The sequence below is a fragment of the Sylvia atricapilla genome, chromosome 8 (assembly GCF_009819655.1).
Source record: "Sylvia atricapilla isolate bSylAtr1 chromosome 8, bSylAtr1.pri, whole genome shotgun sequence".
Lineage (NCBI taxonomy): Eukaryota > Metazoa > Chordata > Aves > Passeriformes > Sylviidae > Sylvia > Sylvia atricapilla.
In genome coordinates, this window is record NC_089147.1 from 16823248 (window position 1) to 16948034 (window position 124787).

The window sequence follows — 124787 nt, forward strand, 5'->3', positions numbered from 1 at the left end:
GGAAATGCAGAGTGTTATCTCATGCAGAGTGGGACATGGAATGTCAATCCCAGCAGAAGTCATCACAGAAGAGGGAAAATGGACATTTTGAGGAAGCCTTCTTGTGTTGCCAGCAAGATAAACTGGGGTTAGGTTGATATTCTTTATCCCTCTCTCCACTCTGTCCCTTGCAGGATGAGGAATGATCTGTCTAGAAGTGAGTCATAGCTAAATAAAACATGCATAGGTAATCATTTGCACCATATTAGGCATGCATTTTCTATCACACATTGTATCTATGTAGCTACTGGAGATGTTTTCTTCCCTGTGTTTTGTTCATGGGAAGATGCATTTATTTTTAAGCTGCATTTAAAGTCACTCATCTCTAGGGAAATGGAGGGACTACTTGACAGGAAAGGATCTCATCCTCTTTCCGAAGACACTCTTGTGCCCAGGCTCTACTGTCCCAACTCTGGGTGGCACACCATGACTATGGTTTAAAAGAGCTTCCTGGAGAGAAGACTTATTCTGACAATCTTTTTAGAAAAAGTATCCAAGATCCTGTCTGAAATTATAGTTACGGACAGCAGCATCTGCTGAATTATTTAAATTGATACCTTCAGGTTCTATAATCATAGAATGAGAAAGGCGGGGAGCAGAGAAATGTTACACTAAGTTACTTCTGAAGGGCAATAAGATAATAAACAAAATGTTCTGGATAAATTAACCAAAGTGATTGAATTTCAGCCTTAGAGAGCTGTAGAGACAAGTCCTGCCCATTTTACCCATGTGAGTAGTTTCATTAACAACAATCTGCTTCTTAGTAAATTGCCAGTTATAATAAAACCAAATAACTTACTATTTTTTTTTCTCCGCTGCTATGCATTTTAATAATTCCAGAGGTACTCATTAAAACTGGTGCTTTTATGCTCACATGTTATAAAACATTTTTGCATCACTGTTAAACCACTCCATCTCCCTTTTCTGTCTGAGCATCAATATAGCCACAGAAGAGGCAGAGGAAAATAAAAACCTTGAGAACAGGTGCAAGAACAGGATGATGCAACTGTCTGCTCACTCTGCCCACAGGAGCAATGTGGCATCTCGGGGCCGTGAGCACAGATCCAGAAAGTGGCACTGAGTGAATTCCGTGCCAAAATGTTGACAACATCTGATACGTGCAAGAGGGCCACTGAGTGCACAGAACTGCGTGTCCAGCGGAACATAACACCATGCAAACACCACTGGGGTTAGATTTGCACACAGTAATCATTTATTTGCTATAAAAACAGATGTGCCTTATAATTGCATCTAAAAGGTACACTCTCAAAATTAACAATCCAAAACCTCTATGAAGATAAAGGTTTCATTGCCTTTATAATTAATTTTAAAAAGTTGTTCTCCATTTTCTTATGCTATAAGTACCAATTTTAATAAAGTACTGAGGACATCTGTGTAAGAGGTTTTTCTTTTGGTTGTATTTTTATGTTTATAATGACTGTATTCTATGAGGAAAAAGGGGTGACAGAGCACCAAGTTTGCTTTAAAAGCATTGTTTGTTCTTTCATGTTTTTCATGAAGTACTTAAAGCTATTCAGGAGAATCATGTCTAATATGCATGTGTGCAATACTTAGTCTGCAAAAACGAGTTGCAGACATTTTCATGGGGCTGTTGGCAATGTCTCTTTCCTGAGCAATGGTAAATTTAGGAACCTGTTGACAGTTTTTTATTCTGCCCATGAGAAGCGACACTCCAAAGGTTCACTTTTTGCCCATTCTTCTCAGGAGCTTTGAGGGGGCAAATGGCGCAGCACTGCAACAACTCTGGAGGAAGAGATTTCACTCTATTTCACTCTATTCACTGCTCATTGTCTTTTCCCAGTCTATCTGAAGATTCATCTTAACACTGATGGGTATCTACTGAGTTTGAAGTATTTCCTTTTACACTTTGAGCATTTTTGATGAATGATTGTGGAACCCTGTTGGATGGCTACAAAGTTGTGATGTCTGGGTCAAGGAGATCTTAACCTTAGAAATCTGTCCTATAATTGAAACTGGTCCCACCAGAGTTCAGCATTGCAGGATGTTCTGCAGACAGAAATCCAGCACCTCTGGCTCTTGTGTAGATTTATCAAGAGAATAAAACAGAGACCAGGATGCTGCCAGTGTCCACAGGTCATGGCAAACACATTTCAAGCGGGAAAAAAAAAAAATCACTTGACTCTTTGTATTGCACCAAGGATAACACAGTCCCAGCCCAAACAAGTAAGAATTATTAATGGTAACAGACAGCTGGAAACACAGGTCAAGGACAGAAGACATCCCTGCCTCAGTAGTTTTCCATTTGCTCATGGGGCAAAGTGACCACCTGACTGTTCTCCTGGCTTGTTGTGGTCTCGTGGGCAAAGCCCTAACTGTGATGAACTCAGGGTTCATGTGAGCCCAGCTCACATGGTAAGTCAGGCTCCAGACTCCCAGTCTGTGGGTGAAACTCCTCTGATGGCATTTCCTTTAAAGCTGTAGCACTATGCTCTTTATTCTCTGCTGCATAAGCTTGGACCCATTTAATCAAAGGCATCCTGCTTAAAACTGATTGGCATAGTGGAGTTTCTGCACAAAGATGATTGAAAAAAGAGAGAACTGAGTGATAGGAAGTGAAGCTAAACTATAAGTGGTGTGAACCCTGTTTTCCTTTTCAAAGCTGAACTAAATGTATGTGATTTGATTTAATTTAAAATGAAATATATAAGTAAATTGTTTCATTTTAGTAAGAAGAAATGCTGAAAATCTTTTTACTACCAAGCAGATGTGGATGACATTGGCTGGCAACACAGTAGTTCAATGGGAATTTTTTCAAACATTGCCACAGTATATGCTTTTTTTTCTGTTGAGATTTCACTACTATAATGCCAGCCAACTAAGAAGAATTTCTCATGTTTTGGACGGTAATAAATCTTCCACAAAGTGTAAACCAACACCTTGGGCAGTTTTTCTGGTTGATACTACGCTAGATCCCACATTATAAATTGCTGAAACAGGAGAAGGGGCTTAGACACACATTTCAAACATTTCCTTCCTAGTTTTTGTTAGTATCATGTGACTACATGAGTGAAATAGCAAGGGATTAATCAATAATAGTGGCAAACTACAGGTCAGACTTTGAGTTAAAAAAGAAAACAAAACCAAAACAACTTTTCCTTCCTCACTCCCCCTCCTTATTTCTTTCTAACAGTTCAACAGACTTTGTGAGAAGCCTTGGAATAATTTCTCTTTTCAATGATTCTAATTTAAATGACTTACTAGAAATGAATATATCATGACATTACAGGATTCTCCAAAGCTTCATCTCTTCAGTGCTAATTATTTCAACAGGACCTACACGAAAGGCAAAGGCCACTTTTCTGTATTGTCTGCATTAATACTATAAAACGTTTTAAAACTATGTAACTTTTTGACAGTTAAAGTTCTCATTTCTATATTTCCTCATTTTTACTTTTTATTGTCTCCCAAATAAAGTGACACAGTTTGAAGTGTCATGGGGTTAACACCGCAGCCCACCAATTATTTCCTCATTAGTAAAAAAGATGCAAGACTGCTAACACTTAATCCTTAGTTTTCTTTCTCTTCAAGCCAAACCCACCTTCAATTTCCATACTGGAAATTCTCACAGCAGTACCCCTAAACAAAGGACTGTTTAATCCTCCAGGTCAGTTTGACATAATACCCATTGTCCAAGGAAGGAAGCAAGGTCTACTTAGGCACTTACATGTTTGGAGCTAAGAAAGTTTCCACTTTGGAGTAAATAGTTTCCACTAGACTTCACTTCTCTTGTAGAAAAATTAAAAAACAACAAACCCAAAATAAATCAACCTTCCATCTGCATTCCTTTCGCATTCTGATGGGCACAAATGAAACAAAATAACCTCCAAATCCACAAACTTACGTCATTTGATCAAATGGAAGGACATGCAGCACAAAGCTGGATATCTTTTTCGTGTACTTTAGCCAAGGTCAGGACAACTCTGTGTACAACCTGTTGCCTGGGGTGTCAGCATTTCAGATGTGCTTTCAGAAGCTCTTACCACAATCCTTTCATGTGACATCCACACTGAGGAAAACAACCTGCAAGTCCAGGCTCTTCACCCTTCAAAGTTCCCTCCTGTTCCTTTACTCATACTCAACCTACAGCAGCCCATCTCTCATAGGGTGCAATTTGCAATGACAGTCTTCCTCTGTTCTGGCTTCTACCTGAATCTCGAAGTCTGGCTAAGTATCCATTCCATGTGGACCCTCACACTGAGAACTCAAATAACAAAAGGCACTGGGAATAGGCTACAAGAGATCAGCATGGGGACTCACAGTGGCTTCTTCCTGCCCCTCACTGGTGAAATCCCCCAGGTGAGGACACTCAGAGCTGCTCTGTGATGCTAGAGCGGCATAAAGCAAGAACAGTGCAGCCAAAGAGAGGGAATGCTTTGAGCGTGTGGCAGTCATTTCTCCTACAGCCTACTCTGCGTCATTAAGCAGCCCAAAGGTGGCAAAACACCTCAAAGGAGGAGCAAACCAGAATCTCAGACTTCTACTTCTCATCCTCCAACTTCTGAACTGAATGACCTAGAAAATTTTACTTTCTAAAATTGGTATTCAAAAGTGTGGCTCTAAATACTCCGGACAGCTTTTCCCTCAATACTTCCATATGGCCTTTGGTCACCCACACTAAGTTTTCTGATGGAGAAAGAGAAGAGCTAGCTGGCCGTGCATGCCTTTGCCCGTTCCCTCAGCCAGTCTCCGGGGTTCTCAGCATCCTTGTTCAGAGTAATCCGATGCATGAACCAAACAATGAAACTCCAGTTTTATGAAGTGTAAAGATGGAGTTATTATCACAAAAGAACCAAATATTTATTGTCAGACCCTATAGGTTTTGACAAGTTTATTAGTTTTAGATGTGGATCTTAACTATCTTCCATTCTTTGGGTATTACAAGACTTTGACCACTTAAACATTTAATAAGCATGATGAAACATTAAACTAGATGAAATTAAATGTTGTGGAATTAGCTCTGCATTTGAATTGAACTTTTATTGTATAATTTAGCAACCAAAAGGATAAACTTGTAAAGTGATTCTTTTGAAAGAGTCAAACAAGTAAGATGATTTAGAGACACATGGTGTAAGTAAGATGAAGTCTTATAAAGAATAATCCTTCATGACATTGTAGCTGAATTAAGCCAAGGCATAATAATTTCCATTTGTCCGGACAAGCCACTGGCACGATTTCTGCAACAGAGCTGCAGATGATTGGGGTGCAAAGTTAATGTTTTTATGAATGAAGGATCCTGGCATGCACAGGTGATCTTTAAATGCCAAGGATTTCCTCTGTCTTTTGCATCACAAAACATCTGCAACAGTCCTACAGCATTCAACAACACTGTTAATGACCAAGAACCAGATTGTGATATTTGTGTTCACAGCCATTTAGCTTTTACCCTAGATTCCCTTCCCAAATTTTCCTTCATTTTATCCTGCTTCTGTTAGGCTTGTAACCATATAAATTAAATGAACAATTGTATTTCTGTCAGGCTAGTCGCCCTGTTGGCACTGCCAGAATCTCACTGGGCTGGTAAATCACAGTTTGGTAGCTGCTGCCAGACATAACAAGGACATTCACTGATGTCCAGGAAGCATTTGGGAAGCAAAACATTGCTCAGAGGGAATATGGGTATCTCCCAGTTGATCTGCTGGCTAGGAATATGAAAGTAAAGGGAGAAAACCCAGGCAGAGTATTAAAAAGCCCTTTTGTATGGTTTAATACTTACTTTGGGATTGCAAAATGCAGGAAAATAGGGAACATAAATATATTAATCCAACAAAAACTAGATCAATGTAAAAGGTTCCTCACATAAAAGCTGAGGCACAATGATGAAAAAGTATATATTCCAGCAAAAAGTCCATCACTATTTACTTCTCTCTATTAATACAATCATAGCTTAGCCTAAATCTGACATAAAACTGAACTGGAAATGTGAATAATCTGGTTTTCAACTGTTAGAAACAATTGAATGTGATGTTAAGTTCACCACAGGTTTTGTCAACAAGCTCTTGCTCCTTTAAACTCCTGTGTACAGGCTTTCTATATTTTTGGAGTGGGGACTTAAAAAAGTCATTAATTTGGCTTAGTTTTCCTGGGAATTCACAATCTGGACAATATGGAGAGCAACATTTGAAAGACATTGTTTGCAAGGTTGTGCTGGGTGACAGAAGCATTTCCATCTGGCAAATGACTGAAATGTATGCTCATTCTGGGAAAGATTGGAATAAAAGAGGAAAATAAGGTAATGTTGGCCTTGCCTGGAATGTGGCAGAGTTTTTGGGCAGGCTCAGAATATACCAGTATTGTCCAACAACCGAAAACCCAGAAATAATTCTTGCTTTGTCTGCAGTGCTTAGCAAACAAGTTTCACTAATTTTTGTTTAATCAGATTTGTAACTAAAAAATTCCTTGCTTTAGTGCAGCAGGAATAAAGACTATTCTAAAAGCATGACCAACTGATAAGACATGAATCAAATTACTTCCATGTGTATGAGATTAATATAAATGGGACTTCTCCTTTCAACAAAGAACGCTGTAAACAAATACACGATTCGGTTTATTAACTGAGATTGGCTGGATTACAGTTTGAAAATAAGATACACATGTTGGCAATCATCACACTTCACTATAGTTAGGCCTTTGAAAGACATTATGTGTTTTTTCCTGTGGAAATTGTTGCTTTTTTAGCTTGCCTTATTAGAATATTTTGAAAAGTATCTTTTCAAAGTGTGTACACAAGCCTGATTTCTGAAACCGTGTTCAGACATGAGAGGGCAGACCCAGATTGTTCAGTTACATGGGCTGAGGTGGAAGTTAGGAAGGTCTTCCAGCCAGCTGGGATATACCACAGAGAGGGACTAGATGTAAATGTTTCAGTGGCTGCCCTTTTGCCTATAGCCTGTGTCACTCAGGGTATGAGACCAAGAGAGGCATTACCTGGTTCAACTAGGAGTAGAACTGTGTCAGTCCTCTGCTTTATTAGGGTTAATTTACATTGCAGGATGGTTGTTCTCATGTCCTGGTTTGTAAAATGTGCCAAAACAGACCTTTCCTACTTTGTATAGATGTTAAGGGAACTTAAACTGCTAGACTCTTAGGTAATAGTTGCCAAATAAAGACTATATATATATATATATTGTTTGTTTGTTTTTTTAGTGTAGCTTTGAAAGAAAAAGCATCTCTGCTTGTTAAAAATAAAGATAGAAACCTTTCAAACAACAGCAGCCTGGCATTCAAGGCACTCATGGCATGTCCAGGTCAAGTTCCTTTTCCCTATCAGGCAGAGTCCTTGTTTTGCCCTGGCTCTGCTGCCTGGCTGGTGCATAAGCCCTAAGCACTGGGCTGCTGGCCATTCTGGAGCAAGTCTCTCTCAGAGTGAGAGACTTTGCTGACACACCACAAAGCACCATTTAAGCACTCCCCATATTTTGAGAGAGCTCCGCACTGGTTACAGTGGAGATAGGCAAGTTAGATAACATGGAAAGTGATACAGATCTTAACCAGAGCACATAGTCTAAATAAAAAATTGTTGTTGCACAGTTTGGACAGATGACTGGCAAAATCTGCCACGGGGCATTTCAAAGATAATATTCATGTGCTGTCCCACTTCTCCATGTTAAGGAAATGCATGTCAATGTTAGCCCTGGCACTAATCCAATACTGGGCTTTGACATTAGAAGGACATACACAGCAAGTAGGAACCTGTCTGCAGAGAAGAATCTTCACTCTCACAATACAAGAACTTTGTACAACAGCTGTAGGGAAAAGAAGAGAAAATCCAGCCTCAAAATCTCTGCTTCAAGCCCATGATAATTTCCAATATGTCCAAGAAACGATGACACAGTATTTTGCAGACATTATTAGACTCGGGTGCTGTTAGTCCCATCCTGGCATAGATAACACACAGGCCTGAAAAATACAGACTTAACCTCTTCTTCCTGTCATGCAGCCTAGAAAACAATGAAGTATTGCAATAGATATGAACAACAGCACAAAGCAATCTCCTTGTCTAATTGACACTAGTATTTGTAGCTCACAGTAATACGACTTAGAAAGATGTGAACTTAAAATATCAAGTGTAGAAGATAAAGGAACCCTGGCCTCAGCCAAGATTCTCAGACAGCAGTTCTCCAGGTACAGAAGTGCCACAGTTCAAGCATTAGTTACTTCAACCAATTAGTTACTTCAACCTTTCACTGGGATTCTCCCAGTGAAAGGAGCTCTGTCAGTCCTGTCCCTCGTTCCAGCACACCAGAGACAAAGATGGCCAGGTGTTGGGTTAACTTCATGTACTCCACTTCAGGCTTCATTGAGGGGGTTGTAAGTCCTCATTTCTCAAACAAAGCCTGGGATAAAATTACATCAGAATGCCATACAAGTCTTCAGCTGCCTTGAGCAGGCCAGTAACGTGGGAAACTTTTGTCCTTGTCTTATGTTACAGAAAACCTCAGATTATTTTTGTGTTTGGTGCTGATTCTAATGTCACTTTTAAAAACCATGAAACAAAGAAGAGAGTTAAAATCAAGAACTTCATAAATCTTATTAGGAAAAACTGTTTAAATTACATGAGATGAAAGTATGTTCTGAAAACTCTCCAAAGGGTCTTAAAAATGCAGTAAGGGGAGAAAGATACCGTCCAACTAGTCCTCTAGTCCTACCCACCAAAACGACCATGGTAATAGCAAAATAATAAGTTCAGGAGGGATCAGAGGGCACAGGGCAAAGGACTCAGCAAAGCCAGTATCCCCATCCCCACCTCTCTCAGTGTTTAATTTCATTCTACAAGGCCAAAGATTGTTTTCTTGAAAAATGAAATAAAATGAAAGCCAGCCCTGCCCTGTTTTGTTAGACGGCATTGATTTTTTTTATATAGACTACCTGTTCAGAGAAGCAGAAAATTTCAGATAAATTCTTTTAACAGGCTTACAGGCTTTTTTTTTTTTTTTTTTTTTTTTTAACTGTGAGGCTGAATAAATGGATGGGGCAATAATTTTTTTTGCAAGAATGATAGAAGCACTTTTGCTCTGCCTTTGTGTTTGTGGCCACTAACTGGTGACAGCAATTAGAAATTACTGCCTTGTAAATTTTCTTCCATTAGCAGCCCAGTTCATGTGCTGGAGGCAGGCGGAGGTGAGCAGAGCCTCAGTCAGTGGGTTTCTGGTGTTGGCAGCCAGCAGTAGCACTATTGCTGCTATGCCTTGATCCCTGCCATGGACCTGTGCTGGAGCACAGATCCCCTGGCCTTGCAGCAGGCCAGCAGCTCATACACTGCAGCCCCAAAGGGCTCACGTGGCTGTCTTTGCTTTCATCTTCCCATCTTTGCTGTGTGTCAAGCTGAGCCACAAGCCACCTCAGGGCTTCATCAGCCACCTGCAAAGGATTAGGTGGACAGCCCTGGACTAAGGTTTCACAAGCCCAGGCAGTGGCTCTGGCAGGGGGGGAGCTGAACTGTGGTGTCCCACAGCCCCAGTGGAGATCAGACTGCATCTGTCCACCTAGGATTTGCAGAACTGCCCTCTGTCACTGTGCAGCCACAGGGGACTTAGAGGGGCTGTGGCAGCTGAATCCAGCCCCCACGTACTGTACAGTCTAGATGGGACCCAACAGGAAGCAAAGTGTTACAAGTCAGTGATGGAGATGTGGGGAACTGCTCCTGAGACAGACCCTCAATCACAGCAATGCCAAGAGCTGCAGCAATGGAAGGAGAGAAACATTTAATACCTTCTAGGCAGTAAGATGAGTCTGTGCAGTAACAAAGTTATCACCAGCAAGTCTGTCCCTTTCTCTCAGACATAAAATCTGCAAAGCTATGAAGCCAGGTGCCTGATAATGTGGAAATTACATCAGAGATGAACACCATCAAAACTGTTTTTACTGCCATTCTGGAGGTGCTTCCAAATTTTAAAGTGGTTGTTTAGGGAAAACAACTAAGTTCTCAGGTGACAGTAAGGTTACCTAAAATAGAATTTAGAGTTTGGATGCTTAGTACAAAAATGAACAGATAGGATCATAAATCTGTCTTAACCTAGATGCCTCTCTCTCTTATTTAGGAACCCTTAGATTTTAATTTTTATATTTTCTAATATAAAATATTGAACTTGACTTCCATTCTGGCAGGAATTATATTGCTGTAATTTGGTAAACTAGCCATTACTTCCAATAAAACCAATGGAAACAAGATTAGATGCAAACCAATTTACAGCAAAGCCAACTAACCCAAATAAACCTCAAAACTTGTAATTTATAAAGCATTTTCTCTGATGCAGCTCATGCCCAGCTCCATGGGAACCACAAGGGAGTATATTAATTCCTCTGCAAGGCCAAAGAAGGGAAGTATCAAATGGAAAACACTTTATAGTGGATCTACTCTAAGTCATTCAAACTTCAGTACCTGTTAGAGAGATCTTCTGGTTCTCTGACTATGGTCTGTTCTTTACAGAGCAAACATGAGAATTCTCAAACCAAAACGTTTTTCTAATCAACAGTGAAAAGGATTAAAGAAAAACCCCAGAAACTTTTCTCACCTACAGCATTAAGGGAAAGCTCACAAATAATAACTGAAAATCAATATGCTGCTTTTATACAGAATTTCCAAGAAAACAGGAGTGGGGAAGGAAGTATAACGAATAGCCAAGGAATGGTCTTTAAGAAGGATGAAACATTAGAGAGTTTTCAAGCTTATCCTAAGCAGGTACCATTGTAAAAGCAGCTATAAAGAGCTTTTGTTGGTGTTACAAGTGCAACTAGAAGTAGAATCCTGTTACGGTAATAAATCTGCTACTGCAAACATTTTACAATGGAGAAATAAGATTTTTGTGGCTAATAAAAACATATATATTTAAAGAAACAGTGCATTGCCCAGGTCAGCATTGTTTCATCTCCAATTTCCTTTTTTTCACACCCCCTGCATGCTTCTTCCTCATCAAAAACTATAATCATTGAAGAGGAGGTAGTCATACTCTGCACAAGTGTAATAGTCTAAACACATCTCCTTTTTCTGCAGATTGAGACCTGAGAACTTAATAATTTACAGAACACCTCTGCTTGAGGCCTTCTTTCAGCTTTTATTAATTAAGAGTACATGTCTTTGATACAAAGTAGAATCTCTGAGAGGCCAGAGGCATTTGCATTCTCAGGTATATTTAACGCAGAGCAATGTCATGGATGCAGTTCAGGGTTCTGTGCTGCTCATGTCTTTGCTAGCATAAATTTAGAAGGTGTTAAAAGGTCTAGTGCCTATAAAAGTTAAGCATGTTACAGCAAGCCAAGAAAAGGGGGATGATGCATTCTCTCAGGAATCTGTCTAAGGAAGTTATGGGTGTAGCTGCTGAGCGCTTTGGCTTTGGTGAAAGTTTAGAGCAGGAAGTGTTGTGGGATGGCCCTGGCAAAATTTACAGAAACAACAGCTCTAGAATAAGTGGGAAATTTAGATAAGAGTACTGATATAAATCCTTAGGACAAATGAATCTCCTATTGAGAGTCTAGAAGAGTAATATCTTTTTCCTGGAATTCACAGTTTATTGCAGAAAAATGAATGAAATGCTATAGCATTATTCCCCCAGAGTGGTCACTGGGACTTCTCACTTGGAGAAGAAATGAGAGGAATTTTCTTTTTATATTCTGCTATTTTGTTAGTTATGGCTGTAACAGGAATTTAGACAACAGAAAAAGATTCTAAACCACTTGGGGAACTTATCAACATTTTGTGATTTATACAAAATAAGTGGGACTCAATGCAGTGGGACTGCAAATCTTGTCCTCTTCACCACTGACCTCAGAGCCTCTCCTAGGGTGGTGCTGTAAAAACCTACACTTACTACTGGAAAAGGCCATTACTAACAAATGTGGTCTCAGAAACTATTCAAAGGAGTCATGTGACTGACATTTTCCTAAAAGCAGAAGTTAACCCTCATTAAGATTATTCTAGAACAATACTGTCAGTTGTTTTGTGAGTATTCAGAAAGTCCTGTTTTGTTTGCAAAATTAGAGCAGGGAACAAACAAGAGTAAATTGTCAGCTTCAGCAAAACCATCTATTTGAAGCTGAAGGCAAATATCAGGATACCTTGTTGCCTGGACATTTTGGGCTAGACTATTCCAAATGGTGGAAATTAGAGTCAAGTTCAACTATGCTATCTTGCCCATTTCCAGTAACAAACTTGTTGAGCTGTCCCATTGTCAGACTCCAGCACGTTCACCCACAGACCTGCAAAAGTGCCCAGCTGCCCTGCAGATACACGTGTTAAAGTGTACCTTCAGTGTCTGCAAGTGGAGACCAATGCCTTCACTTACATAATGCACAGGCTCTGCTCAGTGGTGAAAAAACACATTTAGTGTCCTGTGATACTTTAGGGAAATGGGTGAATAGAATTAACCTCCTTGAAACTGTGTTTTTTCTGCTGCAGCAGCTTTTTAAAGTAAAGAATTTGTTGGTATAAAAAACCAGTCATGTTCTTAATTGCAAAATAATGCCAAGTGCCACTGCCCATGTTTTCTATCTGCATTTACTTCACAGCACCATTCAAACCCTGGTCCAAGTAGTCATCATTGCTTGTTAATATTAAAGTAGTTCCTCAGGAAGTTCCCACATGAAAAAAAACACTGCTGACAGATTGAGAAGGGAAGAAGAGTTTCACGTAGAAACTCTCCCTTCTGCAGCAGCACTATAGGATTTGCTGTGAACCTAAACATGTGTGGAATGTAGCTTTCACCCACAGATGGCGATGAACACAGTCTGTGCCTTCCCAAGATAGAAGACCGCAGATTTAGGCTCAGAGAAATGCCAACACACAGCTTAAAGAAAGGGGCTCTAGTTTATGTTAAAACATGATAACCAGTTTGGCATGAAAAAGGTGAGAGTCAGGTTGGTATCCACCCATTCATCAGGCTCTGAGCAAGCCAGGGAGGTGCAGGCTCAGAAGAAAACCGCCTCATCCTAATAAGGCAGAGTTATCTGGCGGTGACATAGTCTGGATGCCTTCTATATGAACTAACGCAAGCCGTGGAGGAGCCGTGTCATCCTTCCATCAATAACCAAGTGTGATCACCTCTGCAGGGTTACTGGTGCTGAGCTGCACGCAAATGCTGCCTGTGCTGCAGGAAAATCTCATGTTACAAGAAAAGCCACTTACTGATGTCCCAGGTTACCCTCTGCATCTTCTCCAACATAAAAGCCCAGGGAAAAGAAAACAGTCATCATGACTGACTAGCAAGCCTTTTTACTGCACAGGGGATATAAAATTATAGCAAGTATTTTATTTATTTTTTGACTCTGTAGTAAAATGATACTGCTTCTTTGCTTGACTTGTCTAGGCCTTTGTTTAGATTTAACTTTATATGACTGAATCCTTTAGAAATAATAGATTTAAAATAGAAGGCAACAGCTCAGAACAAGGACATCTATGCAAACAGCCATGTGTCTGCCTACTGCTAAGTGAAAGTGGCAAGGTATGTGCTGCTCACTTATTTTGAAGAAATGTCTTTATTTCTTGATGCATTTATAACATTCATATCCACTAATGCATTCCAGGGAGAGGCAGATCTCCCTACTGATGTCAAGAGAATCAGCTGAAAAGAGGCCAATAACAATTTTTGGGCTTTAAAGCAAGCTCTGTGGCTGCACAGGAAGAAGGAGATTTAGCATTATAAGCACAAATAAGAAACAAGTCATTTACAAAGACAAGAGTAAGTATATCAAGTCAAAAATTATTAATGTAGTTGCTGTTCTTATACTTCATAGCCAAAAAAAATTATCCTGCAGCAAGATTTCCATCTGAATTTTTAGCATATTTGCTTTATTAAGTGCTGCAAGATGTGCCTTCTGGGCCAAAACTTCATTTTGGCCTACTGGCATTGCGGACCTTTGTCATTCAGTCAGAAAAATCCCATGTATTGGAATGAAAATCAACACTCAGCTACCTCTACTACATCTTACTGTTTTCTTTCAATAATTTTGAATATTGACCCAAAATATGGTGTCATGCTGACATTTCATACTTTTGCAAAGAGCGAAATTAAAGCCAGTGATGACCTTTTCTTACCACCTGCAATAGTCAAGAGTGGCTCTACTGGCCTCTTAATCCCCCCTCAACGCCCTCTTTCCAGGCTTTGTTCTACAATGTAGTGTAGTAGTGGCTAAAAAGAGAGCAAGAAATTGTGGTGAGGGACAGAGAATGTGCTGAGGTGCTCTTGGGTGAATAAGCAGTGCAATTGAAAATATTCTGTTTAAACACAGACATTTATCTCTGAGCAGAACAAAGTATTAACTTATTCAACTCTCGATTTATGAGATAATTGGGGTTTGTTTAATCATCATTGAGGCTCCCTAAATTTCAACTACAATTAATTTTCAGTTTGGAGGAGGTGCCCTCATTTGCTCATCAATTACTCAGGAAATGAAGATAACCCTAACATTCACATACAGAGAGGAGCTTCTGCCACAAACCTCCCAGTCACTGTAAGCAGCTCCTTCTGCAAAAGCATAAGGTACTCAAGAGTTGCATCAGACCAAGCATAAATACACTTCTATAGTTTTCTGCTAATAATGCAGAAAAGAAGTTGAACGTTTGACAGGTGCTCCCAGAAGCCCTCATAATTCATGTACATACACATCATCAATGAAAATGTCGATGGGCCTCTTTGACATGCCACCACCTACAGACATGTCTGTTCTCTGCCATGTCAGACTCCACCTGTGACGGGAGTGAAACGGGCTGATTAGAGATCTACAATTCACTTACAAAGTTCCTATTTCACTTGTGATTCTTTAATAGTTTCAACTTTCTAGACATGGTTTCAAGAGTGTGCAACTTCCCTGCATGAGCTATGGCTTCCACTTCAAATTGCCACATTTGACTAAGGGGACAGAACAAGAAACTTGAATTCGTAGTTCTCAGAACAGTCATTGTGTTGGAGCAACAGAGAAGGGGATTGAAGTACACCCAACAAAGAGACCAAATGTGTGAGTAAGTGTGAGGCAGTGCTACCAAAGCACTGTCAGGGTGCCCTGCCAAGCCATTGTAGGTGTAGTCAGTATAGAAACCCATCTGAAATTTTCAAGAGAATGCTTTCCACATGACCAACATCTTTTACAGGTCAAAACCAAAAAAATGTTCATTATCTCACTTCTCTGTCCCATGCAGGCAGGACGAGAACACATGCTGACACATCAGCATTTCAAAGGAGAGAGAAATTGTCATTTATGGCCACCTCTGCATTGTTCTCCTTTAGATAAAGGATTTCTTCCCTCTGCACCAGAATCTGTCAGCACACAATAATGACGTACTTAAGTGTAGTTACTCAGCACTATGTACCCGAGCACCTACAGCTGAGAAAGCTGTTCGTTTAGTAAGCCAAATTTGGAGCCTCATCCTGCTTACCCTGAAGAAATACTCCATCATTCCACTGCTTGTGCTCTTGTTCTGCATCCACAGAAAGCCTGGTGACTCAGCAGTGCTCACTCTTGGGCAAAAGAAAATGGAAGACACTCCAAAATGTAAGCACAGGAGGAAAAGAAGTCTCTCCAAGGGAGGGAGATCACTCTGTAATGCAGGTTTTCTAGCCTAAACTTCTTCCTTGTGATTGAGAAAATAGCTCCTTCATTTCACTACTTCCTTTACTCTTAGGTTTCTCTTTGCTCTCTTCATGTCATTATAATGAAAGAATAGTCAGTCCAGTTCCAAGCAACAATTCTGAGTATGTATTTCAACATCATTGTGGTTAATAAGCTTGTCAGATAGCAACCCAGGAGCAGCAGATATATAGGTCCCTCAGGCATATTTTATCCTGGCCATATCACTAATTACAACCATGGTTGTGATTAGAATGCTGAGATTCATGATTTCACATGTCACTCTTTCCTTGTCTGTCCTAACTTTCATTTCAGCCTCCTCTCTCTGGCTCCAACAGCAAAGAGACATCAGTGACAGGGAATGCCTGCCAATGCAGCAGGAGTGAGCCAATGCTGATCCCTCTTCCTGTGACATGCCCTGGCTGAGCATGTCCAGGCTAAAACATCATTACAGCCAAACTTGCACATCCCCAAAAGCAGCATTACTTTGTATCACTAAGTACTAGTTTGAACAGGACTCCTCACCAGCTTCCTGAACAGACAACTTTAGATTAAACAGAGGAACTGGTAGCAGGCTTTAGACTAGCTTTTCCAGATGCTGGAGGACACTTCTTATGTTGCACTAGAAGTACCTCATGCCTTTAAATCTTTAAATAATTCTTATCGTTTCGGAGATCTGTTAGGGTTCTTGAAATTAGGGAATTCAGACCAACAGACCTAGATAACTTTAAAAAAAAAAAAAAAAAAAAAAAAAAAAAAAAAAAAAAAAAGAAAGAGCGAGAGAGAGAGATAAGAGGGAGACAAAAAAACCAAAGCATACAAGGCCATCAAAAGATAGTTGTGTAGGACTCAAATACCCAATCCCAGACTCTCTTTGCCTGATTGCCTCCTAGCACTGGACAAAACTCAATTTGACCGATACCTACTTTTTCCACTTCCCCATCCAGGTGCCCTGAACTGCATCACTTTATCCATTCAGAACTGCCTCAGCTGAGAGTAAGCAGAGATGCTCAGCATCCTGCTCTGCTTTAACCTGCTCCACACCCAGAAGCAGGGCTTTAGTTCAGACCCATGGCGGGAAACACAGCCATGGGGCAGTGGGTTTCCAAGTCTCAGAGATGCAGATGGATGCCATGGCACCTCCTGTCTTCCTGTACAACAGAGAATGGGGTGGGATTCTCTCAATTACTTAATCTGATGCTTGGCTGCTTCTGCCTGTGGGCAAGAAAGCTTTGATTCTGAGCAGGATGCCTTTGTCACTGGGCAACATCTTCATCCTCCAAGAGGCAACACTCCTCATCTCACCAGCTGAAGCCATGGTACTGTTCAGGGAAGCACTCACCATGCTCAGGCTGCAGGGTGAGCAGAGAGTTCTGGTTACTCTCCCTGCAGCCAGTAGTGCTGGCATTCATTACTGTTCAAGTGCCAAACACAACTCATCTTGGGGGCAGGAACCATGGCACACAACTCCCCTCTTCCTCATGAGTGCCCTAAGCTGTAGCCCACAGCCCTGCAGCCTTTTTGTTTCTTTGTATTCATGCATTCCCTCCATTTAATTAATTTGGTTTGGAAGAACACATTCAAAAGGAGAGAAGGGTGTTCTTCCAGGATAAGTGGTTGCCTTGGAAATAGGACATGTGGATTTGAATTCTCTCAAGTTGAGAAGAAAACGAAATGTAAAGCCCCTGCTTTATCTGCAAGGGCAGTAACCACCCACTGCCATGGGGAAGGTGCCCATCTGAGGCATACAGCAAGCTGTAGCCCACTCCTTGAATAAATGGACTATGGAAGTGTCCTCAGGACTGAGCCAGGACCAGGCTCCTGCAGGAAAGATTTTCCCTGAAGCTGTAGTAGGACATTTTACTCAGGTAATCATCCAAGCAACTTCTCGCTGAGAATATAGACTTTGCATGATTCTTTCCTCAGGCTTTCTGACTTCTAATCTAATATGTCAGGGAGAAAAGAAAAAAAAAATAGTGATTTTGCCTAAAAATTGGTAAGGTAATAATGAGGTGCTTTCTGGATTGAGCCAGTCGGTACAAGTTCAAGTAAAATGGTCTTATACCGGATTTAGGGGGTTTTTTGCTATTTTTTTTCCCCTGAAAATTCCTTTCCCCCATAGCCTCTTTTCAAGCAATGTTAGCATTAGGTCTGTGTACTTACAGCTAGTCCAAATGCAAAAAGGTTGTCTCAGGGCATGATCTTTTTGAAAAGATGCCAAGAGATTCACAAGCTGGACACAGATCACTTGCAGAGTGTTTTAGGCTACTGTGAAGGTGTCAAATGAAGACCATTTCAGGTATCCATAGCAAAGGCCCTGGGGGCCAGAGAGACTGTGACCCCACCCAACCTTTAAGCCATACTGTCTTGTGTGCCGAAGATCAAAGGCAACAGAAATAACAATTATCGTGTTACATGCTGTTCCAATAAACAAATGCGTGTATTTTCACTTCAGGTTTTCCTGTGCTTTAAAAAACCTGCAGTTTTAAAAACAAACCCCAAAAGACTATGAAATTAAACTGTATATGTCCAAAAGCTAAGATTGTTATGTTTAGCTACTTTCAGTTAGTTTACGCTAAGAGGATTTTTAGGAGTTCAACCTACCATTGCTGTCCTATAATAATATTTCACAGTGTAGTAAGAGATGCTATCTTATTCTTCTTCTTGGCCCAGAGTGAATAATTCAGCACTGCATGTTTCGAAGTCTGAGTCATAAATGTTGAAATTGATTACACAGAGGCATTGGAGCAGTCTCTCATTTTGCTTGCTTAAAGAACCACTGAAATTCATTAAGGCATTTACAATTCCCATGGAACGCAGGTTTCTAACTTGAGGCTTTATATTTCTCCCCACCACTGTCAGGACAGCAACTCCAAGGCCACAGCACATGTTCAGAAATCACAAAAACATTTAAAACCTCCAAAATTCAGAGAAGGGAATATATGAGGAACATTGCTTAATCTGGCTTGCTTCTATCAGTTAACAGGAATTACCAATACAGAGGTATATTCTAATTCTCAGTGCTATGTAACCTCAGTGCCAGTACCTGTTCTTCTGCCTACAAACCATTTTAATATTTAACAGTTTCTGTTTACTGAAATTACCTTTTAACTCTCTGAAACCCCTTTTGGTAGCAGAAGAATGCAACTGAGCAATCCCTCCTGCCTCAGGACAAACAAACCCACACTCCTTTGCCTCTCTTCTCTGTCATATGCTCAGCCTCCTCCGCAGACCCCATTTTAATGGCTCACCATTGAATTAATGTATTTGTCAATAACAGCACTTGATTAAGAAGAAATACATATTAATAGTCTGCCTACTGGGAATAAGCCCAAATACACCAGAATGCAGATAAAAACATTAAAGCCTCGTGTTTTTTTCAAAAAAGATGAGATTTTGCTTCTTGCCTATGGGATCAGTTGTGGCCCACTCTACAAGAGTAATTTGTGCCCCCGTTGCAGACCAGACAGAGCTGGAGTAAATCTAGTACAGAAAACGCAGCGAATCCAGCATTGTTTGATGTTGTACTCCAAACAGGTATAACTGATCTGATCCTTTACACCAAATCCAATACAAAGCAGAGATTAGTGTTTGCCTTTTTGGTATGGAGATCAGAACACTTGTTGGACTTCCCTTAGACACTCGCAGTGGAAGAGCTCCCTAACAGATAACTGGAGTCTAGTGGAAAGGGTGCAGTTCAAGGTAGCATGAGTGGCAGCATGAAAAGGGCACTAGCAACAGCACTTTGAATTCTGAACATGCTGCCTCTGGAAAAAAACTCAGAGGAAGACTAGGGCATGTTACCCCTTTTAAATAACTGAGTTACACCACGTTCAGTAGTGCAAATCTTCATCTGCCTGTAAATACTATGAATACTTTAATTGCGATGCTTAATTATTTTCTTTTCTGCAAGCTGATGGAAGCTCTGGGGCAGATCAAGGGAGCTGATGGAACAACCATTCATTAGACCTCCTGTTTGACCTGGACTGGGCAGGATTTTCTGCACAGAACGTTCCTCTTCCCCAACCTCACAGGGCAAATTACAATACATTCAATTAAGATACAGAGAAAACTTCAGTTAGACGGAAATAACCTAATTCATATTTCTCTGGGACATGAGAGTGATACATCCATCTTTATTAAAGCAAACAGAATAAGGATAAAACGACTCTGCAATCTAGGGCAAGAAAACAACCCTCGCTGTAAACAGATGGTTTAAATATTATTCTTAGAAGGATTATCTTTTGAAGAATTGCCAAAATATTCATTGGCTGGAGCTGGTGCCTTGTAGGAAGTTTTGTTTTTTAAAATGTTTTGTCTTTGTGATAACCTTAAGAAGGGCCATCACACACCTCATTATAGTCTTATTGCTCATTCTGTGCTTGTTTCACACCTTGCACACCCCCCCCTTTGTTGGTTTTATTTACACCACTGTATTTCAGTACTGCTCTGGTCAACTGATTCCCTAGAAGAACATTTGGAACCAGAGCCATGGAACTGTTTATGTTGGAAAAGACCTTTAAGATCATCAAATCCAGCAGTTACCCTAACACTGCCAAGTCCACCACTAAACTATGTCCCCAAGTGCCACATCTACACTCCTGAAATACCTCCAGGGCCAGTGACTCAAGCGCTTCCCTGGTCAGTGTGTTCCAGCGCTTGACAACGCTTTCCATGGAGAAATGTTGTCTAATATCCAGCCTAAACATCCCCTGGTGTAACTTCAGTCCTATCACTACTTGCCTGGAAGAAGAGGCTGATCCCCACCTTGCCGTAATCCCCTTTCAAGCAGTTGTAGAGAGCAGTGAGGTCTCCCCTGAACCTCCTTTTCTCCAGGCTAAACACACATAGCTCTCTCAGCTGCTCCAGACCCTTCACCAGCTTTGCTGCACTTTGGACACACTCCAGCCCCTCAAAGTCTTTCTTGCAGTGAGGGGCCCAAAACTGAACACAGCACTCGAGGTGCAAATTCACCAGTGCAGAGTACAGGAACTTGCGTCTCTGAAAAATCATACTCCGGAGCGGATTTTCAGGTGGGCTAGAAAAGACGCCTTGTCCCTGATGAGACTCGGGAATTTCATGGAAGGGAACCCAGGCACGAGGCAGTGCCCACCCAGAGGGAAGGGCAGGGCAGGCGGTGCCCTCGGGGCAGTGCCCAAGCACGCAGCCGCTGCCTGTGCCGTGTGTCTCCTGGCAAAGCCGCGGGCACTCACAGCGCTGCCTTTCCTCGCCGCTGCCGCGCACTGTTACCGTGTCGGGGAAGCGGTGGGGAGGGATTTGCAGCAAGAACGAGCGGCACTGTTGTAAACCTTTTATCCCTCCCAAGCCAAGGGCTCAAAGCGTTTCCCAGCCGCGGGAGTCCCCTCGGGGGCTGTCGGGCGGTGCCAGTCTGGGCACGGCGGCTCCCGGCGCTTCCCTGCGCACGCCTCCGGGGCTGAGCCGCTCCGGGCTTAGCTCTGGCAGGGACCATTTCACTTCATCAGTGCAGAGCTATTCTGTTCCACGGGCAGCCTCCCAGGCTGATGCATGGGTTTGAAAGGCTTACTTAGTAAATATCAGATTTCGTGTTGTTTCATCTACCAACTTCCCACCCCGGTCTCAAGGCTAAGGACAAAAGCAATTATTTAACTTCACATCAATTTGCTGCTGGTCTCCTTTCCCCTTCCCCAAGATTTCCCAATAACCAGCATTCCCCTAGCAGGCACTCCAAGCCCACAGCAGCTTAAAGGCCAAGCGAGGCCACGGCATGTCTTCAGGAACACGAGAGGAAACGAGACCCAAGATATCCATGAACTGGTAGAAAGTGGAAACTATTTCAGTCTGCTCCTGGGTTTGAGGAGTAAGCTGCCGGGACAAAAGACTGTGGAAAATGTTCTTTACAAAGATTCACAGTAAATGAGAGAGGTCAGCAGTGAGAAAGCTGCTAAAGAGACAGTAACTGTAGCTAATTAGATGGGCTGCTGCTTTGGTCTCTGAAACCCAAGGACAAATCCTGGGAGGTGTTTTAAGTTTTAGGGTCTTGCCATCCTTGCATGGTATGCTGAAGTAGTTCATACAACAAACGATGTTTCTTTTCCCTTTCTTTTATCGTTAATGTCTTGAATACATCATTGTGTCCACCTGTGGTTTTTTTTTTTTTTTTTTTTTTTCCCAGAAAAAGCAGGAGAAGGTAGGTAAAGAATAGAGCTGCAAAACCCTGCATGCATAGCATTAATGTGAACTAAACATATTTTGCAGGTGGGCAATTATTTTTGTGCAAATTTTCTCATTAAAAAAGTTTTAGCATTTGGAATGGCCAGTTCCAACATAGTCTTAATGGGGTTTTTTTTAGTTAATAATTAAGATAACCCTATTAGGGTCATTTTATCTTGTTATCTCCAAGTCAGCATCTATCTTCCTTTCTTAGCACATTTCTGTTCTTTCCCTGCTGGAGATAAGCTGGGGGATCTGCATGCTATTTTCTCACTGACTCATTTCCCAAATATGGCCATTTAACAAATATTATTCCTGCAGGCAGCCATCCCCTTCAGAACCTTCATAAAGGAAATTACTCAATCAATAAAGTTAATTTTCCCTCCCCCCTGAAGCAGCCACCCACCTCAGCAGATGTTAAGAAACACACTAAAACAAAACTGGAAACCTACTCAGATCCAAATGTCTCTTGCCAATGTCCTTCTGCAGCTAAGGTTGAAATTAATACTTTGTCTATACTAGGAAGCAATGCAAAGAGCAAGACCCTGTTCTGCTTCTTTAATTAGCTGACTGAAAGATTGATAAAGACCAGTGATGAGCTCAGGTCCACTCTTGCTATGTTTAGACTCAACCCACTTCTATGATAAACACTGTTTTCATGTTGAAACAAATTCAAAATTGACATTAAGTTCAACGAATGATAAAGCCCAGTGATGTGCACAGCGCAGGTTACCACCATTCTAAAACTGTCCCAGTGGGTCAGAAAGAACCAGTCCCACAGCCTAGTTTAATCCCAGGAGGAGGTCTGCACTGGAAACCAAGAAGAGACTCACCTGGCAAGCGTGAGGAAACCCTGCAGCATATGGGTACTCCTGGGGAAACCCTCAAAACCACTTGAGTAGGGTGTGGTTTTGCAAACCTGTAGGAAGTAATAAACAATAGCGTTGATCACGGGAATGAAATGAACAACAGCACCCACTTTGCTTCTCTTCTGTTTTGAATGAGAAAAATTAAATTCAGCACTGTATATACTTAACAGGGGACCTTGGAATCTAATCTACTCTGCTTTACTGAACCTGATCTTCATGGAGAAAGTCTAGACTTAAACTGAGAAAGTTCAGAATTAGGTTCTCCTACACAAGGATGTGCAATCTCCCTGATTTGAACGTGTTGGCAAAGGCAGCACAGAAGTTGGCTCCAGTTTAAATTGCTGTACAAATTGCCCTTGGGTAGAAGGGGCACAGATTTAGTGAGTGCATTAACTGGTCTTAGATAAAGTTTAGAAGAAAACAGAAAAATGAATGTTTCAATTTAATGTTTAAGAAAAAGCAAAAAATACAGGTGTTCTCAGGAATAATATCAAGACAACGTCTTAACAGCTGAAGCAGGTGTCCACAGAGGCAGAAGGCTCAGGGAGAAAAAAAAAAAAAAAGAGCCCCCAATTAAGGATAAGAGAATTTCATGCATCAGAAACTACTCAGAAATGCAATATCAGTGTAGACTATTTCTCTTTGCAGTATGCAAATTGTAACATATGAAAGGTGTGAAGGAAGTGGGACCATCAAGTCTATGATACAAACTAAAACCAAGAGAGAAACACAGAATAATTGTTGGAGAGAGAATGAAAGAAGAAATTGATTTAACTACCTACTATTTAGCAGGATTTTAGATTAATATAATGCATTCTTAACTGAGTACTGCCACTCAGGGCACTTACAGAACACATCTACTCACATAGATGTAGAACATATCTACTCAGATAGAACAACCCTCCTGTCTCTGCAGCACCAAGCGTTACTACCATGGGCCTAACACGGCACTATTTATATTACAGGGGTCACCAGTTAAGAGACAAAATTAACCCATCTCCCAGAGTTTGTCTCCCAGGAATCTTCAGAGTGGAAAGGCAGGGGGAGAGACAAACCAACTTGCCCACTGATCCAGTGTAGGGCTGGGTGAGGGATGCTGCAGATGTCCCAGGAACTTTCTTGTGAGCTTGTACCACCTCATGTAGGCAGGATGGGAATTTTCCAGAGTATGGGCTACTGGGGGAGGATGTCCATGCTTTGATGTTGTGCTAATTAGGAAGGGGTTGAGTGCTAAAAGAGTTTTACATTCAGACTTTAGTAACTGCATGTACCTGTGGCTGCTGGTTTAGCACCAATTTCTATCCTGCTGACAATGGGCACTGGAGAGCTGGTTGCAAAGAAATTAACCACTGTAATTTCAAGCAGAGTCGTTGCTGTTAAAAGGACAAAGACAGTGGGTTAATGATAAACAGAGAGAAATCTCTAAAAAAATCTGGTAAGTCAGTACCTGATTTGATAGGAGATCCAACCTGAAAGGGTGGAAGTGGTTTAACACAATGCAGCTGGCTTCTTACATGGGCCTTACATGGAGAGCAAGCAGAACAGTCACTGCTGCTGTGACTGGGAAAATGGCAAAAGCTTATGCCTTCACAAGCCCATGGGCTGCTTCAACTGAATTGATGCTAAAAGATGGTGGGCAAAATCTTTCTGTGATCTAGACAGACTTCTCTGACATGTATCATACATAATGACTTTAAAATGTGGAGGTCCAGCACATCCATACCTACAGCTCCAGAACATGAGTAACTCTTCTGCTTATTGCTGGGCAGCAGAGCACCAGGTCAATTTACCCTCATTTTTCTACATAAATACCTGCTATAAATGCTATCAGAAAAGTCCAGGTCCAGCTGTGTCACGTATTGAAAAGAACAAAGATTAAGGCTATTACTAGAAATGTTTACCACATAAGACTCCAGCTGCAGAGTGGTGTTTGGTGTGTCATCCTGCCTGGGCATGGACTCACTGTTTCACTAACACCAAGCTCCTAAAAATCAGGGCTGATGACAGAGTGCACACAGATGGAGCTTCCAGACCTTAAGATAAGTCTCTACACCTCCACCCCAGCAATCACATCTGATCTGCAGCAGCTGTCTCATGCATTTAAGCTCAGTTTTTACCTAAGCACTGTAAAGGTGATTACATTTACAGTTCAAAATCTTGACTTGGACACATCTGAGCCCAGGAGAAGACTGCTCTGCACTGATAATTAACAGCAGCAAATTCAGTGCCAACTGCTTAGGGCTCAACAGGAAAAAGGCTAGGTACTAATGAACATGGAGAGCATCTATAAAACCATTAACAAGTTTTGGTTTTTTCCTCTTGGGTTGTTTTTATTTTTTTATTTTTTTTATTTTTTTTTTATTATTATTATTTCCTTGGCTTCTACTTTGATATACTCTAAACTATTTTTTGAAGGATCTTTTGTAGTTTTTTCTATTTAATAAGACATTTTCCATTCACAGAGCTCTCTTTCTTGTGCTGTAGTTGTGTTTGTCATATTTGTAGTCTCTCCAAGCCACTGAAATTCTCCCAGTGTAAGGGGAAGCTTTGCTTTTTGGTCTCCCAGTATTGGGCTTTATCATTAAATTTAGAAAAATAAAAGGCCAGGGGCTTTTGGAAAATTGTCAAAAGGTAACCTTTCTTTGAATGCAAAACACAATCTCCACATGCATTCCAGCCTTGACAAAAGATCTCGGTGTGGGTGAAAGCTAAACAAGCCTTGTTCCATCTGATTCTGAAATACACCTGAGGAACTTCTTCTCCCATTCCTTGGGATGGACACCTGTGCTGGCTTTGTGTCCCTCCCTGGAACCTGGGTCTTGCATACATCCACATGGCTTTGCTGAGAGCAGTCAGCTGTGTGCTGGGTTTTTACTCAAAATTGCTTTAGCATCTGGGTGTTGCTGTCTTGCTCAGGTATTTATTGAAGTCAGAGAAAATCTAACCACTTCTCTTTTGTGAGTTTTGTAGAGGTGCAAAAAGAGTGGAGCCTCTTAAAGTGTTGCTTGGAAGGGATCAGTGATGTTTTAAGCATTCTTAATGTAGCATTCATTGATCATCATTCTAAATATTACTGATGCATGAAGAGATGGGGACTCAGTTCAGCTTTGGATCCTCAAATTGAAAATGTAAATGTGCCTTGTGGTCTGCTGCACTGGAGATGCTTGTACCTGTAGGCTTTTAGAGATGATTATAATTGATCCTGTGCTGAAGTGGAAGAAAACACATTTGACTTACAGAGTCAATGGAAATAATCATCTGTGAGGACTACATTTGATGAGTTCTCTGAGCAGCAGGTGACAAGCCATGATGCTTTTGTTTTTGGGACATTCTGTCTTCTCTTAGAGCTATTAATAGTATGAAGCACTGTCTAGTGCCTGCTTTCCCACAGAAAGCTTTGATTTATATTCACAAGTGTGCACTCACTACTATTCTTATTCCAGTGGTTCCTTGTGGGCAAATAAAAGCAAAGCAGATGATACAGCTGGTGCACAACAGATGGTTTTCCTTCCTCATGGCCTATGCTCCCCAAGAGTTCAGCAACAAGAAAACTGTGAATCCACAGGCTCAGGCACTGGATTTCACAGCCTCAGTCTCAAGCTGATGGCCACACCAATAAGTCTCCTGTTTTCTGCCAGAGCTTCTGCCTGCAGTCCAATAGGAAAGCTCAAGGATGCTCTTCTACTGTTTTCCAAGGTCAGGCTCTTTGCTAACTCTTAATGTCAGGCTGCAAACAGCAGCTGAAACTAAGTGTACACTTCCTTGTAGCAAAATGTGAGGACATTTAGAAAACACAGTTTATCTGCTGGCTATGCACTTTAACCTGGAAACAGTTAAGAATATGGGTGGCATTAAAAATCCTTATTAGTGAAAGAACACATACAGTATTTTCTACATAACCAGTGGACACACACCTTGTCTACAGCGAAGTGTAGTGTACAGGCAGTCTGGCTGGCAGTGACCTGAGCTCTACAGGGGTTCAAACCCCACAGCCACTGCCCCTGTGCTGCCAGTTTCCTTGCACAGAGCTGCAAATAGCTCAAACAGTCCAATGCAGCTGTGGAGCTTGTGCCCAGCTGGTTGGCTCACTACCACTCCATGGCTGCCTGGCCAACACCCTTGTGGTGGTGTGCTGAGCAATTTTCTCCACATGGTGCTCTCTGTGGTGTTACATCTCTGGCAATTCTTGTCCTCACCTACTGTTGTCCAATCAAGAGTGGTAAGAACTACCAGAGCTGAGGACTGAATTTTTTACAGGCTATTCAAATTTTAAAATTTAGCCAGGCTCCTCTTGTGACTAGGAGTAGATGATATCAGGATAAAGAAAATTAGTGTACAGCCCTGTCCCTTAGAAAGACAAGTAGGCTCTCCCACCACACCCACCTTCTCAAAATCTAGAAGATATTACAAGTAACTCAAAATAATTTAGATTCCTGTCAGCTTCTCTAAGCAGTAGTTATTGTAGTTTCCCCATGCTGGGAATTGAGACTCTATTAAGGCTCATAGAGATAAAGCATTTTACTGATTTTTTTTTCCTGAGAATTTGTTTACCACAGAATAGTCTTGAAGTCTCCTAGAATAGGAGCTGCAGGCAGAAATCAGTGTTTTGAGGCTGAATGCAGATGGTAGGCTGCTCACTGTGCAGTCACTGAAAAGGTTTACTGGCACTTTTCTCCAAAGTCAGGGAACAGACCTGAATAGATAGATTTAGGTGTGGCTGATTTCACATTACTGTTACCTTGAACACTTCTCTTGCACTTGAATTACTTTCTTGGGATGAGTTGCTCTATTGCTTTTTACCTATGGCTGTGTTGCCATGGCAAAGTCACTCCTGCATGTGTATGTTTTAAATACATAGCCTACAAAGCACTTTGGGCTCCTTTGAAATGGTAGGCATCTATTTTCCAAGTGATTTTCTTGTTTTAAACATAATGTGTAAAACAAATAGAGAACATGCTACCAGCAGGCCAATTTGTATTTCCACAACACTAAAAAACTATGTACACATCTTGCATGTTACACATGTGAGTATTCTTTCAGCACAAGCCTTTATAGGATCAGGCATCTACAGAAAAGTGTTTGGTTTCATGCTGTTATTATGATGTGACGTAACAACTTGTTTTCATAGCAAGTATAGAAAATCAAACTATAGTAGCCCTGGGTCAAAAACAACAGTACAGATTTTTTCCTTCATAGTATCACTCTTCTAAATAAGCCATATTAGCATAAATTATGTATTAATTTTTATATGAACAAAAATTTTGATTAGCAAACCTTTTTTATATCTCTGAATATTTTTCAGAAGTCAAATTACATGGGTAATGCTCTGAACATGCACATTCATCCACTCAAAGTATTAGCCAGAGAACTTTTATAGTAATTTTTCCAAATAAAGATTAAAAACAAGCTGCATATTGCTTACCTCAAGCATTGTAGTAATTTTTTTTTTTTTTTTTTTTTTTTTTTTTTTTTTTTTTTTTTGCTTATTTATAAGGTGCTCTGGAAGCACCTTTTCAGTCTAAGAAGAAAGATCCTGGCAATCAGCAGAACATGGAAGGAGGGGTTGGCTGACTGCTGCAAGTTACTGAACTATTCAGCAGTACAGATCCATGCCCTTTTTTTTTTCACTTGTTCCAGGGATTTTGATTACCAGATAATAACAATCTGAGCTGAACACTTGGAGAAAGGGTCTGGAAGAAGTTGGTGCAATTGCTGTTTAGCATTATAAAGCAATGCTCACTGGAGATGAGGGTAGCACTCAGAGAAGTACAGGTTCTATTCTGGATGCTGTTTGCCGTTGGGAGTATATCCCCTTCTCTTTCCCTGGCAGCAGTATCAAATGCACTCCACCAGCTCTTTGTGGGTAGTAAGGTACTTTAGAAGTCCAACACCATAAACTAGCAAAGCATGGGAGGAGCAGTGGACTTTCCTGAGCTCACTATTTAAGATGTTTAGAACTTCTGATTTTTGGTGTAGCATAAGGACATGAAGAGCACACAGAGCACTCCTCTGTGTCTGCATCACTTCTAGCAGGTTGTAGGGAGGAGCATGGGAATAAAACACATTTTAGAAACTAGTCAAGACAAAATCACATTACTTTGAGAAGGACATGGATAGAGAAATTAAAGGAGTAATACTAGCTAGTAACAAGTTCTGCTGGTTCCGGAGACACAAATCTATAGAGGCTGTGTGTAGGCAGAAGGATGGGAAGTTTTTGGCACAGGACACATACATGTGCAAAAGGATGACATTAAATCCAAGGTATTTAAAGTGTCTCCAAAACTGGTTTTCAGTATAGCTTTTATTAAGTTCCTTTTTGTAATTATTTTCCATATCTAAAAGTGCACTTACTGTCATTATTTGTGTACTACAGGAAAGAACAGAACATTACCTATAAATAGTTTAGAAAAGATAGGGTGTTTTTGCATATAAGAAGGTTTCATTTTCCTGTGTGAGTTTAATGGGATAGATGCCAATGCTTTTATGAATTGTGAATGCAGCAGTCTTCTTTCCAAATGAAGATGTTGGAAGTGTGCCACTGGAACAAGGTGCTCATATTACACACTGCCAGCAAATTTCTGTTGCTTTAATGAAACCTAAATTACGAAAGCACTTTTCTTCTGAAAAGCATTACTCTTGCCTATAATGACATTGCATTGCATATTGTCCTCTAGAATAAAAGAGGAAAAAATAATTAGAGTAGAAAGCAATGTGAATCACAGTTCCAACAGGGAAATTCATCTGCTACATCCCTCATGTAAACAGCTGTTTGTATACCACCTACCTTCCTCCTTCTAAAAAACATAATCCAGCTTTATGACTTATCAGGCATTTGTTACTATTCTTATGCATGGGGTTTTTTTCCCCCACAATGATTCTCTTTTTAGCTATCTGAAACAAAGTAATTGTTTAGACTAATTTAATCACTGCATTTTAAATGGAAATCTTGCTTGAGGAAAAGTTCCCTATTTAGGAGTAGAATTTTGCACTTATATACAATTCAATTTCTGTTCAACAAAGAATGTAACGACATTATGTAGAAACATTATGTAAAGTTTGGGGTTTTTTTTACTGAGTGACCTTCAGTCTCAAGAACAATTTTAGAAGAAGGGAAAGTATTTATGACCTTTGACAAATCTGGGGGTCAAATATCCCATGTGAAAAAGGTCCAAAGAAAGCCATTGAGGCTGCAGGGCTTCATCTGCACAGGCTACAGAGCAGCCAGTGGTGCCACAGCTGCTCTTAGCCTGTTAACAGCCAATTGGTACCTAACAAATCCTATTTAATCATATGTATGCATTGCAATGTGCTACATATACGTTCATATTTTGTGCTCACAAGCAACTGGGTTTTTTCTGCTAACGTAGGATATTACAAGAAGACACAAAAAGTACTTTGTCTCAGATCATTTTAGTTCAGTCAGCAACCCTTTCTATTATTTCCAAATCTGAGCCACGTCTCAGAGCTCATGTGGTGGTAATGCAGGTTTTGTAGGAGCATCTCAGATAAAAGATACAAGTTCTCTTGAATAACAGGGCTCTCTCCATTGTTTTTCTTTGCAGTAACTCAGTATATACTGTGAATAATATTACTTCACACTTACTTGTAAGGATATCCTCTACCTTCCAATTTGCATGCACATTTATTTTACACTACCTTAGAGTTAAAACAACTCAATGACATAATAAAGGTAACTGCACAGAATAATCGATATTAATGAAACCATATGAAATCAGAAAAACATCAAAAAGGGAGAGAACAAAAAGCAGTGAAATTAAAAAAAAAAATTTGAAGAAACTCTATGGGTTTGTTTGTTTTGTTTTTAAAAAGCCTCAAGCACACAGTCACACTGTAACCCACCTGGTTATATTTTAAAACAGGGTGCCAAGTCCAGACAACTTTAATGTTAGGCAGAACTCCGCACCCGTGAAAATTAATGGTAACACTCTATGACATTAACTGGAATGAAATCAGGTCATGAGACTACCTTCTGTTTTTTCTATAATGAATAATATTACTGCACTTCTGTGAAATGAAAATTAAAAATGATTAAGATATGAAGGTAGAAAATGTTTTAATTCAAATATTATTACAAAGTAGAAAGAAGTCAGATAAAACCAGAGATTTTTTTTATTGCACAAAATAAATTATATAGAAACAATGCAACAAAACAACTCGTATTGTAGGCTCCACAACATATGTTACAACATGAATATATTTATTGCTTTGAGAAAGGAGCAATTCAGTGCTAGTAAGCAGATTAGTTATACTTCTTGCTTGTCTAGATTTTTCATAAAATTAATCCAGCTGGGCTAGAGGCATCTTGCAGCATACAGGTCAGGCCAAATTGTCATTTGTTATCAACCATTATACAGGTGCTGTAAACCTTCTTGACATTAGCATGGAAGATGCAATTTAACATCACCAGTACTGAGCTGTACAGGTAGTTCACTATTAGAAATATCATTACATACCTGCCACCTTTTTGCACAAGATTCTAGAGGCCCATTCACAGGGTTTGCAGGAACTGTTCTTTCAAAATAAATCTTGCTTACAAATGTCAATGCAGATTTGAACAGGCCTCACACTACATCAAGAGGCACAACCACAGGGTTTTGCCAAAAATCCCCCAAGTAGCAGCACTTCCCGTCCCTAAATGGAAAACTGATCACTAGTGCTGACTCAGTTATAAGTGTCTTATTTTCTCTAGGGCCACACTCAGATTTGAGATCAAAAAACTCCTCACATTCCTTTGGTAGAACTGGTAAAATTTACAGTGCTTTTTAAGGACTTCAAAACACAACATATTTGGTTCTTCAAAAGATACAAGTCTGCAGTACTGGTATTGCACTCAGACCAAATGGATTTTAAACTGCTACTTTGTGGACCCTGAGATGTTGATCTTAACTAATTACTACAGAAATTAGCTCTTAACAAAAATTATAAAAATGGAATATGTTCATGTAATAAAACACATCAAATCCCGATCAACTGCAGATCTTTGTGAAGCATGAGCATAAATGAGAGAATGCCATTTCAAGTGTTCATGATCTGAGTCAAATTCTCCCCCAATTGGTCAAGGACACAAGTATTTACTCAGTTGAGTTCCTACCACTGAATTCTACTGCTAGTGTACACTCATTATTGCAAACCTTACTTATGAGACGGTTAATATAATAAGAGTAAATTTAAACAATATTAGTCACCCATGAAAGGAAATTAAGTGAGGAAGTGGGAAGTCTGGCTTATTTCAAGTCTCAGCTACAAGGATAATTATAGAAAGTCACTCCACTGAAGTTAAGCTGAAGAACGTAACTGAGCATCAGACCCATGAAGTAGATCCCTGTAGTATCCCACAGAAATAAGAGATTTTGGATTGTGCACTAATGTGTACACAAACAAATATGGTTGCCACACTTAATTATACTTTAATAAAATTCTTTACTGTATTTTTTCTTCCCTGAAACTGTGCTAATGCATTATGATAAATCAAAATGCAGTTGAAATGTGGTTTCAAATAGTTGCAAAATATTAAAATTAAATTATTCTGAATTTAAAAAATATTATTTGTTCAAATTCTCAGAATCTTTAGTGATGCACTTACATTCCACACATGTACCCAACAGTAATTTCTTTAGAAGGAAGGTAAGTATTAAACTTGACTAATCTTGCATGCTTTTTCATCCAGGGGATTGTTTATTAGATACTGTATGTAAAATTCTGTCATCTTATAAAAATGTTAGTAAGCATAGTAAGATTTAACTAAACAACCAGATATACCCTGAAATGTCCATTGAAACACATGCATCACAAAAAATGGTTAGCATTTTTTTTACTTATAATGAAGTAGAAAAGTTATAAGGCAGGATGAAGCTAATATCAAAGATGAAAAACAGCACCACAAGCCTGTTTTGCAATTGCTTTCTGATTGGACACAAAGTATATTATCATAGTCAGATACAACTGATTAAGGTGAGAAATGCATTTAGCCCAGCTGTACTAACTATACAGCTTCACACAGAATAAACATTCCATAAATCAACAGAAAATGCATTTGAGCACAAAAAAATAAAAATACGTAAGTGATTCTCTAAGCAGCATTTTGTTTTCTTTTTTTTTTTTTCCCAAAACAATAACATAGATAGATATTGGACTGATTAAATATCTACAAGTGCTTTTCCTTTACAAAAATACATATATTCTTAATAGTAGGATAGACTGTCATTAACAATGACCTGTGTTTTTTTCACTTCAATTTGAATGATTTATAAGCTAAATTTTACAACCACAAAAAGGTTTATTTGTAATAGGATGTTATCACTTTTGACAAAAAGCTTAAAACATTTTATATTTTAAAACAAATTAGCAACTGAAGATCACAATATGGTCTATGAGCTCCTAAGTACTGTGAGGGCTGCTTTATTAAAAACTGGTAACTACTGATCGAATGCAAGGAAGCATTAGACCATTATTACTGCTCACCATAGGCTCCTTTCTTTTAACTTGGATCACAGCTTATATAAGGACACTTAGGCCCCCACCCCCAAAAAATCCATTGAGAGTAACTCTGTATCATCTATTCAGTAGCCTGGAACATCCAACAATTCAGGCTTTGCATTAATTTAAAAAAATGCAAAATACTTTTCTTTCAATAGTTAAGTCTGCAATAAGGGAAAAAAATGATGCATTGCTTCATGTTTATGCTAAGAAGCTTCTATTAGAGAAAAAAATATGATCAGTAAGTATTTAAAATGAAACCTTTTAGCCAGCTAAACAATTATATTGACCTATTACTGTCCAGTTTAGTTAACCACTATCCTGGAAAAGGAAATCAAGATAATTTGGATTTTTTTATTCTCTGTTTTATATGCACAAGTAAAATATTCACTTCTTACTAATCAATGGTCTCACATCAAGGACAGCAATGCCATTTGCTAAAAAAATAGCTATAAAAATCTGTAAAACATACTTAATATCTTCTCATTATCCTCCAGATCTGTCCTTTCCACCCTCCAAAATATCACTGAACTACGACTAGAAACCTCAAAAGTAGTTGGTGACTATTTTGTGCTTTGGAAGGTTTACAGGATTGACAGCACACTGAGTTTTTTGTTAGTTCACAGGCCAGGTATAGCAGACACATCAGCAAATGCAAGCCTTTGTGCTTTTCTTCAGGAACATGAGCTAGGACTCAGAGCTACCCTATGTCTGTTGACTCAACCTCAATGCTATTCCTGTTGTTTCGCTCCTTTTCTAATTTGTCTTTGAAACTTCCAGGTGTGCCTAACCCTTTAGCTTGGTGACACAGACAACTACCACTGGTTCAGTTTTGCTTGATTGACTCCAGGTACCTCTTGACCATTCAGGCACTCCAGGAAGGCGTCAATGTCATATTCCAAGTCCATTTCTGGGTGGCGTTACCTTTGGTATTAAATAGGCCCCTTAAAACTATTAGGCAATCAGATTATCCATAAAAATAGTTTATTTTTAAAAAACCCTAGTTTTTAAGAACAAACTAAATATCTGACAACAAAGACTAATTTTAAATCAATACGTATGTGATATTTTTTCAGTAAAAATGGAGCATGTTTCATTTTACCACATCAAAATTCAGGAGACAATAGGAACAATATGTACCATACTCAATATAATACAAAACTGAATTTTAAGAGTAGAATACCATTATAAAATATGTGCCTTGCACTTTGACAATAAACATCTTCATTACAACTTCATTTGTAATAAAACCCTCATTATGTTAACTAGCAGCAAAACCATTTACTGTGCAGCCATTTTGTATATAGTATAGTAACCTTCTCTCAGCTCTTTGCTTTACACTGACTATCATGAGGAAAAAGGAAAATGCACAGTAGCTACTTCTGTTCAACTCATCCTGTCAACTGTCAACCATGTTAGAGGCATTTCCTAAAAATACATGTAAAAGTTACTTGAAAGAAAAGTACCTAACGGTTCAGAAAAACAAGCAAAGTCAAACCAATGCCTATCTTTGGTTAAAATTAATGTAACAGCAAAAAACTACCACTTAGAGACATCTTTCATTCCAGAATTTCTCCCCCATCCTGAGCTTACAGAACTTTGTCTCCTTCTGCAAATACAAAAGATAGCCTGAACATTTCTACCCATATACAGAGCTAATCTGCTTCACTGCCACACTCCAGGACCAGAGACCTAAATTGTAAATATTGCTTACTAGAGAATGAAACAACATCCTTACTCAGCTATAGTGGAAAGCTACCTGAATGTAGAAGATTTATGGCACATACCTTGGATGGAAGAATCTGTTTGGAATAATTTATTAATTGTTTTCCTATTCTGGAACCTAAGGTTTTAATCTGACCTACAGACAGTGTAGACAGAAGAGAGAAAAGAAAATCACTAGGTAGATCTGTCTATGAAGAAAAAATATTTAAACATTGCGAGATCATCTTTTGAAGGACATTCCTGCAAGGGATGTTTCAGCTGAGGTCTGAAGGTCAGACAACCCCTATGTGACAAAATTAGAGGTAAATATGCAGTTGGAAGTTTTCACATTTCCTTCAGGTGAATCAATCCCCTTGTGTCTTGGAACTCATCCTGGAAAAACTCCAGTAGACTACAATCCCTCCTCAAGCAAGGGGATTGTTGCTTGAAACCCTTGTGGAAGCATGACCTTGCTCAAACTGGCTATAAAGGATTGAAAATGCACAACTGCGAAAACTTTGCTGAAGTCAATGAGAGATACCTGATAAATAAAACTTGTGAGCTGACACCTCATGTACAATTTCACCTTTATAAGTCCTTAATGTTTTGACTTTTGGGTAGGAGATTAGGTGGGGTATGGGAATGGCCAAAAGATGTGTAAGAACCTAGTATTAATTACAGGAGAAAAGGTGCCTGTTTAAACATTTTTAACTGAGAAAAATAACAAGTCAGCAAAGCAGGAAGTAAAATGAGAGGGGAATATGCAGCATGATATATGCATTTTTGTAGGAAGCAAAGAGATGCCTTCAATCTACCAGATTAAATGAAGAAACTGGACCAAACTCTTGGATAAGGATGTAAGTCTTAAGTGCCTTTGCACTTTTCTAGGACAAAAATGAGTTTGATCAATGAATGTTATTAACCAGTTTATTATGTAGCCCCTCTATAAACAATGCTTAATCTATTTATTTTGAGACTGTCTGCTTTTGAACAGATACCTATTTTCTAGTATTTCTACCAGACATAGTATCTGGCTGAGCTGGATACTAAGCCTTTTTTTGCAAGTCCTCTGAAGAATGCTTTTTTCTGAGGAGTGAATAAATACCTCTTGTCTTCACTTATATGAAAATGTAAAGAACCCACAAACAATACAACTCAGTGATTGGTTCAATTAAAGGACTAAGCCACGGCCTATTTTTTTAACAGCAGAGAGGGAAAAATTGTTTACTTCTCTTATGAAGTCATACATAACAGTTATTCATGGGAGAAATGAGAGGAAGCTGGACCATTATTTGTCTGCAGTAAGGGCCTAGCTTATATCTAAATGGAATGGGATCAATCTTTTCTCCTGCAGATACAGGAGAACTGTTTGTGATAAGAGCAGAAAAGTCAAGTCAAATTGATGAAACCTATGGAGAAAATAAGACCAAGATCTGGAATTAAAGGGTTCCTTATGCAGAAAATGGAATATTTTCCACATAAAAGTACTTATTTTAATATAATTTCTACTGAGATAGGGTGGTTTTAATTTAAAATATCCAAAAGAAAAACATTTATTTTTATCCTTTTTTCCCATGAAAGCTTCTCAATACAGTATGTTTATGATATATTCTTGCTGAAAATATTAAGACCATAGATAAAAGTCAGAAGCAAATATTACCCTGTCAAATGAAAATAATGGGCTTAAAAGGTATTCTGTATTAGTAATCAGGCACTTCACTTTGTGTAACATCTTCAGTAAAGTCAAGATAATACTACTGTAATTTTTCTTTGCATAACTGCAAGCTAGCTGAGTGTGCACAAAATACTTCTTGCACTGCATACTCCTAGGAACCAAATCCCCAAAGCTTTCATGTGAACAATACCTATGATAGTGATGAGTCACTTCAGTTATTGTAGCAGTCTTGTTTGGTATTTCATTAAAAAAAAAAAAATCCTTCATAGGACTAGGCCCTTAGCTACCAGGAGTGTAGTAATGCATCACAGAAGATACATTTCTTGAATAATCATCTAATTCCATATTGTTTGAGGTATTAAAGGATCTTGTTTCTAAATTCTATCTTAGAGCTTGTTACTAGATAAATGTAACAACCAGCTATGCTCAACAAAAAATTGTTTATGATTTTCATTAATGAGATTTTCACTTCTAGGGAAAAAAAAACCCAAGTAGCACCAAATGTGCTAAATAAGGGACAGCAAGGTTAGGTAGTAGTGTGGAATTTTTTAGGTCCCTCTGCAGTTAGACACTGCTAATATGGGAAAGCCATAGAAACAGAGTGGCAGCAACACTTATTTTATATTCCTATGCTTTACAAGGATGCAGTGGTGACACTTTGTCATGGAAATGCTCAGAAACTGTGACTTTATCCAGGCATCTGATCTAGCACGGCATATGGTGCTGTCTGAAGGGAATGCCTAGGTACTCATTTCACTTTACTCCATCTTTGGCACACAGGAATCTCTGCACATGCATTCTCATATTCCTGTGGTGCTCAGATACTCTTAATTGGCACAAATGAATTAAATCTGTGTATCTGTAGAGACATGGCACATATGTACTATATGAGCGAAAATTTCCTGTAAAGAAGGCAATGCCTGTGTTGCACAAGCTGCCCAGTTAAGATATGTATTTCACTGGCACTTTACTTTTACAAAACCTATTAAACTATAGCAGCACTCAGGCACCATGCCATCAAATCAGAAATGCATCAAGTGTAGGTGGTTAGTTCATATGCATTTAATGCCACCATTTGCAGCTGGGAACATTGATTCAGATCTGTCAGTATTTTCCATGCTTAAAATGAAGATTTGCCTTCTGTAATCAAGCTTTAACTTGCATCAAGAAAATACCAGGAATCAAAACCAATGTCCATCTTTGATTGAGAAAGTTCATGGTTCTCTGAATTATGAATACAGGAAGTTATCAGTCAAAGAAACCTTCTATTAGTTGCCATTCCAAAGCCAAGGCAAAATAGTGCAATTCCAAGGGTCCTGTTAGGTGGATGGATTAAAACTTATACCTTCCTGTCTTTTTAAAACAAGTCTGTTCAATCTTTTTCAAAACAGCAAACACAATTGTTGAGAAAAAAATTGTGCCCTGACACATGCAGAAATTATGCTTAAGCATCCTAGCATTAGTTTTGTGATCAACTGAAACAGGTGTTTTATGTCAAGCAAATCTACAGTGAAAATTCTGGTAGAAAACCACATGAAATATATAAAACTGTAAGGTGTAATTTGTATGTGCATGTAAATATTTACAAATAATATCCTTTTTCTACTGTACAAAACAACTGTATATACTAAAGAGAAGAACTATTTTCAATCAGAAAGCATGCTCTGCTCTTCCAAGCTGCTCCATGAGATGGATTTCTATATATATAAAAGAATCTCTTTTTCCCTAAAGACTCTGCAGAGAAGGGCCCTCCCTACAAGGAGTATTTTCTTTCTGTCAAGTAGCACATCACAGACTGGGTGGGCAAAAGGATGTCTGCTCCCTGCAGCCAGCACCTGCACCCTTGCCTGGTTTTGGGCAAAGCAGTGCCTGTATTGACCAGCACACTGCAGAAAGGGGCAGCAGCTTTAGTCTAGATGGTTTCCTTCCCCAGTTCCACTGGCACCTGCACAATATGTGCAACCTTGACCTGTAATGGCAGGGTTCCTGAACAGACTGCTACTAACAGCATCCTGATTTCTGAATCTCATATGGGCTTTGGAGTGCAATTCAACCCAACTACATGTGATTCCTCGAGTCATCAGTGTTAGAACTCCTAACAACATTAAAGGGGCCAGATTTAATCCACAACATGCTTATTTCTCCTACAGAACATATCACCGTACATGAACATAAACTTACAAAGAAATTACAGCCTCACATCCATCTTTGATCCCAAGAAAGAATTTTTACTTTGTCTAAGAATGATCAGTTCACTCTACAGTAGCTTGTGAAAAACTGATTTGGTTCCTTTTTGCTGTATGCAAAAGGCATAAAGAAAGTAAACAGCTATCTACAACACTAGCAGGCATGTACTAAGTAGAAATTACATAACGTAACTGACCTATAAGTATCTCCAGAGAATTTGATCAGAAAAACTCAACTGACTTTTAAGCAAGGACAACAGAAGACAGAAAACATACACATTGCTATGCTCCCTGCAACATTACCGAAACCCCCAAGAAACATCCCGTACCAGAACCATTATGCTTGCAATACCTAAGGCAACAATCACGTTTTATCCAGCACTACAGGTCTTAGGAAAAAAATATGACCTGAACAATTATTTTGGTCAGACTGCTAATCTTCAGTATTGCATTACCTCTAATTTTATGGAAATAGTTTTATGATGTGACTTTAACTAATGAAAATTTCTGTAATGAATTCTAAACTCCAAATAGTCACAAGAGATACAGTATGTAATTAAAGCTATATATTATTTTTGTCTTAGCATATTATAGGCCTCTATTCAATCATAAAAGGAAATGTTTATTATGAGAAGAAATAATTATGAAAATTTTTGCCTTGGTCATAATTTTGTAGCAGAATTTAGTTGTTCCAAAGACTATTATATTATTTTACCTTCATTTTTATGGAGGCTTTATTACACGAAATGTAATCTGACCAGAAGCCATTTTTCCAAAAATAGTATCCCAAATTCCAAACTTCAGGGAAACCATCGGAAAGTGCAATCACAAAGGCTGCAATGCTTTTAAGCAATATTAGCAATTTAGGAGATTTAAAATTACTATTTTGAATTACGATGTTCTACATCTCTTCTTAAGTGTAATTAATCTTTATTCACTGCAAAAGGACTGTTGCACACTCATGAGTGAGCTATACCTGGACCCATGAGAACCTTATCAAGGAAAAGGTAGTGGTCCAATCACCACTTTTCTAAATATATTTTCTATACAAAATATTGTCAAGGTATAATCCTTAGTTATTTTTACAGTACTCTATGATTTGAACAACAATATTCAGTAAAATAGTAAATGTGTGAAACTGCAACACCACTGAATGAGCACTCTGCCATTTTGCTAGTGTAATCAATATTAGGACCAGAAAAATTTTCTAACACGCAAGCAAAAATATTCCATAGGTTTTGAGTCTTGACTGTACACTTCATGATTTTGGCTATGATTTGCAGCACACACTTAAGATACACAAATATCTTATGCACATTTCAGTAGCAGAATGGCACTTGGCTTGCTCTAACAGAAACAACAGAGATGCAACTGACAATTTTAAGAAAGACAATGTCCTTATTTGCATGCTGAAATTCTGGCTGTGTCCCCCCAATCCAGGCACATCCATTCATTGTGCAATCTGTCGATGGGTAAACAAATAGTGCAGGATTCATCTCAGTGGGATCTGGCCCTTTGGTCTAACCGAAGTCAATTCTAGGTCGATACTGAAGTACCATAGGGTAAGACTGAAAACAAGCAAGGGAAAAACAACAACAAAAACAGACAAGAAAGCATGAAGACATGATTCATAAACAATACAAAGAAAATGCAATTAAAGGCTACCTTAAGAATAGCCAGACCTTATTTCTACGACAGATGCATATGACAATTTATACAAAATAATTCCATATATTTCAACAGTTAAATCCATCCCTCTACTTCAAATCTCTTAGTTATTTGTCACTGATATACAGTTTCTGAATCCGCTTTTATATATTTTACTATTTGTTTTATTACATTTATACTTGGGAGCACTCAAACAAGTCTTATTTCTGTGTTGCTGTGTTTGATAAAAAAGCAATCTTGACGTTTCATACTTTCTAAACCAAAGTATATTTATAGGTGATGTACTTTTAAATTTCTGTACAGAGGTTCCATAGCTAAACTATAAAAACAGGTCAAACTGCTGTCAGCTGGTTTTCTGAGAGATGACCTTCTTCCCCAAATCCAAACTCCTTAACCTCAAATCTAGTGATAAATTTTTAATTCCTACAGAAAAAAAAATAGGGGGAAAAAAAAAAAAGGCAAAAAAAACCAGGCAAATCAGCTTCTTGGATCCCTAAATTGGATAGAACTTATGGAATGGAAGGCAAGAGTGGATGGGTTTCCCAAAAGGGCTGTAAAATACCTGGGCACCTGTTGATCAAACTGTTGTTATATTCCACCTCTTATTTTTTAGTCTCTCAGCATTTCATTTGTCTCAAGTTTTCCTCTTAATTTCATTAGCATACTGGTTATTTTCTATAGCATAAAAACCAGGCAAATCTCATTGTCTCAGCAGCTGTATGGCCTTAAATACTTCTCTGCCATACAACAGAGAAATAAAGTTAAGGTTTTTTTTAATTACAAAATTGGAAGTATAAAGAATTATTACAGAAGCTATCATTAAAACCAGGAACATTTTGCTTCATCCTTCAAATGCAACAGAGATGAAGAAACAAAGGCATAGCTCTAGAGACTTACAGCATTAATAAACTTTCCATGCCATTTCCAAAGTGAAATATAACCACAACTAAATGTGATCACACTTGCAGGGGATTTACAAACTGGAGTTCAGAGAAATCACAAAGTAAACACAGAGGTATTAACAGTACCAGGAGTATTTAGGAGAGAAGACAGGAAAATAGACCATCCCTAGTCTGCATGTGCAATTAACAAACATTTATCTGTGGTATCATAAATTACTTGGTCTCTGATTAGTTTTTTCTCTGCACATAATTTAAATACTGTTTCACATGGTTTTGACTTTGAGTATCTAAATTGTCTCTAAAAGTGTGCAGATCTAATTGGAAGTGCACACAGGCAGAGACAGAGCAATCATCACACTGAAATTGCCACATAAACCAGTGAGGCTCAGTGTTTTAGCAAACAAAATCACAACACTGTATAAATCAAATGCACTACGCTAGGACAATTCTAATTTTTGGAGGTGTGAGTGTGTTAGTTGACTTCCATCACTAGTGGGGAGTGACCCTCTACCCTCTACTAGTTCTAATTTTTTACTCAAGACAAAAATAATAGTCCTAAGTTGCAATGTAACTTTTACAAATCAATTCAAATCAAAATTCTCAATGAGGAAACTGAAATGCTGTTTCAAATAGTATTGGGAACCAGAATGAAACTTAGAAATGAGTTTCAGTTTGCACGTTCTGGAGGTTTAGCCTTTAGAGGTTATTCCATTTCTAATTTTAAAAATGTGAAACAGAGTTTAGAAAAATCTAACATTTTTCACTCCATCAGAAAGGACATATGAATTCCCATAAAGAGATGAAACCAGTGTAGTCTCTTAATTCACACTTCATTTTTGATCCCTTGCCAGTGAATGCCCAATGCTGCTTAGTTAGAGGAATGAGATTGGGAGAGGTAGATCATCCTTTGAGGCTGATATGGATATCAACCTACAGAATTATATCTCTCAAAAAAAATCACAAACAAAAATTGGCCTAAGGCAAAGTAAAACAAACTCCTAAATCCTTTGAATAAAGTTTGTGCTGAAGGAATAAAAATGCTCAGGCCTTGCTCACAGAGTTTTAGCACTTTGTAGCGAGGAATTATAAAAACTCCACAAGTTAAATTACAATGGAGATGCTGACAGGACCTTAGTGACTGTAATATGTACAGTCGTGAGTGCCTCTTACCTGATAGAAAGTGCCATCCTGTGAGCAGACTTGCGAAGATGAGCAGTTCTGACACCGAAACTGCGAAGGAGATGATTTTCTGATCAGATAAGAGGCATCCACAGCTGGACATACACATTTATTGATTGTTTTTTTAAATTTTTAAATGTAAAGGTTACAACCAATTTACTTTTTTAAAACCATGAAAGACTTATTTAATGAATAAATGGACATTTTTTCCCTTTTCTTGTCTACCTCATGTAAGGTCCACAGCTATGCCAATAAAAGCTCATGGCCAATAGTACCAGAGATGAAGATAATGGGTTCACTTGATCTTCCTTCAGAAGAAGAGATTGTTAATTAATTACCATTAACAACTTGGAGGAAGGCAAAATCATAGAAGCCTAGAAATTACTGGATTTACTACCAGCACAATAAAATTTTTAGAGGTTTTAATCTTTGACTTCAGGGGAGTGATTTAAAACTACATGAAAGAGAAGATAAACACATACTGGGCTATGCTGTGTGTATATAAATACACTTACCAACATAACCAGGAGTTACTGACTCCTGCATTCAATAAGTGTTAAAAACTGTAGTTCTGAGATTTTTGAAAATTTTTAGTGCAAATATTTTTTTTATCAAGATCATAGTTACTGTTGCCTCCAATTTCGTTGCAGCTACCAAAAGTCCATTTGTAGGCAAGGGCTGCAGGATGAAGTGCCATGAAAAAATTCCATTATCACTAAAACTGTTGCCTCAACACTTCCTAATAGTACAGTCAATGCTTACAAAAGTACCAGATGGCAAACCAAACAAACATCCACTGGTTTCAAGGAAGTATTGGAAAAAATTCTACTTAAAGCTCCCTTACTTGCACAATATTGGGGTTTCAGCAATCACCATATTTCAGTGCTTTCAAAATACTACTTTCAAACTTATCGAATGCTTGCCTATATACATTGACTTCCCTAATTCCTATCAAAATCTATCCTTCCCCCTCCAGCTTCAGATTGAGGTAAAACTTTAGGAAACTTGTGAATTGTTAACTCTACAGTATGTTTAATCCTCTGTCTTCTCTGTCTGTGCCCCAGTGCTTTTTATTCTGAGCACTAGGAAGCTTAAAATAAAAAAAGAACAGAAGAAGTTTGGAATTTTCTTCAGATTAGTACATTAACATATGTTAAATGTTTAACCTTAGCTGCACTCCAATTTAGCCTCCACTAGTAATGATAGACAATCATTAGACAATCATTTGCATATACTACAAAGCAATAAAGAGTGAAGTCCAATCAACAGGCACACACAAACAAATGCATAAAAGAAAGAGAAGGAAAGAGGATACTGACTTCTAACCAAAAAAAAAAAATTAAATATACAAGGGAATACTAAACCAAACTGAATATCAGTCCTGAAAAAAAAGTCTTTAAGAAGTTAAATACTGCAATTCTAAAATATACACATGCAGCAAGGAAAACCTATCTGGCTGTTATCTAAATGTTATTGTTATACAGCATATCAAAAAAGGAATAGATGTAGTATTAACAGAAACAGTAATAAAACAATTAGAGTTCACTGGTTATTTTTCAGTGTCACTTTCAGTTCATTGACTGAATAAAACAGGTTCTTACTGAAGAACTGCTGGATGCAGATTCCCCAACTACTGTAACTCAAAAGGTCACCAAAAGAAAAATTGCTGAAAAAGAACAAGGGCTTGGGTTTTCAGTTACTTGGCTTAAAACTCTGAGCAGAACTTCTATGTACACATCATACATCCGCTATTTTGACATTTCAGAGTCTACACAATATATGTGCTGCAGGGTTTCACCCACAGGGTTTTATGTAAGAAATTCTGAAAACATGCAGAAAGCATTTTTAAATAGGGTTTTCTTTTAAGGGTCATAGATTATATTCAGGCCTAAGGAGTGAAAGCATGTACAGTCTCTGTAATAAATATACCAAAATATAATTTATCAATAATGTAACAGCATTTACGTTTTCGCCTCTTAGTCTCCATCTTGTCATATAGATGAATTCCATAGTATGATCCTTCCCCATGATTTCTCCATTGCATAGTACATCCAGCTTAAAATATAACAGAACAAAGAGTAAGACAAAGGGATGCAGAATTTTAATGTCTAAATGAACTGCTAAGTGAATCTCCAGAGTTAATCCCACCACTACTATCATTATACAACAATTCCATCAGGCATGGATATTAAACCTGGATGAATACAGCATGCTGATAATGAGCTATTTTGTACACTGGTATTCAACTGGTATTTTTTCACTTTTGTGTTTTTATTTGAAGTGTGGACAGAAGGAAGTCTGCTACCGAGGTATGAAATCGCCAGTAGACAAACATTCCCTATATTTAGCTACACTACACAGTATCTGTTTGAAGAGAAAGCCTTGTGCTGTATTTTGAAGGCCACCCTGCTATGCCAGTGCTCTTTAAAATCCAAAGATATAAACTAGAAGTACAGTAGTTTTCATTTAAAAATAGATTGTAAAGAAGCTTTTAAAAAATAGTTTAACAATAACTATAAATTACAAGAGAAATGCACTTCAAAGTGTACAGACATTCCTTAACTGAAAGCAAAAGATAGAGAAAATGATCTCAGTGTGAAAAATGTCTAGTTTAAACTGTATTATAGCATCTTACTGCTGCCCGCCACTGCAAATGTTTGACAATGTTTTCATTACTAAAGCTATAATGCTTTCTGGGTTTTAGACAAAAAAACTAAACATTTTGAAGTAAGCAGATTCTTTGTAATAACACAAGCCATTAAGGTACCAGACAGATTAAAAAACCAAATGACACCAAAAAGGCTGGTCAGCATGTCATGACATCGTGACAAACTCCTGTGCACCAAACCTAACTCAGCCCTACCCCTGATCAAAGCTGGGAGGCTGCTGCTGATGCTAAAGGCAGCCTGCCCCTCATGCAGCCCTTGGCTCCTGTAAGAGAACAGGCTGAAGCAATACTCTGTGCTTCACTCTAAATCCCTGGAAAGTGGGAAAGCAGGTTCAAACATGATTAAATGTCAAAGAAATGTACTATGTTTCAGGGAAATAAAAATACAAACATCTTTCTTTCAAATGTACCTCATAGGAACTTGGAAGTTTTAATTTTAAGCTGAGAAACTTTTTGATAGTTCCCACAGTCACTCGAGTAGAACAGCGGATAAATTTCTTCATTAAGCCCTAGAGCAACAGCAACAAATCAGAAAAAACATGTTAGAAATTGTGGACAATGTGAGCAATCTTTAGTGCAAGAACAGCTGTAACTGGTAATTTTTTCAACCAGTAATCAATTTTACTGCACTCTCTTCTAATTCATAGTGACACTGTAGGTTCATTATGGTTCACTTGTTTTCAAAATTTAAAAGATGATACACAAGTTAATTTGGCCCATCTCTAGTTCTAAAGATACTTCTAAAAGATATAGAAGGATGGAAAGAAAAAAAAACAAAACCCAGCTACCACCAAAACCATCAAAACCCCCAGAAGAACTTAATAATCTATGTGTTTGTGTTAGTAGCACTGAGGGTCAAAAAAATGTTGCATTTCTTAGAAGTGTTGAGAATCTCCAAAGTTATACATGTAACATCACACACAAAATATAAATTAGAAAAGTTTTAAAACATATTTTTCTTTTTTATTCTTCTACTTGTAATTTAATAAAACATTGTTAAAATCTAAGGTGATTTCTAAAGACTTTCTTCTAGACTCAGTATGTTAGGTAATCCCCTTCAGGAAAAGAACCCAAATATTATTAATTCTTAAAACAGCAATTGGCAGGTATTACTCTACACATTTTGTGGACTGAAGTGATCCCCCCCAAGGCCACAGACAACACATCAGAGGCAGAATCAGGTTTATAGCTCAGAAGATGTGGATCCCAATCATTCAGAACACTCCATATTTGATAAACAGGTTCATTCTGGCATGTTAAGACAGTAATGCTGAAGGTATGAGGCAGCTCACCTATAGCTAGCTATATAAATGCCTCTGTGGTGTGCTGTAATCTGTTGTATAATGCAGTTATATACCATAGAGGCTGTATACTACAAAACTATAATACACACACACACAAAAATTCCACCGTCACAGATGGCTTTCTGTATAGAACTGTATTTTTCACAAAATTCCAAAGATGCACTGAAATGCCTCAAAGGGAAGGACTAAATAAGTGTGGAAGTGGGAACAGGTCACTACATTAAAGTTTATTTTTAATGGTTATGAAATTATTTGGTTCCTATAAGATGCTATTCTGTCATCAATAACTACAGCACAGCTCGTTTGCTACTCACTTTGACGACATTATCTCCTGACTGCCCATTGTTGCGTAAACAGTCGAGGCAGATTGCAATCTGTGGGTCACTTCTGTGATAGTCTTTATCTTCTTCATTTTCATCACACTCCTCATCTACTTTGGGTTTATCAGCTTTTGGACTTTCATCTGTAAAATACGAAGATCATATTATTTTAGTATAAAGTAATTAAAAATCACTTGTTTAAGGAAATACGGCGTTTTTATGAGCCATAATTGTTCTTCACATTAACTTTACACAATTTTAATTCAGTGCATTCTTAAACTGACCCATTTAAGAATCTCTGGAAACAAATTTTTACTACTGAAATCATAAAGCAATATACAAGCAACAGATTTCTATGGAAGAGAAAATAATTAGTTGATGGACCATATTGGGTATGGCTGTCTACTTCTGATATGTCCAATAGTTCCACCCTGCAACTGTGCATGCATCACTATCACTCAGACATGTAAACCTAGTGTATAGTGTGGCAGTTCAGTGACAAAAATAATGCTTTTAAATGAACAGTGGATAACTAATCCCAACACTTATATATCAAAGTAACATGGCTAATAAATTCGTATTAACTGTCACAATAATCCACTGAAGACAAGAAATGTAATCACAAGATTTTCTTTCTCTCCAGAAGGATTTTACAACTAAATAGCAATATTCATTCCCCTTTAAAAAGAAAAAAGAAAGAAAAGGGGAAAGGTCTGTATATTTTTTAGCAGAGCTTATACAAACTACACCATCACATACAACATGTTATCCCTTTTCATTCTGCCGTTAACACGTTCTATTGGTTCCTGGTTTAAAATTCTAACTCTCTGGAAAAGGTACCATATTGTATAGTTTAGAAAGGTTTAGCAAAGTTGAGCTCTCAAAAGCTAAGACTAGCAAGTACATCTAGATAAGGCTGCAATGTTTGTAAATAATAACCATAAAATGGAGTAAGTTTTAGAGATTTAGAGTACAGTATACAATAATCTTATTTTATACACTTGGGGTTTTTTCTGTATCCCCAACTTACTTATTCTGATTTAAAACAAAGGCTGCTCTCTGATGGAATAAACTGCTATCACAATTAACTTGAATAAGCTGCTTTCATGTTTTTTAAAAACTTTATCTGAAAGTTCTGCTGCTTTCCTACACTTACCAGACTTCAAAAGGGATTTAGAAGAGTTCAAATGAGAAAATAGAATGTAAACTTTAATAAACAGCAAGCCATGACTGAGTTTCTTGACACAGTAATTAGTTGCCTTTGTTCAGTTTACATATTCAAGATGAGTTTTAAACCATATTCATTACTTTTCTCTCTTATAATTTTTAAGTTTTCAGTAATTATGAAGGATTTATCCCCAAGTCCCTATTAGCTATTGGCACATTTAGTTGAATGTGTATTATACATACATTTTGTTCTTATCTCAAACTACAGATTTTTTTCTTTTCTTTTTTTTTTTTTTTTTTTCTGAAAGTCCAGGAAGCAAACTCTTATAATCGAGCAGGTGCAGTCCACCTGTCACAAGCATTTGTTCACTTCAGGCTGGAGAGAACCTATGAGTTTTTTTTCTTTGTCTCATGGTATTTCATCATTCATCAATTCTTTCTGGAAACCACTCTCCTACAGAAGTCATCAATGCCTGAGATATGCTTAATTGTTTAGGGTTTTTCCTTTTGGTATGTGAAAATTTCAAGCCCTAGGATTTTTTTACAGCTCTTGGATGCTTAGGTTGGTAACCTTGCTGTGACCTGTGGCACAGGATCTAACAGACAGACTCTCAAACTACAGTGACAATCTGATTGCAGGGCATGGTATTGATAACTGAAACAGTCTCTTCTAAATGAAATCATTCTCAGCAAATAATTTCCCAGGCAAGATTCTAAATGCTTGTTTATGGCAGAAAATAGCTTAAGTGCTCATAATTTGTCCCAATGAGTTGTCACGACTTTCAAATGGTTTGTAAAGACAAAGTTCCATAGCCCCAGGCAACCACTAACGGAGTTGGATACATCTGTAGCTACTCAAAAGTATAATTTGTGAGTTAGAGCCTTCCTCTCATTCAGAAAACAATCCAAGCTCTCACTCACTAACTCATCTCTGTTAGGTTTATCGTTAAATTAGTGGAGGAAGGTATGAACCAGAAGAGTAAGTTGGTCAAAAGTAAGTCACATCCTACAGATTTGCAAATTACCTGTTAATTCTTTCTATGTATACAGCAGAACACCATTTTCTAAATAGTTAAGAAATGTCTGTATCTCACAAAAATATTTTCTAAATATTTTTAAAGCTGAACAGGTATCCACTACAAGGTATAATATAATTTCATCTAAACTGTTCTGCAGTTCCTGATTTATTTATACAGTAGAGAAAATAACATTGTCCTTTACAATGGTTGCCAAATGCAAATCAACAGAACTTGCGAGAAAGAAAATTAAATGTTACGAAGTTGAAAAGAAGACATTATAAAGAAATGAATGCAGAAGAATATTATAAGATGTTTACTTGACAGTTACCCTTTACTGAAAATAGCTATTTTTTAACTAAGGAGAGTCTTTCAGAGGCTATGGTATTAACAACTTGATGTCAAATTAAAAAGGCATAAAACCAGCTGGATGTAGTTCTCACTTAGCACCTCAATACTGAATTTCAAAGTTCACATGTCAACTACAAAAAAAGAAAGAAAACAAAGAAAAATACAAACAAAAAATCCACCCAAAAAGAAACAAACAAACAAACAAGCATTGTAGAATTTATATAAAACAATTATTTAGCATGTGTGGAAAACTGTTTTACTACTTGTCATAACTAATTTTTGACAACCTCCTACTTAACAGATGGTCAATTTTGGTAACAGAAAGTAATTTGTAAAAACTCTGTAAAAAAATTCTATCATGCTCTATTAAGAAAATTAAGAATTCAGCTGGACAATTGTGAGAGCATTGTGAGTGAGAGCCTAGGGTAATGCAAATAAAACTAATGGCAAAACAGCTAGTTTGTTAACCAGCTGGTTGATAGATAAGCAATAGTATGTGAAGGCCCACACATTTGCACAGATTCGCTACAAGTTTCTGTAGTATCTTTGAATTCTGTAAAAAACAAAATGTACTTGTGTAAGTGCAGAAAGTGGTCTTAACAAGCAGTGTTACTTGACACACACATGAGAGAGGAAAAAAATCATCACCTTGTCCATTTTCTTGAGGTTTGTTTTTCTTCCAAAATTCGATCTCTCGCTGCAGTTCCTCTAGTTAACATCAAAGAACAGTAATGTGAATTTTTAAATCAATACCAGGTATATAATTAGAAATAGCCATATACCCTCCACCAACCCAAACAATTCCCAAAAACAAACGAGAAACTCACGTTCTCGAAGTCCAGGCACCAACTTAAATATAATTTCCTCTAAGGTGTTATCCAGCCTTTCAGAGGGAAAAAATATATTTCACATTAAATGGAAACTAGCATTTCAAATATTTTTAGTGTTTAAATAACAAAAAAAATTTGAAAAATAAAATGAGTTGCATTCTTCTGGTAAATAATAAATCCTGTCAAAGCAAACTGATTTTAGCTTGAGAGACAACATGCACTAAAGCTTATCTTAACCACCATCTAAATGGATTTATCATAGAAATAACTATGGAATTTATTTTTTGATGTATAAAAATAAGAATGTAACAAAAGAGTAAAACATTATACTCTAATTTTTTTTTTTTTAATTTGCATTACATGCAAACAATAGTGTTACTAGAAGGAACAGACTGGAAAAGTAGTATCCAATTTTAAGGTCCAGCTCATGAATAGTAAGCATGAAAATTATAAACTCCATTATCATATTAAGTGTTGAAGTGCTTTGGTAATAAGCCTGAACAGACTATTCCCTACTTACCACACCACAGATAAACCAGTCTTGACAGGATAAAGAAGACCACAGTGCATCCATGCTGCTCTGACTTGACAGTTCTCAGTACCCAGCATAATTAATTTGAACTATTTAAATCTGCCATGAGTTGTAAACTAGAAGACAGTACACAGCACAGGCATGTCCCCCCTGACATTAGTGCCAAAATTAGTTATTATGGCCCCTTTCAGTGTACACACTAGAGATATCCCATTTACTGAAGCTAAAATACTTTTCTTTCCTTTTCACTGAATTTAACCAACTCTTCTATACATTTAATTTATAATCTGCTTTTTTAGTTCTACTCCCTCTCCTGGTCTCTTATCCTTCAGCTTCCTCTGGCTTTCATTCTGTTCCCTTTTCATTCCTCTCCTTTGCCCTTTATGTTCTCTCTTGTCAACAGAAACTCCCCTTGCCCACAGCCTAAACAAAAACTCATGACAAAATAAAATACTAAGTAATACAGAGAAACTAAGTACCTTGACATTCAGTCAGAATCTGGTATATTTTAAATTGCCTTGTTTTTTCAATAACAATATATTTCTTTACATTCTATTTGTGAATACACGTGTACATGGTATTAATAATACACTATAGGCCTGTTAAAAAACCCTAGCTGTTCTGTCATTTGTTCACCAATAGTTGCAAAGTAGGAGTAAGACTGACTGTTTTAATGTTGAGGAATGCCTACAATCCATATAAATTGATAACAATTATCTTAAAATAAATATATGAGAGTACTCAAGGTTCTCCTCACAGAATTTTTACTTGTACTTGGAAGTTTACAATTAGACCCATTACCCAACCATCAAGTTCTGAAACTTTGTATCCCTGTTGTATCCATCAGTAGATACAGTCATACCATAGGAATATTTGTGTTTCAGCTACAACCACAATCCATTTTTAATTACTTCTTCTTAAGAGGACAACAACCACAACAACAGAAATTCAGCAAATGAAACATACCTCCCAGAAAACAAAGCAGCACAGAGAGCACTTTCTCACTTATAAGAAGGAAATTAAAATTGTAGGATGCCCTGATTGATCAAATTGATTGTTTGACTTCTGATAGATGACAATGTAGGTCTACCTTCTCAGATGGTGTATCTTGTAGCCTCCTCTGTCTACATGGTAACTACATGGTACTGCTTTCTGTGAGGTTCCCACAGCAGAGCACTGGGAACTTGGGAACATGGATTAGAAACAGAATTCATTTCACACCATAAGAAAGCTCCAACCTTCCTAATTTACTCAGTAAAAGAAATAAGAACTTCAAAAGAGAACATCAGTACCTTAATTAAAAATCCCTCTGTTCTTCAGGATGGTATAATACATGCTGGTTTTCTTTCATTTATTTTTGAAAATTCCCATTTAGCACTTTCTAATTTACTTTCAATGACCCTAAACAAAAGTCACCGGTAATGCTAAAATAGCAAAAAACTCCAGTATACTTTGCACATTTACAATGCTAGAAGCAAGAAGTGGCTTCTCACTCTAGTCTAACTTAGTTTTCTTCCAAAAACTAGACAAAACAAACTTCTTTCTTTATGGAGGATAAATACTAATCAATACTCTGACAAGGGGCAGAAAAAAGGTCCTATCTGAACTTTAAATGCAGGGAAACTAAAACTTTGGGGGAAAATGGAACTATTTTACAAAATTCTCAATTTCAAATGTCTCTTTCAGTGCCCCCATAATCCACACATGTAAGTACTCTGACATAAAGATTTGTATTTCCGTGACTCACATCAAACCCATGCCAAAATGAAACTACCTGTAAAAGATAGTCCCAGTGATTTCCTATGATACTTCCTGTAAACGCTTAAACAACAACACTGATATTTTAGAGACACCTCTTTCCATTCCCACAGCTTCCAATCATCTTCCAAATCTCCAAACCAGAACATACAGAAAGAAGAACCAAGCATTTCTGTCAGCTTAGTATAGTTCCTTTTTTCACCTCTTCTACAATACTGAATGAGTTAAAAGATCAACACTCTCTGCTAATTATCAGCAAATGTGAACCAAACTAAGACTATTGCTCAGTAAAACTTGCGTCCACAGGAGTATGCTAGCAAGAGGAAAAGAAGTCTGCCTTCATGGCATTATCAACACAGAATCTATTGAGTACTAATAATGCAGAAGTCTGCTAAATCAGTACAAGGAATTCTTAAAATTTAACACCCTTCCTACATTTTCATTTTAGAGCTCAGTGTTGAATTTCAGACTTAGACTTGTAGTTACAACAGACCCTAAGTGCTGCTAACTAAGATACATGTAAAAATCTCACATAGTTATGAAGTTACTCAGAACTGAGTTTAGAAACAGTTTATAAAGCTTATCTGAGAGATCTTAGTTAGAACTATTAAGTGGTGTTCAACACTATTTGTCAGAAAATGACTGCATTCTTTAGCAATGATGGGGCTGATCTCCATGGTCAGAGTGTAAGACTTGTATTAAGTTATGCAGGCAACATCCTGGAAAGATTATTCCACTGCACAGCTCACGTGTTCTTCTGATTAGTAGTTTAGCAAATACTTAACGTTGGTTCATAAAATACAACCAGGAAACTACTAACTATATGCAGTTTCTTGGCAAAGAGACCAAATGACTCTAAAAGGAATTTCAGGAAATAATTGCATAGAAAATAGCTCTTCGCACATTTCTGGCTTGTGCTCTCAACTTTCCTCACTCACCTATAATTTCCTGCTCAAAACACAGTATTTGTTTACTAAACATCTACTACATCTTTCAGAAAATGCATTTTTCTGAAAGTATATGAAGTAGTCCTTTCAGAATAAAAGAAATATTTCTAAATGCTTTGTTCTTTGCTTATTAGTAGCCTATAGCATATTCTGTTATGACTCACACAGCACCTCAGAAACTGACAGGAAATCAGAAAAATAATCCACATAAACCTGCTCAGCCCCACCCTTTCAAAAATATTCAGATGACAAAGACTTAGGCCACTAACACCCTTTACAGTTGCAGAATTCAATCTCTCAGTTATCCTCTTGGTAAATAACTAAGCATGGGAATGGTTGTGCACACATGGATCAGTCAAAAATCAAAGCAATGTATGAAAAATTTTAAGAAAACCCAAGACATCAGGAAATTATACCGAGCGTAGTAAATTCCAGATGTAAATTTATATTTTTACATTGATACAAGAATAAATCCTCCTAAGTTCACAACAGTATTGCAAAATAATAATAGTGGGGGATGGGGTGGATTAGTGTTAGGAGTGAGGGCAGGGAGTGCCTTCATCACTCCAGGAAAACATGAGGTTCTTCCACTAATGATGGCATTTTTTTATTTTTTTATCTTATTGGATGCCAACTATCTTTGTTTCAGCATAATATCACTAAAAGTGAATCCAGAATTTCATGAAAAATAATTGTTTTTAAAAAGATGTGCCAATATAACATCTAAAAAATCTAAAAAAATTGTATTTTTAATGTAAAAACCTCTTTCATTAGTGTCTTTTCATTAATCTTACAGCAGATTGCAATTCAGATTAATAGACTTATGCCCTAAAAAACACTGTTTTTAGCATGATTCATTTCATATATATTGCTCTAAAAAGAAAAAAAGAAAAAGTTGCCATGAGGTTTGGAATGCCCTAAATAATTTAAAAAACAACCCTCTAGAATTTAACTTCATGTAAAGAATAAAAGATGCCTGGTTCATTTATTTGTTTAATAGAGATATTAATATTTTTTTTAACTTGTACAATATAAGCACTATTTCTGTGTCTTTCCCTTATGTTTCCTCCTTTTACTATATCTGAAAAAAATTAAATTTAGAATGTAGTGGGAGCTAAGAAAATGACAACCTATATGCTCAGAACAGTTAATATATGCATTATACAAATAAGCAAAACAATTATTTCCATTTTAGGATAAAGACATTTAAGATATTTCTGTTGTTTTTCTTCCATTTCAGCAAATGTTGTAAAATAGATCCTTACCTTAACATTTCTAGTGGATTGGTCTCATGCACTTGGTTGCCACACCTGGGACAGTCATTGCTGTCTTCAAAGTGCTGAACAATACAAGTCTTACAAACTAAGTCAGAGAAGAAAAAAAAAAAAAAAAAAAAAAAAAAAAAAAACCACTTAGACAAAATCTTAATAATATTGCTCAAGTGTGACCTAACAATACCTGGTAACTACCTCATGCATCAGAAATAAAGAGTATTGTCTTAAAGTAAATAATTATAATGTATCTTATCCCCTTCTTGTTCCTCAAAACCATAGTTAATTTTGCTTTAAATGATGACGTATTTTTCCTACTTAGAATTCTCCCACTATCATAACAGGTGAAGCCTGTAGCCTGTACCACCTTACAGAACAGGTTCTCAGGTGTCTGCTGGGGAACTTCAACCAGCAGAGCTCACCAGCTCCTCAGCTGATCTGAAAATTACTTACACACATCACTTCTTTCAATAAGTATTTAGACCATTATTTTCAGCTGCAAGCAACTGCTGTTGCTTGCAGCTGAAAATAATGGTCTAAATACTTATTGTAAGAGAAAAGGTCGCAGAAATTGTACACAGGTTCAGAGTGTTTCCTTTTTGACACAGTGCTTTTCAAATCACTGACAGAATGCACAGTCAACATTTAGTATTTTAATCTTATAATGACAAATCAGGATCAGGACCATGGCAAGTATCAATAAACCCAAACCAACAATGTGGATTTAAAAACCAATCAACTCAAAGTAAACTAAACAAATACTACTGTTGCTTTCAAATTATTAATTACAGACTGTAGATTTTAATGCCATTAATAATGGAAACAAGGCTAATGAGAACAAATATGCCTGCTATTATTCCTGCACAAAAATGTTCTGGATGGAGATAAACTCTACCCTCTTCTTATTATTAATTCACCTACACTGAAATAAGAACTGCAAATTCATCAGTAAACGGACTGAAAAAATAAATGGACTGCTGTGATGGCAATATGATTTCTGCTGAAGTGCTGTAATTTTTTTCATCAATTACTTAAAGAACTATGAACATCTCCATACAAGTTGGTAAATCCTACTTATAAGACAACTCCAGGAATCCTGAACTTTCTTTAAGAAACAAAGCCTGTATTAGTCTTTGCCTTAGGATGCTCAGAAGTGTTACATCAAACCAGCTGATGCTGATAAGGCATACACATTAAACCTCCATGTAGGTGCTTCTTCCAACTGCTTTGAATCACTGACTTAAAGACATTAACTTCACAGCCCAAGTTTCTAAACAAATTGTAAAATAACTCTTCTGTCAGTTGAGCTTCTCAGCTGCAGCACCTGATAGCTCATAATCCTGGTATCTCCATTGTGCTGAATGCACTGCTTCTGTCAGGACAAAGTGTATGGGTTAATGGTGGATGGTGACAATACTGATGAACTACCAGGTTAAGAGTCATCAGCTGTCTCAGAAATGTCATAAGTTGGAAACCCCAGTTTAAAGAGTGTGGGGGGAAAAGCGCTGAGGAGAAAACACGATGATGAAATTGTGAAGTCCAACAGAGATGTAAATTACCATCATTTGGAAATTCAGCTGAAAGTCACTGAGGTAAGTAACAATGGTTTGGCTTACTCTAGACCTCTTCTAACTTGACTTTATAGAAACTGAGCTTAAAGAGAACTTTCAATGGAGATACATCTGCTAACTCCTATAATAAAGGAAGGAGATAGTCTTTATTTTTTTGGTAAGCCTTCTCTCTTGTATAAAGAGCAGCATCTCTATGGAGTCTTTCTAGCCTGACACCAAATTAAAACTATAAAGAATAAACAAAGTGGAAAAAATGTATAAATGTAATTGGAATCGGTGAATATTAATTTTGGAATTGATAAGCTCAGCCCCCAAATTTTTCCTATTTGGAAAATGTTCAGGCTGGATGAGGCTCTGAGCAACCTGAACTAGTAGAGGGTGTCCCTGCCCATGGGAGGAGGGTCAGAACTAAGGGTCTGTTCCCACTGAAACCATTCTATCAATTTTGTTTTGCAACAGAGACTCAGAGAATTAGCACAAAAAATCTTCAGGAGGAGAAGCGGCTTTGTATCAATACCAGAGTGAATTGGTTTCTTTTCTGTAGGTAATATAATTAGCTTTCTTCTGAAAGAATTTCCTTGCATTTTAGGAAAACTTTCTGAAATTCTTTAGAGAATTTAATTCTCTTTCCTTGCTCTAAGAATTTCTGCTCCATTCATGTCAGAGAAGTTCTTCAAGTCTGTGATGAGATAACACTGTTCTTACTGCATTGATTTGTCCTCTAAAGGTATTTTTTATTTGGGCTTCCTAGGATTTTTGTTTCTTTTCCAAACTAAAGGCAAATAAGGCCTATCTGAGCTATAACTTTCATTTACATCTAGAAGAAATCTGAAATTATTACTATTTAGAAGAACTGCATGCCATGGGATCAATAACTAATACACTTATTTAAGCCAGATAATTAACTCCATAAAACCTTCCAAACACTAAACATAAACATATGTATATATGTATATAAACATAAAAACTAAACATAAAGCATGAATATCCACAATAATGTAACTTGAAAAATATTTATAAGATAAACCAATCTATGGAAAGGAACTGAAGTCCTAAGTCTGAATATATTTTTGTGCTCTCTTTATATCTTTTGCTCTTCAGGTGAGGAGATGACACTCTTGGAAGGCATGCATGGTCCAAGAAAGGACCTAATGATTAATGACCTTCATTTCCAGTCTAGGAAAGATCTTTGAGTAGAACATATACAGACAAGCCATCTTAAGGAACCAAGAACCTTATTCCAGTCCTATATGGATGTTTCTCTGTGCCAATAAACACACAGATCTGGATCATGGGTTTGTACAGCCAGCTCAATACCATAAAAAACCCCTTGAAACTGTAAATCAATACTGAAGTAATCTAAAACAACTTCTGCTTTTTCTCATGTAGAGCTCTGGTGCTACAAGGATTTGCTGACAAAAACTAAATGTGATTTACCAACAGGAATACAACAGCATGCAAGAATAATGAACTGATACATAATATTCCTAGTGGGATCAACCATATTTTCCCATATGATAGGTATAATAGACCTCTGTTACTCTCAATGTAAAACACTAAACATTTTTCAAAGCTTGTCTCTTTGCAGTTTCAGAAAATGGGATGGAATCTAAATATTGGGTGAAAAAGGTAGGCAAAAAGGGAATCCTTAAATACAATTAAATGACAAATATAGTTAATTCACTACCTTAGGGGAAGAACCAAACTCCAAACCAAACCCCTTTAATGCTTCCAGTAGAGATTAACAAAATAACATGGCTTCATTTGCTTTACTGTAGGTCGTGGTAGGGCAGCAAACAGGCAAAAGAAAACTGCCTACCCAAAATGTACAGTTTGCAGAATTTTGAGGTATATGCTACACATGCCAGTGAAATGAGAACCTGGATTTCATAGTTGTACGATGACACTTCAGATGAGACATAATAAAAGTTAAACTCACATAAGACGACTTTCTTCAGCTGATTAAAAGTACTTGTGTGACATATGCTAATTGGCTGGCAACCATAACAATGCTGTTTTCTAATACAGAGATATCTGGTTCATACATTCTTTCAGATCTTTGTAGTCAGATGAAAAACACAGATACAAGTGCCAAGACTGTGCTGTATGCCACAAACAAGAAGTACATATCTTATGAATATCTACATACATATGTATCCCTCCAGGTTACTGTTTAAATGTTGATTAATGAGGTACCTAAATAAAACTTCAGATAGCATTTTTTAAATAAAGTATGCCACAATACAGAGTTTAATTAGTTAATTGTGGTACAAACTCTTTGTCAGACCCCATCCTTTGAATTCTTCCAAGGATCTCCTCTCTCAAAGTTAATCACTCTGATTTCAGTGAGCAAAGGCAGAGCACAGAATATACACAGCTAGTGGGACATCAAACCCATTAATTGATGGCACAGAGGTGTAACAAGTCATTTGGTATGTTCATTGAAGTATTTAATTATCTACCTTTAGTCTGCTTTAAAAGCACTTACTTTTAGGGAAAGCATTTGCTTAAAAACAAGACAGAAAACTTCACTTAACCATCTTCTTCAGAAACCATACAAAGTGGGACTTCTCCTCTCTTAATTACAATTACCAGAAACAGTCACAGTGGATTCTCCTCTGTTAAATGGGAGAGAGAATTTCAGCATGTGATAACCAAAAAAGACTTATTGTGTTGGTAACTATTTAAAAACAACATTTAGGTCCTGCTACATGCCATTGACTGAAGTTTCTGTGGGAGAAGGCAGCTCAGCTTGCTTGTCTGAGGGTGAGAAATTTTGCTGCAATGAAGTTTTTTGGGATCTTCTGCTGACAGCATAGATTTTTAGCAAAATCTGAAAACCACTCTAGTTGAAAGATTATTTGATATTGAAAATTTTATCTCTGGGAAATTTCCTGCAGGGAAGGACATTTCTGAAAATTCCTAGACTATCTTGGTTGTCAATTTCTTAACGGAAATATTAATGCACCTTTTGATCTGTTCATAAACAGGAAAAAGCTGGTGATGGATACAGCAACAAAGAGCAGATTGCCTTGAGGTGAGTTGAGGGTCTTCTGGAAGGATACACACTTAAACAGCACAGTTAGGACTCTGAGACTGAGGAGATGGCACTTCAGCTTGTTTAAGCAACCCCTCATCAGATTTCCCAAGGAGACTATCATCATTGGAAAAAGACTTAGGAGAGCTGGCTGAGCTATACAGTCCACTGTACAGGGAATTTTGTCAGAAGAACTGCTTAGTGCACAAGAATTGCTTAGTGCACATGGTTCCTAATTAATATGCAAAAGAAAATCATATTAGAAGTGGAAACAAGAATGGGAAACAAAAGGATATAAAATCACTACTCTGGCACTTAAGAGACAAAAGTAGGAAAGGCCCAGCCATAGCTAAAACTGATGAGAGACATAAAGGAATTGTGTAAGTATGCTAATAGCTGAAGGAAGCTTAGACAAAATATGCCTGTCAATGAATGAGGGAAACAACTCAGAAATAGCTTATACAGAAATGATTGAAGTCCTTAGTATCTTTTAGTCTTGGTCTTCACAGACAGCTCTTGAGCTCAGATGTCCCTGAATACCAGGTTGATTTGGGAAGGAGAGGGATAATCAACAGCCAAGGAGGAGCTGGTTAAAGCTTACTGTGAAAGACAGGAAATATTTAAATCTACAGGCCAGGTAGGATTCACTAAGATCAAAGCTTATTGCCATAATCAGGGTGATTATGAGAGGTCCCCGATGACTAGAAAAGGGTAGTGTACCATGCCCATCTCTAATAAAGAGGGGAAGGATGACCAAGGGAAGTGCAGCTGAACAGCCTCCTCCAGCTCACTGGGAAGGTGGAAGATTACATCATGGACCTTGGAGTCAATTTCAAACTTTGTGAGGGACAAAAATGTAATTCAGAACCGGCAATAGCAATTTGCCAAAAGCAAATAATGCTATAGGTTGGCAGGTGATGTAATAAAAGCTTGTACCATTTGAACAGCAGTTACAGGAGTGACAGACCCCATCTTCTTGGGAGTGGCAAATAATATCACAAGGAGCAATGGTCACATGTTGACATTTGGCAGGACATTCAGAAAAACTAGATGAAGCCTGTAGCCCTGGAAATGGTTATTAAGAGAGGCTGTGGAGACTCCATGCTTATAAATTCAAATGTCAACTACACAGAGACATGACTTGACCTGGTAGAGTGTTGGCAACTAACCTGCCTCCTGCATGAAGTTGGCCTAGACAACCCCAGATGTTTGTTGAAGTTTTCAACCAGCATTTCTAAGATTGTGTAAACAGTCTGTTATTTTTTAAGATACTAAAGAATGTTCTTGAGGAAAGTTTATTTTGCAAATTTTGTAAGTGCACACTGTACTAAACAACGGAGTGACTCAGGAGACAGATGATGGGACATGCCCTTTAGCTCACATCCAGCCTGCTTCCATCAGTAGTTCTTAAACATCCTTGACAACTGTGTAACAGACTAGGAAAAAAGGTCTCAGTCCATAAGACAAAACCATTCTGTGTTAGAAGGACCAAAAAAGAAATGAAGCACTGAATTTTCAGAATAAGTAATTTTGCTGTAACATAACCATTTCCTCTCCAACACAGATAGGAAAGTTTGCACTTCTGGCACCCAAGTTGTGCTTAGGCTTCCCAGCGAATAGTGGAGCTATCTGTCCAACATTTTCAAAAGCCCCATCAGAAACACCTATTATTGAAAAGGCACTCATTTCTCAGAGCAAGACTAAACTTAATATTTTCCAGCAATACACAGTATGCGAATTAACCACTAATTCCCTTTTGTTACTACTGATCACATTAGTTCCTCTGTGATCACTGGAGAACGTCTATTCAATACATACTTTTAATCATGTCCAGAGTAATTCATTGTATTCCCAGTAGCTAATGAATTTATGCCGCTACTTCAATCATTAATATCTGCAGATTTTGATCATTTGTACAACACTGTTTTCAATTATGGCAATTAGTAAGTACAAGACAAATACCAAAGGACAATTAACATCATTGTATTCTGTATTATCTGTTTGGACAATACTGAAGAATCATACCTGTATGGTACCATACCTGTATTTGAAAGGAAAAATGTAAAAAGATTAAATATTTTCTACAAGATAACAGAGTACCTTCCTGAATTCTGCCATCACCTTTTCATTTGCAGACATAAGATTTGCATATCATCACTTTTTTCAAGTTTTTCATTTTCCTTTCCATCACTGTAAGTTTTGTATTTTGGCAACTGTAACTAGACTTTGCTTTAAAGAAACACCACTGTCTTTCCTGTTTTTCTACTTATTGAACCAAACATGCAGCAGTTTTTTGGTGAGGAGACCTGTGTAACTGTATGGCAGCTCGGTAAAATTCATGTGCTCTAATCCAGGAACTAGGCAGTAACAGAGCTGGCTCAGTGAAGAGCTCCCAAACTACTAAAGAACAAAAGAAGCAGATGCTGCTGAGAAGAGAAACCTCCTTCTACCACTACTGTTTTGTAATAGGAGCAAAAGTAAATTAAAAAAAATACTATATAAACAAAACATTTTTTTCTTAAATTTGATCTCTGATGTAACTATTTTCCCTTAACCTCAACCTTTTAAAAGTTACTAATATTCATTAAACTTCAACCATAAAAAAATAGCTAATACTGGAATTTTTCCAGTTTCTTTAAAGGGACAGAGAATTTAATAATATATTTAACTCTCTATAATAGATTTACCTCTGTTAAGTACCTTAGTCTTTTCCTGATTTTTTGTCACAATCTTCCCTCTGTATCCGATAAAGGATGAAGATTCTCCTTAGCACTCCTTTTCTTGATGATGTATTTATAAAAACATTTTAAATTGTCTACTATGGCAGTAGCCAGATTAAGTTCTGGTTGGGCTTTGACCCTTCTAATTTTCTCCTCCCATAACTTCATGGTGTGCTTGCATTCTTTCTGGGTTGACTACCCCTTCTTCCAAATTCATAAACTACTTTTCTTACTAAGTTCCAGACAAGGCTTTTTTGTACAGCCAAGCTGGTCACTTTCCCTGGCAGCTCATCTTTCTGCACATGGGGACAACCTGCTCCTGTACCTTCATGATTTCCTTCTTAAAGGACATCCAGCCTTCCTGCACTCTTCTGCTCTTCAGTACTGCCTCCCAAGGGACTCTGTCAACCAGGCTCCAAAATCTGCCCTCCAGAAATTCAGGGAAGTGGTTCTGCTAAATGCCCCTTTCTAAGAATTGAAAACTATCTTTTTGTGCTGCTTTGCCCAGATGTCCTCCAGCTGTCATATCACCCACCAGCCCTTCTCTGTTCACAAACAGCAGGTCCAGCAGGGCCTCGCTCACCAGCTATGTCAAGAAGTTACCCTCCATCCACTCCAGGAACCTCCTAGACTGTCTTCTCCTTGCTATTTCCAGTAGGCATCTGGTAAGTTGAAGTGTTCCTCTAGAACAAGACTGTGAGACTACCCTCAGCTGCTTCTCGAATGTTTCATCTGCCTCTTCATTCTGGTTAGGTGATCTGTAACAGACTCTCACCATGGTACCTTCCTTGTTGGCCATCCCCCCAATTCCCACCCATGAATACTCAACTCTATCAATGCCATCACTGAATTCTAGACACTGAAAACACCCCCTAACACACCATGCTACTCCACCAGTTCTCCTTCCTTGCCTATGCCTTCTGAAGAGTTTTATATCCATCCACAGCATCCCTCCAGTTGTGTGAGCTATCCCACCATGTTTCTGTGATGGCCACTGTGCCTTAGTTTTCCTGCTGCACAGTGGCTTCCATTGTTTTAATTCTCTGTATCCTTCGTATAGTAGGGACATAACACCAAATTGAAAAAATTAACAATGAAGACAATAACAACTGCAAGAACAACACTGCACAGAAATGACAGGAAATGCCAAGACAAGACTTTTAACTGATATTTATTAAAGGTTTAAAAATAGGAAATCTACCAGAAGATGTACAATTCCTCTTACTCTTCTTTTAGAAGACTTTAAAGGTTATTTGGAAAGATGCCAAATTTTAAAGGCGGTCCAGTGAAACTACTGACTATTCAGAAATAAATGTTAAAAAAGCAAGCATGTAAATAAGCTTGTGAAAGTAAGACAACAGAGTTTGACAGGGCCATTTATACACTTAATATAATTCATATAAGCCAATGTTTCAAATGCAGTAGGAGCAGAAGACAACTTAAACAAGTTTTTCTGAGACAGTTTCATTGAAAGAGATCTACTCCCTAAGTAAATATTTTGCCACCTTTCAAGTATTTCTCTGCACTGTGCCATGGAACACATTAGAGAGCTGTGTGCCAGTACTGACCAAACTAGTGTATTCATCATATACACTGCCAAGAGATACATTAGTTTAAAGTTTCAAGCATGGGTATATTATCAAAAGAGCACATCTGACCTAATGATCTCACCTGTGATCAGACAGGCCACAGTGATGTAAATTTGGTGTTAGAGCCAGTACAATCACCACTAGCCTAGGGCAAACAAAAGCATCTCTGTACTCTGCCAAGTGTCCAGCAGAGCTGACATACCCTCACAGAATGGGTCAGGTTGGAAGGGACCCCAGTGGGTCATCTGGTCTAACTCTCTGCTCAAGCAGGATCATCCCCAGAGCACATGGCACAGACTGCTCTTGAATATCATCAATGAGGGAGCCTCCACACCCTCTCTGGGCAATCTGTTCTAGTGCTTGGTCACCCATATCATAAAGAAGTTCTTCCTCATGTTCAGGTGGAACTTCCTGTTCATCAGTTTCTCCCCATTGCCTCTTGTTCTATTGGTGGCACCTCAAAGCAGAGCCAGGCTCCATCCTCTTGATACCCACTCTAGATTTACACACCTTGAATAAGGTCCCCTCTCAACCACCTCTTCCTGAGCCTTAACAGCCCCAGCTCCCTCAGCCTTTCCTTGTAAGAGAGGTTCTCCAGATCCTAGATCAACTCTGCTGGACCTGCTCCAGGAGCTCTGTATCTCTCTTGTGCTGTGGAGCACAGAACTGCACATAGTTCAAGATAACACAGACTGCAAATCAGTGTTTAGGAAACTCCAGAAAAGACTGGATTAATTCAGAATATTTAATGTAAAAAATTCAGAAAACAAAATGAAGCACAGCGGTCATATTAAACTCATTAATGCATAAAAAATTTATGAAGGAGGAACTATTTTGCAAAGTATTACTTACAGGTATGGAGGCACTCTGTTACTGTAGTTGGCTTGATGAGATAGCCTTTACAGATATAGCAGGTGATATGAGGATTGAAATCTTTCACCAAGTGTTTCCTCTGAGTAGCCATTCGTGGAGCGGGAAATGCAGGCAGAGTGCTTGGGGCCAGAGAAGCAAGTCTGAGAGGCGTCGATGTCCACAGTTCACAAGAGCCGTGGTGCTGCTCCGTGCAGCTGGACTTCTCCAGGCATTTGATCTTAATTCCGCAGGTCTCACTGAGACATGGCTCATAACTCTAGCTCCTGTGCCGGGTGAGTCATCTTCCTACCTGTAACACACGTGGAAAAAGAGAGCTACGTGAACCTGGCCGGACAGCGGCGATGCCCCGGAGGGCCAGTGTCGCCATGAACTTGGCAGCGGCACGGGGCTGTAATTTACATAACAGCAGCCGCCGTGCGCTGCCAGCCGAGGTCCGAGGCCGCGCCCCCCGGCCCGCCGCGCTCCGGCCGCGGGCGGGACGGGCTCGGGGCCGCGGTGACAGGTGCAGGGGCCGCGGCCGCCGCCGGCACAGCCCGCCCGGCACGGCCCGCCCCGCCCCGCCCCGCCGGGCCCGCAGGCCGCGCCGGGCCCCGCGGGGAGCGGCCCCCCCGCCGCCCCGGCCCCGCGGGACCGCGGCCGGACAGGGCGGCGGCCGCCCGGCTCTGCCCCCGCTCGCCCGACTCCCGTCCCTCCATTCCCGCACCTGCGGCGCCTCCCGCCCCCGCCGCGGCCCCGGCCGTACCTGGCGCAGCCCCGCGGCCTCGGGCGGGCGCCCGGCGAAAGAGAAAGGGAAACGCCGTGCGCCTCCCCCGCTCGGAGCGCTCCCTCCTCCCCGCCGGGCTGCCGCGGCCGGTCCCGGGGCGGGCGGGACGGGCGCGCAGGCGCTGCTCCCGGCCGAGCCCCGCTGCGCCACAGCCCGCAGCGCCGCTCGGGGCGGCAGCGGCCGGAGCTCTGCGCGGCCCCGCACCGCGGGCTGCCGGCGCACGGCGGCCGGAGCGGAGCGGGCGGCGGCGCTGCCGGCCCCAGGTAAGCGCAGCGGCGGCGCCCGGCCCGCGCCCACGGCTCGGCGCACGCCCGCTGGGGCACCGGCAACGTTTCTGAAAAAGAACTTCAGCTTCTGCCCGTGGAAGGGTGGAAATTAAACCCATTTCTTCAGCCCGCAAACACTAAACACTGCATGAAGTTAGCCAGAACCCCTTGAAAATGCGTGGGCTTTCTTCGAACCGGGACCAAGTAGTCAACGGCTCAGCACGAGTAAAAGCTGTCTCCGTGTCTCAACGCATCTGCTTTTTAGTCCCCCTAAACACAGAAATCCATCATATTACCAAGTAATGATCCATAAAACTAATGCTGCCGGAATTTTCCAATTATACTATTTCTAGAAAATTTCTTTTATACTGCTTTTAACAACGACATAAACATAAGGAGATATTTCCTGTATCAGCTGCAATGCCACCACATTACCTGCGACTGTTTTAGGTCTTTACTTTTCTGTTCTGCATTTTGAAATAAATGCTCACTTTGCAGTCGCCCTCCAGTGCACTCTTCCCTTTCATCTGTGTGTAAGTGCTGCTACAGCAGAAGGCTTTAATAACTTTGGCCTGTTTCTGCCATCCAGTCCTACTGCTGTAATATTTACCAGGCAATAGATCTCCATTTACATCAATTCAAAGAGTAGTCTGAGTCAGGTGCATCAAAAACTGTTACAATCAAAGTTACAGTGCAATGATGAATGCATGATAAACCAGACACAGAATAATTCAACAGAATTGGAATGATTTTTTTCCTGATAAAATATTCATCTTGTATGAGGTTATTTCTCCACAACATGAACAAAAGTATATGGCTAAAACTCTTTTGAAGCAGCATAGAATCACAGAGTATCCTGAGTTGGAAGGAACTCACAAGGACCATCCAAGTCTGACTCCTGTCCCTGCACAGAAACATCTCTGAGTCACACCCTGTGCTGGAAAACATTGTCTAACTGCTTCTTCAACTCTGTCAGGCTTGGTGCTGTGACCACTTCCCTGGGGACCCTGTTGCAGTGCCCAAACACCCTCTTGGTGAAGAACCTTTTCCTAATATCCAACTTAAACCACCTCTGACACAGCTTCAGGCATTTCCTCAGGTCCTGTCACTGGTCGCCACAGAGAAGAGATCGATGTCTGCCCCATTGCTTCCCCTCATGAGGAAGCTGCAGACTCCATGAAGTCTCTCCTCAGTGTCCATGAAGAACAAGCCAAGTGACCTGAGCCACCCACTCCTCATAAGGCTTCCCCTCTAGGCCCCCCACCATCTTCCCAGTCCTCCTTTGGACACTTGCTAACAGCTTTACATCTTTCTTACACTGAGGTGCTGAAAGTGTCCCGGCACTCAGGGTGTGGCTGCACCAGTGCAGAGCAGAACAGGACAGCCACCTGCCCTGACTGGGCCTGATGCACCCCAGGATCCAGTATAGCTTAACAGAGTTTGATGGTTTAAACCTTCCACTGTTAACCACTGTTGGCAGTTTTATACCACAAAGCACACACTGACAAGTCACAGGGTAAAGAACACTGAACAGAGAAAACAAAAACTACATACATCTCATGGGAATATTTTCATTAGTTACATTCAGTCGGTTTTACATTCAGTAAAAGTTGACTTATTCCAAAATGTGCATTAGAGTGGCCCTGCTCAAATGTAGTGTGATTATTACAGCATTATTAAAACGATATACACGCAAAAACAAGCAACTGCAGATTCTCTCCTGGCTGTTTCCAAATCACCTGGTAAGACGTTTTAAAACCTAAACTGTATCCTCAGTGAGATTTCATAGCATAGCTTATCAAGTATCCTATTTGAAAAAAAAAAAAAAAAAGCCAAAAACAACCAACATTTTCTAAATTAATTAATCAGCTAGGTTCATGTTTACACAGTAATGGATGCACACTATTCTATTCAAGCATATTAAAAACTAAGTTATGTCATTTATTATACTGTGTAGGCCATGCAGTAATTCTCACACAGCAGCTGGGATATTTGCAAATATACACAACTAGTATTGATTCCCATAAGTCATGCTGAAGTGCCTCTTTTAAGGACAAGCAGTCCCACGTCAGGTAAGTGGTAGCGTACATGACAAATTCTTGCCTCATCTCTCCACAGTGCAGGAACTCAGTCCTGCTGGTACCAAGTTGTATTTATGAGATGCTGACTGAAGGTGATGAAAGCTGAGGCTTTCAGCACCTTTCCAGACCACAACATAAAGAGAAAATGAGAAGCAGCAGAGAAGAAGCTCTCATTCCATTATCAGAGGAAAGCAGATCCTTAAATACTTATGCTTTATATCACCAGGAAGCAAATTATGTTAATAAACGCTTATGAATTAATTACAAATTCAAAGATTGCTAACTCCTAGCATTGCATGCAACAGGTTTATTTAAACATATAGCTCCATATAAGTGATGTGAGCATTTTGATCTACTTATAGCAGCTCAAAGAAACAAGAATAGAGTTTGAATCAAACAAGGCAGTCATTTCATATTATGAAAGAAACAATTAAGAAATTAACTGAGCTCATCAGAGTAAATATGCGTCACATATTAGTGACCGGAAACATGGTGTCCTGGTTCTCTTGCTAATATTTCCCCACCTCATCTGGGTTCTGAATTTGTTCTCGGGGAAAGTCCCAGGCTATTGGGTCAGAAAATTCCTCCAGGGCCTGGCCCATTTTCTCTCATTCCCCACACCAGGATTTTCCAGGCCTAGGTCCACACTTGGGTCAAGTGTCTCCTCAATCCCTCTGGACATCTCAGCCCTAATTCTAGACACACTGCAGACCACATATAGGAAACTTACCAGATAAAATAGCAGGAAAGTGGTCTCTTTAACGTTCAGGGTAAACTGAACATTCTCAAAAGGTGATGGAACAGATTTAAAGAAGAAGGAAAGGAAAGGCTGAGAAGCTTCATCATCTGCTCCTCCTCTAACACCTGGATGCAGTTACCAATAAGCCCCCAAAACAGGCTATGGAAGCTAGGACAGAGATTAGGATGGATAAACAACAGACCATGCACATTTTTAACAAACCCTAGTACCTTTGTAAACCCTCTATAAATCATAGTCACCATGCCCAGCAAAATAGCAAAAATCCTAATCTGTGCCTCCCTTCTGTTAAAGCTACATGTTAAGGACAAAATTGGAGGTATCTCTGGGTAAGAAGACAAGCTTAGGGACCAGAAAGCTATTACTACCTTGAACAGGCCCAGGGACCAGAGAGACATCAGTGCCTCAAGCCAGTGAGACATTATAAATTCAAGTAGCACGACTACTGACTGCTTTATCCCAGTACAGAGTAAGTGAACCCAAAATGCAACTAGCACAGGATTTTTCCACTTTCTTGAGCCTCACGTTGGGCGCCAAAATATTTGTCCTGGTTTGAGACAAATCTGGGAGGAAATGTCCAAAAGATGTCTCCTCTGAAAAGGTAGATTCCAGCAGCCTCTCCCCCAACTGGTTTGGGAGAAAATCTCCTTGGAGAAAATGGAAAAAACCTGTTTATCTAACAAGCAAAGGATTCATAAGCATGGAAACATGAATAATACTAAACAGTAAAACCTCTCGCAGTTCTGAAGAGACGGCAAATTCAGAGAGTCCTTCTGTGGTTCAGGGAGCCCTCTGTGGGTGTGGCTCGGCTCTCGCTCAGTCTCTCTGGGGCTCAGGCCTGGCATCCTAGCCTCAGTGCAGCTTGAGGGGCCCCAGGCAATTGTCCTGGTGTCCTGGACTGGAGAAAAGCTGAGCAGTTCCAGAAAAAAAACACCATCCCCGGAAAAACTTTCTTGACTGAGCTCACAAACGAGAAACTAGCTTTTTTTGCTTAAAAAGCAAAGGAAAGGTGTCCTCCCTCTATCTGTGCCACAGACAACATGCCAAGAGAAAGGAACCCAGGGGAGGAAGTGAAGCTTCTGCAGACAAAATTGTGCGCCACTGCTTCTCCCTCCCTTCTCTCTTGGATCTAGCTTTAAAGGCACAGAACTCGATATCTGGCATAAGCAGACAGTGGGGGATAGAATACAGTATCATAAAGTCACCCTAGGATACATGGTATGACAGAGATGGTGATTATAGCCCTCAAATGCGTGACGGAAATACAACAGCTCTCATTTTTCTGTGTTTCTTAAACTTTTGACTTTCTCATCAACTGACTTTTACTCAGCAGTCCTCAGTGTCCTTTAACACAGTGCTTGCATTTTTAAAAAAAGCTGAGTTCTTTCTCACATATATGAGTTTTCCTAACACATAGAAAATAAATGCTGCTTTCTAAGCATTATCAACCTTGAGGAGCAGTTTCTGGAAATACTTGAAGAACTACTGTATCATCCCAATGTGAAACAGAGTAATTACTTGCATTTGAGTAAAATGTATCTTTTTAAAGGAACAGCCAGGAAACACAAGAACTTATGAACTCCAAGCATCTCATTAAAGCAGTTAGAATACTTTTTGAAATAAAGTAACATTTGATGTCAGCTCCCAAGTAAATTTCACAGACAAAATAAATTTATTGGTCAATAAAGCCAAATTCTCAGCAAAATTTAAATGAGTGAATTATTCTAACTTTGCAAAAAGATGCACATTGGTACAATGTTACATCCTTATGGAGCTGCTCTGGAGTTTGTTTCTAGGCAAGTCTCAACTTGTATTTTGTAGATGGAAGAGATACTGGGGCACGTTTGAACCAGGAAACTAACAAAACAAAAAAAATCTTGAGTTTTCTTCATAGAAATTGTGTAGAAATCTGAATGGCATTTAGAGAGAACCACAGTATTCACCTTCACTGGATTGATTCTCTAAACATCTGATGGAAATGTCATTCTACAGCTTTTAAAAACTTGAAAACTTCACAGAATTCCTTAGGTTGTAAGATACCTCTTGAGATCCTCTATTTCAACCTGTCTGCTCAAGCAGGGTCAGCTAAAGCAGGTTGTCCAGGACTGTATCCAGTGGGTTTTGATTATGTCCAGAGATGCGGCTGTACACATACTCTGGGCAATCTATTCCAGTTTAAAAAAGAAAAAGTTTTCTTGTTATCAGATAGAACTTTATGTGTTTCAGTTAGTACCCATTACCTCTTTTCCTGTCAGTGGCACTACTGAGAACAGTTTGACTTCTTCATCTTCATTTACTCCCATCAAGGAATTATATATGCTGAAAAGATCTCCTTGAGACTTTTTTTTTTTTTCCCCAGCTGAGCAATCCCCAAACTCGCAACCTCTCCAATACCTTAAACATCTTTGGGGCCCTGACACTTGCTTCATGTCCTTCTTGTTCTGAGAACTGGACACAGCACTCAATACATCACCTCATCTGCACTACAGAGAGGAAGATCAACCTGGCTCAAACTGCAGGCAACTTACTTAAAACTACTGCATATTTACTCAGGTAGGAAGAAGAGACCACATATATCCACCTGGGATCTCTTATTTCCAGTGTTAAAATTCCCAATCAAGTAGAATATTATCTAGAAGAGAACACTAATTGGGTTGGCAGGACCTTTGGACATAATCTGGTCTAATGCCTTTGCTCAAAGCAGGTCTAATGTTAAAGTTAATTCAGATTGCTCAGAGCTTCATCCAAAGAAAGTCTGAGTATATGTAAGGATGACAATTATACAACCTGTTTAGGCAACTTGTCTCAACCCCTGACTATCCTCATTGTGAATTAATGTATTTAGATCCAGTTGGAATTTTCCTTGTTCCATCTTGTATAGTTTCTAATATATATGAATAATTTATTAGCAGCAAGTAAACTTAACTCTTACTGCCATTATCCAAGTCATTGTCATAATCTTGGGATCATGTGACATTTTTCTTTGCTTTTTAGGTAGTAGTAACATTGTTTATCATATAAAAATAGTAGTATGCTCAGTGTGAAAACTGCCTTTGATTTGATAGGAAACAATAGGAATCAGGCTATTCTTATCTCCATTCGTTACTCATGAAAATCATCAGCAATGTGGTTTTGCATTTCTGCTATGAGGGTTTTTCTTCATCTTTACTGAGCTCTCTATAAGAAGCAATATATTAGCACATAATAGCACTTCTGGGATATGTATAGCATTTCTTAATGCTTACTCTTTTTTTATAGCCTAAAGTAAAGTAGTAAAGCAGGTTGCAAAATGCCAACATCTGTATTATTAGGCCATTGACAAATGCGTAAACAAGAAAAATGCATTCAAGAAACACTTTAAGAGAAAGGTAAAACTGTGTCACACAGTGTTCCAACTGTGTTGAACTAAATTCCAGGAACTCTTAAAAAGTAAGAGAAACCATAAAATAGGTTCCTACAGACTTTCTAATAATTGGCTCCTAGTAAAGAAGAGAGAATCAAATAAGTGACTCTAGCAAGGGAAAGATGAGCAGATCTGTATTGTTAAACATTTCCTTAGTGCACTAAAACACTGGTCAGCCACAGCACACACTGTCTCTTCCCAGCTAGAGAAACAGAAAACAAGAAACAAGGTCATAGCAGTGGGAGAGGGAGATTGCCAGCGCAAGGAAAAAAAAAATCATAACTCTGAAACAAAATTGACTAGAAATTATCACAAGCATGAGGGAGACAATTTAACTTTGGTCACTTGTATGCAGACGTTGAAGGGAAAAAATATCTGGTTTAGAACATATTATTAGCTGACCATTAAACATACTGAGTGAGGATCTTGTGACCAGTTTGACATACCTCCCTGGAAACACCAGATTTAAGAACATTGATTTTAGTCTTCAGAGGTACTGCAAGTTTAAAAACAACAACCTATCTCAGCATAATCCAAACTTCAGCTAAAAGCAGCTGTAGATTTAGGAATTAAGTGTGATGGGCATATTTTTAAAAGGTATTTTCCTTCTGCTTCCTTGATTATTTTGTCACTCTTTTGGATTTTTATTTTTGAAGAGTAGTTTGTCTAGGCATGATTACATGTATCAGACACAAACATATCCAGAAACTTCCTGGAGGAAGTGAGATAAACTTAGAAAATTTTACAGACCAAATGGTCTGTTTAGTTACCCAGTGTCCAATGTGTGAACTGTGATCATCTGTAGCTTTCTGGTTTGTTTGGCTCTTTAAAGCAAAAAAAAATATAGATGGCCATGTAGCCAAGCTGATTCCTCATGTGCAAATAACCTAACTGACATAATTTTGGCTATAAGAGCTAAGATTCTTATACCATAAAACCTTGTATTGGGCCACAACAGTTGTTTTTGGGGTTTTTTTCCATAGGTAATTGATTTTTTTGTGAAGTGGGATTAGCCTTTGAAGCATCACAGACTGCTCACAGGCAGTGATGTAATGGCAGGAGGTTTGCAACATATAAAATCAAGATGCTTCTGTGCCTCCATTTGCTTGTGTGCTTGGTTAAAAACCAGTGGTCTGTGTTAGAGTTAGGATCTCTGGGCAACTAAAATACTGGTAAGTATCCACAGCCTCTCCTGGTTTTATCTCATGGTACCCTAACTTCCATGCACCTTGGCGTGCTGTGCTACTTCTCCTTCGCCTCTTTATAAAGTATTGGAAAAAATACAGTTTAGTGGTTCTTAGTATGTTCTGTAGGTTGCAATGGAGCAGGCATTATTTCAGAGTTGCCCAATTGCGAGGAACCACAGGGCATGACCAAAGCACTGTTTTACAGTCCTATGCTTTATATAAATTTCTAGCAATTCTGTGTAAGTACAGAATCTAGAAAGTCTGTCTAACTAGAGCAAGTAATCTAGTTATTATTAATCTAATTATTATATAATCCCCAGTACTTCCTAACTACTTTACCTATTGCTATCTGATTATTTGCTTCTGCCAGTTCAGTTTCCTTTTACACAGCTCTCTACAATAGTATCACCTGTTTGTTCTGAGGCTTCTCCAGAGAAAATCTGATCTGCAATTAATGCTACTTCAAGTGTCCCTGCTACTCCACAATGGAAATCAATCAATCAATCAGTGATACTCAGAGGTACATTATCAGAAAAGTTTTCCAGTTGTGTACTCATGCACAGAGCAGCCTGATACAGCTGTTGTCAGCATGAGCAAGACTATGTCTCCTCCTTAGACTTACAGGATATGTAAGTCACAGAGCAAATACTTTGCCAATTTGATGTATATATCCTTCCAGTGGAAAAGTATTTCTATAACAGTATGAACATAGGTTTCAAATTTGCTAATAATCAAGTCACAACGTAGTCTATGCTTTTTTTCCTGAGATACTCCAATGGCTACTTGCTATAATTCTATTGCTCTTTAAAAAATCCTTGTTTCTGTCAGTAATATATATCCTCTTTCATTCTATACTGCATTGTACACATATATTATAGAAAAATACCTATTTCAGATAATATTTTTCCACTCTTTTCCCCTCACTTTCATCAACACATACAGCTTAGCTAAACCATAATGTGAAGTCTTCAAATAGTTTCAGAGTTTCATCTCTCAATTTCCATGAAATTAAAAGGCAAATGAAAACAATGAAAACGAACTGTAAGAAGACTCTAGTGACTCCTACTAAAATTGTTACTAACAGATTTTGTTTCTTACAGTTGAAAACTGGCAGGAATGCAAATCAAATTGTATCACACATGTCAAACAGCTTCACAATTATGCAATCAACTTGCGCTGCAAATTAAAAACAAGACTTGCTACTAGATCTTAAGTCAAAACAAATTTAAAACATCAATAAGCTCAGCAAAAGCAATCCTCAACAAATCTACTCATGTCTGTAATGATGGCAGAACCAGAAAACACAGAAGCTTGAAAGGAAATAGAAAAGTAGCAACCAAATTACCGCATCTTTCACAAGACAAATTAATGACATTCACAATGTCTTAGGGAGTTAACCACTCCACTTCAACCGATTTTAAACAGGAATTCTGTTTCCAGCTCTCTCAAGAATAAAACCTTTACCTTAATAACACAATGTTGGGTGGATTCTGTTTCATTTGAACTGCACAGGACTTCTTCATGGGAACTGTCACTTTGTCAGCCCACTAAAACAGTCAGCTTTGCTGGAGAAAACCTAACACAGATGCTTCTGAATTTGATTTTAAATTGTAAAACAGAGGATGTTTCTTCTGGATAAACTAAGCGAAAATAGGGGGCAGACCAAGATACTAAGCTTCACATCCTCCTATGTCTGAAGTGATTTAACATATATATGTATACAGAAAGTTAAGGTCTGTGCAGCAACATGTTCCTTGTGATCCTGTCCATCCAATCACATGACTATACTCACCATGGAATTTGGCCTACTGAATTAGATAAAAGACTTTCCGTAAGAAAAAGCAAAAATAAAAGTTTTGAAGATAGACAAACTCAGGATTCTAGCCAGAATCTATTCTCAAGTAAGCAATCAGCCCATAACTTGGCATCATCTGCCAGTTCTACAGTGACATTAGCTTAGGAAGTTGACTGCGGTTTGCCCAACCCTAGTTCCAGGACTGTATGAAACTAAAAAAAGTTAGCATAAATGGTGTCAGCATCTGATATTACCATCAATGAGTTTTCTAAAGAAAAGATATATAAAACAATTCTCAAGTATGTAAAATAAGTTTAATATTGTTTTTGTAAATACAAGATCCTGGCCTTCAGACTCTGCCTGCAAGTAAACAGCATGTTCTTCGTTTGTGTGCATTTAATCAGAGTGAACACAAAATCAACCAAAAACTGTGAGACCACGTTTTCCATCCCTGCATCTTGAACTTCCTCTTGTAGTACTTGGAAGTCTGGATTCAGCACAGTGCTAATGAAATCATGTGGCTTTTAGCTGAGTAGGCTGTGGCAGTTTGGACTCCCTGTTTTTAGGGTTCTTGACAGAGCAAAGCTAAGTCTTTCTCAGAATACAAAGAATATACATGATCTTGGTTGTACAAAATTGTACTGTCTGCTGAAGCTCATTTTCACATTTTGAACTTGTCCAGCCTCATCAACCAGACAAGACTGCAGACTACTTTGCTACAGAATTCTGTAGGAAGAAAATGTTGGTGAGAAACGTAGCTAATACTTCAGGAGATTACATACTTTAGAAAAGTGAATTTTTAAGCATACCAGCACAGGCAAAGCCCTTCTAGAGACCAAGATGTTTGAATACAACAAAATATCTGTTTTGGTCCTTAAATATATAACGCACTAAATGAAAACATCTAACAAATGTACAAAATGGATCATTGTATTTAGAATCTTGTTTTGTATATGGAAAAACAGATCTTCATTTCCTCCTCACAAACAACCAATCTTGTTTAAACCCCTACATTCCCCTGCAGGGCTATCTAAAGTTAAATGGCATGTTAACTATATTTATGTTACATCTTTAGGCCTGGATTGCATACACATTACTATCTTGCTTCACTATGCATGCCCAGAGTCCATGCAACCCTACAGCCCTCATTAAAATCATGACTATCAGATTTCATCAAGCTTTAGTCTGGAAATCCATGCAGGAATGTACAGATACATGTAACAGTCACCTCCTTATATCTCACAAAGATGTATAAAATCAGCAGAGGATGCATCATTTTTTACTATTGTTTCATACCTCACTGCTATTTCTAACCTGTATTGCAAGTTCCAAATCCTATAGTAACTGTCAAATACTAAGAGATTCTATGAGATGAGATTTATCACAGCTATAACAGCTCAGCTTCAGATTGCCAGCTGCCTTTTCACTGTATCAATGCACTTGAAAAAGCACAAACATACCCTAAACATTTTTACTTGCAAAATTTTTCACATTTTGAAATGAACTGAGCTCCCACAAATGTTAAATACATTTCAAGAATGGTTTTCTAAAGCAAATGCTAAACTATGCTAAAGATATCCAATTTCTGACCTTTCTACATTACTAGAATTTGTATGCATTTTACTGAGTTTTTTTAGATATGACTATTTTCTTCACTGTTGTAATACCTTTAGGTTCTAGAGGGGTAAAGCTAGAAGGATTCACCTATAAATTTATATGACAAATCTCACTCCATTCCCTAATCTAATATCCTTGGGAAGCTCTTAAGAATAAAAGGTGTAATACTCTTAAAATAATTTCCATTTATCATAAATGCATAGACAGGAATATGAAATTTTGACAAGGAATTTGGCTTATGAGAACTTGTTGATACATGTAACATATAGTCTGCTCCTATCATCATCCTGCTGTCTATTTAATAATTCACATTCGAATACAAGACCTCAGTTGCCACTGCTCAGTAGGAATAAAATTAAGGCGATTTACATTTTTCCTGCTGAGAAATCTGGAATTCTGTCAGGTGTTTTATCCTGTATCTTTTAAACTTGTCAGAAACACTGGTGCCATCATAACCCTCTATCAGTCAGGAAGTAAAATATGCATTTGGGGGCTGTGTCTTCCCTTATGCATCAACTTACCAAATTCATGACAGAAACCACTGTTACAAAATACAACTAAAATAGATAATTTCAAACACAGGGTAGCAATTCACAATTTTACCTAATTTAAAATTTATGGTACAATTTTTTAAATTCTATTTGTTTCTCTTAACATTTGTACCAATGAAGCAATACCTTTCCCCTGCCTTTTTCTTCATGTATCAGTGAATAGCACAAAAACCGCAAGAAAACAGTCAAGACGAGGTACTGAAACTGCTTTCTTATAATCCTATTTTATGTTAATGTTCCTCAATCAGTAAGCACAAACTAATGAATTTCAGTAGAGAGACTCAATAATACTCCTGAAAACTAATAATGCTTTTGGTACAAATAATGTGGTGCTAACAAAACCACACAACAAAGATAGTCATAAAGAAGAGAAATGGAAAGCATACTGGTTTGTATGACTGATCCAGTTTGATAGACTGCATCCAGTCACTTTTTTGAAGAAGGAAAAAGTAGCACCATAGTTTGTCTGGATTTCAGGAACACCTGTCCAAATCTTTACATATGATTTTTACTCAGTAAAAAATTCAATTTTACTGTTTGTTGGAGCAAATACTCTTGCTATGAACGTGACCCCTCATTGGTATTATTGTCCAAACCACTGTCACTGATGTAAACAGCGGCCAATTTAAATTGCACTTAGTCGTCAAAGAACAATAAACGTGTAACTACTTACAGGAATACTGTAATTTATTTAGCACAGACAAAAGGCGATGGAGATCCCTACTTCTTTGATAAGTGTCTTTTTTCAAAAGGCAGAACACAGAAACATTAGTCAGAGAAGATGCAAATATTTACTATTGAAAAGTGAAAGGTACATGCTATTCTTAGCACATAATTTTCTCCCCATTTGTATTTTTATAATACAAAGTGCTTGAACAGTCACTAAGGTGATTAAGGGATTGGAGCTTCTGTCATATGAGAAGAGGCTGAGAGAATGGAGGTTATTTAGCCTTGCTCAGAACAGGTTCTTAGCAATGTGTATAAACACCTGATGGGGGAAGTAAGACAGAGCAAGAGACTTTGTATTTTCCAGTGACCGGACAGGAGGCAAAAACCAACACACTGACACATAGGAAATCCCATCTAAACATTAGGAAAAAAAATAATGTGAAGGTGAACAAATGTAGAATCTAACTACACAGGGACAGACAGAGAGAGTGAGCAGGGAGTGTTTAGCCTGCAGGAAAGAAGGGTCAGGGAATACCTTAGCATCCATAAATTCTTGACGGAGAAAGGAGGAAAAAAGACTGAGAGAGAATCTTCTCAGTACTAAGTGAAAGGACAAGAGGCAATGGACACATATTGACTTGGGAAATTCCACTTAAACATCAGAAATAGGTGATTTTTACTGGGATTTTCACTGAACACTTTAAAAACCAAACTGGATAAGGTCATGAGCAATCTCCTCTATTGATCCCACTTTAAGTAGGGGAGGTGGAATACATGAGCTCCAGAGGCTCCATATTTCCAACCTCAATGATTCAGGGATTCTAACCCAGTGAAACACTAACCAGAATTACTCAATAGGTCGGGAATATGTTCACTTCATGCAGTTTTAGGCTGCCTGCAAACAGAAAGTGTATAAAGGGCTAGTCACCCCAGCTGAGTCTGACCTCTATCAGAGGTGAATGCCATGGTGGGTGCTGGAGTCTGGTCTCACATCATGACATTGGTCTCTCCTGAGACCAATGGTTACTAGGGATGCACTCAAGCCTACACTGGCTCTGTCACCTCCTTGTCTACATTATTCTTTGGGATCCACTATGCTGAGTATCATAATGTCAGCTAAAGAAAAGTCATTGGATTCTCCTAAAAATCAGTACAGATTGGTATCAGATTGCATGGCAGCTTTGTGTCCATTCCCATTTGCTCCATCACATGTTTAAAAATTTAAATCATGAAAAACCTACTATTTACTGATTTAATGACAAAGCTACCATTATAGTAACCTTCCTGGAATAGTGCACAACAGCAAAATACACAGTCCTGTTAAATTGGGTTAATGGCTGCTTTGCATGGCCCAACCTCCCTCGATTTTCCCTTTGTTCAAGTTTTTCTATTTTTCATCTCCCTTCTGCATTCCCCTTCTTCTGTGGGTTGCTACGTTTCTTAGAGTATCCAATTTTAACTCAAAATCTGATGAACAAATTTAGCTTCCAAAAAATAATTTCAGAATATTACAGCTTTGGTGTAGAGATGTTATTCCCTGTAATTTATGTAACAGGAGTCTAAATCCTTCTCAAAGAGGAAAACTCAACAACCTTAAATTGCAGAAGATGTCCTTTCACAGCAAAGAACTCTACTCAATCAATTAAATTTTATATTCAGTTTACTACTTGACTTTAGAACATCTACAATTCAATTGTCTTAGAGGAGAATGCCACTTCAGAAGTGGGTAAAAGACTCTTTTAGGTGTGGTTCAGGATGAGAATGAAGGTAGGCAAATTTAAAGTCCAGGCCATCTATTATCACAATCCAACTCTAGGGAAATCTGAGCAAAACTTAATGGACTCAAGTTTTAATTATGTCTATTTTTTGCTTTTCTGAAAGCATCAAGGAAATCATACACCTTGGGAATTCTGGGGCAACTGTCAACTAGTATTCCCCAGTAAAAGAACTCTGTTGGGCAAAATAGCCTCAGAGGTGTGTCTTTTGGTCTTCTGTACATGAAGGAAGAGTCTGTGTATTACAGAGCAGAGAAGGCCAAGGGAAGACAGAGGATGCCTCTACAAGAAAACACATCAGAAGAAAATCTAAAGGTTGACTGCAGTATTTAGTAAAGGAGTAAGACAAAAGCTGTTAAAAAGAAAACTATTTATTTTTTGAAAGGGAAAAGAAGATTCTTTGAACTAGCTAACCCCATTAATAACAGAAGTGAACAGATAGATATATGATAATCTAGTCACACAAGGTGCAGGGCAAGCTGAGTCCCATATACTGAAACACCTGACAGTATTTTTATTGGTATTTAACAAAACTGACTAGGTTACATTTAGGGCAAATATATCCAAATATATCCATTCAGCTAATACCTTCAGCTGCAGTGGAAACACACCCTTTTGAGAGTCCATCTGCTCTAAAAAGTCTCCAACATAAACTGTGTTAAGAAAAGGATGCATTACTGAGCCTGTTTTACATAAAGACTAAAATATTTCTAGCTGTTTCCTAATGAATTTTTGATGTCAGCAACACAGGAAGATATGACTGCCTAGGAATTAAACCTCCAACACTCAAATTCCAATACAATGTGTTAATCACAACATTAGTCTTCATCTGAATGGTAATTCGACATGCATTTAAACCAGACAGCTAATCTCTGAGGTGAGAGATTCTATTTTTAAAAAATAGCCATACTGAACACTTAGCCTACATTTTGCCTCATACTGCTATTGATACCAGCTTCTGAAAATATTCAGGATATTGGCAGATAATTTTAGAACAGGACTGGTAAAAAATTAAGAGTTAAGTCTCAAATTTTCAGCATATGGAGGCATGAAAAACATTTTGCAAGATAAAATACTCAACGAAAAACCTGGATTCTTCAGTGCTTCATGCTTTATATAGTATGCATCTGTGTATTTATAGATAAAAATATTATATGCTTTGACTGAAACAGAGTTTTGAGTTTTAATTGCATTTTAAAATTTGGTTTTAAGCAAGAGCAAATGATCACTTAAGATGACAAAGATTCAGGCCCATCAACTCATCTTTGTTTTTCACATTAACAAACATCTCATGAACATGAATATTGCTGTTTACACAGCCTAATCCCACACAATACCATCATGACTTCCTGAAACAAGTTATCTTTATGTCTCTATGATATATTTAAATGTATTTTTACCTCTGCTGTGATAAAGAGATTGTTTGCTAATACACATCTAGAGTTGATACAGTGTTTTACAGCTATACATGACTTATTAAAATGGAAATAATGCACAGTTACGCTCATTTACAAAGCAGTAGTTAATATTAATAATCACTGAAACAGAAATACTGTCTCATTTTATGTTTGTAATTAACTGAAAGTATTTTTCATTGGAAATAGAAGAATGCTGTTACAGATTCACTCTGCAGTGAGGTTTAAACATAATATCTCCATCCCTGCACTGTTTGCAGCATGGTTAGAAATGTGTTTGTAAACTACTCCCATTCCACACATGTACCAGCACCATAATCTTCCAATACCAGGGGTGAAGACAACAAATAAAGGACATCACCAGTGTCCATAGTGCATTGATAACTGGGAGAACAGTGTCACTCCTTCTACCTCCTGTAATTCTTATTTGAGAAAATTCCAGTGCATTATCTAATGCAAGTATGCTGGAAGCCTGTGGAATATTCAGAACTGAAGTGGTCTACTGTTCTGTTGCACCTTTCAGTATTAAAGCCACAAAGCTGGCACTATAGTCCCAAGGGTGTTTTGCTATGTTTGCTCAGGTTGCCATCACTGTACAGGCAGAAACCACTCATTTGAGACTGCCAAACTTCTCTTCTCTTTCTAGTCCCTTCCTCACACCTCCCAAACTCAGTATGGTTAGACAATGTAAGTACCTTCTCTTCTGTCTAAAGTACTTCCAATACTTCATATACACTCATGAGCAAACTCTCTACTTCACAGTGGAGTCAGCGACTCACTTCACTAGCATGTGAGCAGAGATGAGGAAAAAATAAAGAGTAAAGTTTTCACACAATATTCAAACACTTTTATGTAAAGAAAACTACTCACATGAGGAACACCAGACTGCTTACATCCCTATGGACTCTCTGTCAACAAAAATAACAGTAACCTTTTTTCTCTGTATTCCCAAAACAGCACTGAGAGTAAACCTGCAAAACTCAGTAGATTCCATCAAAAAATTCAGTTCCACCAGAGACTAATGCCAAATATGATCTTCCAGAACTCATTTCTTTAAAAAAGGAATGCATTATGTTAGACAGGAGTAGGCAGAAAAATAAGACGTTTAGTCAAAACATCCAAAAGGCTCCTGCACAAGAAAACTGATACTCTAGTTAGAGAAAGTTGAGGATTATGTAATGCACACAACTGTATAAGTACTCTGTTTTCTGCAGTGAAAGGAATGAAATAGACTACTTACTGACCTAAATACAAACTTTTGTCCACGACAAACATAAATTCTTATTTTTCAATTCTTGAGCAACTTCAATGGGACACACAAATACATACCTTGAGTATCTTTAATGTGTGGATTTCCTTCTCAGTCCGAGTTAGAAATATTCATCTCCTGCACCATGTGACCTGTGAAATGTGTTCAAAAGCACAAAGGTTATCTATAAAATACTGTGTTCCTCCTTCCTGACAAAGTATTTTGTTATTCAGAGGCTCTCTATGGCTTTTTATAGCTGAAGTCTCAAATGCTTCCTAAGTTCTCCTGCTAAACAGCTGTACTGGGCCTGGCTAGGACAGAATTAACTTTCCCAGCAGCTCACATGGTCTTTTAGTTACCTGCCCAAAACAGCACTGACAGCACACTAAGGTTCTACCTATTGCTGAGCAGTGCCTGGCCAGCACCAAGGCCTTCTCTCTTTCTCACTCCTACCACAGTGAAGACTGTTGGGGTGCAATACACTGGGAGAGGATGCAACCAGGCAGATGATCTGAACCAACCAAGGAGATATTCCACGCCATGTAACACCACATTCAGTCATAATAACAGGGGAGCTTAGGGTTGTTAGCTGCCATTTCCTTGGAACTGGCTATTCATCAGTTTTCCTGTGGGATGTGGACAGTGATTGCCTTTGCCCCACTTGTTTTCTTTCCTTTCTCAGCTTTCATCTGTCCTTCACTTTATGAACTTTTTTTTTTTTTACCTTAGCCCCCAAATTTTTTTACTTATTCTCTTCCCTCATCTCATAGGGGCTTGGGGTGAGTGAGTGAGAAATCTGTGGTGCTTAGCTGCCCACTAGGCTTAACCCACAAAAATAACTTAATAAACAAAATTAGTGATTTCCGACCTTTTGTTGTGCTGCCTGGTGATGTATAAGTAGTGCTGGGGGTTTATGCACACTTGTGACTAAGCCTGTATTTGTGTTACAAGCAGATATAGGCTGTGCCACTTCTCCATGGCCAGATGCAGATGTACATGGTATGACATGACCAACATCTCTGAGGGATGGAAAGAATGCAGGAGTGGGCTGGGTGCCAGATGAAGTACTTACCCAGGCAGCATCCAGCTCAGTTTCTAGTTTCCCTACAGGTCAATTAGCATAATCAGAATAATTTTGTGTAACACTATACATTGATTATGAGTTGTCAACATAAATGCTTTCAATGCAATTGCCCCAAATGAAATAAAAAAGTTCTATCAAAACATAGCCATGTACTGCACATGCATCTCACCCAGGGAAGAGGATGTGTGAAAAGATTGTGACAGATGTTAGGGACATTGTTCACTATGCTGCTGGAAGATATTTAATTTATATGGTAATAAATACATTATAAGAAGCCATACAGATTTATGGCATAATCTCAGATAGATATTTATATCAAGTCATTAAATATTTTTAAGACTGGGAATATACTAGATACAACTGATAGTATTTTCAGGTGTCATCCCACTAAATAGTTGTTGCTTTACTGCATTCATAGAAAGGTACCATTTGTATTACTGAATATTCTTAATATTCTTAATATTCTTCTCAGTCCCCTCCACTGAGCACTAAAATGCTGTATTATATAAAAAATAAAAACACTTAGCATTAAATTTTCATACATAAATGTTATGGGTAAAATAGAAATCAGATGTACAGAGTCTAAATTAGAAGTCATTGCAAACAATTTTCACTATTGACTTTAAGGAGATTTGAACCTGTGGCTTTTGACTCTTAAAATAAACACTGCATTACTGTCACATATGAAAAATATTATAAATATTGAAGAACTATTTTAATCTACTTCTTAGAGAAAACTGAGAATCTCCTAAAGGTGCATAAAGATTACTTTACATCTGAAACAAAGCTCTATCTTGCATATCACTGAAATATTGTACAAAGATGGCTTAAAGAATGTGGTTATTAACAAGGATATTTATTGATCATAACAAAATATTTATTTTCTGTCAGTGGTATGAAAAAAATTGCCACAATGAAGAGAAGGAGCCTTAAAAGATAGGAACCCTGACTTCTTAAGGTTCATAAGCATATGTTAGTTTTATTTACACAGCATACACCCCTGTGTTGCTTTAGGGAAGCTGGGCATACAATTCCACACAATATTTATTTTCTCTAACCTTATTTTAAAAATAAATACGAGCCACTCAATTGAGTCTGACTTTCTTCTTTTTGAAAGAATTCCGGAACGCTGATCTTGGACCATTCTGCACCTTAGCTAGTTTGTTTTTATTAATGGTTAAAACAACACATCTTTTCTAGGTTTATTTTTAAAGAACATAAAAATATAAATGGAGAAGGGTTTAATACAGAACAAACAGGGAACAGTATTTTTACAGAAAACTTAATGGCTAAGCAGATGTCTAACCTACTTTGAGACCAACATGTTATGCAAATACAGTACACAGCTCTCCCTTGTATCCCAGGGCTATCTTTTGCAGGACTAGCTGTTGCTTTACTTTCCACATACTTCTTGAATACTACTCATCAAAAAGGAAGATAAAAGAGCATTTTAAGTTTAAATAGTCATGTATTTTACAAGGGACCCTATCATGCCTTTATAAAGTGCTGACAAACCATACTAGCTAGATCTGCTGTACTTGAAAATGTTTCATCTGATTAATGCCATCCTGCTGTCTTTTTATTATAGATGTCCCTCTGTTCTGCTTTTTCTGAATTAAGAATCTGAATTCTGGAGAATTTCAGGTAATTGCACAAAGAACTCCTTGCCAGGACTGCGTGCAATTAAACTTCCAAAAGTTACAGCAAAGATTGACTGCAGAACCTTTACTGTAATACATATCAAGTAAAAAAAAAGCCAATCATCTAATCTGAGTTGCACTAAAAATATTAATTTTCTCCTGAAATACAACAGATTATTTTGACTGAAGCATCCTTGTTTATTTTCTATTGTAAAGAGTGATCTGCAAAAGTCACTAGTTTCAAATGTTAAAAAAAAATCAAAAATACTTAATAGTAATCTGAATTAGTCTGTTTTTTATTACCTTATTAGCTAAGATACAGTAATTTGATTTTCTTCAAATCAGCTAGACTGAATAATCTGGTTTTGAATACAACTTACTTTATCTCAAATATTTCCATTTAGTTCATAAAAGATAATATCAAGAGATGGCTTGATTACAGTCTGGAAGTGCCACCTTAGCTTTTACCAAGCTGTGCCCCTAGCCATTCATGAAAAACCATGTGTGCCAAGTACTCCATCATCCTTTCAGGTTTTCTCTATACAACTTACAAGTTTTCTGCATCCTTCTTGGCATGCAATTGCCAGAATCAAGTTCAGAATGAGTGGTGATCACAGCATTAACAACCACTGAACCAATGTAATTCAACAACTGCTTGATATTCCCATTGCCCATTCATCTAAGACTACCTTCATTCTTTTGTCTCCCCTTGACACTGGCAGCTGATTATACCATGACCCTTCAAAATTCCTTTAGAAGTCTGTGCTTTGTAAAGGGAAGAATGAGGCACTCTGTAAATAGAACTTACAAATAGTTTCTACATAGTGATTTCTCTTTTGCTATCTATCCTATTCTTCTATTTTATTATCTTAGATCTTAGCTCTGGAATATGCACAGGGAAGTGTATAAGACTTCTATTTGAACTCGTCTAATGTCAGGGAGCTTAATTACATTTATATGGAATATATCAATTTTAGAAATACTCCCATGTGGTATTTTCTGCTATTTCCCTCATGAACAACTGAACACTGCAGACTTATTTCTGCAGTTTTAGGTGTGGAAGGAGTTGTTAGGACATGAATGCTTAGCCTTTCCTATTTACATTTGTTCTGCTTCCACCTCCTTTATGATGCTTTTTTTGATTCATAATTAAGCTGACTTTAACATTTGAATCAAATGTGTATTGTAGACAAATCATGATTACATTACTGTAAGAAAAGTGCCAGAATATGTCTCCATTTCATTTTTACTGAAGCACTGGTTGTTACTCAAGAGTTGGTGTCATCTTGTTAAACTAATATTTTCATGAGTTTCTCTTCTCCCGGCTCCTTGTTCTTTCTTCTGGCTGCCCTGAACACAGAACTAATAAACTTCTGGTAGCAGCACTTTACTGCTGAAGTTGACACTTAGAAACAGTGAGATCATGGCTTGAACTGCAGTGCAGTGGATACTGAACAGGCGTTTTCATGAAAGAGCACCTAGGATATGGGCCTGGAAAACATACATAGAGACCTTCCAGCTTTCTGTCTTGCTATTTCAAAGAAAAAGGTTTTGAAATTGTACCAGAAAGTTCACCTACATAAGATTAAAAATAGTCAAGCCATTTCTCTAGGATGAGGTGACTGATTCCAGTCAGTAAACTTCTGGCCTAACGAGTCTCTACATAGAACAGTCCTGGAGATAATTAAGAGTAAAAAAAAATGCAATTTTAGTGCTATGGAAGTGAAAAAAAGGAACAATTAAGGGTTTCTGAATTTAAATAAAATTTATTTGGTTTTAACCATCTGATTTTAAATGAAACACCCTTTTTCTTGCTTTGTGCAAATTCACAACTTTAAATTTAGAACTTCTGTAATAAGTATAAAGGATTCAAATTGTGGGCCCCTAAATTAGCAGGAATACTTGCTAGTGCCTTCAGTGAAAACAGTCAGAAATAGACCAAGGTATTTTCTATGGGAATAATGATACAGCATTATTTAAATGTGTGCAATATTTCAACCACTTCAGTGTTAAAAAATTAATTGTCTTTTGATTTCATATTGTGGAGATTGCAGAATGCATCTCAAGTAGTATTAACAAATAGTTTTCATTCCTACATCTTAAGGAAGAAAAAATCATACTCAAAACATTTTTAACAGTGACAAAAAATCAAGCATTAGAAAGTTGACCTGACTTTTTGGCTAGTTTCCATATTACAAAAAATGTTTTCTTACATATAAGACACTTCATTGGTTAAAGGATGAAACATATCTTAGTGGATACCATGTACAACAGAGTAGGAGCTCTGCTAGTCAGAACCCATTTAAATATAGTTTTTCTAGTAAAAAGTAACCTTTGCCTGGTCTGCACAGACTCAGTGGAACTATTTTACATGCTATCATCAATGCTAAGCGAGGTTTGTCTTCCAGAGCAGACAGTGACCTGAATTCCACGGAAAATATTTAGAATTTCATACCAGAAGCTGAACTCTAGATTCTTCTCAACAATCCTTCTGTGATTTCAGCATACACAGGTTTCTTCTTATTCCAAAATTTATCTTCTACTTGGATTTCGATCAGTTCCTTGTGTTTGTGATAAGAAGGAACATGCAAAAACAAAAAGAGACAATGAGGAAATAGACCTCTGAATATGAAGCCCTAACTCCGAAGTGTTGCAAAGAAAAGCACAAGCATGAGACCTAAAAATCCAAATGACTGTAAGCATATGCTTATGTAGACAGCAGCTCCAGCCCCACCCGCCCCCCATGAAAATATTTTGCACCTACTTGCTTACAGGAATACCACTCTGAAGAAGACTCTTAGTCATTAAGTCCAGTAATGTCTGGTGCAGGTAATTGCAAAGCAGTCCACTCCTGCAGGGACATCCTAACTGTGAAGGTACTTTAAACTGATATCCTGCAAAGATCTGATCTACTGCCTTTCTTCTAGAGAAGGAACATAGCCTAAACTTCTCCTCTGGCATCTGTGCATGTTCTGAACAATAAATACAAGCATAAGTTGTAAAAGAGGTTTTTTCAAAGGTTTTTTCCTATGTTAGGACCCCTCAGAAAAGTTCTGGAGTTCCTGGTCATATTACACTGATTAATTTTGGTACGTAGTGAGACAAGAGCAGCAACTGCACAGTCAGCAGTTGGATTTCCATGCCCTGTTTAACTTAAATGGAATCACTGCTTTCCTTGTATTTGGTATAAGTCCAGAGACTGAGGCCTACAGAGCTGGTGACTTCCAAGGGAATGATGCTCATGGTAACATGATGAAATGAGCAATAAGGGAGCATTAGTTTTTTGAGTCACTATTTAAAATCTGTGCAGCCTACAAAATACTTAAAAAAAAAAAGTGGTCAGAAAGAAGTGACTATAGTTTAGCAGTTCAATCAGCCTCTGCGATGCAATACTTCATGTGACACCACAGTCTGGTATCTGAACGAATGGTCATAATCATTAATGCCAAAGTTCTACCACTCTTATAGCAACACCACACTGATCTGATCTATCTAACCTACAAAGAGCTCCTGCAAAACAAACTTCTGAAGCTTTGCTTGACACAAGATGCTCAGCAATGTGTATGCTTTTCTCACTGGTGGGAATGTACAGGAATCAACATCTAATTGTCAATTGCCACTTTCAAGGAATGTGAGGGTTTATTGCTGTGAACAACATAAATTCCATCTACTCCAATAAGCACGATCCATAACATCCCATTCACTGCTGTATAAGAGAAGGCTCTGCATTGTCCAGGTTCATGGGACTTCCTTCTATTGCCCTAAACCTACATTAGTTCTTCCCTAAACTCTGCCTTTCCTTATGCAAATTCCATATTCAGAACTCATCCACAGGATCACTATTACAGCTTCCCAAAGAACTGTGGGAAAAATAGAGTATTTTTAATTAATCTTGTTTGTTTTAATGACAAGAAAAGCTGCAAGATGGTTCTACTAGCAGCAAGATGTGTCTGTGTTGGAAGCTGACTAGAAACCGTATTCTAGTCAGGGTTCTGTTCAGGGTAACACCTAATGGTGTTACCATGGCACTGAGCCATAGCTAATATAATCTGTCATTATATTACACTAAACATTAGCAGATCTCTTATTAGTTTCTTCAAGCTTGGGCAGCAGGAGCTTACATCTGCTTAAAAATTACACAGATGCACCTCAACACATAATTCCTTTAAGAAATAAAATAGCACTTTGTACTTCCAAGCAGCACACCCAAGCACATTATGGAAAAAATTTATCTGAATGACTAATGTCTCTCTCTGAACTCCATTTGTCCATTATATTCCTTTGTTTACTCAACTTTTAGACAAAATCAATCTCCTATAAATCTTCAAGAAGCCAAACTCAACAGAATTCCATACCTAAACAGGGCCTGCTGAGATCATTATAACTTCAGTAAAAATTACAGACTTCAAAAGAATTGCAGAGAAAAAAACCTGTGCCTTTGTACACATGCGAACTGCAGCACTAGTTTCAATATTATATTTACTACTATTAACAAATTAGTATAAAAGATAGTTATGCCTTTTTTTACTATTTTACTCCCAGGTGTTTGATTATCACCCACTCATTTCTCCCCAGACAGTAATAAAAGAATCTTCTTCACAACCTATTCAACAAGACAACACCGCAAGCCATAATTTACAGATACAGAAAAGGGAGAGATAGAAGTCTACATCAAAACTGTTTCAAGTACTCTTTATTTCCAAACACCTCCTGTTTAAAAGTTCAACTTTTCAGGACACTCAGGGACTCAGAAATAGCTCCAGTTCACACGGTTTTGATTGTACTGGCGATGTCAAAACAAGGGCAAATTTGGCTACATGTGTCTCACAACTGTTAAAAATGAAAGACCATCTGTGAACCCCTGACCTATATTACTTACCCAGCAAAAAATAGTAATTTAGTATCCAACACAGGCAGATACTAGTCCTCCAAGCCAATATTCAACTTCTCTGAGCTGACTACCCTTTGTCTTCCTACAGCATTCCTCTGTGCCCGTTCTACACTTGCCTGCAGGTGATAAGGGGGTGCTGGGGAGAAAACCTTTCAAGAACAGAAGTGAGGAACACTACAATGGATAAATTATGGTCACACTAACAACCTAAAATAAGAAATGTCCTAACATTTTGGCCCTTTAGCTATATTAGAACAGTATAATTTTTATACTTAACCATTCCCAAAATACAGGAATTCTACTGCTGAGTTACTATGGCTCCATGCAGTCTAAGCTGTCAGCAGTTTGACTTCTGCACCTGTCAAACAGACTTCACCTTTGTGAATGAACAGAATCAATACCAAGCCAGAAAGCACTGAAGTGGAGAGAGGTTCTTTGCTTGTTCTCTCTGCTGTTCAAGAAGGAACAATGAAAAGCAAAGTTCTACTCAATGACTTGGCTGCAGATACTGTCTTTGGAAAATGTCACAGGCAAACTCTCACCAACCTCACCTAAGAACATATATAAATTTAGATTATTGTTTTTCAAAGGCTTATACTTAGATAAAACACTTCTATTTTCACAAAAACAGGAAAAAACACATTTATGATAAAAAGGCAATAATTAAATCAAATTTGAGGTCCTGGCTTAATGAAATGTTACCAAAAACATTTTTATACACTGGGCAAGGTGACAACTTCTCCCTAATCTTGTTCTTGGAATTATTTAATAACTGACAATTTTATAAGCAATTCAAGGCAAGGTCTACAGTAACTTAAGTAAGTACAAGGAGTACTTGTGGTTATTCTGTCTACAGGCATGTTCAATACTGGCATAAAGTCAAGTGGATAAACTGAAGCTTAAGTTACAACAGTTTTCATCAGCTAAAGCTAATGTTTCAAACTATTTGTATTTTTACAGATTCCTCCTTTGATTCATGAGATAAAGACACTTACTTTGAAAACATACAGTAAAAATTATGTGGTAAGTAGCTACCATCCCTTTTAAGAAATTTCAGTCAGCATATTACCTGTTAGTGTTATCTCATATTACCCACCCACTCCAAAAGATGGAAACTGTAAATCCAACAGTCCAGTGTTTGGCAGATGTTTGCAAGTGTTCTTTATATATCAGATATGCTTAAGAAATATATTTGTAAGACAGCTAGATGGGAGGAGTGGCGAGGGTTCTCTTCTACCAAGAAAGAATTCAGATGTAGAGTTTGTATCCCATAGCCCAGAACCACAGGACACCAAACTTGCTCCAGCAACCCTTGTCCATGTGACCCAAAGACACTGCTAGTGCAATGGCCTAGCAAGCACTCAAGAAAGGAAGACAAGACATTACCTTCAGTAAATATTAGAGAACTGTTTTCTTCATGTATGCTGTTCTATTGATGCTATTCTATCAATGAATATATAATATTCACAGATCTTCTAGATATCAAAAATAATAGACTTAACTGGAGATACTGTCTCCAGTGTGTGGTGACACTCCAGCTAAAGCCTCCACTGTTCTGGTGGGAACGATCTGTTTTCCTTCTGCCCAGGACAGTGCAATACCTCAGAATTTTTACCCATACTAATATCCCCTTTGTTTTATGAGTGATAACCACACTTTTCATTGAATTAACTATTTAATTGCCATAACTAAGATAAACTTACAGCAATTCTTCCCAACTTGGCCTAAACCTATGGTTAGATGAACAGCAAAGCTGATCTAATGGACCAGTTGTACCAAAAAGAAGGGAAGCACCACTCTGGAGCTTGTCAATCCATCTCTAAGTCCATTTAATACTCTAGAGCAGCAGAAAACTTCTAGTTTCTTAGAGGTTTAGTCAAACTTAATTTATTTAGGGGTTTAATGACTGCCAGGGCTCAGAGATTACAAGCCACAGCAGCAGCACTTCCTTTGTTCTAAGCAGTGGCTGTGGATGTCTTCTGGAACTGCAGTCCTAGTCCATTTTTTGCTACTACTGCTCAAAACCTGAAAAAGGGCTTGTATGCCAAACAGTTTGTGTGGTTTTCCCTGTTGTACCAGTGGATGTACCAAGAGCTATTACACCTTGAGAAGTCAGAGGACAAAGTAAAGCTCCTCTGTTACAGGTCTCACTGGTTTCACCCAGCTTCACAATACATAAACTGAAAGAGCTTCTCTGCAATTAATGGTAATTTTGAATTGGAGGCTAATGCCACATAAATTTACATTTTAAATTTTCAGCAATGAATACACAAGAGTTACACATCAATAGTAGATTTTAAACACTAGCCTGTGTGAGGCACATACTGTCACTGAGTACATTATTTCAAATAAATCTATTTGCATTCTCTGATCACTATCCACACAAAAAAACCACCCCTCTTGTACTTCTTGTAAATATGTATTTGGGATGAAAGCATAAAAATTTACTTTATCTATGATATATCAAAAGAGTTAAGATGGAAAGCTGAAAAATATTGGTTTGATTAAGCAGCTCTTCAAAATCACTTTGTAAGCAGGGAAATTCTACAGCCAGAATCAACTAAGAATACTTACTCAAAATAACATTTATATCATATAAAGGATCTTTTGTCTCTGCAGCTAGTACTAATGATTCTTCAAAAAAGTAAACAACAATTTTATAAAAACATGAAAAGAAAGAAACATCTTTAACTTCATTCAATACACATATTGGCTATTTAAGAGACGATCTTTCATCTGAAAGAAGAAGTATCTTTTCATTATGAAATTAATCAAGAGTCTTTTTTTCTTACATATTCCATTCCTCCTCTTAAGGAAGGAAATAAATATAATTACACTTGCTTTAATCAATAGTGACACTTCTGTAAGAATCACTCAAGACTTTTATCTTGATCAACTACTTTTTTGTGGCAGAAAGAATTTCTCTCTCTATGTCTGACTAGTAGTAACCTACACTGAAATCAATCTCCAGAATATTTAAATTTTGGATTCTCTTACTTTAAGGTGTTTTGTTTGTAAACAAAGCCTTTAATAGATGTAACACAATGCAAGAAGTCAGACTGAATTACAAGGCGTACCCCTAAAGCTTGTATTTCAAAAACTAAACTACAACAACAGGTGAGCAAGACAAGCATGTAGGTGGAGTTTGAAAGATGGGAATAACAAACTGGATGTGAGTGATTTTACAGCAATTATAAACTAGGACTCTCCCTGCTGGTATCAGATTGTACTTACAGATTCAACTGACAGAAAATAATTCTGTAACACTGCCATCAATCCATGTAATGAGAATCATAGCCATGAATCAGGAGAATATTACTGTTCACCATTTAGGTCTCACTGCTATTCTTTGCTACATCTCCACTGGCATGTTGTGTGTGGGAAGGGTTCTTTATGGTAAGAATTACCTGGAACACAAAGTGGTTTTCCTCCTTGTGGAAGAACCTACGCTGAAGCTGAGCAAAGGGGCCACCAAAGGCATCCCCTGTTTACAGTGTGGATACCTGTTCTGCAGCACTGATCGCTCCATCTCCATGTCTGCCCTCTTTGAGCACCAACTCAACTGCCAGTGAATACTCAGTGTGGGGAGGCAGCTCTTGAGCCACTACAGACCACAGCAGCTTGAAGCTCTCTGTGATGCACCAGTCAGTGATGTGACAGTATCTCAGGGAAGTGAAGATCCTCCCAATAACTGTTACTCTCATCTTCAACCTCTTCTGAGAAAGTAAGTTTTCTTGTAATTTCCTGGTCAGATCTTTCATGAAAATAGGAGAATTATGGCAAATTAGCAGGCTACTTTCTTAATTCCTTTTGAATCTCCCAACATACATAAATCAATGGCAAACAAAATTATTCCACTACAGGAAAGAGATGACCAGTGCACAGTAGTTAGTAAATAAACAGTTTGGTCAGCTGTTAGGAAAGCTACTGACATATGCATGAATTTCACTATTAATAATTGAATAAATGGTTTCAGCTTTAGGTAACCAGTCAAAATTATTTCTTTCACATGTAAGAACTACATGACAGCTATTGAGACCATAGTGCTCAAGTAACACTACATATCCCTCATTCCAGACTGGCCCACACTTGAAAGCAAAGTTTTTGTTTTATAAGCAATAGTCAAGATAAGGACAGCAACACTTTTATTTTCCATGGAAATAGACACACATTGAGACAGACACTGTCTTGTCACAGCCCAATGGAACTGGCTGTCAGTGCTACACCTGCTCTGTTCATTACAGGCTTCAGTCTCAAAGCCTGTCAAGGTGTTACTTTCCATGGCACTACATCTACTGGAAAAATTTAAAGATAAAAACACAATCATCAGGAAAGTAAGCTTCATTGTAAGAAATGTCTAAGGCACTACCCACCATCACTCAAAACAGATAGCTAAAACACTGATACAGGATCAACTTTGTTTCTTAATCTTTCAAATATTGAGTCGAATAATAGAATAAAACTTTTTCCCAGACAACTGCAACAGAAGTTTTTTAACTGAGAATTTGGGCAACAAACAACCCTAAGCTAAGGCATATTAGGTGCAAAGTTTTCAATAGTTGAAGAAAGGATTCCCCTTTTGAACACCAGCAGTATGTCTTTCTACAGAAAAAGGTCAGAACTTTGCTTGGGACTATTGCACTTGTCTAAAAGCCAAAACTGCAAATATGAACTAATCTTTTGGTTTTGGTTTTTTGTTTCTTACTGGGATGTTCTACTTGAGATAGATGGAAGAACATATGAAGGTGCTGCTGGCATCAGTCTTTCAAAGCACTGAAAGATTATAACTCAAGATGTTGTTTTAAATAAAAGGCAGTGTAAATTTTGGTACAGATATAGGTCAATAGGTCATGCTAAGAACAATTCCTATGTATCCCCAACATAGCAAAAATCAAGATACAGAGTTCAGACACTTCACTTTTATCTGCATTGCCCTCCACTCTTCTCTAAGTTCTTCTGTGCATCCCACAGTAATTTGCTTATCAAACCTAAAAATGGAGCTGCACAGGAGCAACTTTAAATCAATACATTTGATCTCACTTTATTTTGCATATTCTGCAGGCTTAGAAGTGAAACCTAGAATTTTCATTTCCACTTTAAATCCTGGACTGTTCATAGAGCAGGGAAAAACAGCTAGAGCAGAGTGGTAAGTCCACTTTCAGTATTATTTCCTTTACTGCTTTCAGATGAGGTCTGGGCACATATCATCACCCACACTGTAAATTTTAATCTTCTTTTTAAGGAAATTCAATAAGTAAGGATGAATGCTATTTGATTGTTGAATGAAATGCACAAATAAAACAGTATTTTCCTGTTTGTTAACTTGACCAACCCAGCACACCTAAGAGATTCTCTATTACAGTGCTTCCACTGCCAAGTGCAGTCTTAACTTGATTAAGAATTTCTGATACAGAGATGTTAAAAGCCATGTGATGAACCCTGAAGTAATAGTTTTCCCACATTTAGCTGCTCCAATTCTTGAATTAATACTATGAGGTGCCAGTGCACAGTTCTAGACAAATAAAAATCATAACACGTCCTTTGCCCCAACAGTGACAAACCCCAAAGCAATCCTTTCCCATATGGAGAATGACAAGAAGTACAAAACACAGGCAGTGCAACAAGGGATACCTGATGTCACAGGAAACAAAACAGTTTACTAGCAAGACATGCAAAGAGCTTCACATTATACTGTAAAACCAGCTAGTTGTATGTGTGAAGCCCCACCCCTAGAAACAGTAACTTTGTTTCTTCATGGTGGCAGGTATGCCAAGAAAAAAAAAAAAAAAGGATAAAAAAAAAACAACCCACAAAAAAACCCCAAACAAACAAACAAACTTTGCAAAATTCATCGTTCTGCCTCTGTACAGGAAGAGAAAAATGCGTCCCCAAACTACAGAGGATTAAAAATCCACTTTGGAAGAAAGCTGGAGTTGAAATGACAACTATATATAGGATCCAGACTCTATCCCATTTAAAACATCTATAGGCAAGAGGACCAGGAACAGAAGTCTATCGAGGTACAACTCTAACATGTTTATTAAATCAACTGGCTTAGATTTTAAAAACACATTTTTATGTATTTTTACTTCAACAGAGACTATTTTTGCTTAACAAAACTAAGCAAAACAAAACCCAGATTAAAAGCATCTGGGATCTTGAGGGTATGGACATAGTGTGATGCCAATTTTTAGATATTATTGTTTATATTTCATTTAAATTAACACTTTGAATAACACAGTTACTTAATTCTTACCTTTTGCAACCCTCTTTTGACTATTTGGCTAAAATAATATGTAACAAGCCGATAACTGAAAGAGGTTACCATTTAACCACTGAGCCAGTAAAACTGCAATTGAATGGTGCAAAACTTTCACAGTTCACAAACCAGCCGCAGGAAACCTGCTACGTTTCTGAGCATTGTCTATACTTCTGACATCTCACTGCGTGTCAGAAACTGACACCAACCTTTCACTATCTACGGTACCAACTATGCTCCCTCACAGTTGTGTGCGTGTGTATGTGAGATGATTCACTTGCTTTTATTTCAGGGAACTGATGATTCATTCAATCGTCTCCAGATCATATTAACGTACTAAATATGCACACAAAGGAAGCCAAAAATCAAGTTCTTAAACTTTTTTTATGCTCAAATGTTTTTTTTTTTTTTTTTTTTTTTTTTTTTTTTCTTTGAGAGGGAATAGAAGCAATCAAACATGGGAGACGAACCAGGACAGGTTACGTTTCTGCTCAAAGGCAAGGTTTGGGGAACACACCCAACCCACGTGTAAAACGAGCAGCCGTATTCCAGCGGCGGACCGCGAGGGGAGGAGAGCTCCCGTCCCCTCCGGGCCGGGGCTGCTCCCTCTGCTCCGGTACCCGGAGCGGGCAAGGCGCGGCGGACCGGTGCGTTTCCCCCTCCGCCACACCGACGGCTTGTGCCTCTCCTCCTCCGGTGACATCTTACATAATAAGCCGAGCTAATCACGCCGGAAGCGAGCCAAACCGCCACGGAGCATCAGCGGGGATAACTACCCGCGGGAGGAGATGCTGGGACCGACAGCCGCTTCCCCGCTCTCTGCCCGCCCTGGCGCCTTGCTAGAAAAATCCTCGCCGGGGCGGCAGCGGCTCCCGCAGCAGCCGCCAGACGCGGAGCCCTCGCTCGTCCCCCGCCGCGCTGCGCGCCGTCTCCCCGGGAAGCCGCAAGCATCGCGAACGGCACCAGCCTCTCCCGCTCCGCGCTCCCGGCCCCGCCGGCTCCAGCCCCGCGGGCTCCAGCCCCGCCGCCCTGCCCGGCCGCCGCCGGCTCCCTCCTCAGCGCCGAATTACAGGAGAAAGTTACTCGGCGGCGGCCCGGCGTCCGCCGCCGCCGCAGTTCAAGAGCAATGTCACGTTCAACAACTTGTTATGACACATGATCCCCCCCGCACGCATCCGCACCTCGCCGCCGCCCGCCCGGCGGGCCCCTTACCTTCCCCTGCAGAGGCCACGGGCACCCGCGGGCGTGTGCGGGAGTGGGTGCGTGTGGCAGCGCGGGCGGCGCCGGCTGGGCGGGCGGGCGGGCGGGGGAGGGGAGGGCGGCAGAGCGGCGGGAACGCGCCTCGCCGGACTTGTCGGCGGGCGGGGGCGGCTGCGGGGCGGCGCGGGGAGCGGCGCGGAGGGGAGCGCGGGGGGCGGAGGAGTTCCCGGGGCTTGTTTACGCATTGCCGCCCGCCCGGTGCAGGCGCTGCACTCTCTGATTGGACACAAACTGGGGCACAGCCCGGCTCGGGCGCTGCCGCCCCGGGGGGCCCCGGCGGCGGTCGGCCGCCGGTGGAGCGCCCGCCGGGCTGCGGGGCTCGGGGCCGCCGCTGCCCCGCGGGCTCCGCCGGCACCCGCCGCCCGCCCGCCCTCAGACGCTGCCCGGCCGCCGCCCCCGCGCATGCCCGGCGCGCCGGCGGGCCCGGGACGCGCATGCGCCTTGCGCGTGCCCGCTGAGGCGGCGGGGCCGGCGCGGAGCCGCTGCCCGGTCGGTGCCAGCGGGGCCGGGGCGCCCCGCGTTGTCCGCCGGCCTCCAGCGGGGCGGGGCCGGGGCCGGCGGAGCCGCCTCCGCAGGCGCTGGTTATGTAACCGGAGGGTGTCTCTGGCGGCCCCAAGCCACCGCCCGTGTCAGCGGTAGCGCCCGGGCAGGGGCTCCTGTGGCTGCGTTTCCCGAGCGGGCAGTTGGGTGCGCACTCTCCGCCCCAGGGACGGGCCCCCGCCGGGTAGCGACAGCGGCCGCTGCCCTTTTCCGTCCCTTCCCCGGACAGGTGCGGCCCCATCCCGGGCCCGGGCAGGAGCATATCACCAGTCAGACCCTTCTTCTTCACCCGCTCTTAGCGCATCGCGTCCCGAAAACTTCACAATTCGGGCAGTAGGCGGTCAGTGCGGAACGAGCAGCCCCAGCAGAGAGGGTTGCTGTGTGTGGGCAGCCGCGGCACAGAAAAGCCCAGCAATGGGTATTTTCTCCTCAGTTTCGTTTCTGCTGGGGTGGGTGTGACTCATATCTTATCCTTGGTCATTTCCATTGAAATAAACTGTTTTAACCAAGGAAATGATCAGAACATAACACAATTGTATGACATAAATAATGTACTCATTAATTCTCATTAAGCAGCTCCTTAATGTTCCTTTTACTCTCATCCCACAGTCAGGAACGACAATAAATGTAATATCGAAATATAAGCCATGAGAGCTCTTTGCTATAGGAATCCCCACTATGCACTCTCAGTGCACGCCGCGGGAACTTCCCTGACTCATTTTCTGATGAGTAAGCTTCTTAATCAAGTTCTCCTGGCATTTGATGGTAAAGCACTCAACTTCCTCATACAGATAACAGAATCAGTAGTCCCTGTAACTTGTTCCATGTTGCCTCCCGCACAAAGTTTGGGATAAGGGCCCTGGCTATAACCATTTCCTTGCAAGCCAGTGGAGTGGTTGGCCAGCAGTCAGGACTGCTAGTACTAACTTACAGCTGAGCATTCATCTGCAAGTTAACAGCTTACCTGACTTCAACTTTCATTCTTAGATGGAAAGTAGGAATGTAGTTTTGAAAGATTAATTTTAATATATCCAAGATGTTTTCCAACTAACATTGCATTTAAAAAAAATAAATCTAGAGAAGAGTTCTCTTGTGCCTGCTTACTTAGAACTTTCCCATTTTAGTAATTTTGTTCCTTGGACAAATTACCAGGATATCTGAATTAAAGATGCTTTAACATCATCTGAATCACATCCCAGTACCACATTTTTTAGACCACAGTGAACCCTGTTAGTAAAAAAGTATTGGGCACTCATGGATTTTACTGGAACAACTGATGCTGACACTGAAGTCACAGAAAAAAACATACCAGAAGATAAAATTATTCAAGGTATTGTTACAAGGTGGAAATATAGCTACCAGTGATGGTCTAGACTTGGCAGGACAGAGCTCAGAGCAGATTAACTTTACTAAGAGAGCAAGGAAGGCACATAGAGCACCCAATGCAAAACATACTTCACTACTGACAGTTCTCTCACAAAATGTTCTGAGTCTACCTAAATGATGTATACAGACTTCCCTTTTTAAGAGTTTCTCCTCAGCCAAGAGGGCCATATATTTAAATATAAGTACATACATATATCGTTGTAATTTTAGATAAAAGTTTATCTCCTCACATGTTTTCTTGGCTCCTAGGAGACACCAAATAGCGAGAGACTCATAATCAAAGCACAAGAGTTGGCACTACTTGTTTTGTGTGTAGCAATGTAAAGGTCTAAAGATCTAAATCTATGAAGTGGCTGTAACAAACCTGAACTATAGATTCTACTTTTATTTTACATCTTACATGATACCAAAGTTTTAATGTAAACACTTTTTGCAGTTTCATGGTAGATTTTGCATACAGGAGAAAATGGTTTGCCAGGTTCAAGACTCAGTTCTCTAATATCTTTCTTTCACTTCCTCTGCTGATTTTATTTCTAGTAGAGTGAGAAGCCTTAACCTACTCCCTGGGGCTTTCTACTTGATCCCAAGCTTTGTAAAATGTAGATATTTTTCTTAAGATGATGACTTTTATAAGCTGTCAGTTAATTGTGATTAGAGCAACAGCCACATCTGGAACTCCTGGTAATGCATCTTCAGAGAACTGGCATGAAAGTTGTACTCAAATGTAAAATATGTGGTTGAGAAATATTTTCTAAAAAATAAACAAAACTAAATTGTTTAATTGGTTTTCAGCAGTTGCTACAGCTACATGTAGGGTTGTGACTTAATTCGTTACTAGAAGAAGCTCACAAAATTTCCAGTGAAGGGCAAGCCACAACCTTTTGGCATATCAGGAATCTTTGGGATCCCTGGGTCTTGATTTCTGACCTAATATAACATAAGTCTCAGTGGGTGCCCTCCCTACCTCCTCAGAAATATTGCCAACGTACATTTTTCCTTTCCCAAAAGATTACATAGAAATTGAAAATTATGGCTTTAAAATGTCTAGCATTAATTATGCAGCTCTCTTATGACTTCTTGCCAGTGAGTGATAAATCCCTCTTTCCCTTTCATCCAGAATTTGACTACGTTAGCAGAGTACTAGGGCACTCTACTTCCATTTGAAAAGAGGGGATCATCACTCTTAACTCCCTATTTAGAATCATGATGCTATTTTAAATACTATTTTACAGTAGGATTTTTAATTTCATTTAATTTGTGTTACTAATTAACTTGCTCTCCAAGCAAGGCTATCAATTGTTTACTGGTCAGCAAAAGGCACCCTTGGGTTTTACTGAGCACAGCTTACTGTTGCTATAATTACAGAGTAACTCACCAACAGTGAGACAAAATTGTAAATTCTGCTTTTTGGTGGATATTTTCAACTTGAGCATTGTTTCCTTTCTATTCTATAAATAGTGAAACACCCTGAAAATATAAATCGTGCGGCAGAAAAGAGGTGCTCTCTTGCCTTTGGCCTAGACTGGGGGTTTTCTTTCAGTTGCAGAGGAGAAGAGTTGTAAAACAGCTGTTCAGCCTGCCTTCAGCTCCAGCAGGAGTAAGCATTGCCAGGTATCCATCTTCTGTCAGCTGGAATAGCTGCCGATTTACAAAGTTGTTATAGAGCCTACCACAAAAGAATCTAAGGGTTTACTTTGTCCTCATGACAGAAGATGTTGAGATCCTTGGGTAAACAGGACATTTAATCACTTATTGGTGCATTATCAATATGTATGCAAAAGACAAATATCTTCTGTGTTGGAGTACAGCTACAGCAACATCAGGGTTAGACCCTCAGAGGGGAATTCTGCATCAGGAATCTCCACAGACCTGCTCCTGTGCTTTAAGACAAGTCATATCTCATCTCCAGTTGCACTATTCCAGAAACTTTCTCTACTTCCTTCCATTTCACTACTTTTGAACTCAACCAGGTATTACCATGTAATACCATATCATAGTATTATTATGAAGCATTCTGGTTATAATATCAGAGAAAGATGCTTCCCAGTTTGATTTTCATAATTTTATGGAATATGAACTAATGTATAATTACACTGTATTAGAGACTATTACAAGATGTAATTTCACAGGCAGGATAAAATACCTGTCAATGTCGATGAGCAATCTTCCTCCAAAATTGAGAAGGGCACAGAGAGATGGTCTCATAGTAGTGAGTTCTATTTCACATTGAGGAGTTCTGCCCATAGAGAGTTATGAGAGTACATTTTAACAGACTAACACTTTATTTGAGTGGGATGGCAGGACAAGACTGATACCTGTGTTCAGTAATCACAGCAGCTGTTTCTGAGAAAGTCTCCCTCTTGCCAGTGAGGAAACAATCCCTTTCCAAGGAATTCAGAGCATAATTATTAAATGGTGTCATTTCACAGCCCAGAGATGACACCAGACAATCACTTTTACACTGCCAAATGGAATGAATGCAGGAAAGCAGGATGGAATAGCAGAGTCTCCAGGGACACTCTTTCTCTATTTACAGAGGACAAGACTAGTCTTCTGCACTACACTTTTGTAGCCTGTGGTGTGCAAAACAGCTCACGAGGCAACTGAGAGAAGAAGCTGCTCATGAGGAGGAGGTAAACCTAGATATCTAAATTTAGATCCCATGTATACCCTACCATGTAAGCAGTTTTAGATCATCCTAAAGGAAAATATTTCCTGAATTGAATCCTTAAGGTGACAAGTGTTTCATCTGCTATCCTTAGTCCTTATACTTCACAGTCCTTGCTGGGGCACCTGAACACCTTGGTTTTAAAGGGCAAGTGTATTTCTAAGTTTTTATTGGCATGTCAGCCAGAATGTATGAGTAACCATTTTTAAAAGGTAGAGAGGAAAAAAAAGTTCCTCTTACACAGTATTTTCAGTCTAGCCACTGGTTGTTGAAAACAAACAATTTTTAAGGGCTTTATATATTTAGGACAACGTGGTTGAGGTCTGGATGTGGATAACTAGAGCTGTGCTTTTTCCTTGCAGTAGGATGCAACAGTACATGGAGAATAGAGAAGAGAAAGATATGTGTGACAAATCTATGCCACAGTTCAGAGATCTTCCTTGAATTTCTAAAAAAAAAAAAAAAGCAGATAAGACACAATAGAGCACTGATGGATTGAAGAGTTTCTATGTAAGGGGGAGTTTTTTCTAACCTTCAAGGATCAACCTTTCCACTACCAAATACTTAGGATGACACAGCATGCACATACTAAAAAAAATTTCAATTTTTAGCACATAATAAAAGGCACAGTATAAATCTGGGACTTTCTTCTGCCCCTTAACATTAGCATATTTTATACATTTTTTATCCCTTCTGCATGTACTTGATGGCACCATCACTGAGAACACAGTAATCTTTCTTATAAACTTCCTTGCAGACAGCAGTGATCCAGCAGATTTTAATCCTGAATGATTTGTAAAACTACTGTAAAAGCAGATGTGAGCAGTCTGAACAGCTACTGAGACCTTAAGTTTTCATCAGACAATATATTTATTTATTTATTTAGAAAGTGAGTCAGTGAATGATTTACTTATCAGGTGTTAGTGTAGTAGTATATTTTCCTGGCAAACATAGAAAATACTCTGAACCAAGAGATAAGGAAGGAGAAGTTGGCAGACCAGACTTTTCTTTCCATTCTAATCAGAACTGTTATGAAGGCATTTTTGTTTACTGAATGCATGAAAATTCTCCCACTATGTGAAAGTTTTTTAATAAAACATGAAGAGCCTATAGCTGCAAATCCATGTATGCAGAAGAAATATAGTGCTTTCATAATTTGATTTGTCATAGTGCTACTTTTATGCATAGATTTGTAAATACTGCCTGTGACCCCTTCCTGTGTCTGGCCACGGGCCCAGTGTGCTCTGAACGGTTCTGGTCACAGGCCCTGATTATTCCTTTCTGGCTCCTCCCTCTGCTCAGCTCTCTCTTCTCATTGGCTGGTTTTTAATGAATGAATCACTGAAGATCCCCTCTCGTCTCAATTTTTATGGGGTCCTAATCCCAGAGGAAAGCACATTGACTCTGGATTTTATTTCAGGTATGTGCAGCCTTGACTAAGGCCAGGGAGAATAACAGATGATAATACGATGATCATGCATGATGCTTCAATTCCTCAGGCAGTAGAACTTTAGTGGGAAAAACCCCTGTGCTGAACACAAAGAAGGATTAAACAGAAGAGATAAATCCATTTGCTTATGTACCAGCAGGGCTGGTAGCAAACAACCTAAACACAAATAACTCACCTTCTAGGCTACAAATGGAAGCTTGCGACAAATGGTTTTGTACTCTGTGTGTGGACAGAAATGTGTATTTAGAGAGTCTAATATGGCCCCTAAAACCACCCTGCATGGTAGACATGTTTTACCCAAATCTACACATGTGAGGATTTGTTTTGAAACATCTATCACCCATGATGCTGATTAAAAATACCCCAGCACCCACAGATAGAGCAGGCAGGTTTAATACCACACTGTTAATTACACTGTACTTTTCCAGGAGCTTCATGTCCTCCAAGTATCTCTCCAAATACATCTGGAACTTGTCAGTAAGCTGAAACATCACTAGGGAAAGGAAGCCAGAAGATGGAGAAACTGTAGGACTATGGATCTTACTTCCTTCAAAAACCCAGCTGAACTCCAGTTAGATCTAGACTTCAGAAACTTAATACTAATCGAATTATTTCCTATAACACTGGTTAAAAATCCAAACCATGCTTTCTGTAAGCTGCTGGATATAATTAAAAGTATAAGGCTTTGAGTAAGAGTTTAAAGCAACCAAATTTACAGGCATCCTTAGTGATGAATCAATGGAAGCAGGTGGACATCTAAGCTTAACATTTTGAAAACATCTGTTTTCACACAGCCAAAGCTGTTATAGGAAGAATCTACAAGATGAATTGGTGAAACTAAAAATAATAAAAATTATGCCCCCAAATTTTATGTAATGAAACTCTCGATATCTCATCTAAATTCCTGCCAAATTCAGGATCCATATGCACTGCTATAGAGTTAATTTGAATTTTGAATTTAAGGTGTTACTTCTTCACTGGTATATAGCATATTTGATAAAGACTGATTTATAGCTGAAGAGATCCAATGAGAAAGAGCAGCAGAACATGAGGAAACAGACTGGAAAAATAAAAGCCATAGAAAGAGGTTTCATTCAGGTGTCCATATAAGTTGCCAGCTGCACTGGCAGCTCCTCTGCCCATCAGAGGGTTAACTGCAGGTACCATGGCAGTGTCAGGCTCTTGCACCCTCATAGAGGTTTCCATTCACAAAATCTGCAGGGGGAAGTAAAGAAGCAATGCCACTTTTTTTCTGTCTTGTTGCCCACAAGATCACGTGAATGAAATGTGCCAACGACATTAATGGCTCACCAGGCTGGGTGACTGTAGTCACTGCAATTTTGTTCTTCTCTTAGTGTTCAGCTTATATTTTCTCTGCTACAACCTGCCCATGCCCACGTATCCTTAGTTGCTGAGAGAAGTCACTAATCTTAAATATACTAAGTAAATGCATTAGAGACTTGTGTAAGCCAACCAAAGGGAAAGAGAAGATTCCACAATTGCTTAGATATAGGTATTATAGTGGAAGAGCAGATAAAAACATGGATGCACAACCCAGCTGGAGAATCACACAGATATGGATAGATTTTGTCTACCAGGGATGATGTCCTCATTTACAGTCTCATCTCTCTATTGCAATGCTGTGATTCAAGGATGCATTTAGGAAAGGCAGGACAAAAGAGCACCAGTAGCACCAGTCAAGTATAAATTATAATTCTCAAAAGGCATTATTTCTTTAAAACACTATGTTACATGTTGGTATTTTCCTAAAATCAAAGAGAAGTGGGTAAATACCCTTGAAACTTACTTTAAAAGTCCTCACAGATTAGGTCTAAGATACGAAACATCTGGTTCCTGACAGAATTTATTTCCTACTTGGAACTAAATAGTTTTAATAATCCTGTTCCACCACACAAAATAAGCTTGTCAGACCTGGTTTAGTAACTGACACACAGGTAAAGCTGTATCAACTCCATCTGTGTATATGCAAAAATAAATATAATAAAATCATTTTTTAAAATATGAATGCCACAACGTAAGTATTTGAGTGTTTTCATTAAACAGTGAACTATTTTCAGTTTCAAATACTTTTCCAATAGTTTTAAGATTTGCTTTGACAGATAGAGTGGAGTATATTTAGTTCTGCTGTGACTGCTGGACTTTGGGTCTTAAAAGACCAGCTATAACTAGGTGGGCATTCAAAATGAAAATGCTGGATGATGCAGTTAAATTTTAGTTTCTGTTTGAGGTGAGTTCTTTCAGTTGTCAAGTACCACGCTCAAAAATGAGTCATAGTATTTGGTGAAATAAATAATAAAAGGTTATCTGTCTAAACGAAAGCACACCCTGGGCAGTAATAGTCTTTAGTGTTTCAATGTCTCTTAAGCATCAGAAACCTGAGTAAGGCTTGCCTGAGACTCCTGTTAGCTATTTCATCTGGAACAAAAGTTGTTAAACCATTAGATGGAGCCCCTCAGTGACGTACAGACACCTCCAGTGTAGCCCCAGCAGCACCACACCAAAGGACTGAGAGAACCTGTGAGACTGTGAATACAAAATGCACCTTCTCCCTTAGAAGAACAAGTGCTGATCTGTTTATTATCACTTTGACTCAGAAGGTTGGCAGGAAGCAAAGCCACTGAAGGGGGATAACTGGAACTAGGGTGTCCTTGTTCATTTTCAGATATGCCTTGCTTGCTGGGCTGAAGGAAGAAGCACACTGGTATGACAGCACCCACTTACACTGGCATTAGCTATGCTAAGCTGCCTGATAGATAGAAAACTTCTGTCTTCAGAACAGATTTTAGGCACATTTCATCAGCCCAAGTTTAATCCTGCTGACAGCATCCCTTCTTTAATGCCATCTTTGAGGAAGACTTCACCCATCTTTTCTCAGCTTTTACCACAGGCTTCCTAGGGGTGTGAAGGGTGAGGAATTGTTAGCAAGGGGTCACATTCTTTTACCAAACAGATTTGATGCAAGTCCTAGACTAAAGATTAAATTATGATGTTAAATTATTTAGCTTCAAAACTAGGGGGATTAGGTATTGCAGTTCACATGTTCTTAATGCTTAGCCAGACTCAAGGCCAGTAGTAACTCCTGGTAGTTGTTACAGATTATTTGTCTTCTAAGAGCATCCATCCACTGCCAAACATTTTCCAATTGCAAGGCACCAAGTAAGGACTTTTTTTTTTTTTTTTTTCATTTAGCTGTAAAATGCCATATAGCCAGCAGCCTAGAGGGTTTGTGGGGGGTTTTTTTGGTTATTTGTTGTTGTTGTGTTTTTCAGGGGTGTTTTTTGGTTGTGGATTATTTTCTTTTTTGTTTTAATGGCTTATATAATAGCTCCAGCAATTTCAGTAAGCCCCAGCATCTTCCTTCTCTCACAATCTCTGAATAAGCATCACTGCTGCTAGCCCACACCTTTCCTTTTCCACCCCTGCAGCAGCTTCTGATTTGTTCATCTTTGCTCTCTGCAGGGAAGTTACCTCAGCTGCCTTGCATTCATTCTTCATTCAGCAAAATGTGGAACAAATGTTCAGTGACAGCCTGTTGCACACCAGTTTAATAGTGCATAAAACAGAGAGGCTACTGCAAGCAGGTTTTGGAAATTCAGCACTTTGTATTTAAAGCAATTCAGCTTTGTAATAATGTGATAGTTCACTCTGCAGCTAGATTTCCAGAGATGCATAGCTTTATGCAAAGTAGTATAAATGTATTTTTAAGACACTTTTGGATTTTGAGTAGAATGATTTGTAAACTATGATGAGGTATGTTCCAGATATTGTGAGAGGGGTCAATAATGCAAATAGCCCACTAACCTCAGCAGAGTACTTCATGTTCTGTGTTCTCCAAGAAGTCAGTAAGAAATTTCTAAAGATACAAGAAACATCACAGCAAAATCAATCAATAATGTTTTTCTGTTGAATATCTACTTCTACATAATGGAAAAGTCTTAAGTGCTGTTTAAGTACTTCTTTACCAGACCATAGATCTTCTGACCACTAGCGAAGCTGTTTTGCTTAAGGGGAGAGGAGTTTGTATTAGAGAGGAAAACTGCAACCAATTTTTCAAACTTAAAACGCAGACTTGGAGATTCGTTGTCCCAAATTTGCCTTTTTCTTCCCAGCCTCTCCCTCTGCCCTTGGTTCATTTTCCCCTTTAGAGCTATAAGCAGTCCCAATTTTTTCAGATTTCTCTCTCCCCAAGGCAGGTCACCGCTCACTGTCAATTCTTTTGTCCTTATCTTTCTATCCCCCTGCCATACCTTGGAGGGGTTACACACTTGCCCTTTGTAGCACCTGCTACTCGAAGCTGCACAGAGGAAATCTCTCCATCTGTTCCTGTGTGAATGGCTAGTGGGTTCAGTGAGGCATGAAGAGGTGCAGAAGCACCTTTCCTATGGGGATCTCTGGCATCCCTGTGCCTGGGTTTCTGCCCTGGCGGCCGTAACAGGCTCTGGGAATTCGTATTTAGCCACGTGTTCTGCCTACTATGTGAAAGCCTCCATTTTTTCCTAGGGCTGAAGATGGCAGTGCAAACCTATTCGTATCCTTTCCTCTTAGAAGGCTGTACTTAGTTTGTCTATCACAGGATAACTGCTTTCCCAGCAAACTTTGCTGAAGGCAAAACAATGGAGGCTCCTTTCACTACTTAAAGAGCATCTCTGGGGTTGCAGGAGAACTTATTGGATCTTTCCAGTTGTTCTCCTTCCTGTTACACAGGCTTCCCATTGGCAGCCAGCTCTTCTGAGCCCAGCCAGGAGATATTATTGCAAAAGAACAGAAGGGGAGTAGCTATTGAAGTCAAGAGCATCCTTTTACACATAATACTGAGTTTTATAAAAGCATTTGGTGATCAGGCATCATTCACTGCCTGTATTCAGTCCCTGTGAATGTTTTTAAGCATCTTTGCTCTTAGCAGAGCCTTCCTTTTCAAGTTGTACATTAAACATAAGAAATGACATTTGAAGAAATACTTTCATGTGTGGTTAGTCTCTAAGGCTAATCTCCTAAGAATAAGCCAATCAAATGCAAATTTATTTCCAACACCGTATAATATGTTGCCTTAATATAGATATCTTTCCAGGCAGTATGGTTTCCCTAACAGCAAAAAACAGGAAACTGTCCTCATGGAGAGGGTTGGAAATAGTACAACACTGATGAGGTAATACTATTGCAACACAGTCAAGGAGCTTCCAGATTGTCACTTGTTGCCTCAAGTTTGCCTGCTTTTCACTGTTTGCATTTTGTTCTCACCCAGCTTCAAGTAAACTATGTACGTTTTTAGAAATTATATCTTTGTTTACATACCTCTCCTCTCTGGGAGGAGAAAGATGATTGATGGTGATGTTCACCAACGAGGCCGAAGAGGTGGCTACCTGTGTAGCCAATCTTGGCCTGTTTGTAAAATTTTATGTATGTGGAGTCAGAAAAATAAAGTAGAGCTTCCCTGCTTGACCTCCTGCTGCCTGCTTCGTCCTTTCCTGCACCTAACAGCAGCCACAGTCACTTGTCACGAATCCTGATTGTTGTCTGCAGCTGGTTACAAAGCTGATAGTGCACCTTTGAAAAGCCTCCCACTTCAGTAGTGTGCCTCCATTTACCTCTGGCACACCAGCAATATTGTTAGAGGGATGCAAGCTGCACCATCACCAATCCTTTGTGAACATGAAGTAACTACACAGAACAAAAAGCCGTTTCAGCTCCACTTTGATCCCTGCCTAGACTTTAGTGAGGCGAGAAAAAGGTGACAGATCTTTAAAGAGTCACCACCTGGCAAAGAAAACCAGGAAAATCCAAGTGACTCCTAGCTGAATGTTTTTACATTCCATCAGTACTAGAACTGGGAGGTGAACAACATGAAAGGGAAACATTTTCTCTGTAGGAGCTTTCTTACAGCAGTAGGTGAGAACAGCACCTTTTGTTTCAGGAATAAAATACTGTAACTAGAAAACTGAGCCTGTTCTCAGTTTTCCCTTCTTTTCCTCAACAAGGAAATAATAGTAGAAACTAACTTTTGAGTATAGAAAAAAATAGGAAAAAATCACAATTATCAGCCCTGCACTACCCTATGACATTAGAAATGTTTAATAAGAAAGAGCATCTTTTTATAAGAAATACGACCTTGATTTATGTAATGAAAAGACATTTAACATCTCAGCATAATAAAACCCAGTTGCTCTACACAAAATGACTGGTGGGTCACTGGGGTTAATTTTCTGGAGAACTGCTGAAGTACTGAACAACAGAATGAGAATTCACACAGCAGTAATGTGCCAAAAGGATGATTTCATTCACTATTTCATATGTGCAAAAGTGGAGCAACAAATCACCTCCATCAAGACAAAGCTGCTGCAAGAGAATGCAGCAAGGAGACTGGTTTTTTACCTTTGTTCTTACAAGAAGAACAATGGAAGGTTTGCAAAGTCCATTCTGGTCTGTCAAAAGCACTCAATGTTTGAGTCACCACAATGCCTGTGACCTGGAACGCCTACCACTTTTTTTCCCCTGTGTTGATTAAACTTCATTAGAGGTGAAAGAACTGCATGCTGTTGCAGGAGAGGGGAGGAGGCAGCACTAAGAGGCCACTTTCCAAGCAGATTTCCCAGAAGTACAGCAATTAATAAAGAGCCCTAGAAATGCTTTTCATGCACTTTTATTTATTATGTCATGAAGTGCAAACTAAAAGCTTAATGAATCATAAAAATGCAGCATTTTTATGATTGTTTCTTCATGCCTAATTCAGACCTCTCTAAATAAATGAGGATAGCAATGTACAAGCAGAATTTGGATCTAGCTTACTCTGGCCAAGGTCACATACACAAAACAAACTGTTCTGTGAAGAGAGCTCATGGAGCCTGATTTGCTGTAGATTTTATCTGGGAGCTCAGTTCACTGGGTGCAAACTGTGTGTGCATTTTAAGTGAAATTTTATCTGGATTTCGGATGCTCATGATATAGTTCTTCATGTGCGGTCTTTTGTGTCTTGTAGGAACAGAATCCTTAGTAGAGGCATCTCCCTTGTTAGGGGCACCCTTAAAGCCTCTCTCCCCGCTTGGTAATGAGGTCCTGATTTTCAAAAATATATAAGAATGTAAATTGTTTGGAGATTGCTGCTGCTCTCCAGTTTGGTTAAAATTTACTAGTGGGTCAGAAAGCTTCCATAGCAGGACAGACAGATGCAAGACCACATTGAAATCACATGATTGCATAAGCCTGTTTCCTTACAAAACCAGGAGAGGAATTCTGAGACCCACAGAAAGGAAGTCACAAAGAAGGAAAAGAGCAATTTAAGCAATATATTGACAATACCTAAAAAGCACTTCTTATTCCTGTCCACAGCAAATCTACACACATAAAATAAAATTGAGGCAAATACTCTTCACAGAGTAAAAGCATCTTAATGGCACATTAGTTTTACTCATTTACCACATTAGTTTTACTTCTCCTTACCGTTAACACAACTGAACTTTACTGAGCTACTACCAAAGAATACATGCTTCATCATCCTAATATCAATAAAGCAATACAGTGCATCAAAGAAATGTTACCTAGTGAATGACATTTCTTACTGTAGAAGCAAAACCCCATTGATGTAATTAATTTATTAGTTTTTTTTCATAGACGAGAGGTCAGGTACAAGTCTCTGTTGAGATAAGTAGGAGAATGAGGATTTAATCCCTTTAAAGATTTTTTCTTTTATCCTGTAAACCATACAGTTTTGTTTCACACAGTACTTTTCACTATAAACGGGATCAAAGCAAACTTTCAGAAAACACCTCTTTGGTTCTGCTCTGGAAAATTATCTCCTTTGTTTCCTTTTTGCTCCCCATGAGCTGTTTTCAGTGTTTCCACCAAGTTGTTAGTCATAAGAAGTTACCAAACCTGGAGGGTGTTAGCTTTGCAATGAAGCAGAAACAAGTAATGGATGAGGTTCTCTCCTAACAGCTTTATCAAATGAATGACACAGGAATTGCAGCACTCTGGGCATCCTGATGGAACTTACTTTGAACCGACAATTTGATCATATTTTAGAAGAAATTGCCTCTGACAAATAGTCCAAATGGGCCTGTCTTCCACAAGAGAAGACAAATTCATGTTGTCCTAAAAAACATTTGCACAGGTGGTAGGGGACAGGGTTGTACGGCACAAGGAAGACACCTTTGCCCTAAACTGAGATCTGTGTCACTAATGATGGAATGACAGCACTTGGAGCCCTCTCCCAGCTTTACACACACCGCCCATCCTCTCTGTCCTCCCAGCTGTAACCCTCGCTCGGTTCCCCCCCATGTCCCGCAGTGCCCGAGCAGAGGCCGCAGAGCGCCCCAGGGGCTCCAGCAGCCGTCCGGAGCTGCCGCCCGCTGCGGGGACCGCAGGACCCGGGACACCTCCTCTGCATCTGTGCCACATTCTGCAGACGGCAAAGAGCGCGCTGTAGTTCCCACTGAAGTGCGCTGAGGTGGGTGATGCTCACGGTAAACAAATCTTCAAGCTGGGAAAGCCACCCACGACAAGGTTTACAACTTTTTCACTGCAGCTGCTGACATCACAGCAGGAGCATCACTGGTGGGTGCATCACTGCTCCAGGGCCTCAGCTCAGGAAGACAATGCTAATCTCTAATGCTTAAAGAGAAGGTCTTTGTGAATACTTAGGTTGGTAGGTAGATCAGATTTGAAATAGTATGAATTTTCATACTATGAAAACAGAATATAAACACAAAGATTTTATGAAATCTATCATCACTCAAAGGAGCAAATTACATCGTTACCTTGCTTCTGAATTAGCTGCAGTCTCAGTACTGATTTTTAATTCTCAAAATTTTCTCCTTGCAATATATGCTGGTTAAATTCAAGACTTTAGTGTTTCCTGTGTTTACTGGAGCACTCTTGCACAAGAAATACAGACATTGTCTGAAAAACATACTTGGAGTCTTGTTTTTTTTCATGGTGTGGGATAGCAGCAGAATTTTCCTTACTAATTGTTCAGGTACACATAAATAACTGGTTGGGAAATCTGTGTACAGAGACAAGTTAGCAAAGTACCAAGTTCCAGGAGTAGCCTAAGTGCTTGTTGTGGAGGTAGCCTTTCTCAGGACAATCATGCTTTGTCTTTTCAGCAGACAAGCTGTACCAGTTGCCACGTGGCTGTTTTTCTGATGGCCTCCTCTCCCGGGGCAACGAAATCCCCAGCAAGCAGCAGGGACTGCTACAATTGCTGAGAGCAGAAATAAATGCACATTCAGGACTGATATTCTAAGAGCCTTTACTTTCCTCGCCCCAGTGCATTATCTCTGTTTTGCATCAGTTACACAGTGGCCCAGAAGTAACGAAACAATTCTGAAACCCCAGCAGCTGAAATTGTTTCTGTCCCTCCCTACCAGCAAGAAGCTCGATCCACCTTTGGCAATCACACTATGGTTTAAAGCTCAAGCTTTTTCATTGAACTGAACATGTCTGTTTTTCAAAATATACACTCTCTGGACTGAGAGTAACCCAAAAATAACAAGGAATTAATGCAGACAAGAACTTTAATGCTCTCATACATATAACATTTGTAAATTTCTTATCACTTCTGAATTGTTTTCTCATCTCCAAATGGCAGTTTGCCAGTGGCCTCTACCTCCTGAACTTCTCCTTTGTGTGTGCTAGATTCAGTACAACATTAGCACATGTTGATATTTCTATTTTGGCACCAAGCACCAGTTTGTAAAATGACAACTATGGCAGCACAAAATCAGTTTAATAGAGGCTTAATGATCAAAATCACATTTTTGCTGGTGAGATTTTGTTGAGATCTAAACAAATCAAATTTTTGTTATGTGTAGCTTTGGGGAATCAGATGTTCACTAATTAGAAATCACATCTTTTTTCCCCTTGAGATATTAAACATAACTGCTCAGAACTCATTGTGTTTTCTTGCTAGAAGACACTATACTTGAGAGAGATATACTGCATTTCCCACTTCCTCACCTCCTCCCCTGTGGCTTTATCACACATACAAATAATTGTCTACCATTATTCTACAATAAAGCATTCAGATTTGGCACTTGGGTCTCTTTCAAGATGGCAGGATGCAAATTCACACACCTTCCAAAAGAAATAAAAACCCCTTCTTCCTTTATCATTTGAATACTTCCTGTACAGAGGACTCAAGATCCCACTCTGAAAAGTTTTCCTCCAGTTTTCTGTTTCCATTCAGCCACAGGAAGGCAGGATTCAAATCCCTCCTTTACCAATTTCTTTCTCATCACTATACAGCAGCAGAGCTCACAGTATAATGTGCATCAAGTATTCTTCCTGATTCTGCCTTCAACAAGAGACATTTTAAGAAACGTGGTAGAAAGTATAGTTTATAATGCTTCCTGTAATGGACCTAAGAGCATGTTTGGCAAGAGAGAGACTTAAAAGGTAAAAGAAGATTTCTGCATGAATAGATCTTCTTAGCATTTTAGCTTTGGATCTTCTATTTCATTCTACTGTGATTACTAGAAGGGGGATATCACCAAAAGTGGTCCAGTATGCAACTGTATTTTTGGATAGTAGAGCTTAACTTATAGTTGTAATAAATCAATGTTGTTTTATTGTGTTTTAAACCAGAGAGAGCAGGTAAGATGTCAATAACACTTCTTGCTGCTTTTGCCAAAAGCTGAGATTGTCAGGTAGGACTGATGGGCTCTCTAACTACAATGTGGCTGGCTCACTTAGGAAAGATCCACCCAGGGAACAAACTCAAATCTGAAAAAGGCATGTCCAGTTTAAAGTCCAAACATCACCCCAAAAGTAGCACATACACAATTACATACATACAAATTAAAATAAACACGTATATAAACATACACATGTAGAAAGAAAAACAGTCTTACCATCCCCTCTGCTCTTGTTTAGCTGTCCTGATCAAAAATACTACAAGAGAACTGCTGGCATTTAGCACAGAATAAATAGCACAACTTTGGGCAGCTGGCATTTGTCTTTACTTTATCAATTGTTTAAGAAATTGGACATGAAGAGGCTCTAAGTTCCATGACTTCCCTCACTATTAAGGGCTAGATAGGAAGAAGCAGAATGGATTTTACTGCCCCAACCATCTTGCTCAGATTTGGTTCTTTCACTCGTTGTCACCTTTCAGACAGCCTCACTCATGCCAGAGTTCCTGCTTTTCTCCTTTCCCTGAGGAAGGGACAGTTTTGGCTGATGTTGTGCATGCAGGTGTTTGATCCGTGCAAGTTCTAGAGCAGAAACGCAAGAAAACATTTCTTACCAGACCTGTAACTTCACCATTTTTCAGAAAGAACAGCTTAACTTTTGGACACATCCCATATCCAGAATATATTCCACTGCCCTCTGCAGGAGTGTGAAAATGTTACTCAGCTACAGCCCCAGAACGTCTCTGTAGGCAGTCACATTGTTGCTTCTTACCGAAATTTGGAGTGTGGCAATTGTGGCCCCGATTTCTAGGTAATGACAGAAAGTGTTACCACCCCAGAGACCCGCAGTCAGAATTGCACTAGAGAGAAGTGCAGTCTTTAGTCGGTTGTAAGAGTTGCCATTCGAAAAATAATTTATTTGCCAGATATCTCAGATAATTTCCTGCTGAGAAGGGCAATATCCTCTCTATGGAGTAAGGGTAACTGTAGCACTGGAAAAGGGATAGGTTGAGACCACACTAATAGTATGCTACCAAAGCTTCTTTCTAAGTCCCAGGATGTCACTGTATTCGCTAGTAGGACCATTCTCCTTTCTTTTTCATTATAATTGGTCACCTATGGTGACTTCAAGATTAAAAGCTTGTGCTGACTTCAATAGGACTTGGGCCAATACAAATGTTTTTCAGAACTAGTGCCTGAAATGCACCTCAAAGTTAAAAATAAAGTTTTCAAACTAAGGCCAATGAGGGAAAAGCCATTGCAGTGGCTCTATTCAATGAAACTGGAAGGCTCACAGGGAGCCTTGAAGCATACTTCAGTTATGATGTGGCTTGGTTTTGGGGTCTTTAGCTTAAAGGATGTGTCTCCTTAATGCAATGAGGCTGAGTCCAAGGTCTGTACAAAATTTTATCCAAGCATCAAAATTTTACCTACCTACCAAACATCAAGATTTTACCTACCTACCTTCCTACAATCTGAAAACAGGAAAAATCTAAAACTCTCATGTTTTAACTTTTTTGGGAACTTGAAAGTGCTGAACTTGCTAATAAATATTAAGAAGTTTTCACTGTCGTCATGATAAGTTGGAAACAAAACTTTCACTGAGACTAAAAGTAGTGGAAATAAAGCTCTAATTAATTTCAGGAGAGCACAGACAGTCAAGTTTGATAATTCTTCTGCAGGTTCAAAAGAGAAGAGACTGAATAAGGTTTTGACTCATCTGTCATTTATGCTGCCCTAGTATATATAGGCTACAGAGCTGCTTCTGAGAGCAAATTCAGACTAAAGAATAATTCTCAAAGCTCATTATATGGTACTTGCAAATGAGTTGAAGTGCTAAGTCTTTGATTTCTGGAGTCACCAAATGCTGGTTCAGATCCCAACCCCCTAGCACACAGCCTACGTAACCAGGACATGCACTGAGGAAATCAACTTTGGGGCAACAATAGAGCCAATCCCATCTTTAACAGCTCTCAGACACACCTTTTCTCCACAGCAATGGCAAATACACTGATGTGTTTTGGTGCCCTAGAGTGTTCTTTCTCTGGCCCTGGAGAGATGCTAGCAGTTCTCTCCAGGCTGTATAGTGTTGGTCTCCCTGTATGAGAGGCCCAGTGCCTGCATGGCTCTGCTTGGGTGTTCAGAAAGAGCTGGGAAGCTGTACAACATATTGCACCTACCTGCAAAAATTACCTTGTAGACAAAAATAAGATCATGAAATGTTAAGGAGTCCCCAAACTCTCAGTTCCCTGCTGCATTGGTATTCACCCAACCCCCATTACCATCTGTTACAGCACTGTCCAAAAGGGCAGGACCATTTCAATAGGGACAGATCCTCTAGCCAGGCTATGGAGTGGGCAAGTAGGAGAGCTGTGCATCACAGAATTAGTTTAGAGGCAGCATTATACGCCTTGAATTCTGGGGAGGGGCTGTGGTGTGGAGTAAGCCAGCCAACATTGCCATTTCATTCTTATGGCTATTTACAGTGGAGGGGGATGAGAGAGAACAAAGAAACACTTTCTTACAATTGCTTTTCCAAAGTGGTGTCATCTGAACACAGAGGATTAAGTCCTCGACTGACATAAATCCATTTCCTTTAAGTATGGTAGCTGCATTAGATCTGGCCCAGAGCTTCTTCAGGTCGTAGAAAATATATTAGTTACTTTCGGTATACTAGGACTCCTTCCTTTCACTCCCAGGAGGCAAAAACTGGTACAGAGTTTCATGACTGAAAATATCCTCCATGTGGTTAACTTTCATGTGATCACTGAAAACTCAAGTTATGAGCACTGTATTTCTGTAGCTTTGTCAGATTGAGCTGCTGATTTGCTGATCGAGCAATTCAAAAGCTGAGTCAAATTTTATAATCACACAATTAAAATCATAAAGGAAACCTTCCCCAGTTTCAATAGAAAACTGTCTAAGGTAATGGTTTGGGTGTTTCTTTTAATATATACCTTGACTACATGGTTCTGCTGTTTGGGTTTGACTATTTTTTATTTTTTCCAGCTAAGTAGACCCCTACTGTGTGGGCTGCTTACAGAGTGCTGGTAACATCATCAAGGCTATGTCTGATCACTATGCCAGGAGCATACTAGATAGAAAAGGATTTATGAATGTCAAAACACTCCAGAGAAACAGGCAACTTACAGCCCAAGGGGGCAGAAATCATCCTTTTAGTTAATCTCTGCAGAGGCTTTTGTAGACACCGCGTAGGACATCCATCACCAGGGATTTCCAATAGGAAAGGAGGAGAGGGGGAAAGTGTGAGCAGTTGCAAACATATCATCAATAGGGCTCAAAAGTATAGGCTCACCCACTTTGTGGAGGACAAATGGCCTAGATTCCCTGTGATCTTTTCCATCTCAGTGTTGGTTTGGGTTTTTTAAATAACTGTTAAGGCCTAATTTATTCCTTTAACCCATAGCAGAGAAGCTGCTCCTCAAAGGCCAAAAAGAGGCTCCTCAAAGGTGAATGACAATTCATTTAGTGGTGATTTTCTGAGTTACATGAAAGACAAACTAATCTCAGGAATTATACATAGCTATTGGTTTGATTTCAAAAGCCCTTAATACTGAGGGTGTAGGTTATCTAATTAGTCTTTTGTTCAACAAACCTTTTCTTTCTTCTAGCAAGGATAATATGTCTTAATTATTGTTGTGTTACTAGGTCAGGCCACAAATTCAATAAAACCTGATGAAGTCAGTTGGCAATCATAACACGATATTTCCATTTAACATAAGCATGTTAATGGTTAAGTTTGGGAACACATTTTACATGTTTCTTCACAATTTCTGCCTTCTCTTTCACTGTCAGAGCAATGAAATAAAGTGCCTATTGAGCAGGGCAGCAAATGTCCAGGAGACCTTCTTATGCCATATTGTTACAAACTTGTCTCCAACATACCTTTCTTCTGTAACTCCCTAGAGGGAAAATCGAGGTGATGTTATCAAGCTGATCTTTATGTTACTATTCATCTGTTTTTCTTGCCTGGGAAGAAGTGTATACCACCAGATACCCCTGTGGTCACAAAGAAGTGGATAACTGTTGCTGAAGTAAGTAGTTCATGACAGTAGTGAGTGGCAAGGTTTTCTTTTAAATACAAGATTGAATAAACACCACTCTCCCCTTGTCCTTACAGTTGATAATTTCAGGGCATGTACTATTTTTTTGAGATCATAAAACTTCTTAATAATCTAAAAAGACACTTTTTTTCCCCCCCTGTTGCCTGTAGCACAGTATGCATCTTCTATCATCCTTAGGCTTGGAACGCCCTTGTGTCCCTCAAGGGGCAAAGAAACTTCAATTCTCTTTCCTATTGCTAATTAGAAAGGAAAATAGATTGGTTGGTAATCATTTAAATCACAGATAGTGAATAAGAGGAGTCCAGGGACTATAATTTCATAAAATTAGGGAGCTGTGAATTTAAAGGCTGCTCTGCCAAGGGATAATTTTTTTACTAAGGGTTTAGAAATCTAAGCCATGGGCTTTAAAACTTCTTGCTCAGTCTTCAATTTTTAAAGATCCAGTGCAGTTTGGCAGGGTCCAAAATGCTTGGCCAAACCTGCATTTCAGGTGCTTTCCACCCAAATAAGCCAAGGGGAGGGAGGGGTCAAATAGAAAACAGAAGACAAAACAACACAAGCTATATTCTGTACTAGTTGTTACCAACAGATGAACTACCAATTATGACAAACAAACAACACTTGATATAATCTTTCCCAAAGACCTCATGATTATAGCTTTAATATTTGTTTTCTAACCAGATCCTGAAATGTTTAAGTCACTCTGTTGGTGACCATTCCTGGCATTAAGCTTAAATGCAAAGACAGCCCCACAAAAACAGGAACAATGTAGAGTGTAGACCAGAGTTTTTGCAACAGGAAGTTTTTGAAATTAAATGAGCTGTCACAGAAGTCTGTAATGCATCTTCCCTCTAGCTTCATTTTCACAGGGTGTCAGCACAAGCCTGCAATGCTGTGATGAACTTGAGAATGATTTTACAGCCGTGATATTTTTAGGGAATTGCAGTTGGGCATTAAATCAATTCCCCACTCCAGCCAGTCCTGGTTGCTTTATTTAACGGAAGGGGATGCTATGAGCTTCAGTTCCAGTTCTCTGCCTTGCTGTCCCATTTGCACTTGCATCTGCTGCTCTTCTCTGTTTTGTACCCTGTAGCTTGTTTATGAATTTGAGGTCTACCTAACTGTTCTGAAGTATTCAATAAGAAGTTTGCATACCTGTTACAACAGATGCAGTCAGAAGAGTTTTGGACTGAAAAAGCAGAAGGAAGCATGAAAGTGCCATTGGAGGACACTACGTTTTTGTGCAAAGACAGAACTGGAGAAGCAATAACTGCACTTTTTCTAGCACTGTTTTCCTTCACATGGCTACAGATGCCATATGTGAAGTTTTATCTTACTGGAAGAGAAACTCTGCATCTGTACGGTCAGCATGGGCCATGACCCTGCAAATACCCTACAAACTACTCACAGTGCCAGAGCAGCCAGTGCAGATGGAGCCAGGCAAAGCTACTGACCCTCTGTGACAAACTAGCACTGCTACACTTCTTCATGCCACCATTTCTTCTGGCACGAATCAGCCAAAACACTTTCCTTCTGGCATCCTCTACAATTCAACCATCACAGGTAGATGGCAGAGTAAACTGAGTACTAGAACTCAGGGTGTGTAATAACACAATCCTGTTGCTTTCTTGAAGAGCTGTGTTGCCTGCAGGTAGGTGCCTTATTATTTTGAGACTGTTGCAATGACTGTCCTTTGTGCAGTGGAAGACAAGACCTTTCCTCTTGTCTTTTTGCCAGACAACTGGCAGACAACTACATAAGAACAGTGAGCAACAGAGATCATCAACACGAATACATTAGGACAAGTTTACATCTATAATTTTATGCTTCGCTTGTCGAATAACTGAAAAGGCTGACTTCTAAAACAATGCACAGATCACTATGATAATGTGTAGTTACTTATTCGCATTACTTTTGTAATTTTTTTGAAAATTTCTGTCAAGAATTCATGTTACAGTGTCCAAGGCCTTATGTGAGGGACTTGACCAGCTGCCAGCTAAGTGCTTTTCCTCAGTGAAGGAGGCCTGGTTATGATGTGCAGCAGGCTCAAGTGAGAGTGAATTCAACAGCCTGGGACTGTGTGGGTGCAGACACACCAATGGACTGCTACAGTATTTGATTGCAAGATCACACAGGAAAAAGGTGTTTACAGGGAGAAAAAGGGAGAGTCCAGGGAGTCATCACAGCAGTGAAATGAGGTTTAATTACTTGCATTTTGCAAGCTTGCATTTTACATTGTATTAATTTACACTCTCCATAACACATATAAAATGGCATGAGGTAGTTGTATGGTGCAGTCTGCACCATACAACAGAAGGCATAGAAAAATATTTTGTCTTCAGGACTATGTCAAACCTAATTTGTAGCTGTCCATTTTTCTTTTCATTTTCCACTGTGATCACTTTCATTCCTGCTTGCTCATCTCCACAAGTTTGCACAGTGTGCTAAGTGGAACATCTGCTTATCACTCATTTTTCTGCTCATTTGTGCGGAGTTCATTCAGAGTGATGGATGGGGTAAAAGCAATAAACAGATAGATTTAGTTTTAGTTTATAGAAGGAATACACCCATTTGGGAACATCTTTCCTAAGAATGGACCACTTTAGAATACTCCTCCTCAGCAGAGAGCCAAGCATACATCAGTGGAATAAACTACCTACCTCACAGTTATCTGTTCTTGCTGGGATCTTGTAGCAACACAAAGAAGGCCAAACATCACATGAAAATATTATTAAATGCTCTGCATTTGTTATCTCTTTAGAAGTATATTTAATTGATAGAAGTACTTCCAGTTATTCATGTTTTTTATTTTATATTTATTGCAATAGTCTTCCTTTTGGCAGGAAAACAACTGTTATGTGCACATAAAAAAAAAGCTATTAGAAGCAATTGAGCCCCATGAGCACTTATTTAGGTATTTGTGTGGCTCCTGGCTATATGAATGTGCTCTTATGCAATAGGATTTAGTAATCTGCAGACAGATTTAACAAGTGCCAACCAAGAGCTCCCTAAGCAAACCTCCACACATGACAAATCCAATAGACAAGTAAAAAATAGAAACTCATAAGGTTAGAGTTTTATAGAAACATTATTTCACCGTTTTGTTACATAAATCCCCGAAGAGTGAAGAATCAGAGGAAACTGCTTGGTAATAGACATAAAAATTCTATCCTGGAATAATTCAGTGACTCAGGAATTTCTCAGACACCAGATACCTGAGTTCACAATCTTACCGTGTCCTATTCTGACAAGAGTTTTGAACCTGTTTCTCTTTGTCCAAGAGAAATCATCTAATCATTATTTATTTGCTACTCTGCTTTTGAATTCTCATAGTGACAAGAATTTAAGGAAGAACAAGTCTCCATTAAAAGATGAGATGAGCCGGTTTTAGTGAATCAGTGTTTTTGTTTGGAAAGATGATGTATCAAAAAACCCCAAACCCTTTATCAGTTCTACGTCCAGAGACACTAAAGCACTTTGGAGTCAGGATGTGCAGAGGGAGGCTCTACTTCCCAAGGAACCCTGCACCTCCCTGCAGGTGGAGGTCCCTGTTTGCAGAAAGCCCGAGGTTGCCCAAGGAGCTTTTGGGGCCCAACTTAGAAATGATGGTAGGAGAAAGCCAAAGGGAATCTTCTTAGAAAGATCTCAATGAAAAAAAGCATGAAACCAAGAGAACTAGTAAGAATCCATGTCAGTGGATATTTAAGATCTGAAGGACTGAAGAAGAGAAAAAGCACATCATTCTTTATTTACAGACTCAGGTTACTTGATATTATGCAATTTGTTTTTAGGTTTGAGAGGGAGTGGTGTAGAGAAGGTAACATTAAGACTATTGTAGCAGAGCAAGGATCAAAAAGAGGTGAATAGCTGGGTGGCTGCTATATGAAATTTGCTCCAGGCAGAGAAGAAAATGGAAAGCAATCAAATTGAAACTGCCACATGTGCAGCAGCAGAACCTAAAATACAAGCAATAGAGGTACAAAGGGGAAAATGAGCTTAAACTGGGAAAACTTGGAATTATGGAAAGTTGGGAAACTATAGTCTTATCCTCAGGATTTCAAAATGACAGTAAAAGAAAGTGAGAAATTATCTGAAGTAGGAGAGAAATTGCAGCACCACGTCTGTTATATTTAAGAACTTGACAAGAAAACGTGGAGAAGGGAAAAGCCAAGGAGTAACACTTAAATGTTTATATTCATGATAAAGCTATCTTAAAGAAAACAGTTCATCAAATCCTGATATGCATGCCCTGCAGATCATATGATGTGAATTTACTAAACCCTTACATAACCTCTCACTCTGCTTTAGACTAAAGGTTGTCCCTAGGCTCCTGACTATACTGAATTGGGGTTTGATTATTTCACATCATTACCATAAAAATTACTTTCAACTTGACCTGAAAACAAGACTGGCTTTTACTGCATTAGGAAATACTGGGGTTAGTCTTGCAGTGATTCAGACATTGATAGGGAGATATTTTACTCCATCTTACTCAAGGGACAGCTTGGGACAAGACTATTAAAGTTTTTATGATCACTCTGATGAGTGTTGCAATTTTTATACCACAGCTTATTTACACAATAGTACCAAGAGAGTTTTAGTTCAAAATCACCAATTACTGTTGGAATCAAAGCAGAGATCTATAATCCACACAGTAGTGTCCACTTGAAGCCTGGTGTTGGCAGCTGCAATTAACTTCCACTGAATTGAAGGAGTCAGGCTGCCATGTCAGTGCAGCCTTCTACAAAAGCAATGATATTTGTCCACATGAATATTGACTATTAGGCTGAGAAAACATAACCTGGAATCACAGGAAGACTGAAGGCATCTGGAGTGACTGAAGCAATGCCACAGGAAGGATTGCACTCTGAAAGTGTGTGTGCTCAGAGCATTGTGCATCACACTTGATCAGATCTATGACAGGAAATACCTCTGCTTTTGATATGCTCATTGTATGTCAAGTATAAAAGCAATTATGATTTATGGATTATGATTATTTATGGAATTATGCTGATGCAAGAAAAATAATGTCCAAGTATTTTCTCCTAGAGAAAATTGTCATAGTGTCAAATCCTTGGATCTGAGTTCTAAAACCTGTCTCTTGAGAATGAAAAAAATTCCCAAGAAGGTTTGTCCCGAGAGACATATCAGCATGAGAAGTCTTATCCCAAAGAGTTGCTTTAAGTTTTCTTATAAAAATTTTGAAGAGATACCCTTCAAATGCCATTTCCCCACTAATTCTTCATAGGCCAGTTTGCACAAGTTCAAACTTGCTTACTGTATCTCTACCACCTGCAGAGAGTACTTCAATGACATTTCCATTCCTTCTATCACAGCTGGTCTATGCCCTTATCAAAACCCCTGTAATACCATGAGATAAAAAAAGAAAGAACAAGATAACTTGTTGAGACTAAAGAAATACAGACAGGCCAAATCTGTGATGAAGAGTCTGAAGTAAGTGTTTCCATAGCGAGTTTTTACTTCTTCAAATAACCCATCCTTATGAAGGTGGATCAGTATGTCTTCCAAACATGTTGAGGGGAAACTAAAACTATTTTTGCATCATGAGTATCAACCTCCTTTCTGATAACTATTCTGCTTCCTCTCTTCTTTCCTCCGTTTCTTTTAGATGCCTGCTCACGATAGTTTTCACAGGCAAGTTTCCTTTCTACTTTCCCTTTCACCACACTCAAGCCTCATTTTAAAAGAGCATGGATGAGTGCATTCCCATATAGCAAACTACACTGCTCATCCTGAGGTAACACTTGGAGGTGTGTACACCTTGTACAGCTAATGCCCTTGACCCAGATCCTCTCCATGTCCATGCAAGAAGATCAAAACAACCTTGATAAATCTCATTTAGCTTTCAGAGTCTGATCAACTGTTATATCATTTTTAAAATTAAATTTCTAAAAGGACTGAAGTAGACTGCTTAATGCCCTAGTAACCAAAGCACAGTGATCCACGGAAATCTCTTCAGCATTGCTCTGACTAGGTTCCTACACCCAGTTTATCAGCTGAGCACCTTCCAGCCAGCATTAGAAAACACAGCCAAGATCTGTCACATGCTTTTTGTTCCAATCTCTGCTCCTCACTCTCACCCCCCCATCCCATTTTCCCCCAGGCTTGTGTAGCAGAGTCCCTTGCTTTTTTTTCTCCTGAGAACATAAATCCTACTATATGTTTGTGCTACAGGTTGGGGGATGTGTGGCTTGTTCTTGGGATATTTTTTGTTGAAAGCTACAGCAATCTCTAGCTTGCAGGAGAAGTTTTCACTGTCTTGAAGATCGCCTCAGGAAAGATTCCTCCTCTATCCAGGCTTGCATGTGAAAATGCATTTACTGACCTGCAGGTTTGGCTGACAGCTCACCAGGACACCAATGCAGAGCAGTGGGCAATAGGTTAATTGAGAGTGATGAACTTTTTAGAGTATAAATCCCTGTCCAGTGCTACATTTGCTAAAGGTGCTACAGCTGCTCGTGGCAAAGTCTCAGGAAGCCTCTTTGTGCCAGCTCTGCTGGTGCCCCCAGTGCAGGAGCAGTCAGGTGAGCTTCACAACAGCAGCAACACCCACACGGGGCAGTGCCCAGGGCACCCGTGTGCTGCTTGCAGCCTCCCTCACAGCTCCACTGCTGCTGGAGCCCACGGCAATGGTCATGCTCCACCAGACTGCCCCACACTCAGTGCAGACAACAGTCAGCAATTGCCAAGTGTGTGTGGAGGAGTTTGCTGTGCACTGTTGCATGAAACAACTATACCATTTGAGAGCAAAATCAGGGTATCTGCATCTGTTCCCAACACAAGACATGACCCCCAATCAATTTCCCAAACACTCAGAGGAGGAACTACTAGGATTTTGCACGTTAAAAATAAGGGCCTGGAGAACCT

The 124787-nt window shown here is 39.0% G+C and overlaps 1 protein-coding gene across 4 annotated transcripts; it reads right to left on the reverse strand.

Annotated features, from left to right (window-relative positions):
• Nucleotides 1-30804: 30804 nt before the first annotated feature.
• On the reverse strand, nt 30805-97154 carry PCGF5 (polycomb group ring finger 5). 4 transcript variants are annotated; one of them, XM_066323852.1, is made up of 12 exons: nt 97077-97154; nt 87170-87275; nt 82071-82142; nt 64442-64751; nt 54667-54763; nt 50162-50217; nt 49983-50042; nt 46795-46943; nt 45587-45685; nt 44474-44563; nt 42500-42559; nt 30805-40327 (listed from the first exon to the last, which is right to left on the reverse strand). In XM_066323852.1, the coding sequence occupies exons 4-12, from the start codon at nt 64551-64553 to the stop codon at nt 40280-40282; spliced, it is 771 nt and encodes a 256-aa protein (XP_066179949.1). In that variant the 5' UTR covers nt 64554-64751; nt 82071-82142; nt 87170-87275; nt 97077-97154; the 3' UTR covers nt 30805-40279. The 4 variants fall into 4 exon arrangements, with proteins under 4 accessions (XP_066179949.1, XP_066179952.1, XP_066179950.1 ...); XM_066323855.1 differs by lacking the exon at nt 42500-42559 and having other exon boundaries at nt 97077-97153; XM_066323853.1 differs by lacking the exons at nt 82071-82142; nt 87170-87275; nt 97077-97154 and adding an exon at nt 65205-65309.
• Between the last annotated feature and the right edge of the window lie 27633 nt (nt 97155-124787).

Coding starts and splice junctions, on each gene's coding strand:
- PCGF5 (XM_066323852.1), bottom strand. CDS start 64,553: ATGGCTACTCAGAGGAAACACTTGGTGAAAGATTTCAATCCTCATATC. Junction 45,686..46,794: donor CAGGAGATAATGTCGTCAAA/GTGAGTAGCAAA, acceptor CTGTTGCTCTAG/GGCTTAATGAAGAAATTTAT. Junction 40,328..42,499: donor AGGATGGCACTTTCTATCAG/GTAAGAGGCACT, acceptor GCTTGTTTTCAG/TCTTACCCTATGGTACTTCA.